This window comes from Solea solea, chromosome 16, assembly GCF_958295425.1.
Source record: "Solea solea chromosome 16, fSolSol10.1, whole genome shotgun sequence".
Lineage (NCBI taxonomy): Eukaryota > Metazoa > Chordata > Actinopteri > Pleuronectiformes > Soleidae > Solea > Solea solea.
Window position 1 is genome coordinate 24,546,868 of NC_081149.1, and position 138,975 is coordinate 24,685,842.

General features: G+C 40.1%; 14 protein-coding genes and 1 long non-coding RNA gene across 28 annotated transcripts in view; 10 read left to right on the forward strand and 5 right to left on the reverse strand.

Moving 5' to 3' along the window:
- The window catches only part of LOC131475830 (DELTA-sagatoxin-Srs1a-like), a 1,516-nt gene extending 247 nt beyond the window's left edge, over positions 1-1,269 (reverse strand). Inside the window, exons 1-3 of the mRNA XM_058654160.1 lie at positions 1,183-1,269; positions 922-1,076; positions 1-537 (exon numbers count right to left, since the gene is read on the reverse strand). The exon at positions 1-537 is cut by the window's left edge and continues 247 nt beyond it. Of these exons, the coding sequence (XP_058510143.1) occupies positions 108-537; positions 922-1,064 (573 nt within the window). The 5' untranslated portion in view covers positions 1,065-1,076; positions 1,183-1,269 and the 3' untranslated portion in view covers positions 1-107. The remainder of the gene's footprint in view (positions 538-921; positions 1,077-1,182) is intronic.
- Positions 1,270-3,515: 2,246 nt separating this feature from the next.
- Positions 3,516-11,369, forward strand: LOC131475583 (SWI/SNF-related matrix-associated actin-dependent regulator of chromatin subfamily E member 1-like). 2 transcript variants are annotated; one of them, XM_058653805.1, is made up of 11 exons: positions 3,516-3,592; positions 4,102-4,160; positions 4,783-4,826; positions 5,410-5,508; positions 6,808-6,900; positions 7,539-7,670; positions 7,859-8,030; positions 8,144-8,316; positions 8,406-8,507; positions 8,891-9,200; positions 10,007-11,369. In XM_058653805.1, exons 2-11 carry the CDS (start codon positions 4,154-4,156, stop codon positions 10,378-10,380), a joined length of 1,506 nt encoding a protein of 501 aa, XP_058509788.1. In that variant the 5' UTR covers positions 3,516-3,592; positions 4,102-4,153; the 3' UTR covers positions 10,381-11,369. The 2 variants fall into 2 exon arrangements, with proteins under 2 accessions (XP_058509788.1, XP_058509789.1); XM_058653806.1 differs by having other exon boundaries at positions 3,517-3,592; positions 6,808-6,888.
- A 2,865-nt stretch (positions 11,370-14,234) lies between these two features.
- LOC131475054 (uncharacterized) lies at positions 14,235-19,323 on the forward strand. Its single transcript, XR_009242487.1, has 3 exons — positions 14,235-14,319; positions 18,176-18,462; positions 19,182-19,323. It is a non-coding gene; the product is annotated as an uncharacterized LOC131475054 (long non-coding RNA).
- Positions 16,200-24,344, reverse strand: engase (endo-beta-N-acetylglucosaminidase). Of its 3 annotated transcripts, none has more exons than XM_058652873.1 (14): positions 24,198-24,344; positions 22,860-22,939; positions 22,555-22,756; positions 22,300-22,448; positions 22,061-22,215; positions 21,343-21,491; positions 20,877-21,048; positions 20,698-20,804; positions 19,881-19,992; positions 19,401-19,585; positions 19,138-19,292; positions 18,361-18,460; positions 18,154-18,265; positions 16,200-17,468 (listed from the first exon to the last, which is right to left on the reverse strand). In XM_058652873.1, the coding sequence occupies exons 1-14, from the start codon at positions 24,305-24,307 to the stop codon at positions 17,067-17,069; spliced, it is 2,190 nt and encodes a 729-aa protein (XP_058508856.1). In that variant the 5' UTR covers positions 24,308-24,344; the 3' UTR covers positions 16,200-17,066. The 3 variants fall into 3 exon arrangements, with proteins under 3 accessions (XP_058508856.1, XP_058508855.1, XP_058508857.1); XM_058652872.1 differs by having other exon boundaries at positions 19,401-19,588; XM_058652874.1 differs by lacking the exon at positions 24,198-24,344 and adding an exon at positions 23,994-24,110 and having other exon boundaries at positions 19,401-19,588.
- Positions 24,345-25,695: 1,351 nt separating this feature from the next.
- csnk1da (casein kinase 1, delta a) lies at positions 25,696-43,860 on the forward strand. Its single transcript, XM_058652875.1, has 9 exons — positions 25,696-26,186; positions 35,054-35,164; positions 37,757-37,905; positions 38,574-38,802; positions 38,884-39,054; positions 39,136-39,284; positions 39,970-40,138; positions 40,471-40,583; positions 41,321-43,860. Exons 1-9 carry the CDS (start codon positions 26,111-26,113, stop codon positions 41,369-41,371), a joined length of 1,218 nt encoding a protein of 405 aa, XP_058508858.1. The 5' UTR covers positions 25,696-26,110; the 3' UTR covers positions 41,372-43,860.
- A 937-nt stretch (positions 43,861-44,797) lies between these two features.
- On the forward strand, positions 44,798-54,069 carry slc16a3a (solute carrier family 16 member 3a). Of its 3 annotated transcripts, none has more exons than XM_058652631.1 (6): positions 44,798-44,882; positions 48,743-49,006; positions 50,046-50,189; positions 51,362-51,972; positions 52,059-52,239; positions 52,579-54,069. In XM_058652631.1, exons 2-6 carry the CDS (start codon positions 48,784-48,786, stop codon positions 52,968-52,970), a joined length of 1,551 nt encoding a protein of 516 aa, XP_058508614.1. In that variant the 5' UTR covers positions 44,798-44,882; positions 48,743-48,783; the 3' UTR covers positions 52,971-54,069. The 3 variants fall into 3 exon arrangements, with proteins under 3 accessions (XP_058508614.1, XP_058508615.1, XP_058508613.1); XM_058652632.1 differs by having other exon boundaries at positions 44,843-44,882; positions 48,772-49,006; XM_058652630.1 differs by lacking the exon at positions 44,798-44,882 and having other exon boundaries at positions 48,690-49,006.
- A 471-nt stretch (positions 54,070-54,540) lies between these two features.
- dus1l (dihydrouridine synthase 1-like (S. cerevisiae)) lies at positions 54,541-61,557 on the forward strand. Of its 2 annotated transcripts, none has more exons than XM_058653783.1 (14): positions 54,541-54,646; positions 55,991-56,229; positions 56,972-57,080; positions 57,195-57,245; positions 57,401-57,513; positions 58,023-58,105; positions 58,255-58,358; positions 58,449-58,596; positions 59,129-59,225; positions 59,323-59,414; positions 59,832-60,001; positions 60,081-60,118; positions 60,344-60,419; positions 60,587-61,557. In XM_058653783.1, the coding sequence occupies exons 2-14, from the start codon at positions 55,993-55,995 to the stop codon at positions 60,742-60,744; spliced, it is 1,476 nt and encodes a 491-aa protein (XP_058509766.1). In that variant the 5' UTR covers positions 54,541-54,646; positions 55,991-55,992; the 3' UTR covers positions 60,745-61,557. The 2 variants fall into 2 exon arrangements, with proteins under 2 accessions (XP_058509766.1, XP_058509765.1); XM_058653782.1 differs by having other exon boundaries at positions 54,557-54,745.
- A 354-nt stretch (positions 61,558-61,911) lies between these two features.
- Positions 61,912-72,972, forward strand: cln3 (CLN3 lysosomal/endosomal transmembrane protein, battenin). Of its 2 annotated transcripts, none has more exons than XM_058653784.1 (15): positions 61,912-62,046; positions 62,134-62,170; positions 63,362-63,458; positions 63,556-63,639; positions 64,795-64,874; positions 65,194-65,279; positions 66,451-66,523; positions 67,761-67,904; positions 68,442-68,575; positions 69,190-69,275; positions 69,356-69,424; positions 69,691-69,746; positions 69,846-69,939; positions 70,775-70,915; positions 71,401-72,972. In XM_058653784.1, exons 1-15 carry the CDS (start codon positions 61,998-62,000, stop codon positions 71,515-71,517), a joined length of 1,347 nt encoding a protein of 448 aa, XP_058509767.1. In that variant the 5' UTR covers positions 61,912-61,997; the 3' UTR covers positions 71,518-72,972. The 2 variants fall into 2 exon arrangements, with proteins under 2 accessions (XP_058509767.1, XP_058509768.1); XM_058653785.1 differs by having other exon boundaries at positions 69,217-69,275.
- A 646-nt stretch (positions 72,973-73,618) lies between these two features.
- LOC131476004 (serine/threonine-protein phosphatase 4 catalytic subunit B) lies at positions 73,619-80,262 on the forward strand. 2 transcript variants are annotated; one of them, XM_058654432.1, is made up of 9 exons: positions 73,619-73,709; positions 74,369-74,624; positions 75,710-75,761; positions 75,848-75,898; positions 76,249-76,350; positions 76,816-76,989; positions 77,769-77,895; positions 78,037-78,226; positions 79,372-80,262. In XM_058654432.1, exons 2-9 carry the CDS (start codon positions 74,515-74,517, stop codon positions 79,499-79,501), a joined length of 936 nt encoding a protein of 311 aa, XP_058510415.1. In that variant the 5' UTR covers positions 73,619-73,709; positions 74,369-74,514; the 3' UTR covers positions 79,502-80,262. The 2 variants fall into 2 exon arrangements, with proteins under 2 accessions (XP_058510415.1, XP_058510414.1); XM_058654431.1 differs by having other exon boundaries at positions 73,654-73,809.
- Positions 80,263-81,080: 818 nt separating this feature from the next.
- aldh3b1 (aldehyde dehydrogenase 3 family, member B1) lies at positions 81,081-90,035 on the forward strand. Of its 4 annotated transcripts, none has more exons than XM_058654676.1 (10): positions 81,081-81,229; positions 82,358-82,528; positions 83,013-83,123; positions 84,130-84,250; positions 84,367-84,452; positions 84,814-84,895; positions 87,038-87,430; positions 88,365-88,531; positions 88,624-88,723; positions 89,391-90,035. In XM_058654676.1, exons 2-10 carry the CDS (start codon positions 82,367-82,369, stop codon positions 89,573-89,575), a joined length of 1,407 nt encoding a protein of 468 aa, XP_058510659.1. In that variant the 5' UTR covers positions 81,081-81,229; positions 82,358-82,366; the 3' UTR covers positions 89,576-90,035. The 4 variants fall into 4 exon arrangements, with proteins under 4 accessions (XP_058510659.1, XP_058510661.1, XP_058510658.1 ...); XM_058654678.1 differs by lacking the exon at positions 81,081-81,229 and adding an exon at positions 81,432-81,456; XM_058654675.1 differs by lacking the exon at positions 81,081-81,229 and adding an exon at positions 81,513-81,604.
- A 1,027-nt stretch (positions 90,036-91,062) lies between these two features.
- Positions 91,063-95,105, reverse strand: clpp (caseinolytic mitochondrial matrix peptidase proteolytic subunit). The gene is made up of 7 exons (XM_058652525.1): positions 95,010-95,105; positions 94,205-94,306; positions 93,214-93,285; positions 93,035-93,131; positions 92,525-92,712; positions 92,336-92,441; positions 91,063-91,883 (listed from the first exon to the last, which is right to left on the reverse strand). The coding sequence occupies exons 1-7, from the start codon at positions 95,019-95,021 to the stop codon at positions 91,648-91,650; spliced, it is 813 nt and encodes a 270-aa protein (XP_058508508.1). The 5' UTR covers positions 95,022-95,105; the 3' UTR covers positions 91,063-91,647.
- Positions 95,106-110,071: 14,966 nt separating this feature from the next.
- Positions 110,072-111,871, forward strand: LOC131474834 (protein NATD1-like). Its single transcript, XM_058652526.1, has 3 exons — positions 110,072-110,287; positions 111,388-111,506; positions 111,584-111,871. The coding sequence occupies exons 1-3, from the start codon at positions 110,146-110,148 to the stop codon at positions 111,698-111,700; spliced, it is 378 nt and encodes a 125-aa protein (XP_058508509.1). The 5' UTR covers positions 110,072-110,145; the 3' UTR covers positions 111,701-111,871.
- A 543-nt stretch (positions 111,872-112,414) lies between these two features.
- Positions 112,415-115,886, reverse strand: LOC131475934 (germ cell-specific gene 1-like protein). Its single transcript, XM_058654326.1, has 5 exons — positions 115,583-115,886; positions 114,846-114,893; positions 114,292-114,444; positions 113,307-113,418; positions 112,415-112,848 (listed from the first exon to the last, which is right to left on the reverse strand). The coding sequence occupies exons 1-5, from the start codon at positions 115,884-115,886 to the stop codon at positions 112,548-112,550; spliced, it is 918 nt and encodes a 305-aa protein (XP_058510309.1). The 3' UTR covers positions 112,415-112,547.
- A 3,817-nt stretch (positions 115,887-119,703) lies between these two features.
- On the forward strand, positions 119,704-121,271 carry rcvrna (recoverin a). Its single transcript, XM_058653945.1, has 3 exons — positions 119,704-120,121; positions 120,635-120,746; positions 120,837-121,271. Exons 1-3 carry the CDS (start codon positions 119,741-119,743, stop codon positions 120,953-120,955), a joined length of 612 nt encoding a protein of 203 aa, XP_058509928.1. The 5' UTR covers positions 119,704-119,740; the 3' UTR covers positions 120,956-121,271.
- Positions 121,272-122,312: 1,041 nt separating this feature from the next.
- The window catches only part of gas7a (growth arrest-specific 7a), a 19,360-nt gene continuing 2,697 nt past the window's right edge, over positions 122,313-138,975 (reverse strand). The window contains exons 4-14 of one of the 3 annotated variants that reach the window (XM_058654514.1): positions 137,993-138,078; positions 135,828-135,890; positions 131,700-131,789; positions 129,678-129,793; positions 128,033-128,107; positions 127,480-127,558; positions 127,269-127,400; positions 126,449-126,572; positions 125,478-125,557; positions 124,726-124,824; positions 122,313-124,557 (exon numbers count right to left, since the gene is read on the reverse strand). In XM_058654514.1, coding sequence (XP_058510497.1) covers positions 124,444-124,557; positions 124,726-124,824; positions 125,478-125,557; positions 126,449-126,572; positions 127,269-127,400; positions 127,480-127,558; positions 128,033-128,107; positions 129,678-129,793; positions 131,700-131,789; positions 135,828-135,890; positions 137,993-138,078 — 1,058 coding nt within the window. In that variant the 3' untranslated portion in view covers positions 122,313-124,443. Of the gene's footprint in view, positions 124,558-124,725; positions 124,825-125,477; positions 125,558-126,448; positions 126,573-127,268; positions 127,401-127,479; positions 127,559-128,032; positions 128,108-129,677; positions 129,794-131,699; positions 131,790-135,827; positions 136,269-137,283; positions 137,932-137,992; positions 138,079-138,975 lie in introns of those variants that run through there. The other 2 variants (XM_058654516.1, XM_058654515.1) reach the window with 2 other exon arrangements.

The following is a 138,975-nucleotide window of genomic DNA, read 5'->3' on the forward strand; positions in this document are numbered from 1 at the left end:
CCGCTGATTACTTAGACCTCACATCAGCCATCAGCTCTAGTTAACAGTACAACATAATTGTAATGTGTACAAAATCTACACATTCATGCAGGAAATAACACATATGTTCACATGTTTGCATCAGTATCACTCACTTCCACCTTTATGACAGGAGTGTGACAGTCTGACATCGTGGCCATGATGGTCACATGATCACCTCTGTAAGAAAGACCATTTTCCTTTGCTTTGCCTCTGACAAACACTGTGTCCATTTTCTTTGACATCTCCTGAAAGAGGTCACGATTACAGGTTTTGCCGATGTCAAATACTCCCACTGCGTACTTGTTTGACTTCCTGTTGTGGTCAAACGGCACCTTGAACAGGACGGCTATCTGCTCGCTGGCTGCCGTTGTTTCCTTATCAACGAGGTCATAGGTGAAGATGCCCACGGATCCACACGCCATGTTCGGAGTCTTCTTGAATTCCACCTCTCCGGATGAGGACTGTCCGATCGTGGGGGGCAAAGGTTTGCTGCAGCGTCCACGCCGCGTGTACATCCTTCATATAAGGCAGAAAAAACACGTGTGAGAATTTGAAATGTGAAGATTTTAACAGAGAGACGGAGAGACGGAGTCTGAACTCTGTAAACTGCTCTAAAGTCTATTGAGAAAACCATGATTTTTAGCTCAGCATGAGTTCACAGGATCTGCTGGTTTATATCACTGAGGTCAATCTCAACTCATTTGAACTTTTTGAGTGAGGCAGCAGTGGATCAAACACTCTTGTCTGCTGTGATGAAATAATTAAAGACTTTGGTGCAGACAAACAAAACAAACATATTCTTTAGATATTGTGGACTGAAGTGGCTGCAATTGATTTGATAAAGTGAGCATTTTATTACTACTTAAATAACGTTAACACAAAAAGGAGAGAAAGTGTTACCTGGGGTTTTGAAGAGTGTAGTTGCAAGAGTTATTTTCAATCTCAATGTTGCACTGGCGATGTGTTGGTACAGCTTTAGCTATCATGCCCCCGAGTGACATCACAGTGTCAGCAATCGCAAACGCCACATCCACGATGTCCATGTCCAGCTCGACCTGCTCAAACACAGACGAAAATATCACTGTGATTTCTGATGTTTCTCCACGTGCTGCAGATCATGCTATGAAATGAAGCTCGTCGTCCGGGGGAGTGATGACCTACCTTGTTGCTTTCACGTGGGACTCACACCTCTGAGGCACAGCTGAAAACACTCAGTGACAGACTCGACGCATGCCGTCTTATTTATTGGGACCAAATCCATGGTCAAACCTGTTCCTCCAGGAAACTCTTTCCAAACAAGTTGGATGTCACTTTACAGTAATTGTTTACACCCACACACACACACACACACACACACACACACACACACACACACACACACACACACACACACACACACACATACATACACGCATTATAAATACAAATCACATGTAATAACATGCATAATATGTTTGATATTGGGCACCGGATATCACACACACTGGCGTGTTACAGTGTCTGCACTATGTTGTTGTTGTATGCGTGTGAACGTCAATGAGACTCCAGCTGCGTCAAGCTCTGAGATCTGTTGCCTTTAATTACATGAGACTTAACTCATTGGGAAATTCCCAATACTTTCGATTTCACAACCTAATACAGTATTACAGAAGTTTAAACTACTTAATTGGGTGTTACAAGAAAGGCCTTTGAGGAAAACTGGAAAAGCAAACATTCATGATAGATAGAGCATGGTCTTCTTTTCTTGTCTTTCCAGGCAAGATGACTTGTGAGGCTTGATTGGACTGTTTCATTTGTCAATACAATAAATGAATTTATTGATTATTGTTATTATTGTGTACATTTTGGCTTTGTTAATTCCCTGCTATCCTCCCCCTCTCCTCACATTGGTGCAGTGATACAGTCTCATGGTTCAAGGGAAAATCACTGCTGCACACGTTCCTCTGTTTGATGATGAAGGTGCACAGAGGGTGGCTTGTATCGTCCTTCAATGTCCACTTTTCAGCCACGACCAGAGACTCCGACTCCATGCCGACCACAGTCACCTTTTTGTTGTGTCGCCCACCTGTGATGGGTGTGATGACCGGAGCTTATCCCTGCTGACCTGAGGTGAGAGGCAGGATAGACGCTGCACAGGTCACCAGTCTTTCCCAGGGTCAACATTCACTCTGTCACGTCTGGGCTTATGGGGGGAAACGTGATGGGCACAACCTGAACGTGATGGGTTACCACACTCTGTACATTTACATGACATTAGACAAAAAGGAAATTAGTGAGTTAGTTCAACTACAATGTGACCTTTAAAATATGTGTAAATATGTTGGTGCCACTGAAATTGAACTAGATCAAATGTCTCATAGTCAGACTTACACACACAGATAGCATCTATCTGTGGAGATGCTGCACTTTGTATAATAACCAAATAACCGTAAAAATAACCATAACCATTTTTGTGAGGACTCTCTCATGTCAGTTACATTCAAATTAAAGCCAGTTATTGCACTTAAATAGGTTGCATACCCCAGTTAAAGAGATTTATCAAAATACATGATTGTTTTTTGCTAAATCTGTTGCCTTATAACTTTTAACATAGATACTAATTAATAGAGCTCTTTTTATCTGAAGTCAGATAATCCACAAACTGGAAACGTTTGTCATTTTCCTTCCATCTTTATCCGCACGATTGTGTGACTCATGGTAACAATAATTCAAATACAGGACTATGATTCAATCAAACTGCCGAAACTACAAAAACTAACTTCCTTTTATTTGCAAAGCATTTTCTTCTCACACACACACACCTTTTTTGAAGCAAGGTGATGATGTAAGAGCTGTATTGAAATGTTGTTGTTTTTATACATTAATAATTCATTTGAAACATGTTAAAACAAGACAAAGGAAGTTTTCTTACCCTTCTTTTAGGGTTACTGCAGTTGCAGTAAGATGTTTCATAAATCCTTTACATGACGAGGGAGGAAATAAAACCTGCTGACTGGCACTTTTTCCCTGACCACAAAATCCTCAATGGGAAAAGTAAGAAATGGGGAAAACACAGTAAAAGAAATTAGACAAATGAATATCACAGCTGTGAGGAATGGCTTTAATCAGGTATTTTACCTTGTGCTATGTTTCAGTACATACAGTAAAGTGTCTGTATAAGATGTCTGACTGATTATTAGGCCCCTTTTAAAGCAGGACTTTAAAATGAGGTGCTACTCTACAGTTTGATAATCAATCTTTAGAAAAAGGCTCACTCATTTACATAATATTATTTTATACACAAATAATCCACGTTTAAGAAATTCAAGATTCACCATGCCTTTAATTGTCATCGTAAGAAGGATAAATGTAATGAATTGCTGCACGTTTTTGATTTTTTTTGACATTGTTTATCTATTTATTTAAACTGGAACTCCCTCTTAAATGTATTTATTAATTTTATATTTTTTATACTTTTATTGTATGCTTTTTATGTGAAAGGGTCACTTCCGCCGGAAAAAAGCCAACGCTTCCGGTCTGCGCAAGAAAGGCGGATGAAGCGGCCCCAACACCGGGAACAAAGGACTGTAGAGTGAGTACTTTTACATTGATTTCATGATAATTTCAATAAAAAGTTAATTTGGAATTGTGTAGAATTTGGTGTTAAATCACTTCAATGTTTTCCTTTAATACATGTAGCTCGTATGGGTCGCTAAATTCATGTTGTATGAAGCTAGCTTGAACTGGTCCTCGTCCGTTTAGTGTAGCGTCAACAGCGAGGTTAATTCAAACACTTTACATCCGTATGTTCGAACTCGTGCTGTGTCCAAATGCACTGTTGTTCTAAAATTAAAGTAATAAAAAACATTTTACGAAATTATAGTAACAACATTATTGTGGGCTTAACGTTCTTTTGTGTTAACAGGTTTGGCTAATAGGCCAGGCCTGGTAAGCTAGTTTTAGGCCCCGTCTGCCGTTGTTGTCATTGATGAATATTCAGTCCATTTCTGGGTCTTTTACTGGGTCAATGTTCCTTACTTTGTACTAACTCGTTTATTTGTGGCTGATTTATTAACATAAATGCATATGGTTTGTGTTTAGGTGAAACAATATGAGAATAGATTGATCCGCTCTTCACGAGTCTGCAGCCACGATGTCAAGTAAGTACACTCTTTTTAACTGTGGTGAACATAAAATGCTTCAAATTACTCATTAATGGGTGAAAGATGTAATAATGCATTGGCTATATTTGTTGCAAGTGAATTTTAAACGTATTACCATACGTTCATTCAAAGCTCTAACCTGAGTGAGGCCATAGAAGAAAAGGCCAATTTCTCTGTGGCAGATGCAGCAACTGCTCTTGTAAACCAGTGTTTCTATCATTATTTGTATAACCTTTATGTTAACATTGAAAACTTCAAGAGGTGCAAATCATGCAGCAGCACATTTATCATACTAAGTGATAGACAGATAAATAAATGCAAAAATATACATCATGAAACTGTCAGTATTCAGTGATCAAATGGAGCATTGCCAATCTGTTTTTGTCTATCTAATTTATCTGATATTACCCGTAAACTGTAAAAAGGAGGCTTGCAAACCTTTGTATACTTTTTTTATTGTATTTCTATTTTTAAATAAGGCTGTTATGGTAATGGGTCCAGTTTCCCTTAGTATTGTTTTTATGAAGTTAAAATATTAAGTGAAAAACCCAAAAAAGGAAGTTAACATAAGATTGATGTAATAGCCGACTTATGCTTACATTTTTTCTTTCTTGTGCAGAACGGCCATCCTATGCCCCTCCCCCTCCCCCAGCCCCAACAGCAGTAAGTATGAAGAGCTAATTCCAGTGTTTGTGGCCATGGCCCACATTAGTAAATTTAAATTAACTGTTTTTGGACCGTTTTGTCTTTATCGTTGCTATCTTTCACTCTTTACCCACTTATTTATAATTCTTTGGTTTGTTTCTCTGAAGGACAGAGAAGTTCCACAAATGGAGTATGGAGTATTATGATGAAGTTTAGCACTTTGAATATGAGTACACTTGCATGCAGAAAAGGAATCGGCATGATTGGTTTCTAGGTTTCATTTCCTTACATTCAGCAGTGGGGCACATTATGGTGTAAGGTGCACCTGTACATTAATATGGTTAAATAATGCAACTGGAGGTCCTGGTTTACACACAACATTCACATGTTGTGCCCTCATTCAGAATAATAGCCTGCTGCACAGTTGTTTTTCTTTCTTTTTTTTGGCTTGCATGAAGATCTCATGGAAACAAACAAGCGAAAGAAAATCCAACATATATTTTCACGTTTCCCCTCCCGTTTCACTTATTTCTGTCAATCCCTCTTCCCCTGTTTGTGAGCCATTTCTCATTCGTGTTTTGTCTCATTTGTCTTTCATCAGCAATTGCCTTCCACCCCTGGGTTTGTGGGCTACAACCCTTACAGCCATCTGGCCTACAACAACCTCCGCCTGGGAGGGAGCACCGGAGGCTCCGGCAGGGTAATGAATTGATGGAGGGAGGGAAAAGGGTGTGGGGTTTTAGGGTGAGAGGGAGGGTGGGAAAGACAATGTCGTGGACTAAATACACAGGTATGAGGAAAACCTGGAAAGTCATCAGTGTTTGTAAAGTCTCATATTTGTGGGGGTTATTTTATAGCTCTTATCAATGGAATCAGAGTAGGATTAGTATTATTGTAGATTACAGGGGTAATGACAGTGGTAAGTAAGAGATTAAGTTGAAAGGGGAGTTTTGAGGACCTAAAGCTTAAATAAGGTTTTATATCACAATTATTAGGTACAGTTAAAACATACACCATTATTTCCCCATTGTTCAAGTGCTGTGGAAAAACTGACAGTCTTCATTTTGTGGTGTTTCTCAAGTTCATGGCCATAAAACCGAAATGGCTGTTGTCATGAAAGTAACTTTAACTTTAAAAAAAACCCCAAAACAAATAAAATCCCACAAGCTCTGGCTGAGTGATATTGCAGAAAATATGGTTATCATGTTCATCAATATTTTTCAGTTTCAATCAAAGGCTATTGTTTGAGGACATTATAATCAGTTACATGATAAACACACAATGTGTAACCTTCATTGTTTAAAGATTACAAAATTCCAAAAAAGGGCTTTCATCACAGACAATAGTTTTTTTGTTTTTTTAAATCAACATATTGCTTTTAGTTGCTGGCATTTTTTGAATCTTTTTGATTTGATTTGACATTCTAACTACCACATGGGGGGCGTGTGTGCATGCTATCAAAGTTAGGGCCCTTCACGCTTCATACTGTGATGGTGTGATCATGGTAATGTTGGCGTGTGTCTTACATTTGTCAGGAAATTTTGTGATTATTATCATTCCAGTGAGTTTCCTTCTATAAACGCTATATCCCGATTGCAGATGTTGTGACATCTCTTTGCCAAAGTGTCCTCATGTTGTGCAGCTGTTTGACTCCCATGGCCACTCATCTTCACATTCTCACCAAACGTTTTTGGAGTTGGTTTTTGTTGTTTATAATAGTTTTTGCAGGTAATTTTATCGCCCAGCCTGAGTTCAAGCCATTTGAGTTTTGGTTGCTGAAATTGATTCATGTAAACATGCATGTAAATGGGTGGATGTGCATGATTAATGCTTTTGTCTGGTTTTAGGTAAGCATTCAGGGCAACTTGCATGTAGTGAATCGTCATGTATACATGTTTGCCATGACCAGATGTTTATCCAGTCGGTGTTGACAGTTTGATTTACATTTATACTCACACTTCTCCCCTTTTGTTCCTCCTTTCTCTCCCCCCTCGTACAGAACTCCACAGGCATCACAGTTCCAAAACCTCCCAAGCCACCAGACAAGCCACTGATGCCTTACATGCGGTACAGCCGGAAGGTAAGCAGGAAGGTAAGACACCCATCCACGGTGTCTGCTTTTACTGCTTGTCCTCCCATTCCCTGAAAAGGTGCAGCGGTTTGAGGGTGGGAGACAGCCAAGCCATGAAGCCTCACCACCACCTCAGCCATCTAGTGGAGACTTTCCACTCTGTTGTCCCGATATCTTACAGTAGCCTCCACTGTTTGTCAGCACTAAAAAAAGAAATAACAAGCATGTGCAAGCATGATCTGCTCCTGCACCTTTATTTTCCTCCCTGTCTTCCAAGCTTCGCTACTGTTGCACCCATAATTCTGCTTCAACATAAAATCTACTCTTAACATTCATTCTGACATAAAAACCCTCTTTAGAAATCTTTCATTCTCTACATTCCTGCTTTTGCAAGGGTTAAGATTGTGCTAGTTAATAATTCTGTCCAGTAGAGATATCAATTATATACATTATTTCACCTTTTTCCCCACCTTCATTTCCTTCACCGTCTTGTAGTTACCTTGTAGTAACTTTATTCACTGCACTTGGCCCGCAATGACCATGTATTTTGTGTGTGTGTGTGTGCGTGCTTGTGTGTGTGTGTGTGTGTGTGTGTTGGCCGGGCAACGCCTCTGCTTGTGCACATGGTTGCGTCTTGCGTTTGTGTGCAACGTGCAAAGGTATGGGACCAGGTGAAGGCCTCCAACCCAGACCTGAAGCTGTGGGAGATTGGCAAAATTATCGGAGGGATGTGGAGGGACCTGACTGACGAAGAGAAGCAGGACTACCTGAACGAGTACGAAGCGGAGAAGGTGAGTCGTAGGTGTAAAATATTTCATAATTAGACCCTTTTTGGGTTAATCTCTAATTTTTAAAGAGATTAATATGGTTCTTAATATGGTTTTTAGTGGATCTCACCACGTATTCTAAGCGTATTCTAAGTGTTCTAGCACCATAAGTCATATTGCTCAGCTTGTTTTCTTTTTCTCTCTTCTCTCAGATTGAGTATAATGACTCTCTGAAGGCCTACCATAACTCTCCAGCCTACCTGGCTTACGTCAACGCGAAGAACCGGGCTGAAGCCGCCATGGAGGAGGAGAGCAGGCAGAGGCAGAGCCGTTTAGACAAAGGCGACCCATATATGAGCATTCAGCCTGCTGAAGACCCTGATGGTGAGTTTTTTTTAGACAAGTCAAAGAGCTCGAATGCATTTTAGAGCATGTATAAGTAACATTTACCGGACAACCGTGAGGGAAGAAGTTAACTCTCACCCTCCTCTGTCCAGACTACGATGACGGTTTTTCAGTGAAGCACACAGCAGCCGCTCGCTTCCAGAGGAACCACCGGCTCATCAGCGACATCCTCAGTGAGTTTGTGGTGCCCGATGTCCGCTCAGTGGTCACCACAGCCCGCATGCAGGTCCTCAAGAGGCAGGTCCAGTCTCTTATGGTTCACCAGGTAGGTCTCTGTTGTGATCTGTGAACTGAAAGGAGCCTTCATGTTGATGTGACTGTGCATCAACATTCAGCATTTGTTGTCAATTTCAGAGGAAGCTGGAGGCCGAGCTTCTGCAGATCGAGGATCGCCACCAAGACAAGAAAAGGCGTTTCCTGGAGACGACGGACTCCTTCAACTCTGAATTAAAACGGGTAGGACTTTTTCACATAATAGTCATTTAACATAAAAGAGAATAATGTAGAGTAAAATGTTGTTTTTCCATAAGTAATGGTACCAAAATAATCAGCCCTTACAGTTCCTTTCTTGGCATCCTTCCCTCAGGGTACCAGAGTAAAATAGTACAGTAAGGTCAGGTTGTCAGCTGATTGGGCAACAGATAAATGTCACTTTCTTGCGGTCAGTGTTTCTTCAATACCCGCCAATGTTGTTGTCTGTTGTTGCATTCATTGTCATTGCACCTGTACAGTGGTCAAGTTGTGTATCACAGTATTGTTCAGTAGGAATGAATACATTTGTCAACCCTCGAGAAAAACCTTGATTCTCTTTTCAAAAGGCTGTGTGTTTGTGTCTCCAGCTGTGCAGCCAGAAAGTTGAGGTGGACATGGAGAAGCTCGCCGCTGAGATGGCTGCTGCTGAGGAGGCGGCCAGACGCCGGGCAGAGGAGAGGGAGCGTGAGGCAGCAGAGCAGGCGGAGAAAGCCGCTCAGCAGGCGCAGCAGCAGCAGCAGCAACAACAACAACAACAACAACAACAACAACAACAGCAGCAGGATGAGGAAGCTGCTGCTGCTAACAAAGCTGCAGAGCAGAATGCTAATGCTACAAACACGGCTAACCCCACCTCAGGGACCAAGGAGGAGGACATGCCCCCACCTGGAGCAACAGGTACTGTGTGATGATAATTCATGAATAAGAAATCATGCAATATGCAATAATGCTGCTGAATATTGCAATGACGATATTACAACAAATAAAAGCGTAATATGCAGTAAACAATTATAACAAAATGAATTATAGCTATAACAGACAAAAATAAACTAAATCTAAAAAACAACAACTTTTATTCGACTTGTATTGTAAACCAAAGTGAATACCCTTAATATAGGAAGTTGTTGTTGCTCTTATTTTGAAGCCCAGAGTGAAAGAAGGTGATTATGAGTGAAGTTGATGTATGTTTGTGAATGAGTCATTGAAAGATTGTTATTGATTAGCAATAACTGTATTATTTTCTTGGTGAATAAATTGTTTGGATCAGAATATTAAAAAAAAAAAATGCTATTGATGGTGTTTATTAAACCTCAAAATGATGATATTTACTTCACTCCCACTGAGTCTGCACTTGCCAATATGAGCAACAGAGGCTTGTGAGAATTTGTGATAGTCACACTCACAGGTCACATGTTTATGTATGTTGCCCTAAGAATTGTGACACTGACGGGATTTGAACACGCAACCTGTGGTCACCACTTAAGTGTAGAAGGGTTCTGTGTGAACAGCAGTTCAGCAGTGGTACAACGTTGTCACTGGTCTCCAGTTATCTTTGTTTTTCTTATGTTTGATTATGTTTGTGGAGGAAAAACATTAAAGCAAAACGTCTCTACTAGAAATGGAAATGTAGTCATTTGCCTTCAGTGTTTACTCTCCTTTGAAAAATGTAAGAAATATAACCCTCTTTCTCGTTCTTTCTTCAGATAAAGCAGCGCCTGCCGAACCCTCATCCGAAACTCATCCCACTCCACCTCCTCCGTCTGAACCTCCCTCGTCTGCCTCTGATAAAGCAACCCCTCCCCCCGAGCCTCCCAGGGAGAGCAGCACACCCAGCAGCAGCAGCGGCAGCAGCATCCCCAGTGACGACAACAGCAACAGCATGCCGCCTCCACCCGCCGACAGCAGCCCCGCAGTTGCTGCCCCAGAGCCTCCAGCGGCACAGGAAGCTAACCCCAGTGCTGCTAACTCTAACGGGTCCACAGCACCGCCTCCTCCTCCGCCTGCCTCAGAAGAACCAGCCCCTCCTCCACCACCACTACTGCCCTCAAACCAAAGCAGCCAACAGTATGACATGTAAGAAGTCGTCTCTGGATGGAGCAGCAGGTGTAGAAACAGTGAAGTCCAGTTCAGACCTGGTGTTCACAGCCGTCTCTGGTGAAACCATCACAAGCTGTCGTTGACATGACGTGTCATCATTAGACCAACAGAAAACTCTGGGAACAGAAAATGACGTGTTTGTACGTGCACATAGAGCAGGGTCGTCGCTGAACACACGTGTGGAGATGCGGTCTGTGCGTTTCCATGCACAGATCAGTCGAGCTACGCTTGTGGGTAATGAATTTATGTCCAACTCCACTCCACTAGGTGGCGATATGGTCATTTGCAGCTTGTTAGTTTCAGACATTTTCTGTCACAGGCCAAAAGAGTTGCAGCTGGTGACTCGTTGATGTCATGTCAAGCATCAATCGCTGTTTTTGTACCGTACTTTAACTTTAAAATATTTCATTAAGTATTAAATCCACACCTCCAGGGTTTAGCCGTGTTTTTCTTACTGTTATCTTTTGAATACTGGCTTTGTTTCCCTATCACAGACCCAGTCACTGTGGACCATAGGTAGAGAACCTGTAGTTTATAGTACCAACCACTTAATCTGGGCGTGTTGGTCTGACTGACATTTTGACTCCAACTAGCATGTTTGCGTGTATTGTAAAAGTCTGGTTTTGGTCGGACTCACACTTTTTTGACTGTGATGCCACGTGTTGATTGGTGACCACTTGTGATTTTATCCCTGGAGATGTTTAATGCCACGTCTGAACTGGGCCTCAGAGGGAGCAGCTGCAGCAGCTGATGGTTGAGAGTCTCTTAGTAAAGGTCAACAAATAAGTTAACGTACATTTCATTTGAATTACTGTATCTAGCTTCATATGTCTGGACCAACCGAGGTGAATGGAGGATTTCTCTTTACTTGTATACGTCTCCTTTTGAAGTAGTTTGACCAGAAATGATCAGCAAGTGACATTTGATATTGTACCATTCATATTTTTTAGCTTAAAACACCTGCAGACAGTCAGCAATAACACCTTAGTCTGCTTCACATTCTCAGCATCAGTAGTTAAACTCACGTTAAACTCAGAGGCCATTTTGTCACCGTCTGCTGTAACTGACCTTTATTTTCATTATTGATTTCATGTTTAATCATGGTTTATGAAACTGCCACAATATGCTCAATGAAAACAGTTTTTAGTTCCGCAGCCGCAACATATTTCTGACGCTCACGCCGCATCTCTAAACTAAAATCAAACAACGGCTCAAAACTGACATGTGTGACAGAAGAAAAGGCAGAGAATCTTTACGTTTTCCCGTCAGAGGCGAGAAGTGAACATCACCAATCATCATTTGGCAAAATGAGTTGCCGACTGTTTTCCTCTCGACGGATAATTCGACATGTGCGTGCTACTGTGAGGCGGCGGCGGCTCGTGTGCATTTCTTCTGTTACTCGTCCGTGATGCGCATGTCAGAGACTGGGGTGAAGTGATTAGTCGTAGGGAGACGGCATGGTTGTCGTTTTTAAAAACAAAACACACACAAACACGTGTATATTCCTCAGTCCTGGTGTATAAACCTTTAAATCAGCCCGTGTTTGTGGCTGAAACGAGATCACGATGGTTGTTCCTCAGTAATATTTCACCTTGTGAGTTTGACTTCTCTGCTGATGAAAGACGACACTGCATGGAAAGACCCCACCTTTAATTCTTTTTTTACTTTGATTTGCTAAACAACTACTGGTAGTTCTACTTTGTGTGTTTCTTTTTTTTCAGACTCTTTTGGAACATTATTCAGCTTTTGTATATAAATGTGTACACATTGAATCTGATGCCATTACAGGTGTTTTGTTATGGAAGCAATGGAAACTTCCTGGTTTTTTAATTATTTGTGCACCCTAACTCTGCATAATTCTACTAAACGGCAACCTTCAGTTTGTCCTGTGTGTCTGAACAGTAACTGAAGTCCAAGGGAAACTGTTCAATTTGAAATTTAAACATGGGCAAAAATCCCATTTTGTGCTGAATAAACATAAAACATGTGCTTTTCAGCAACATTTCATTTTAAAATCTGAATCTTTGTCTCGTATTTATCACATCGATGTACGACCGTGAGGCTTGGTTATATTTCTTTTAGAACATTACTTCTTTGGATGACATAATCCTGCATCGCAGAGAGCAGAGAAATGGTCACAGGTGATCCTCATCAAATGTAACCTCAGTCACTTCAGTATTTAAAGGACTATTTTCTTACTTGAATTGGACAGTTTTTAGTAATAAGCCTCCTTTTTTTGCATCTTTTTTTGTACTGTCTGATCTAATCAATCCAAATAAAGGTGATTTCTCAGTCAGCTGGTAACTGTTGTGGTCTTTTTTTTTTGTCACCACCTCTTATTTTGAAATCCTTTTCTTTGAATCATGGAGAAATCTCTGATTTCTTTGAATATTACAAAAACAGACTTTCATTTTAATCATCTCTTTACTTGATGATAAATTGCTGACCCCAGGATAATAAGTCCTGACATTAAAGGTCAGTATGTTTAAAGAGTCATGCACAAAGTGAATAACATGAAAACGCCAAGTTAAGATTTTATACACTTAACATGTTGTAGTCGACAGTTTGCTGCCCACGACACAATGACTGGCTAATATTTGTACTTTGAAGCAGGCATCTGCATATCTATATATAAAAAAAATAGATCCCTAAACTTGATAAAGTTTAAAAATATCTTGGAAACTGCCTTTTAAAATGTAAGCAAATATAACTATACATTTACTTTTTGTGTGCTTGTTGAGTGCAGGATATAGTCGGATTAACTTAATTTAGTAAGTTTTTTGTAACTTTAATAATTGGTCATAAATGTTTGTACACTTTTTGGAAGCTTCATTAGAAATCTGATAACTGAAAATCATTCTGTTTATTTTGATGACCCCACCTGCAGTACCTGCGTAGGCCACCAGGGGAACAAGGCCCACACATTTTTAATCACTTGATTTGACCTTTTGCTTTTTCAGTGTCTTTCAAAAATGCCTTCTCATAAACTATTACAGAAAATAACATTCAGACAAAAAGTCAAATAATTATTTTCAAAGCAAGTCCAAAATTATTTTAATAGTAACTTTAAAATAAGATCATGTATTTGGGTATTTTTAGGGCCACAATAAAGAAAGCCTTCATTAATAAATTCATTGTACCCCAAAATCTACTATTCAATTAATGCTTTATATAGCATGTATAGCATATGCTGCTCACAAACATTAAAATATCTTGTCGGAGGAAAATAAAACAACAAAACTCACCAGTCTCATGTTGAAGGTAGTTGTTGTTCTTCTTTGTCGCTTGTCAGTTCCAAAAGTTGTTGAATTTCGTGTTCGTGTTGAAAATCTCAGGGAAAAAGTAAAAAGTCAGTGTTGATATTTAAATCAAAACTCGCACTTGTCTCTGACGATGACGTCACTGCACGTCGTCACTGCATGGATCAAACCTGTCAATCAAATTCTGGATTCAGACTTCATATTATTAATATAAAATTAAGTGCTGAGTCAAACACCTGTAATGTAAAATAACTGTTTCAGAACAAATGACTGTGTGTATTAGTGAGGATTACTGTATTATTTTTGTTTTGGGATGTATTTAAATGATCATCTTATATTATATCTAAAACGTCTACATAAGCTAGCTGTAGTACTAAACAAGTACTTCAAATAGTAAAACACTAGAGATGAATTATATATTTCAATTTAAACTGGTATCAGGCACCAATATATTCGATTTCACTGTTTTGTTATGGTTTCCATCGGTTTCCAGCAGTTTCAGGCAGTTTGCGGTCAAGTCCACCAGGCGGCATCTGGTATGCACGTGAGTGTGTCGCGCGCTTCTTTCTGATCTGAGAAGCGTCGTGTAAGTTAGCGGAAATATTACTAGCGGTGGACTTTCCATGGTGGTGAGTCTCACAGTCACCGTTTCACATTAGGTAAGTCTGTATACCTTGTGTCTGTTAACCTGTTATGGATTGGATATGTAGATATATAGATATGTATTATTTTTAGCACTTTGTGATGTGTTCTACTGGCTAGTTAGCAGCTAGCTAGCTTATCACAGAGAATCGTGGCTGTTGTTTACAACAATGTGTAAATTCACAATGTAAAACCACCACTGAGCGTGAGAGTCACGCTTTTTGGTCTTTTTGTGACGCACTCCCGTCAAACATTGTATTTCTCACACTGAAAAAAATGATAACATAAATGTATCTGGCGCGCTGCTATAGCTATGGAACCGGGAGGAAACCGTGTGCTTGTTTACACCCGAGCAGTGCTCACTTTAGCAGATACTCCACCTTGTGGCCAAAAGGAGAAAGCACACCTCTCTGTATGTGCTGCTCCTTATCACAGAAACTGGAGCACAGACACAACTTTGTGAGCTACACTGCTACACAGAACAATACATATACAATACATAAAAAGACTGGACATTATTACCTCTTAACATTTTAAATTAAATAACTTGAAACAAATATAGGAGGGGTGTGTAGCTTATTCTGTTATTATTTCTTGTCCTTACACTAGTCACATTTCCATAGTTGCAGTAAATACATTTCATCGTTGCATAGTCCTTTTAGTCAGGAGGCTACTTTTAGTTGTATATTTTATTTCATTATTTTGGTTGGGGAAACATTTTACATATTGTACATTGTTCTTTAAATTTTGTTAAATAATAATTTGACAGGAAAAGAAAGTCCAACTGTGTGTGAAGTCAATCACTTTCCATAGCTAAAGAGATATCAGTTATGTAGTTCACGCTATTCATAACTGTGTCCTCTTTAAACCTCAAACTGAGTACACTGCATGTTCTTCTTTTTAAAATGTATTCAGTGTGGTCATCCCAGACCTTTGAGTTTATATCATCATATTTACATGTAAGGTCAAGGGTTAAAGTATAACCAGGTTACATATTTACAGTCAATTACAGTTGAATTACTTTATAGTAAATTACTGTAACTTTACAGTTTTTTTGGTGTTATTTCACAGTAGTAATTTCATAGTAAAACATAACTTAATAACTTAAGAGGGCTGCGTATCTATATCAATTTTACTATAAAACACAACAGATTTTCATTGTGAATTTACACATTGTGTTGTGTTTTTTCTGTTATAAGATTAACATCTATTAAATCCTGGAAACAATATCACTGCTCTGACTTGTTAAAATGGCTGCTGTTGTGTTTTATTTAAACTTTTCTAGAATAAGAAAATATTCATACCACATGTTAGTCTATAATAATAATCTATAATAATCTACCTCAATTCAATGCTATGTGTTGGTTTTTTATCTGCTTGCCAAGCAACGTAATTTCGTTGCCAGTTTTCACTGCTGTGTTTTCTGTGCAATGACAATAAAAGGAAGTCTAAGTCTAAGTCTAGTCACTTTCATACTATAATGTTTAAAAGTTAAAGTTTGTAGTCAGCTCAGTTCTTATGACCCTGATGACACCACACAACTGCTTACAGTAACAGAGTTACAACATGATCTTCAGTCACTTTTCATGCTTCTTTTTGAAATAAATAAATAAATAAAAATGTATCATCATTTGTAATTGTTTTTCCTCCTTCTGACCAACAGGGGCAGTATTTTTAGAGATACATTGCAGCTTTTTAGATGAAAACAGTGCAGTTTAGCAGCACAGATGTGATGCTAAACTTTTATTATTCCATTTCATGTTTTTATAACATGGAGATCGAAAGCTGATGTGCTCAAATGAGAGGGTGTTTGTTTGTTTTTTGCTCAGAAAGTGCTTTTTAAAGCACCCATTAATCTTTTAAGAGAGATTTTGAGATAATTCATCATAGACATTGGTTAAACTCAATAATTTGGTTTATTAAACATGTGAATATGAAGGAATTCCATCTTCCTGATGCAAACATGGTCAATTATCTAACAGTTGAGGTAAATGAAGATCCTGGTCACTGTTTGAGGTAATAATGTGTTCATATCTTCAGTTATTAGTCAGACTTGTTCAAACCATGAGAATAATTGTAACAACAATAAGATTTACGTTATAGTATTTATGATTTTTTATTATTATTATTATTAGTATATCAAAACAAGCTTCATATACTTTAATCTGCCACAGCATTGGAAGCAGTTAACAGTTCTAATGTTGTGGATAATTGTATTTCCTACATACAAAAGTGAGTATTAGGTGCAAATATAAATATCAGAGACAGATACAGTGTTAATGTAAATGTCAGGCCTGGTTATACAATATACTGGAGAGGCTTGTTTGGCTGATTTAGTTAGAATGAATGCTCACGTGTCACACAGACAAACGTGTTTTAATTATTTGGTGTTTGATAGGTTTTTCAGATGCAAACAGACACTGATCTGTGGACCAGTAGTTTATGTTTCATCCCTGAAAGTTTGTAGACCGATGGTTGGAGTTGGAAAAAACCATAGATGCAAACATATCTCAGGTTAGCCATTGTTAGCAATAGCTTAATACCCTGTGTACCACGGATTTACTAATGGTTAATAGTCATCATATCATATCTCAGGGTGTGATGTGATGTTGCTCTGAATTTCTGAATTGGAAATCTGGGTTCAGGGGAACAAGAATATTGGGTTCTCACACACAAACTAAAACAACCTGACTCAGCATTCCCAATTAACATTTTTTGTCATACGTGAGCAGGTGAAGCACCATGTGATCACATTTCTGCAAAGTCATTCTGTGACGCCCCCCGTGTAGCTGAAGCTTCTTCGTCCCCACTGGCTCTCTGGGACCAGGAAGCCCTTCCTGTTCACTGGCTCCACCACCAGCTCCAGTAAACCAGCCGGCTCTGGCACCGCCAGCTCTGCGACCCTGTACAGATTAGAATACGCCCGTCCCAGCAGAACCAGCTGACCTGGAGGGACTCGTGGATTGGGTCCTCTCAACCGTCGCCAGTACACCCTGAAGTATCGCACCAGCTCAGTGGGATAATCCCAGCGCAGAGTGGCGGTGAGGTGCAGGCTGGACGAGGTGGACGAGGTGGAGGAAGCGGCACCGCGCAGCCACACCACGTCATAAATACACAAGCCCTTAACCACGTCGGAGGGAACGTGCAGAGTGGCTGCATCCAGGAGCTTGATGAGAAAACAAGACACAGACAGACAGAAATGACTTGTATTTAACAAGAAAAATGCACTCGGAGAGCAAAAATGACATTTTCAGTGAACCATTCTGCATCCAGATGATTAACGAGGCTTAAAAGACAGTAAACTGGGCATGTGTGTGCCACTTTATAAAGGGAATCTGACTCTCTCCTCTTTTGCTTGGTCTCAGTAACCGGAGGCTTGCAACCCTCCGTTTACAAGCCAAGTTCCCTTTCCACGTGGCCACGGGGTGGCTGGCTGCCCACTGCTGCTAATTCTAGGAAGGTTTCTAGTAGAAGACGGGTTCAATTCTGAGAAAAGACTGATAAACCATTATTATTATTATTATTATTATTATTATTATTATCGTTAATGAGACAGACGCCAAGGTGAAGGTAAAACATAAGTGATCATGGAGCTGATGTGACATCATCAAAGGTCTCAGTTCCTGACTAATGTGGATGGCAGGTGTATTCAAAGCAGAATTTATGTCATTTTACTCCTTTTAATTGAAATGGAGTGATGTGGGTGTGGCTATAAATCACTTTAGAGTAGTTTATGGTCAAAGAGAGACACATGACAGGTTAAGAAGGAGAAACCCAGGAAGCCCCTCATATATTTTCTGGCAGCATAACAACTGGTGACCTCTGTGGAAGAGAACGAGCCACTGTCTCACCATGATCTCTCCCACCCTGCAGGTGAAAGCCGTGTCCCGAGCCTCTCCCTTCCTCTGGATGCTGACACAGACTTCTCTCAGAGTACAGCCTCGAAGCTCCAGCTGCAAACACCTGTTCCGGTGACATGAAGAGAGAGAGAGAGAGAGACTCTACGTCACAGTCTAATCTGCTCATTTGAACCCTGAACCCTGTTTGCCGTGTTTTACCTGACAGTCCAGCCATCTGGATTCAAGCTGCCACAAAGCTGAGAGAACTGACTGGCCAGCTGGTGTCCATGATCCAAAACCTTCGGATGCACACTGTCAACTGTGAGCATTAAAAAAAAAAAAAACATTTAACAGTTAATGTTTGGCAATAGTTCAAAATAAATATACAGTGTGTTCTGGTTTCACGTCTATGAGGCAGCCAAGTATCAAGTCATATCTATGAGATATTCCAGGACTATACTGGAACCCTAAGCCTGACTATTTCTATATTCTTACCCTTAACCTCTCATGTGTCTACAGTGTGCTTCAGCTTGATCTCAGCAAACCTTCATAACTACAGAAACGTGTATATTTCAGCCCAATGACCAGCAGTTTTCAGTATTAGAGCTGGTGAGGTTGGAATCTAAAGATTGTTTTCTTTATTGGTTAATTTATTTAGAGATTGTTTTCTCAATTCAGAAATTACGTGTGTGCTTCATAACATGCCTTAAAATGGGAAGGACATGTGAATTGTGACTTGATAAACCTCAAAATTACAGTTTCCTGTCACAGAGGAGTAAATAAGACAGAAAATGTTGTGGAATTAGAAAACCTGCACCAGAAAGAAAGAAAACACTCAAACCGATTAAATGACGATCAAAATAGTCAGCAATTATTACCTCATTGGACTTGAAGATAAACTGTAGACTGAACTTCTTGTGTACAACGTGTGTTTGAAATAGTTAAAATTGTATAAAGTATTAGAAAGTGATTAATGTGTGAGCGTGAGAAACTCACGTTTAAATTCCTTGCTTCCTTGCTTCCCGTCTGTATTTGTGCAGAGACTGGCGTCTGTAGTCTTGAGCTCCAGAGAGACACTGATCCCGTCAGATGGCTTATAGATGAGGCTCACCAGGATCTTGGGCGGCAGGGGAACGTGGAGGGAGAAGATCCTGAGAGACAAAGGAAACATGGAGACTGCATGAGCGACTGTGTTTGGGAAAGGTGGTGCTGTTGGTTCACTTTCAACCGTCCACGTGAAGAACACAGAAAACACACACTTGGCGGAAACTTGAGACGTGAGAGAGGCGGGGATGAGGCCTTCGAGCAGCAGCGAGCAGCCTCCGTTCCAGGCGTCCTCCGGGCAGCCGCGGCTCCTCAGCCAGCCCGGGCCCTCCAGCTCTGTGTGGTAATACATGGGCTGAATCTCCTGAGCAGACAGGTTGAACCAGCTTCTCTCCGTCTCCTGCTGCAGACGCATTAAAGGAGACGGCGATAAGCAAACACACGAGGGAAACTCCTGTAACGCAACAACACAAATGTGCTGGGAGCAACAGCAGCAACAATAACAGCAAACAGCAAAATAAGCAGTTAGGGTAAAAACTATGAAGACTTTCAACTTCTGTTGTAAAATAAACAGTAGAAGCAAAAGCAACTTGCTTCACTCCTGAAAACTCTTGACATTAAAGGTGACACAGTCCTGACACGAATGATGATCCAATAATGGATGTAACTCCACAAGCTGTAATGTTGTTCATTACCTGTCCTCTCCAGTACAGGCTCTTCCCAAAGCCTTGGCAGAAGGAGGAAATGAAGGGAAGAGCTGACGTTGGACGGTGGACGTACAGGAAGTCCGAGAGAAGAGCCCAGAACCTGCAGGAAGTTAAGGAACATCCTTATCTCCATCCATTCACCTTATTTCACTATATGAACGGCCAGTATCTTAAGCAATTGCAGTTTAAATAGGTTTATATTTTTAGTCTGTACATTTAGCTTAAATTTTATTGTAGTTTTTTTAAATTATATTTTTCTGATACTGGTTTTTTTTTTAATTGTTTACTTTTCTTCTTTGTTGTAGTGATTATGGGGAACGTGCAAATTAAGAATTTCATTGTGCAGTGTGACAGTCTGTTTTAACTGAACATATGACAATAAATATCTTGAATCTTAAACATATAATATGTTACCTTTTTGGCATTAAAAATATCTAAAAAAAGAAAAAACACTATTTAAATCCATAAATCACAAGCTAACAGACCCTTTAATGTTGGTCACCTTTTAATGACGTCATCCACTTTAAGAGCCTCTGCTGTAGTCAAATGTTTTTCCTTACCCTTCCCTTAGGGGGAAAGGAACTATTTGTTACTACTAGTTAGCCAGTGTGTTTTGTTTTTAAGTTTTATAGTGTGCACTGGTCACTGATGGACAGGTGTTTGTTCTGTCCAGCAGTTCCCATGAGTCCATGGTGCTCAGTGACATCATCAAACTAGAACCTCTGTCATTGTTTTTGATTAAGACGCGCTCAGCAGCAGAAATCACAAAAAAAAAGAAGAAGAGTAAATTTGATGTCGCTCTCACGTGTCCTGATTCTTGCGGAATTCAGTCTTATCATCGTGGCTCTCGTACACCCAGCCTGGAGCAAAGATGGCCACAGAGAAGTTGTGCTTCCGAATGACGGCTAGAGACTGAAGACGACACATACAGTCAGCGATCTCCTAACAATGAAAAGATTAATAACCGTTTCCACAGTTGCCTACCTTATTGGTTTCCAGCATTCCTCCCACCACGTTGCCACGAGCGAACACGTCTACCCCGACGTAGACGTCGGCACCGCGGCCTCCGAGTCCACTGTAGTCTTTCATCCTCTCCAGGTGTTCCTCTGTCCAGTTGTAGTTGGTGAAAAAACCATCACAGGCGTCAAAAAACAGCCTAGGAAAAGGTCCAAATGTTAAATTGCTTATGAACGGACAAATTCCTACTAGTTGCGATGGTTGATGGAACGTTACCAATTATGTTGAGCGCTGTCACAACTATTGTAATAATCCTCTCATTGCATGTGTCTGTTCTAAAACAATAATTCTGCTCTGTTTTCTTTAAACTTCATAAGAACAGCAGAAATATGTCATATTTTATTCACTATTTTCCACTTTTGTTTCCCTCCATTTGTTGAACTGGCAGCTGATTTGACAGAACTACTGTGGTACTTAAAAGAGACGTCTCTACCTGTTGGACTGGTTGAGTTCGTTCTGCCAGTTGAGCTGTCCGTTTTCGACCACGCTGTCGTACCACACGACCAGGCTGCCGGGCACTCGCTCGTGCATCTGGTCGCTCAGATAGCGCAGGAACAACGGCGTGTTCTTCACTGCGACCTCCTGCACGCAGAAGAGAGCACATGCACTCTGATTTTACTCCAGCACTGGGTATGTAAAGAAATAATGATATTATGGTGACGGTGTGGCTGTGGTTAGCTCTGTAAGGATGAGCATTACGCACAATCAGAAGCCACTTTTAATCTCATAAATCTGTATATATGAGTATATATATATATATATATAAACATATATATGTATATACATATGTATGTATGTTTATATATATATATATATATATATATATATATATATACATATATATATATATTAGTACCTATTACAAAAAGTATACACTGCAAAAATGAAAATATGTACTATTGTATTTAACTTGAATTCAGTGTTTTTATCTAATCACATAATTTTTGGGACTTATTTACTTATTAAGGCTGAAGTTACTGAATATAGTTTGACCTTTTTTTAATGTCTTTTGTTCTTGTTGCACGAGCAGGTCATTTTGCTTGAAACGAGTAATTTCCCCCTAATAGTGGTTATTTATATTCTTGTTTTTTCAGAGGCATTTTTTGCAGTGTAGTGGGGGCGGAGCATTGGTGTAGAAGCCATTTACTTACACTGAGTTTATTCTCGATGTTAATGAGCCAGCCATCAAAGCCATAATAATGGCTGATCTGGACGAGTTTATCAGCGACAGCGCGATACGACTCCTCGTCTTTCAGGAACGACTCACACGCCGCGGCTCCATCAGTCCACTCTGTGATAAAAGTCCCTGGAAAGCAGGACAATCACAGCAGTTGGTTATATAATCTAATATAAGGATTACTAAACTGTTATTCTGAGGTCTTTTACTCACCTATAACAACAACTCCATGTTTGTGTGCAGCACTGGTCCACACAGCAGGAGGAATAGTCACCATGATGTGTGTAAAGTAGTTGAAAATATCAATGTAGTGCCAGTGGTAGAAGGCATACGGAGCGTCTGAAGTTGTCCCCTGGAGAAACCTTAATAACAGATATCACAGTATTTAACCAAATAACCAAATGTTCCATTATACATATATATATATATATATATATATATATATATATATCGATATATATCTCATACCTGTCGTCGAGGTAGCCACCCATCATGTCCTGAGACACCAATGTCCTACGTGCGCTGTCGGCCAGGGGGGGCTCCCGAGGCGCCAGAGGGACCACTGCCACGTTAAAGGGGTTTGCCTCACTGCGTTTCCATGACAACAGTTCATCTAGAGTCTGAAGACCACAGCTGATTGGTTCAGTGGTGTCTCCGTCGTAGTGACTGGCTGGTGGAGAAGAGGAAATAACATGTAGAAGAAGAAGAAGAAGAACGTTTGCGGCACATTTTGAACACAGATGAAGTGGTGTGATATATTATATAACACTAACCTGGTAGCAGTGACGGTGTATACGTGACCACTTCATGGATACTGTCTGAATCCATTGGTTGATCCAAACAAGACTCCACCCTGGGGAAAATAACAGGTGGTAAGTTTCATACTGACTCATTTGTTTTGACCATATAAAAACACAACACGCTGATTCACTTTTTTATGACACATCCTCACATCACATATCTATCATATCTATCAAGTGGGTGGCAGGTGATTTCTTTTGTGGGTAACCAAATAACTGCAGTATATTTACCTTTAGCCTGTTACTAAAGCTTTAAAGACGATATATTTTAAAGAACACGCAAACACAGTTGTTTCATTGATTAAATATGGAAGTGATGGTTTTCTCCTTAAAAGTAATATTATCTGCTTTATAATGTAATTTGTACAAATCAGCCTGATTAAGTCAGCTAAACGGATTTCAATCATTCATGTTGGTGTTTATACCTGTGCCTGCGACATGTCCAAAACAAGTTAACAACACTGATGATTCCACTTACTGACTGGAACTGACTAATGAGTGCATTATGACAGCGAGCCAGCATGGTTCCTGACAATGAGGAAGCTAAATGGAACTCAGCCTTCATTCATTTGATTATTTAAAGCTGTGACTGTCCTACTGTACTTGTGCATGTCTAGCATGAAAAAAGCCTATAAGACTTTTTTTTTTTCTTTTTGTATTTTAGCACTTTCTGTGAAGCACTTTGGTTGCGGCTCAGCCGTTTGTATATGTGCTATATAAATACAATTTGACTTGACTTGACTCATAACAAATACAACTGTAAAAAAAACAGCCTCTTAAATGTTGTGTTATTGAAAGTTCAAGTTTCTAACTCACTCATCACTAGATTTAATTAGTCTAGGTACAGTGGTTTTTGATCTGGATCTGGTCCAAAATGGTCTGTATGCTGAAAAAACAGTTAAATGTGCCTTTATTGCATTTTCACAAATAGAATAAAGGTTTCACAAATCAGAGACTGTGTTTTTATGAATCTCCGGGGTCCGTAGATTAATCCAGCCCAGATTTGAGAAGTCTAGGTATAGTGGTTTTTGGTCCAAAGTGGTCTACTGTATATTCCTTGATTGCATTTTCACAAATACAATAGTGGGTGCAAAGTTCATGTCTTACCCAAAACGAGGTGTCACAAAAACAGACAATCAGCGACAACAGTCGCACTGCACGTTCAGTTGATTTCCCCTTAACTTTCCCCTTAATTGCCGAATCGGAGGCTAACTTCAGTGTGGTCTAAGGATGTGAGGTATCGAAGTAAGTAAGATAAAGTAAGATAAAGCGTCGTGCTGATTTAGCACTAAGTGAAGTAGCCTCCAGTACCGTCTGACTTCAGTTCTATTCTTCTTCCCGACGACATCATCGTCATCATTCTTTCCATCCTCTCGTGTCCTTCGCAATGGCAGTTTTTTTCCATCCAACTTCAGTTCCATTTCCACACAACTGTCAAGACCAACAAGGAAATAGAAAGGTAACGTACACCGGCAACGGAACGGCAGGAAATTACTTCCGTCTTTATTCCTTCAAAACAAAAGCGCATTTTTTTATATACAGTATATAAAGCAAAACAACAATAAAACATAAAAAAATAAGTAAAAGCAGAACTTGCTAAAATAACAGTTCAACACCCCTGTTTGGTTTCGCTTTATTTTGTGACCGTCAAATACTAATTAATTAGTAAATGGTCGGAACTAACCGATGGCTGAAATAAAGCTTAGTTGTTAGTGAGTTTGTTTATTTTATTTATTTTTTTATTTGACAGAATGCATGCAGACAAACTACGCGACAGAATGGACTATGGCCAGCTGGACAAAGGGACCACTCTTTTGTTGTTGTGCACAACCAGAGACTTTTACTTTGTAGAGATTAGCCCCCAGCAGAAAAGCATGGAACAACAACACGGCTCTGCACAAGGAAGGTAAAGATGGCGGCTTTCTCCTGCAGCAGTATGGCGCTCAAATATAGCAAAGAAAAGTGGATAACGTCAACATTGCACAACTTGTATGCTATTTGCATATTAACCTGGTTGATTTGCATATTTATATTTCTTTGTCTTTTGGTTTCTGTTTACCAGAGCAAAGCTAAGATATTGATGTTGCTGTGATTGCACTGCAGCAAATTACTGTGTATTGAAATCAAATAATTACAGAAAGGATATTTGAGTTCTGAATTCTTACTTTATTCTCAGAATTTCTGATTTTAAACTAAAAATTCTGACTTTAAACTCAAAATTCTGACTTTAAACTCAAAATTCTTACTCTATTCTCAGAACTTCTGACTTTAAACTCAGAATTCTGACTTTATTCTCAGAATTCTGACTTTATTCTCAGAATTCTGACTTTAAACTCAGAATTCTGACTATAAACTCAGAATTCTGACTTTATTCTCAGAATTCTGACTTTAAACTCAGAATTTCTGACTTTAAACTCTGAATGTCTGACTTTATTCTCAGAATTTCTGACTTTAAACTCAGAATTTTGATTTTAAACTCAGAATTTCTGACTTTATTCTCAAAATTCTGACTCAGAATTTAAATATGTGTTTGCCTGTGTGGTCCTTATCCTCTTCCATAAATAAACTTTTTTTTGACAAAGCAACACATTTTCATCATCACTATGCTGTAATATGTTCATTTGAATGAATGTACTGTAGATGAATTTCCATTGAAATGTGGTGCTACTGCACTAGATAAACTAAATAATTAACAAATTTGAGAGGGCATTCGTGTGTGTGTGTGTTACTGTCAGTGGTAAGTGTTGTTGACTCTACACTGAAACGCTCTCTGGTTGTGTGTCAGCCAGCACAGGACGTGACGTCAGAGAGTGAGCGGATGATCAGGAGCTTCACATAGAAGAGAGGCAGCAACAAACAGGGAGACTATCGCTATCAAACCCCGGACCTCAGCTCCCTAAATCTGTATTCATCCTTGGCCGTTTCAAGTTCCCCCGCATCGAAACCAGCGAGAGCAGAAAGTACGCACTTGAGGCTTTCTAACGAGCACATTATTACACCTGTGTGAGGTTTATATCGTTTAAAAACAAGTGGCGAAAGATTCCTGGAGCGGACGCGACCCAGAGAGGACACAGAAGACAGTTCGTCGCTTGAGGACAGCGCTCAGTGTTCGATGTTTTTCGTGTTTAAACCTTTAAACACTCTTGAACTTTTACACTGAACATTTTTTTAAAACATTTTGGAGCTAGCGAGTGCGCTTGCTAGCCAACCACAGCTGGTCAGAAATGGAGTTAAGAGTGGGAAACCGATACAGACTGGGCAGGAAGATTGGAAGTGGATCATTTGGAGACATCTACTTGGGTGAGTTGTGTATTCAAGGAAATCTGATATTGTGTTTCTATTAGTGTTCTATTTATACGAGTGTCAGTCCTTTCCTGGCTTTCTAAAAAGAGCTGCTGCTGCTGCTGCTCGATCAGCTGTTCGCTGTTTGGTGTCCAGCAGCTAAACTAGCAACTAGCAGCTAGCCTGTTTAAGCTAAGCAGCTAGTTAGCAGTAACAATTCTGTGTTTTATTTTGTGTAATTACTATTAAATGCGTATTTGTTTAAAGTGCAGGAGACATGATTGTCCAAATGAACCGTGCTGAAGAGCCTGACAGCTGCTGAGTAACTCAAACCCTTTCTCGTAGCCTTTTTACCAGCTAATATTTGACTTTCATCTCCGCCTTTATTTATCAGGAGGCAGCAGCAGCAACAACAGCAGCAGCAACCCGGGGACAGAATGACTGACAACGGGATTTAGTGTTTATTGCCTCAAGTGTTAAATGACACTAATGTCGAACAGTCAGCTCTAAATACAACAGTTGTAGTTCCCATCGTGTTTGTAGTTAGAGGAACATCAGTGGTTCAAAAACACTACATTTCCTTGTGAGGTTTCGTGCTAATGACGCGGGTTTATTAAGTGACATGTTGTTAAAGGTGTGCGAATGCCTGCTGTGTTGACCTGAACACAGACCTGTTCATTGTTGAAGTGGCATGGATTTGCCCAACCCCCCATCGTTTTTACTAAAATTGCAGCTGCAGGTGTTCATCCAATATGTTATTTCTTTTATTAAAGTCACGAATTCGGTTGAGGTAAAGTGTGCTATTATTCATTGCCTTGTGTTCTATACCATTTTTAAAAAAAAAGAGAAAATGATAATGATTCATATATTTCCCATTGTTGTATGTTTTAAATCTATAACACAGTAAATATTTTACTGGGAGTTGACTTATATTGCAAGTCAATTTGCAATATATGTATTTAGGTATTTGTGCTAATGAGGGACATTATGCCAACACTACATTAATAGGAAAACACGCATAAATTAATCTCATTCTCAATTACTCTGAGCTCACACATCAAATACAGTCCATGTCCCTGTGGAGTTCTATTAAACCTGCTGGTCTCCGAGGTTAATGTGCAAGTTCCCACAGACATTTGCTTAATCTACAGTGTGACAAAGACTGACCCTTTTCATTTAACAGTTTTATCTCAGTTAATTGGTTATGCTGTCTTTCATCGCAAGTGAATTTTTAAACTTTGAGATGTATATAGTTGGTGACAACACATTTACTGAGCTCTTTTCATGTAAGGTGTTAAGGTACATGTATGTTAAGAACATAGCTAATGAGAATTATTATCCACTGCATGAATCAATCAGTGAGATGTTTTCCTGACTCAGTTGCATCCTGTATAATGGCCACATTGGAGGTCCACAGCTCTTGGCAACAGTGACTAAGAACAGCTGATCACATTTCTGAGCTTAAGCCTTGGTCATCTGAACAACAATAGAGGAGACATTGTTAATTCATGAGATGCTGTTGGAGGACTGATCACTTCATCACTGGCCTCTAATTAACTTGTAGAGAACAATACTCTTCTCAGGCTGTTGGGACTCAAACACATTATAAATGTGGTGTATTGTATGCTGAGCTGTGTCAGAATGTATAATGAAAACGATTACCGAAAGATAAAGTGATCCAGAATAATTGCATTTAATGCAAGATGTACTGTATTAAGAGATCTTTCCTCATGGTGAATGTTCTGTTTAGCAAAGCAATCTAAAGCACCCAATATTTATATGATGGTGCGGATATGAGGTTGATCACCACCACAAGAAACCCTGACATGTAAGCAATGAAGACATTTACAAGTTACTGGGGTAAGCGGATTGAGTTTTATAACATTCAAGTCGTACTGGAGACAAGTAAAATCTTGGATAAGTCGGGAGGATTGAAGTTTATGTCATGTTGTGGATAAGTGTGAAACATTGACATTAAAGAGCTGAACACACAGAGCGCTGCCACTATTTAATCCGATGATTGACTACTAAGCTATCTTGAAACTAAGTAAAAGCCACCTTGTTTGTTTTGTTTGCTGCTATGGCAGGATACTCAATATTTTAGGTTTGTTGACTAAGATAGATGTTTGAGAGTGTCATCATTTGGAGGTTTCTGACATTATTGTGTGTGCTAGTCTAGAAAATGATCTTTAATTACAATAGTTGTTACACAGCAGTTTATACAGAAAGGTCTTGTTTTACCTTCGGTTGTAGATTAAGCTGTCAGTCTGTTCAGTGATTTGGTCAGACTTCAGTTCCCTGAAACACGAGAGGAAGTGTTTAAAATACTTTTGGTCAGTTAACAAGTTTGGTTCCTGATGTCGTCTGATCAAGACCAGACTTTGAACATGCAGTATATTTTGCTCTAAACAGAGCTAGGGTTACACTGTGATAGTGAGTTCTGTGTTGTAAATCAGATAGATAAAAGTCATTTAGAAGTAGATACTGTAACTAGATCATTTCCTTGACTAAGCCCTGCACCATAGCTCCTGCCACAGTGCGTAAGAGCTTACCTGTGTCTATGTAAGCAGTTTTGCATAGTATTATGTTGTTCTGATCCCTTTAAACACCACTGCTGGAGAGGGAAAGTTGATTAATGCATGGCTTGTATCCTGTCTTTCTTCCTCATGACGACAGCTGCTTGCCGCTTTCATAATCTCTTTTTGTTTTTGTCTTTACTCTGAGTCCTTTCCCCTCTGATCAGTCAGGGAACAATGTTACGTAACACTGTTAACAAGCCAGAGGGTTTTTTTTTTTTTGTTTGTTTTTTAAATTGAAGTGCCTGACCCACCCTGTCGCACAGGGCTCTGAAGTCTGATTACAGTGCTGTTGGTGTACTGTGTTCTATGCATTTAATGTACACAGGATATTTAAATCAAGGACTGTCTCAAATAAGACAGAGCTAATAAAATGTTAAGAGAAAATGAAAGTTTGACCGATATCATTTACAATTCTGTTTCACCCCTAATCCTTGGATTAATACTCCCACACTGCATGTGAGCACAGCATGTTTTAATAATGCTGACAGTGTGTGTGTGTGTGTGTGTGTGTGTGTGTGTGTGTGTGTGTGTGTGTGTGTGTGTGTGTGTGTGTGTGTGTGTGTGTGTGTGTGTGTGTGTGTGTGTGTGTGTGTGTGTGTGTGTGTGTGTGTGTGGTGGGTTCAGCTTATATTAGTATGTGAGGCTGTCTGTTACTGGCAGCAGGAGGAGATGAGGTCAGTCCTTGGACTGAATCCTCTGTGCTCTGTCCATCTGCTGTCACTGGGTCCACTAGAACTGGTAGAATAGCTAATAATCTATCTGGGGTTTTGACACAACTGTCATGACTAACTAACACCCAAGTGTTCGTAAGCGGTTTTGTCAAGTGAGTGAGTCATGATGTGCCTCCACAAGGTTTTTGTCTGTTGCTTCATCTGGTCGGAGTTGGTGGCTCGATGTTGAAACTAAGCCACCTAAATCAAGATGTCGGTGCTTGTCAATGTTAGAACTTCCTCAACTGGGTTGTTCGCCGGACTTGTGTAATTCAAATTCATATCACTGAGTTGTCTGTTGAAAGAGTCGGCGTGTTTCCCTGCACAGTCGAGTGGAACTACACTTGTAACGTAATTATGCTGTTGAACAGATTTTCTACTAGTGGGGTATTATTGAATGAATTGAGTCCACCTCTGCTCTACTAGTGGGGTTGAAATGCTCTCTTTCAGCATGTTAGTATTGGCTTCCTGGTTTAGCATACATCTAGCCATGCAGGGTCTCCCTACGATCTGTTCACTGAAAAATATCCAATTTTTATAAGATATGATTTTGTTGCTGTTATCTTATTTTTATGTGTATTAGCTTATTTGTTAAATTGTGGGTATTTGCTGGGGACTGTGGCATATGTGCAGGGCATCCAGGCCAGCTCCAGTCAGACTCTCTGACTGAAGGTGTAAATGTAGTAGTAGCTCGACTCCCAATCGCATCATCTGGGTTTGTTAGTCTGACTTGGAGAAATTGGATTTAATTTGGACAGAGTGGCTCTGTGTGTCTCACCTGTGAAATTTGTTGGCTAACCAAGTTTTAAAATACTTGCAGGATAAAATGCAAATGTTTCCAACATATATTACTGTGAATGCTTTCGGTCACACAACAAGCAACTTATTTGTTATGTGTCATTTACAGTTGAATAGGAAGATACAGTATCATTGATTTCATACCTTTCTTGATGAGATGTTGGGTTAATGAATTATCAAAAAAGGGGGAAATGCCCACACCAGTTTAGTAAAGAGCATGGTGACGTCATTAAAAACTGCACCATATTTTATAAAAAAGCTATAAAGTGAAAAAAAAAAGAATTATGAAACTTTGAAAGGACAAAATAGACGATGGCAGGCTACCACAGCCTAATTAAGGAAAGAGAAATGCAGCCTACAGCTTTTTCTTTTGATTAGTTAACCAAAGGTAACAAAAACAACATATAATGTTCACAGATGAACTCATTCAATCTGCTTCCATTAGAGCTGTGAGAATGTAAACATGTATGTATGGTGTTTCAGGACATTTTGTACTAGGACGTAATCTGGTTGTATTCCTTCAGCTGTGTCTCAAATCAGGCTCCACCTCCCTCACAGGGTACAGTGAAGTAAAGACTGACTGCATCAAAGTGTCAGGACTAAACTCGCCTCAGCTATAATAAGTAGGGCTATATTCCTTCAAAACGACTTTCTTGTGATACTCTTTGAAGTTATTTTGTCAGTTGCTTCTTCCTCGCGTGTCCTTAATATCAGTCAGATGACTGTAATTGCACTGTGGCTGTGTAAACACTGAAGGCTCAGGTGAATAAACAGTCATAACGTGGCTCAGTGTTTGCCACAGGTTTACATCAAAATTGAAAGAACCTTTTAGCACCTACAACACAGAGACTGAACATCTAATCGTAACATGTATGATATTTGATGAATCCTAATACTCGTAGTGTGGACTGTATCTAAGCAAACTGCTGTGCATGCTAAAAGGGATTGGTCCACTTCTATTCGTAAAGCTAACAGTGAAGTTTTTTTTTAGGGCTGTTCCAATAGCAACACGCTTAAAACCTGCTCAGACTAATACTGGTTGTGACTCAGTTCTCAAACTGATGACACATTTATTCCACTTGTGGAGCTTCTTGGTTTCCTGGTTTGATCGTGTGAAAAGGTCGGGGTGTTCTCATCTCGGTCAGCTGAGGTTTGTTCCCTGAAAGTTTGGTCCTACAGTTCAGTTCCGACACCAAACTTTGCATTTGCAAGCTCACACCTCTCCCAGCCTGCTGCTGCTGTTGTATTTGGAAAGGGAATAATTGTTAGCATTCTGTTCTGTGCTTGGTCTAACTTGCCTCACGTCTGTCTTATCAGGTAGCCTGCTTCTGTCATGTGACACTTAAGAATGTCTTAGTTAGTTAGAGCTGTGTCATTTCAGTGTGTATTATCATATCAAAGTTGAGTGAAGAGGGCCTTCAGTGTGATGTTGGCTGGTTGGCAATGAATTAAATTGCTTGTAGTACAGTGTATGCGTAGTTCAGAGTTGGCACTTTCTAGTTGTGCCTTTGTGAACCTGTGCAGGGATGTGTCTGAACATGTCGAGCCAGCAGCACCAGCCAGGACGAAAACACAAATCTACACACTGTAACACACAGCATGTGCATAAAGTTCAGGGCTACATTCTCTTGATAACAAACACCTGTCGTGACAAATCCCCATCCTTTGTTGCAAGACAGTTGACAACAACATGAAATATTAGTCTTTGCAGACTTAAAGTGGTAATCGACTGTGTTTTTCACACTTGTAACTAAAACCACTTGTTATTTTTGTGGTGTTATTAAGTGGCATACTTGTATACACTGCCCGGCCAAAAAAAGCAACACTCTAATATTTGCCTTGGTGCTTACTGTACAAGCCTGTGGGGGCAGTGTTATATTTTGAGGTTGCTTCAGTCGGTCAATTCCAGGTTCAGCAAAGTTAAGTGCCGAAAAATAAGGTCAGCGGACTACCTAAATATCCTGAATGACCAGTTTTATTCAGGGAAAGTCAAAGGTGACAGTGTCAGGAGTTCTTTTAGCACATGGATTGTCCACCACACAGTCAAGACACAAAATCACAGACAATTGAACACAGCTATCCAACATTATTAATACAACATCTTGGCAAAGAATTGAACACAACTGTGGATTTAAATAAATTATGGGACATTACATAAGCTTATTGAAATGATGCCACAGCAAATACGTGCTGTAATCAAGGTAAAGGCTGCCCAACGCAATATGAAAGTGTGTGTGTGACTTGGCAGTGTATATTTAAACACTTGATTTGTGTTAGTGTGTGGTGCTTTGTTTGTTTGTTATATGACTGTTCAAACTGTAGTCCAAACTGACTTTTTTTATTAGATTAGTTAAATCAGTTGATTCAAACTCATTATTCCTTTACTTATTTTGTTATTGGTATAAAATTAATTGTATGTTGACATCCACGTGTCTATCACAGAGTGTCTTTCTTGTGTGGTGTATTTTGAAAGAAAACAAAAAAAAGGTGACTTGGCAGTACAATGGACGACAAGCAAACTTGACGTCAGTTGTGTGTCAGTGGTTCACCTCTGTGCTGTTGTCACAAAGCTAAATTACGCGTTCTTTGTTGTACGATGGCACTGATAATAAAAAATCTATTCAGCATCCCGAGAAAGATTGCAATAAAGATGCTGGGTCATGATTGTGTGTTTTTTAAAAAGATTGTGATCCTTCTTCAGGTTGTGGTGGACTTGACTGCTATTACCTCTTACATTATCGTCTCAGTAACAAGTAATGCATTTATTTCAAAACGCCCTAGTGTGAGTCTTGGAGATGAACACAGTTATTAAAACTGTGGTGTGTAGATTTCAAATTAAAATAAATGACAGTTGCATTCAAATCATTGTCAAATGAGCTCACACGTGGCTAATTAAACCTCTCAGTATAGCAGTGTGAATTCTGCTGTTGAGAAACACTGGTGGTTCAGTGTTTGGTGGCATTAAAGCCTCTTGTCTCCATCCACCCCTGCTCTGCTGCTGTATACACAAATGCTCCCTCAATTTACAGATGAAGGAGGCAGCACACAAGTAAAGTTGCATTATTTCTGTTCATGAAGACTCAATGGAGTTTTTTGAGTCAGTCATTGACTATTATCTTACTTAAATTGTATGTTTAATCTCAAAGCTTAGTGTGGACTGACTTAAACCTGATAATTGCTGTTCTGAAACACCGCTATTGTGGGAACATCTTACTGTGATTTAATGCAAATGTGAGCTTTGGGAGAATCCTCCTCCTGCCCCTACAACACAAGATCTTAAGTAAATAAAAATGTAAACCTTAAATGACTCTATACATCTTGTAGCACTCAGACCAAGACTCAAGGCAAAGCTCCACCATGTGACCATAATGTGTCTTTTTAATGTCACGTTCATTCATCTGCATTTTATTATCAAAGGGATAATGGATTCTTCATCCCCATCCCTCCTACAAACAGAACAATCTAAAGTCAGTCCAAAATCAAAGCCATGATAGATTACAGAATGTATTCTCTCTCCAGAAAGCTAAGGCTTCCACCCCATAACATTCAACCTTGAGATGAAGTCAGTGAGTTTTTGTTACATGCAGTAAAAATGTGTTTTATACATATTTTATAGTTCTGGAGCATGGAACAATGACATCACTGTTAACAAAAATCCCAATAAAGGCTCTGGCGTGCCATTTCTGCTGGAGCGCTTAAAGGGTTAGAGTTTGAGGGCAGATGTTGAAACAGTGAGTCGTGTCCCTGAATTGTCTGCCCCACCCCAGTGAGTGCAGCTCAGCCCGCCACGATGACCTCATACCGAGAAATCAATGATGCTCCGTCAGTGCTGCTGCTGCGAACCTGCACAACTCAACAACTGCTCGTATGAGTGTGTGCTTGTGTGCATGTGCTTGAAAACAGGATTACATAAGCTGGTGTTCAGTTGCTCTGTTTTTGTGGAGGGAACTGAACCCCATGACCATATTTAGGACGGAACCAGCTGAAGCACAGATTTGCTAGATCACACAGAGCCACCAGCACAGACTGGTCTCATTACCCCCCAAATCCACCTCTCTGTTGCAGCGAGATGAAAATGTAATGATAGCTGTGCGGAATTTGGGCTGTACTTGCAAGTTGATACATGTAAGAAGAGCAGGGTACGTGCAGTGCACACTGTTGATATTCTCCACCTTCCATTTTGGCTCCCCTATATTTTCTTGGGAACCCAATTCCACTGAAATCATCACCCGAGTGATTTGTGTTTTGTAGCTTCAGCATTTTTACAAACTGTTGACTCAGAACATTTTTATTTGTCAAGAAATTAAGAAGATACTGTGCAGCCAGTGTTACGGTTGGGTTATTTTGTTGGGATATCCAACATTTGGATATCTCTTTAGACTTTACTGTGGGGAGTTCAAACTCAATCATTAAAAACCCATTAGATGTATACTCTAGAAGTGCACCTGACTGTCTTAAGTATGAATGGCTTTTTCCAGGAGAGGGCGCTGTGTCCTCTTGGCCAATCAGGCAATGATGTTGCAAATGGAGAAAAAAGCTAAGCAAAGCATCTGTTAGCTTAGCTGTTAGCTTAGCTGTTAGCTCAGCCAGAGCGAGGCATCACAGACGGGCAGCCAGCAGCAAGGTCATTAATCAATAATGTTGCATTTGTGTGTGCATACATGGGGAATATCCGCAATATCACATCCAATTGATACAGTTGATGAGTTAATGCTGTTGTAAACATTTTGAGGGTCATGTTACCGTGCTGTGTGTTTAGCTTTCAGCTAACATCTGTCTGTCTTATCTCTCTTTCTAGGCACTGATATCTCAGTTGGAGAGGAGGTCGCCATCAAACTGGAATGTGTGAAGACCAAACACCCACAGCTCCACATAGAGAGCAAAATCTACAAGATGATGCAGGGTGGAGGTACGGTATACTGTAATTGATCATATACATACACACACACACACACCTTGCCATGTTGATTTCTGTTATAGATAGAATTGATATTCTATTCTATCTATAACATTGTTATGTTCAGGTTTTTCCTACCCTCCAAAAAACATCTTCATTTTGACTGTGCTTGGTTGATGAGCAGAATTTGATGTTGATGAGCAGAATTTGTCTTCTGTGTCTGTCTATCATTCACATGAGTTTGTGCCAGGTCTTTATCATCCAGTCACAAAAATTAGTTTTTAAACAAATTATTCCTCCAGATCAGGAACGATCTTTATCCATACTGCCTATAATGAAAACACATATTACATAAGTATTCACGTACACTGAGCATGTTCAAGCCTGTTAAAATTGTCACATTGCCTCCAAGCGGTTGTAGAATTTCAGAGTGAAGAATTTGAAATGATTAAGCTGCTGCCAACAAAGGTGTTTTATTATTAATACAATTAAGAAATGTTTTAAATCAACAATGCAGCAGAAGCTTGACTTAAAAATACAAAACTTCACAAATATCATCAGGACTGCAACCCATTATTATTTTAATGAATTCAATTGTTGATTATTTCCTGATTAATCATTTAGTTGTGAAAAATGTTGAAAAATTATGTAAAATGTCTTGTTTTATCCACAAACCAGAATTTTAATTCTATCCTTTGTCAGCTTCTTAAATGTGAATATTTTCTAAGTGTTTTTTTGTTTTGTTTTTCTTAAAGAAAACACTCACATTTTCATTGACTGTCAAAATAGTTGGAGATGAATTTAGTAATAGATTAATTATTGATTAACCAAAGTTGTTGCAGCCCTAAATCAAATCACAATATCTATCAGAGAAAGTACAAATGCATAATATCCCTAAATTGTTTAGCCCAAGTAATCACTCTGTTCAGGACACGAGCTTGGAGAGAGGTGGCAGTTGAGGCAGATGATGGAGAAGTTTATTTCCCGTGTACCTTAGTTAAGCTTTCCTGGGTCAAACACTAGCGACTTTGGCTACAAAGTTAGCAATGACAGACACTGCGTCAGGCGTCAGCCTCACTCACAGTCACAAATACATTTGGATACACTGTTGCATATCTGCACGAGTGTAAATTGGAAAGTAATGGATTGACATTGATGCTGGAGCACGCGCTGAGAGTTTGGCCTACATTCTGTGTCCCATGACAGTCCTTTGACACGCTTATTGTTGTTGTTGTGTGCATACTGGCTCCTCCACATATCTTCAGATCCTTGTTGTTTTAACATTTGACTCATTCAAGAGGGAGGAGCAGAGAAAGGTCTGTCCACAAATTGTCACACAACGTGAAACCGTCTACTTGGTTGAGTGTGCTATTGAAGAGGTGCTTTGTCTTTGTAAGGACATCTGCACACACACACACACACACTTACACCTACCTGTATTTTTGTCCCAGTGTAGCAGGGCCTATTGGGGCGTGGGGGTCGACCCAGACAGATGGATGTATTTGAGTTTGTATGCATATAAATAGCTGGTAAAGTGTGAGGTGCTGTGGCTGTCTGCCTGTAGAAGGACATGTGGCCATGTGGCCTCCTCCTCTTGGCCAACGTCAGCTAATTACCAGCTACTACTGAACCAGCTGACCTCGACCTCAGTGCTTGTCCTGTGGCATGGCATGAACAACGATTTTTAATAAATTATTCTGACGGGAATTGTGGTTGTCATATGATTCACGATATCAGAGGGAATTGTCATTTTTACATCATTATTCTCATTTTCATTTGAAAAACTTATTTAAAATGATTACTTGTGATATTTGTGCAGATCTGTTAGAAACAAATATGTTCCCTTCAGTGTGTAGAATAAGATGTGTGTAGATCCAGACTGTAATTCATCTAAAATTATATTTTGCTTAAGTTAAGTTAATTGTTAAATAACAATTTATTGTTGTTAATTGATCAAGCGGTTTCAATGTTTACCATCAGAACTAATAAAGTGTCACTTCCCTAATCTTCTCATCACAATGAGTTTTCTGTCACAGCTTTGTCAGAAACATGGCTCTTGTCATGTTGTTTTTTCCCTGGTGCTTTTGAAATTATATTAATACATTTGATTCAAAAATGTATATTATAATCAAAATAACGTGTTTTGTGGTGTTTGTGTTCCAATAGGCACTAAAATGAATATTCATTTGCACAAAATGGACATTGGACATACCCACTTAAACTTAATTAGTTCCCAACCCATCAGTTCATCTCATGTGTCAGAGCATTGTGGGTAGACATAGTTGTAGTCTGTGAGGAGTCACTGTAGTCAGCCGGTGAATCACACTGAGAAGAAATGTGTTGTTCCTGTAAACAGAGTCCTGCTGTTTTTACCGTAAACATTATGACTCATTAGTGTAACAACTGCTCTAAAAACGGCGTCTTACATGGTTTATGTACACAAACGTCTGGGATATAAAGACACGTACTGTATTTTCATATATAACAATAAATAACAATTTACTAGAAAAAGTCAATTGTTATTTAGATAAACGAATGATCTCAGATGTTTAAAAATGTCACAGTACAAAATAAACATTTCCTCTATTTTCTTCTGTCTTCCAGTGGGTATTCCAACAATAAAGTGGTGTGGAGCTGAGGGTGACTATAACGTGATGGTGATGGAGCTGCTGGGGCCCAGTCTGGAGGATCTGTTCAACTTCTGCTCACGGAAGTTCAGCCTCAAAACAGTCCTGCTGCTCGCTGACCAGATGGTGAGAGTCAGAGAGGGAGGAGAGGGATGTGAAGGCCGTAAACATGACCGTCTTCACTTTACATCCACTTATTTTCATGTCCTTGAACATGATGCATGATGGGACACAGTTTTATAACCTGGGAGTCACAGCATCAGCAACTCTCTGATATACTGAAATCAAACTTCTCAGTTTAAAGAATTTGGAGCATCACAAAACTGTGGAGTGAGACTCAAACCTCTTTAGCAAAACTTAACAAATCCCATCTTTCTGAACTAAAAGGTCCAGTGTGTGGAGGGTTTATCTGCACACATAGAATATACTACACATGTGTACTTTCATGCAAAGGCTGCCGTCCTACAGCAGCCCCAAATTGACAAAACAGCCAGAGCGTGAATTTCCTGTTTTGAAACAGAAGCTTACTGTGCAAACGAAGAATCACCCCATGCATGTTTAGAAGAGGGAGGAGTGAGTGTAGGAGTTGCACTCTCTTACACTCTGGACCAGTAACGTTTAACTTCATGCTAAGTTAAAATCACAGCTGTAGCTTTACTGCACAGAGTGTGCAAGACACGGAATAAGATTCTGATAATGATCTTTATTTGTGTTTAATGAAATGACTGTATAGTTTTAGTGTTTCTCATGTAAAGCCCTGAGTTCACTCTGTCATCTCTCCCTCTCCCTTCTAGATCAGCCGCATTGAATACATCCACTCCAAGAACTTCATCCACAGAGACGTGAAGCCCGACAACTTCCTCATGGGTCTGGGTAAGAAAGGCAACCTGGTTTACATCATCGACTTTGGCCTGGCCAAGAAGTACCGCGACGCCCGCACACACCAGCACATCCCGTACCGCGAGAACAAGAACCTGACCGGCACGGCCCGCTACGCCTCCATAAACACACACCTGGGCATTGGTGAGACAGTCGTGAGTAGGATAAATCACTGGGGTCACATGACACCATGACGTGACGCCGTCTCTCTTAATCTGTCTACAGAACAGTCCAGACGGGACGACTTGGAGTCGCTGGGTTACGTCCTCATGTACTTCAACCTGGGCTCTCTGCCCTGGCAAGGCCTCAAAGCAGCCACCAAGAGGCAGAAGTACGAACGCATCAGCGAGAAGAAAATGTCCACGCCCATCGAGGTCCTCTGCAAAGGCTACCCATGTACGGACTCTTTTTATTTGAATCTCTGCCGTCACTGCTCTGTCGTTCTCGTGCTCATTGTCGTCCTCTTCCTCTCCACAGCCGAGTTTGCCACCTACTTGAACTTCTGTCGTTCTCTGCGCTTCGACGACAAACCCGACTACTCGTATCTCCGCCAGCTCTTCAGGAACCTCTTCCACAGACAGGGCTTCTCCTACGACTACGTCTTTGACTGGAACATGCTCAAGTTTGTAAGTTGTGCTCCCGACTTTGAGCATGTTGTCACGCGACGTGTGTGTGTGTGTGTGTGGATGAGTTTTGCTTTTAGGTCGACACTCGGCTGGTTTTCAGACGCAGTAGAGATCATATACTCAAGTCATAAGTCAGCTGTAGACTTTGGAGTTGTCTTCCCACTGCACTTTCCTCAGTAAACTCATCAGGCGCCGCGCTCTCCCATCTGTTTCCTTGTATTTCAACGTGTTTCTGACTTTGTTTTCATACATACAACAAAACTAGTTTTTCTGGTTGAGTTTACGAGTCTCGGGTCAAATCCTGACCGAATCAGCTTGGGAATTCTGAACTCTTGAGCTCGCTCTTGTGATCACATGGGTCTGTGACAGAAACTGTATCAACATCGAAGTCTAAATGAGATGCAAGGCTATTTAAGTTTATCAATCTTAATCCGACAGAGTCTTTAGTCTTCAGACAACGTACGAGACGATTCATTGATTTACCATCACATGCATTGTTCTTGTTTTTGTAAGTGAAAATACGTTTTTTAAGGAGAGAACACTTTCCTGTTTCATGTTGTCCTGCTTAACCTCGTATGTTAGTTTGTGCCTAAGTAAGGAAAATGTCAATTATGAGCAGGGTCTGTGTCACGTCTGTGACTTGTGGTTTTTCTCTCGCCTCCTAACGTCTCTGGTGTTTGGTCAGGGAGCCAACAGAGCCGCAGAGGACGCCGAGCGGGAACGCCGAGAGCGGGAAGAGAGGATGAGGCACAGCAGGAATCCTGGAGCCAGAGGCATGGCATCAGCCTCAGGAAGAGCCAGGGCCACTCAGGAAGTCACAGCACCCTCCCCACTGAACCCCACGTCACACACAGGTCAGGACACCACTGTGTAACAGAAATCAAATGTATCTGCAGTGGAAAAACTGTGGTTTTTCAAGTCTTGTTCTGTGACCACGTCTCAAAGATCATTTACTTCACTGGTTCCAAACCTCTTGTCCTGTTGTCTGGAGAAGGTCGTCACATTGGCCAAAATAAAACGACCTAACCTTTTAAAGTGTAGCAGCCGTCACCAGTGGCATCACATTTTAACTCTTCGTGTTATTAGCTGTATTTGAAGATAAATGTCTTCACTTGTGACACACACACAAATCCTCCTCCCACCGACTGCAGTTTTCAGACCTTTCTGTTCCATTTTTGTCTTTCAGGTTTAGAGAAAGAGCGAAAAGTGAGCATGCGTCTTCATCGTGGAGCACCTGTCAACATCTCATCCTCAGACCTGACGGGGCGCCAGGACGCATCCCGCATGTCCACCTCCCAGGTAACACACACACACACACACATGAAGCTACACTGTTGTGTTAGCAGGAATTAGCTTTAAATACACATCTGCCAAAAAGAAAGAACAGCGTTTGAGGAGGAAGCACTTGACTTTTCACTTGTTTGTTCCTCTTTGTGCCACCATTTTACAATCTGACGTGAGTCTGTGACAGGAAGCGGCCACATGACGGCACTTCTGCTGAGCTTGATGAGTTTAAATGTCTCTCCTTCCTTCCGACAATTGTGGATTTTTGACAGATGAATAAAAGGAAGCTCCCAGCAGCACTTGGCTCTTAAAAAGTTTCTTTAGGTAGATGGCCAGAGGGAGTTATTCAGATTCTCATGAAATCACTTCAGATGTTCTCTCTGACTCGTCTGTGTTTTGCTATAAGGGAGGCACACAGTGTTCTTGTTGACTGACAGCTCCCCCAAGGGGTCAAAAGCAGAACAGCAACTGTACAAAAGTCTTTATGTCACGACAATTGTACAATCATCTGTTTCTGGTTGGATATTTTTTCATTTGTCTCATGAATCATTGAAGAAAATGGCTGATTAAGTGTGAGATGTGTGTGACTTTAGATTGAAACACATCCTCAATGTGATCATTTAAGTGCACAGAACACACGAGTTGTTGGGCTCATAAATAATATCTCACACAACACTCATTAAAATAAGAAGCATAAAGAAATGCTGGTGAGTTTTGGTTTGCATTGACGCGTTTGATCGTTTCCTCCTCAGGCTCTGTCCCGAGTCACGCCCAGCGGCCTCCAGTCTGCAGCTCCACGGTGAAGTCCTCAAACCCACCACTGCACCATGGAGGCCTCAACATGCAACACACACACACACACACACAGACACACACACACACACAGACACTTTCATAGACACACAGACACATATACACTGGACTCTTGAATGATGCAGAAGACTACCAACCAATGCACAAGAGTCTGGCTGAACTCTTGTTCACTCAACAGACAGTCACACCACCACCACAGGTGTGTTTGTGTGTGTGATGGAGAGAGACGGGCGGGTGGAGTCAGTCTGGTTGCCTTAACCACCTTGGCAAAGTCGCAGCCATTGTCTCCCTACTTCTTCTTCTTTTCCTCCTTCTTCTTCTTCTTCGTCTTCTTCTTCTTCTTCTTCTTCTGCTGTGGAAGTTGTGGGAACTCTCCGCTCTCCTCGCCCTCGCTGTTGCTGAAGCCATGGATCCGTTTTTATTTGGCGTCATGTTTGTTTCTGTTTTTTAATTTTGGTTTTTACTCATTTTTATTCTTCTATGATTAAACTTCCTCTCACACCCGCTCCACTCGTCAGACTTTCCGAGCTTTTGAAAAAGGAGAACGAGTCTCTTACTTAACTGAAAATTGATTGTGGGACATTTTTTAAAAAAGAAGGTGCATGATCCATCGTGGCAGTGTTAAAGCACAGTGCCTACGCTCCATTTGTCCTGAAAGACACTTTTAAATATCACAAGTCAACATTTTCCTTTACTTTTTTTTCTTCTTAAGTGTTTGAGGTTTAAATTTTAAAGGCAGTTTTTAAGATGGGGCAAAAGCTCCCGTTCATGTGCGTTTTCCCCCGGCTGACGGCAGAGTGCGGGTGCGCTTGTCGTCCTCAGGTGCGTCGTGAAGCAGGATGTTTCCTTTTATGTTCCTCAGGTCGTGACGACAGCGCGCCGCTGCTCGACAAAGCTGTGAATGGAACGGTGTCATGGATCTGTCCACGCTGAGCGGATGACATGTTGGTTTTAGTGCATAGTGACGTGGTTTTCGTGTGTGTTTGTGTGGTTCTGTCGTAGGGTTGTGCGAGCTCAGGGCGGGCGGGGTGGGGGTGAGTGTACACACACACACACACACACGTATACAAATACATATATATATATATATAGTCTTTTCCAATGTAACGATACTCGCTGCAGTTTCCAGCTTTACAAAAGTAGAACACAATAGAATCATGTGCATGATTATTTTCAGACACAGCCAAGTGTTCCTCGGAGAGTTCAGTGCTTCTCACCTCGCCCTGAACTACAGGAGCTTCAGGTTGGTCAGGTTGAGGTGACACGTCCTTGAAAACAAATACAACGGAAGGCGCCGTCTTTCACGGTTCTATGAAAAGTCGTCTTCTCGTTCTCTGGAGCTGCTTTCACTTAAAAACTTGCGTTATGGAATATGTAGCATCTCGTGTTTGTGGAGCTCAAACTGTACGAGCTTTGGTTCGCCTCGATTTTGACCGTTGTTCTTTTGATCTGTCATCGCAGACTCAAAGAGGACAATCTGAGAAAGATTCCCTCAGACTGAGCTTCAGAACATCATTGGTGAACTCTCGCGGGTACAATAACAAAAACAAGCGCCGTTCCCCTGTAACTGTGCTCTGAAAGGAAATTCCACTCTTTTCAGGTTTTATTGAGGATTTTCACAGCTGGAATAGAAAGAGCCCTAATATGAGAGCGACAGAGGACTTTAGTATTAGCTTGATGTAACCAGTAGAATTAAAGTGAAAGGGTAAGATTTGACGTCTGTTTAAAGGAGGTTCTGTGAAGAGTGTGGCCGACTGTCGTCTTAACAAAGGAGGTTCACGGCCGACTGAGTCCACGTCCCGGGACTCCTCGGTGACTTCTCGTCTGGAGGATACGTGACGTGAGCAGTCGACCAACACGACCAACCAATCCTGCAGATTATGTAGAACTTTCTTGATCTGGTAGAAATAAAGTATGGTGTGGTAAATATGGCCATTTTGTGTAGCTGAGGGGGAAATGGGTTGTAGTGCTATTTTGTACATGTATGTTCTGTTGTTGTGTATCGGATGTGCCCGCTCCGTCTGCACCTGTGCAGTTTGGGACGATGCTGATGTCGACGGTGTACGATGGGTCTGGTCGTCTGCTAATAATACTTCACTCCTGTTTCTTAAATGTACTTTCACCCGTGGGCTTGAAAAACAACAAACCAAAAAAAACAAAACAATGATCATGATTGATTGATTAACTTATTTGTCTCACTGATGATGGCTTTGTTAAATGCAAGTACACTTTTCACGGGCTCGTCGTTGACTTTGTCGGTCTGCATTACTCACTTATTCCTTCTCTCTGTCACCACCTGTGCAATTTGTTTTACCTGTGCAGCGGAGACGATGCTCCATGTCCCTCAAAGCATCGCTTCACTGTGGATCATTGGGAAATCTTTCTTTCCACTCCCACTTTATGACTTTTGCTCCTCACTTGTAATACCACTGTATTTGTGTATTTTAAGATTGTGTAAATAAATTAATAAGTACTTGTATTTGTTGTGTCTTTTCTTGAGTAGATGTGGGAAAGTCGCTCTTTTTGTTACTGTTACTCGTCGTGTTTTTTTCATTTTTTTTTCATAACAAGACGACTGCTGTATGTACGAAAGACAACAGAGATAAACTAAAGTTTTATCTTTGTGAAAACAGGTGTCAAACCTTGGGTTAACTTAAGTCTCTGGTACACTTCCACGCACAGCATGGACCCATCAACACTCAGGTTGCACGCACAGCCCAGGTTTTGGAACCACGTGCAAAGAGCGCATTGCACACCCAATGCCCTGCCCCACTTGTTGGAGTATTAAGTAGGGCTGGGCATTGGTTGTGTTTTATCTGCACAATGCTACTCTATGAAGTAGTATTGTGTATTATGGCCACCCAAAAAAAAAACACTTTATTTTTGATGTGCTCCTTTTTCTTTCTTTTTTTTTTGCCTGCCTTTTTTTATTTTCTTGTGCCAGATTTTTTTTTTTTTTTTTAGCCTGACTTTTTTTTTCTTTTGCCAGTTTTTTATATTTTTATTTGCCTGACTTTTTATTCCGCCTTTTTTTTTTTTCTTTTTTCTTTTTTAGCCTGACTTTTTTCTTGTGCCAGATTTTTTTTTTTTTTTTTTTTTGCCTGACTTTTTTTTTGTTTTTCTTATGCCGGATTTTTTTTTTCTTTTTGCCTTACTTTTTTTGTTTTTTTTATTTTTGTTCAATTTTATTTTTGTTCAATTCATGAAAAGAAACTGTTGAAATACGTTGGGGAAAAGAAGTTGAAAAGTTGAAAAATGGAGATAAAAGGTTTCTTCCCCAACAACAATCTCCTATGTCTGTGTGTCTGTCTGTCTGTCTGTGTTTCCACACATTTGTGCACAGTCTCGACAGTGATGAGACACTAGGACCCAGGAGCATGTGAAGTCTCTCCTCCTCCTCCTCCTCCTCTGCTGTGATGAGCTGCTGCTGGCTGACATGTGGGGAGAAGAGCTGCTCCGCTGCTGAAGAAGCAGGACCACAATCATCATCATCGTCATCCGGTAAGAGGCCCAATACAACTACTTCACATGCAGGTGTGTGTGTGTGTGTGTGTGTGCGTGTGAGTGAGTGAAGTGAAGCAGGGAGAAAGTTTTTGTTATACATACAGAGTTACTTTAATATTAATAGTTAATGTGTGTGTGTGTGTGTGTGTGTATGTAAATATATGTACATGTATATGAATTCCTTATTAAAATTTTAAGACCAGTTGAAAAATTACATTTTGCACTATTAAAATGCAAAAAGAAGAAATGGGAGTGAGATCAAAAAACAAATTTGAGTAAGTAATTTATTAACCATTAAACTGAAAGCTGTTTATTTGCTGATCAAACGACCACAACCTTTAAAAACCTAAATCTTATCTGTCGGGCATCCACACTGTCCGGTATCCACACTGTCAGGTATCCATTCTGTCATGACCGCCTGATGGCAAAGGCAGAAAAGCTTTCTCTCTTTGAACGCGGTCGGATTGTTGAGCTGAATCTCGCAGCGTGCCGTTGCTGCTGAGGTCAGACGCAGTAAAACAGTCATTTTAAACTTCTTCAAAGATCCTGAGGGCGATGGAACAAAAAAAGTCAAGTGTAGACCCAGAACAATGTCACCAGCCCTGAGCCGGAGGATCCAAATGGCTGTCCGTCAAGACACCGGACGGTCCTCGGCCCAAATTAAGCTTGGTGCCAACTGCAGAACCAGAACCAGAACCATTTGTAACAAATTGTCCTTAAAGTGGAGTGAACAATGGTCCTGGATTACACCTGCGTGACAGAAGTGAACTCAGGTGTAATGGACTTTTGTTTTTAACATATTGAGTTAGTCGTCATGACTGCTCTCATTTCCCCGCAGCAGACTGACCTTCACAGCTGACCTTCATCTGCATACTTTAGAATAAAATGATAAAATGACACATATTGGTCTATAAGACGGACACGCCCATGTCTCCTGACTCTCTGTGTCCTGTTTGTTCAAAAAACTCTAAATCCATTGGATTAAAATGTGCAGTAGAAGAAAAGTCAACGAATAACAATGACATCGGTTCCCCTTGCAGGCGTTTAAGGAGCAGATTAAACAGAAAGAGTGAAGCATCATCTCCACTCCTCTTTGAGGAAGAAAGGCTTGGACAATAAAAGTGTCAATATTTGCGTAGCTCTTTGAACGCGACTGTCACCTGATTTGTAACATAAGTGAACTTTTTCATGAGGAAATGATGTCACGCCTTAGAATGATCTTATAGATGTGCGTGTGTGTACGTGTGTACGTGTGTACGTGCACCGCAGTACATGAACCTGCTGTGGTGTGAATGTGTGCAGTGTTGCCTGTAAACGCCACATTTGTCTCCAGAGACTTGGCAGCACCAGTGACAGAGTAACAGAGCAGAGCGTCAGTAAATCACACGTGTTGTTCTCGTCAGGACGGTAAATACAGACGTGAAGTGGTTCATGGAATCACACAGTTACACAACGACAGGAAACAAAGTGTTGACAACGCACACATTCACAAAGCTCAAGAAAAATGTGAGTGAGTGAGTTTGAGACCTTTGTGTGTTATGTGTCAAGTATAACATTTATCAATATTTATTTATCAGTTAGTTTTAAACCACTTTCCTGTTGTTTGTTTCTGAAACGTTGCACAGTTTTCTTTTCTCAGAAACGTCTGCGTTATCCAAACCTCGTCATCAGTGTAGATTTTGCTGTGGTTACGTCACTAAAATCAATCCAATAGCAACAGTCTCTGTTTTCTTCTCTCAAATGTGACTCCAGCTCTTATTATTATTGAAAATGAAACATGTGACAAATCGGATCTGCAAGAAAACTAAAGTTTGTGTGTTTGGTGAAAGAAGAGAAGAAAGCTGACGAACTGCAGAAGACTGATGATGATGATGACTGTTTTCAGCTTTCATAGCATCATCATCATCATCATCATCCGTGTGCACTCACACACGGGGGTAATGGGGTCTTTCTGGACTCTGATTTGCTCTCGCTGGACTTTGGGCAAATCTTAACCTTTTCTTTCTTTTTGAAAACGTCTGCAGCTCCTTTATCACGTACGTGGTCTTTCCCCGGCCACACGGTTGTGTAGTGGTTAGCACTCTTGCCTTTGCAGCAAGAGGACCCGGGTTTGATCCCCAGTTGGAACAGGGGTGTTTCTGTTTCTAATGAATGGATGAATGGTCTTCCCCTTGTTTTCCTCCAGTTAGTCTCTCCCTCCTCCCACTTTGACCAGAAAGGACCCAAACCCCCAGCCTTCAGAATCTGGTCCACATGTTAATGATGGTTTTGAAGGTCGACGTCAGGTCGACGTCATGCAGCGGTTTGTCTCCAGCATTAACTCTTGTGTTTGCATGTAACTCTCTTCATACACTGAACTGTATAAATATGGTAGAGGTCGTCCAGAGTCTTCATCAGCACGTTATGAATCTTTGGCTGCTGTTACACACACGTGTCTCACTGGGGTTTGGAGAGATTGTGGATTAGCAGCTATCAGGTGACACAGGTGACACACACACACACACACACACTGGTCCAGTCCAGCTGAGGATCTTTAGGAATGCCAAAAAACTGTCAAGTGTCAAGAAATGAGTGCTCGGTGCCACAGGATTCCTTCTGTCTACAGATTATTAATGAGGCCACTTAAGTTATGGAGCTCCTTTTCTACTCTTTGAATAAATTCCACTGTTTTCTGTGGCTGATCATTTCTTAGATCTTGCATTTTCACCAGCACTGTTAAAGGTTGTGGGTTTGATTGCTGGTGTCCCGGGGTAAGTGACCACGTTGCTCCTGTCTGTGTGCAGGCAGCGTGTGAATGTGTCTGAAAGACGAGTTGTTGTATGAAAGTTTAAATGGTGTAAATAGAAAAGCGCTGTATCCAGTGAACACCTGTGAGAATCATGTCTGTTGCTTGTGAACTAGGAAAAGGTTAGTTTTGACTTTATAGTTGGAATTGGATCAAGGTCAATTGTTGTGTCGGTCTTTCAGCATCTTCCCTCATTCTATGAGGTAGGAATTCAACCCTTTGTTTTTTTTAGAATAGAATAACCCCCCCCCCCCCCCCCCCCCCCCAGTGGAGGATAAAGCAGTAGATAAACCTTGTTTAGCAGTTGTTGACAACACACTCACACAGCTCATCCTCACTGTGCTTCTCAGCGTCTCCTGGCTCCGTTTATTGACCTCATTTAGTTTCAACTCACACGTCTTCTTTAGGTCGACTCCTCGTAAACAGTCTGTTGTTAAACAGGATAAAAGAACTGTGTTTGGCTGAGGTTCTCTCCACTGACTCGTCATGTATGTCCATGTATGTTGAACCCAGCACTTCTCCTGTCTCCGCTGACCAGCAGCTTTTTTTCCACATTGTGTGCAGATCTCTCAGCCTTTTTCGAGGGAAATCTGCAATAACATGGAAATCATTTCACTGCATTAACGTTTTCTTTTTTATCAGCTAGTCAGATAGCTCATTTCTAGGACGGCGTATTATGTATAAAATGATTTGCCACTTATAATCTCATTAATCTGCAACTTTTTTTCTCAAAATATTTTTTTTTCTTTGTTGTATCCTTAAAGGTAATGAAGGCTTGACTTTGATTCAACAGACCTTGCTGTTGTCGGTTTGTTCTGCAGTGTGTTTAATTTTTAACATTGAAATGTTCACTAAAACATTTGTATTTTATCTGTGAGGCAATTGTTTATTTAAAAAAGATAAAGTCATTCCAATGTGGTTTAGACATTCACAATTATCTTCTGTGCTGACATATGATACCTAATTTAAAGGATTTTCTTTGGACTTAACTGAATCATTAACTAAATTAGATGCATTTAGAGGGAAACTAAAAACATTACATTACAAACATTTTCTTTTTTTCTTCCCCCAGCTTCTCTATCTGTCTCCATTTAAACGCAGCCCTGAAGCATCATGGGAGGCGTGGCGTTGGACTTGGATGCAGGAGCGGTGAAGGCACCAGATGGCGGGTGGGGCTGGGCGGTGCTGGCCGGCTGTTTTGTCATCACAGGTTTCTCATACGCGTTCCCAAAAGCAGTCAGTGTCTTTTTCAAAGACCTGATCCGGGATTTTGGGGTGGGATACAGCGACACGGCCTGGATCTCCTCCATACTGCTGGCCATGCTCTACGGCACAGGTACATCACAGTATTCCAAAACTTTGTATTAAACTATTATAAATAAGCAGTGAAGAGGAAGGAGGGATTAATATGTATAACACATAAACTTCTGTGCTCATTTCTTTTACTTTACCTTTGTAATTTCAATTTAACTTCTAAAGCTGTCAAACACCACAAAGAAAAAAAGAGATTTTAGCCACTTAACCAAAGACTCAGCAATAGAATCTACATCAATGTAAGTCTACGATATTTTAAGAATACGTTATGTGTCTTTATCTCACTGTTAGACAGGAAAGTGAAGTTTGTAAACCACTATAGAGTAAATCAGTGATTTTACATCACAGCACACAGGAGTTGATCCTCTGCTGCCTCCATCACTAAGTTCAAATGTGTTACTTTGTGACTTCAGTATTTGACATCCTCCCTTCTGATTTACATCAGTGACACAAAGTGACCACACGAGGCAGCAGAAGACCAGCAGCTCCCGTCTCCCCACGAGCTAAAATCACTCATTTTCTCTATGGACTTTGGTGGGGGGGGGCCACACGGTGGTGTAGTGGTTAGCACTCTCGCCTTGCAGCGAGAAGACCCGGGTTCGAGCCCCGGTTGGAACAAGGGCCTTTCTGCATGGAGTTTGCATGTTCTCCCCGTGTGTGCGTGGGTTCTCTCCGGGTTCTCCGTCTTCCTCCCACAGTCCAAAAACATGCAATGTGGGGATAGGTAAATTGGACACTCTAAATTGACCATAGGAGTGAGTGTGAGAGTGAATGGTTGTTTGTCTCTATCTGTGTGTGGCCCTGCGATGGACTGGCGAACTGTCCAGGGTGTACCCCGCCTATCGCCCCATGTAGCTGAGATTGGCACAGCACCCCCGCGACCCTCTGGTGGTAGATGATGACTGACTGACTTTGGTGTGGGAGATTTTTCTTTTGTTAAGTGGCTAAAAACCTTGTACACACCTGAAGTTTCCCTTTAAATAGCTCCATATTATTTCAGAAACACTTTATCCAGTCACAAAGACACACACAGCTGACCCAGGTCATTGCACCCTGTCCAGGTCCTGCGTGCAGCGTGCTGGTGAACCGTTTCGGCTGTCGTCCAGTGATGATGGTTGGAGGCCTCTTCGCCTCTCTGGGAATGATCCTTGCCTCCTTCTCCACCAGCATCATCCACATCTACCTCTCGACTGGGGTTATTACAGGTCAGACTGTCAGAGTACTTCTGACTTATCCTCAGTGAAATCACAGCATCGCTCACACGTGTTATCAGACATAAGATCAACACTCCAGAGGTGTTCTAATGAATGACCAAGCATTGTGTGTTTTTTTATTTAAATGTTCTTTACTATATTGTGATAGAAACAGTGGACAGTCCATCACAGGGCCACACAGAGACAAACACAGATCGTGACCCCTGGTCTTTTCGGCAACAGCCCTAAATCTGCACCAAGTGTGTGGCTATTCACAATCTTACCTGATCATTTTATGTTTTATTCTAGCTGCTCTTTGTTATTTTATGTCTAATTTTGACTAAAAAACAGTAGCCTAGCATTAGCTAACATTTCAGTGTTGCTTTACAGAAAACAGTAGCCTAGCATTAGCTAACATTAGCTAACATTTCAGTGTTGCTTTACAGAAAACAGTAGCCTAGCATTAGCTAACATTTCAGTGTTGCGTTACAGAAAACATTAGCCTAGTGTTAGCTAACATCTCAGTGTTGCTTTACAGAAACAGTAGCCTAGTGTTAGCTAACATTTCAGTGTTGCTTTACAGAAAACAGTAGCCTAGCATTAGCTAACATTTCAGTGTTGCTTTACAGAAAACAGTAGCCTAGTGTTAGCTAACATTTTAGTGTTGCTTTACAGAAAACAGTAGCCTAGCATAAGCTAACATTTCAGTGTTGCTTTACAGAAAACAGTAGCCTAGCATTAGCTAACATTAGCTAACATTTCAGTGTTGCTTTACAGAAAACAGTAGCCCAATGTTAGCTAACATTTTAGTGTTGCTTTACAGAAAACAGTAGCCTAGTGTTAGCTAACATCTCAGTGTTGCTTTACAGAAAACAGTAGCCTAGTGTTAGCTAACATTTCAGTGTTGCTTTACAGAAAACAGTAGCCTAGCGTTAGCTAACATTTCAGTGTTGCTTTACAGAAAACAGTAGCCTAGTGTTAGCTAACATTTCAGTGTTGCTTTACAGAAAACAGTAGCCTAGTGTTAGCTAACATTTCAGCGTTGCTTTACAGAAAACGCCATCTTGTGCCATCATGTTTCTACAGCAGCCAGAGCATGATACGTTATTTCACATTGAAGCATTGGTGGTATAGGATTAAATGTAAATGTAAAGCAATGTAAAACAAATGTTTCTCTGATGCAGGTCTTGGGTTAGCCCTGAACTTTCAGCCATCGCTGATTATGCTCAATCGCTACTTCAGTGAGAAGCGTCCATTGGCCAATGGGCTATCAGCAGCAGGAAGTCCTGTGGCACTTTGCTGCTTATCTCCACTGGGTCAGGTCCTCCAGTACCACTATGGATGGCGGGGGGGCTTCCTCATCTTGGGTGGCATTTTACTAAACTGCTGTGTATGTGGGGCCTTGATGAAGCCGCTAGTCGCCCCCAAAACCCATCAGGCCAATGATGTGGAACAGAAGAAGGAAGAGGGAGCAGAGGAGAAGAAGAAGCCCAAGGCCAAACTGCTGGACTTCTCCGTCTTCAAAGACCGGGCTTTTGTCATCTACACTGTATCAGCGTCCATCATGGTGCTGGGGCTGTTTGTGCCTCCAGTGTTTTTTGTGAGCTATGCTAAGGAGCTGGGGAACGAGGACACCAAGTCAGCTCTGCTGCTCACGATCCTGGGCTTTGTTGACATTTTTGCCCGGCCTACGTGTGGTGTGATTGCCGGACTGAATTGGGTTCGGCCTCGCTGCGTGTACCTTTTCAGCTTTGCTATGATCTTCAATGGAGTCACTGACCTGATCGGGTCTCAGGTTTGTGAAATCTTGCTCCTAATGAACAGGAAAGAAAATGTTTGTATAAAATCCTGTGGGTTCCATCACGATTTAATTTGTCCCAGGCCAAGGACTACGCATCCCTGGTGGTATTCGCAATCTTCTTTGGCATCTCCTATGGGATGGTAGGAGCGCTGCAGTTTGAAGTTCTCATGGAAATAGTTGGCACAAAGAAGTTCTCCAGTGCCATCGGCCTGGTCCTGCTCATGGAGGCCATAGCTGTGCTGGTGGGGCCACCTTGTGCAGGTTAGTACGTGTCACAACTACAACATTACATTATTATACAGTTCTAGCACGGCTCGGCTTGGCTCAATTTTTGCTTTGCCATTAGGGATTGAACCTGGTTACCGGGGCTTTTTTTCATGAATGCATCATTTCAGCCAATTAAAAACAAAAATGCTTCCAATTGTAATCCATAAAATACAATTGCCTTGCATCAGAGAAAAGTTTCAGTACATAACCTTTGCATGGCTGTAGCAGAAAATATAATATTATCCTCTCAGCGTCTCTTTAAATGAGCATTTACAGCCTCTATTATAACCAGTTTTTCTTTGATTCTGTTTCTGTCTCTTTCTTCCGTCTCAGGTCGGCTTCTCGACGCCACCGGCAACTACATGTTTGTCTTCCTGCTGGCGGGAACCGAGGTTGTCATCTCAGCCGTGGTTCTGGCCACTTGCAACTTCATCTGTATCTCTAAGAAGTCTTCAGTGCTGGCGGACGGCCTCGAGGATGGCACGATGACGAGCGACGCCGAGACAGAGGCGCCAGGCAAAGCTGCAGAACCCAGCCACCAGGAGGAGGAAGGAGCGAGAGGGGAGAAGGAGAAGGAGAAGGAGATGAAAAGGGAAAAGCAGGAAGAGAAAGTAGGTGAGGTCAGGCCAGACAGTGTTACAGTGAACTCACAGGAAGTAGAAAACTTCCTGAAAGAGTCACAACAGAATGGTGACGTTGCCACCAGTCCTGAAACATGCCTGTGAGCAGACAAGGTTTTTAAAAAACAGTGTATTTTGAAGTGGTTTGTTGTGCTTCTGTGTTTGTCAGGGAGTTTTCAGCATCACTGCCACATTAACAAGAATTTATGTTTTATATTGTGGTGGTTCATACGTCTTGTGTATATAGCTAATGTTACAATTCAATAGGTGAATTTTGATGTAGCCACTGGCAAATAAAGGTGACCAATATCCTGTTTTCTTGGTTTCAACTAAGGGGAAATTAGCTTTGAGCTATATTTGGTGCAATAATAGTATTACATTACGCATTGTTCTTACAAAGAAAGCACAAAAGTAATATTACTACTTCTATTGCTGCTGTTACTACTCATAATAATAATAATAATAATAATAATAATAATAATGAGTTTATCAAGGTTACATGAAAGTAGAAACAAAATCATAAAGAAGATATATTGTATTTTATCACTCAGAGCATTTAAATACTGTATGTTTATACACTGTAAAAAGGAAATGGTTGAAAACTAATTGAAATGGTTGAAAGCTAGTTTTGAACTAAGTTCAAAACTATTTATATATCTAAAGATATCTGAAGATATCAAGAGTTCTTAAAAATGTTAAAATGTGTGTGGGGGGGGGTTTCAGCCACTTAGTTTGCTCATGTCTTGCTCTGATTTTTAATAACCTAAGGATTAAACTCAACATGTGATCCTGTCTGCTGCCTGCTTTTAATTAAACTGGATGATCCGACATTGTCAGTAATCTGCTGTGAACGCTGAGCTCAGCACAACAGCACATGCTCATGTCCCAGAGTTCAGCAAAACCAAAACATTCACCACAAGCAGTTCACTGTGATACAATTACAGATATTGTCATTTAATGCTGGTGTGACGTGGTCGTAACAATCACTGCCATTATGGTATAGAGGGAGAGGACGCCGTTATCTGTTCCACTGCAGTTCAATAACACAAGGCAGCGCTGGTTGAAATGTTGCTTTGTTGCCATGAACATGTGACTGTGTCTCACATAAACTGTTATTTACGGATTATTAGGCACGGCCAGTATAAAGTATCTCCAAATTCATGTTGCTTAAAGGCTTTGTATTGTCTGTACTTAATATGTGTATGTTTGAATAAAACAATATGAAAGGACATTTTGTTTATTTGTTTACATAAAAACAACAATGCATATCTTTAAGATCTCATCGTTGTATTGGTTAATTTTTTTTTGGCAGAATCCCATGTTGTTATGCTTCATCTTATTTTAAAGCTAGAATATAGTAAATGTTGAATTGAAGCTTAAAAATTATATCACAATTCAAATTGTGATATATGTCAGGAAAAATTCCAATTAGACTTTTTACCCGAATTGTTCAGCACTTATGAGGTCAAATATTTTCGAATTAAATGTTCTGGTTGTGTTAAACTTCAATTATATTCTAGATGTACGATCATGTATAAATCTAGACGTATATTTGTAGATTATGAAGCTCTGCCATAAAGATTTTTAGTTAAAATGTATTCCACCAGTGACCTGTGGGGGGCAGCAATACGCCTTCGCTTAGTATAGTCTACCGCAAATGTATACAGAGGAGAAAGAAGAATATAGCTATGGATTATGGGTAATTTTCCGAGTAGAGAATCTGGCGCACCGGCAGTTCTGCGTGTAAACTGTACACACTCCGTGCTGGACTCTGAATCCACGTGAGTTTCCTCGTGGGCTTAATGTGGTTCAGATTTCCCGAGACTGCGCTCGCGACAGGACTCCGCGAGCGGTTCTCTCCACATCTCACACTGTTGCAGGTGAAACGACGAGTTTATTTGTGCATTTCTCGACAGTAACAGCAGCTCGTGCGTGAGCTGCGCGGACACGCTGTCGTTAGAGGAGCAAACGTGTGACACACTTTCTGTCAAACTCGTTACAGTTGCGCTGCACTGCTCTGTCACGTGCTTTGATGTGTTTGCTAGCTACCTAGCTAGCTAGCTGGCTAACAGCACAGCAGAGATGCAACACAGCGGGTAAATGCTAACATGTACTGAGGCAGAAAAGAAGAAACGCTCACGTTTAACGTTCCAAACACACGTTTAACACACTAGACTCACGACATGTTGTGTCTAATGACATTTTTTAAGTTGCTATATTTTGGTATTTTGCTCGAACACACAATACAGTAACATTTACTTACATGACAACATATAAACCAGTAGTCACTTCAGACATTTTGGTTGAGTTCATGCATCAATGCTGGCTTGAGACTAACACACTGGTTGAAATGTGATGATATAACATGTAATTAAGAACATTTACACAAATGCACTGTTGTGCTAAGTTCCTCTTATGCCATGTCATTGACTTGTTTTATAAGTAGGAATATTTTAGTTTGCACTCAGTCCTGAGTCACATCAAATACAAAACTATCATGACCCAGTTTTTCTTCATTCTCGGAGAACTAATTGGAAAAACAAGAAATTGTGATGTTTTTTGTGAGGACTGCTAAAATAACTGAAATTCTGTTACTAAATAGTGATTTGATGGTCTTCTGAATATAAGTACATTTCTTAACTTAAATAGATGGACATATAAACTATACACAAACTACACAAACATACGCACGCAAAGGATTATATAATACTTTATTCATAAAACAGTATTTTACTAAATGTTGTCTCCTGTCCTGATGTTCATACTACTGAAATGTCAGTCATAAGGTCTTATATGTGTACATATGATTCATGACAGTGAGCACTGAGTAAAAAGCTGAGCGACGCCTGTAGAATGAGCTCAGTGTGGTTTGTAGTGGGTGAACTATGAATGAGAGAATAAACAAACACATTTTCAAATCCTCTTATAATATTCCTTGCTGCTCTAGATCTCCTTTCAGGTCATGTCTTGTTATTCGGTTGGATTTCAAAACCCTGTCAGTAGAGCAGGAGCAAAATTAGAAAAATGATGGCACTCTTTCCCTTAATCTGTCCAGCTTTTCTTGTGTTGTCTTGCTGGAAACCATATTTTTTGTATAATCATTAATCTTGTGGTTTCTTGTGCAGTGATGGCAAAGCTCCAGGGCTTTGAGTTCTGGAGGAAGACGCTGAAAGAGGCCCAGTTCGTGGTGGCACCCATGGTGGACCAGAGTGAGCTGGCCTGGCGCCTGCTGAGCCGCCGACATGGTGCTCAGCTCTGTTACACTCCCATGCTGCATGCTCAGGTGTTTGTCCGTGATGCCAACTACAGGAGGGAGAACCTCTACAATGAGGTTTGTGAGGAGGACAGACCTCTCATCACGCAGGTGAGACTCTACACCACCACTGGCAAGATGTTTCACAGTTTGTGAAAGTGGCTGTAAGCCAAAGAGTTTGTCCTCTTCCCACATTATACAGTGCCCTCCTATATTATTGGAACAGTGAGGCCAATTCCTTTATTTTTGCCATAGACTGATAACATTTGGGTTTGACATCAAAAGCTGAACATGAGACATAAGATGAACATTTCAGCTTTTACTTCCAGGTATTTACATCTGATACACAACATAGAAGATAGTACCTTTTTTTTGAACCCACATATTTTTCATGTGAGCAAAAGTATTGGAACATGTGACTGACAGGTGTGTTGTGTTGCCCAGGTGTGTTCTATTTCATTGTTTACAAGTATCGTCCAGCATATTTTTCATTTAGGATAATCCCATGGAATTTGATCATTTACACTGTGGCTGCATTTATTTTCAATATCAATGAATCTGTCAATAATTGTTTTGAATGGTTGTTTTACCAAGGCAATAGTGTACAATATCAGTCAGTGACATGTTCCTCAAACCTCAAATGTTTCTTTCACTCACCAAAGATGTTCAGTTTTTTGTTAATGATGAGCAAAGAAACCAGAAAAGTCACATTTAGGAAAATGAAACTAATTAATAAAGTATCAACATTTCATTCAGGAATTCTACCAATTGTTGCAGCCCTGTTGCACATGTAATATTCTTTCCCTCGTGTAACGTTGGGTGTAAACCAGTGTTCCCTTTTGCTGTGTGTCAGTTTTGTGCCAATGATCCAGAGGTGTTCCTCAAGGCGGCGCTGCTGGCGCAGGACTACTGTGACGCCATCGACCTCAACCTAGGCTGTCCTCAGATGATAGCCAAGAGAGGTAAAAACACTCGTAACAGAAAGCAATCAAACGTTTAACTCTGTATCAGGAAAGAAAGAGCTGTCAGCTTTGTGTATGTCAGAGAACTAACCAGGTCTGATGCTTGTTTACAAGGACACTATGGAGTCTTCTTACAAGATGAATGGGAGCTGCTGGAGAAAATGGGTAAGTCCTCTGATGTTTAGGTTAAGTAAACATGACAGAAATGTAATCAAAGACCCTCAAATTCATAACTGTTGTCCTCACACTGCAGTTTTTTCTCTGTTGATGTATTATTCTATTCTCTTGTCCCGTCTTAAACTGCTGCTTTTGTTTTGTAGTCAAGTTAGCCAACGAAAAGCTCTCGGTGCCCATCACATGCAAGATCCGTGTGTTCAAGGAGATTGACAAGACGGTGTCCTATGCCCAGATGCTGGAGAAAGCTGGATGTCAGGTAAAAATCTCTTCCTTTAACGCTCTTTTCTACCTTTTCTCTTATGATTCACCCCCCCACCTTACAATGATGATACTGCATCACCTGTTTTTAGTTTTGTTGTGTAAACCTTTGCTTTTTATTCTTTAACTCTGTTTATTAGGCATGGTAATGATAAAAAGAAATACTGCGTCTGTACTTTGTTGTTGGTTCCGTTCTCTGTTATTATTACAAATGTTAGACTTGTTTGTTTTTTTCTGAGTGTTTATTTATAGATAATAAAATAATTCAAGTATTTTCCACACAAAGCAACCACATCAAACACAGCAATAAATAAATGAATAAAAGAAGATGGGTATAAAACATAAAACATAAAAAAAAAAAGATCTAAAAATGCACCATAAAATACCCTTAAATGATTTAAAATATATTGCACAGCCAGGGACATCAGTGCATCTACTCTCAGTGAAAAGTTTGCTTTAAATGCAGTTTCAGGAAAATGTGGAAAGTTTGACCCTTTTCGTTCCCAGCTGCTGACAGTGCATGGCAGAACCAAAGATCAGAAAGGTGCGATGACTGGTATCGCCAGCTGGGAGCACATCAAGGCAGTGCAGTGAGCTACCACCACTTTGTATTTACTCCCAATGTTTGTAGATGTTTCCTATAGTTTCAACTCATTCATTCTATGCCACATCATTTTTCTCACAGTGCTGGACGTCATCTCTGTCCTCCTGATACAGTTTGATGTGCTTTTTCTTCCAGGAAGTCTCTTAATATTCCAGTGTTTGCTAACGGCAACATTCAGCACCTGAGTGATGTGGAGCGATGCATTCAGGACACAGGGGTTCAGGGAGTTATGAGTGCAGGTGTGTTGCAGTGTTTTTGTTTGTGGCACATTTTTAATGAATGCTGTATTTGTAGATTATAATGCAGTGTCTTTTTTGGCAACATTTTAGAGGGGAATCTTCACAACCCCGCACTGTTCGAGGGTTGCAGCCCCCCAGTGTGGGAGATGGCTGAGGAGTACCTGGAGCTGGTGAAGCAGTATCCTCCCTGCACTCTGTCCTATGTACGAGCCCACCTCTTCAAGCTCTGGCACCACACGTATGTCTGTCTGCCCCCGTCTGTCTGTGTGTGTGTGTGTGTGTCTTTGTTCGTACTTGGATTTTACTGACCAGCCCAACTCTTAATCAGTCTGGTGGCATTTCTGTTGATGCATGGGCCAGTTACAGTCTCTAAGGTTTATTAAGCCCTGTTTACACAGAGTGGAACGGTTCGGTTTGGTATGTTTGGTGTGTGGAGATAAGCTGCCAGGGGAGGCATTACTTGAGATACTGACTATAGGCTTGCCACCAAGGCACACAGCATGGCATATTACCTAGTTAACATTAGCTAGTAACTGCCCCTTGCATTCAGAGTCACGTCGAATCAAACAACCCTCTGGCTCTGTGGTGTCCTGTGGTTGTTTGTGTTGTACAGCTGAAGAGAGTAAGAGTCATGTTTATTTATGACGCACATTTGAAACAACAGTTGAGCCAAAGGGGAAAAAAAACAATAGGAGAGGAGACAGAGTAAGAGAGAGAGATGTCACGCTGCATATTTTATAATGTAACAGATTTGCTACAATGTCTTGCAGGCTTCAGATACACCAGGACCTGAGGGAGGAGTTGGCCAAGATGAAGAACCTGGAAGGTTTGGCCGATGTCAGCAATAAACTGAGACTGCGTTGCCAGGTAACCATAATAATATTATATGGTGAAATAAAAAGCATTTGCATTTGCTAAAACTTGGAGAAACCTCAGAGAAAACAGTCAACTTGTGTTTGTGTAGGAGGAGATCGCCAAAGGAAAGGATGTGGAAGAGAAGGAGGGCAGCGGCCTGCCCCTCCCTCACTGGGTCTGCCAGCCGTACGTCAGACCAGTGTGAGTCACCGCTTTACATTCATGACCAAGTGCTATCCTCCAATACGTTCATGTTTTATCAGCATTAGTGGGAACTCGTCTTTGCAGAGATGCAAACTGTGGCGTAATTTCCTGCGCAACGTTCATCTTCTGACCATTAGCTTAGCCGTTAGCCATAAATGTTTGTAACAAATGTTACCTTTTACAGTCCTGGAACAGTTGGCACGTTTGTTACTTCACAGCGTTCACACACACACACACGTGATGCTCAATTATTGGTTTGAGAAAAATAAACACCACCACATTAGTGACAATAGGAAAGGTATTTTTTTTATTTTTGTGTGGGTTCACAAGGCTTCACAAATCCCAGGTGTACCCACTCATTTCAGCATGAAAGAGTCGATAGTGACAGGAATAATGACTGACTGCACTCTACAGGCCAAAGGAGCCAGTTGCCAATGGTAACGGCCGGAGTTCAGAGGTGAAGAAGGCCGTGTGTCAGAAGAGGGCACTGGAGGACTCTGATGGATCCACAGACACGCTCTCCAAAAACAAGCAGAAGAAAAGATCCCGCAACCCCAACAAGAACTTCTGTCCCGAGCAGAAACGTGAGTCTCAGTCAAAACTTCCTTCTCCCTCAACTACAACTAAACGTCTGACCGTGACTCTCTTCTTTCTGTCCACAAGCCAAGTACATCAAATGTGAACAGTGTGGGAACCCAAAGGTAAGACGTTTACTGTCTGGGTTTTGAGTGTGTGGCACAGTCGATGATGATGTTTGAGATAATGGTTTGTTATTAAGTTTGGATTTAAATGGAAAGGATTTCCTTTGAAGTCTTGTTGTTCTGTGAATGAAATGCTGTGTGTCATTGTGTATTTTGACCTGTGAAAAGACGGTTGTTGGGGTTTTGTTGTTCTTGATAACGTTTATTATTAATTTTCCTCTCCAGGGAAATAAGTGTGTCTTCAACCTGTGTCGAAGCTGCTGCAAGAAAAAGGCCTTCAAGGAGGTGGCAGACTGTCCAAGTCAGTACATACATGCATGCATGCATATATACAGTATATCAGGAAAGTACTGCATAAGAGTGTTAGTCTATTTGTGCTGCTCCAGGTTAGGAAAACCAAACCATGGGTTTGGGTTAGTAAATTCAATTTCTCCCAATAAACTAACTATGATTCCCTGTGATTGACAGGTCATGGACTGAGGTTCAAGACCAAGGCAGAGAAACGGAAAGCTGAGGAGGAAAATGGGAAGGAGGTCTCGGCGACAGAGACGGAGAAGAGCAGCAGCATCTCGCCACAGCCACAGCCAGAGCTGCAGGAGCAGTCAGAGGCTTCACTGCTGCTATGATCTGGACTATGACTGTTTCTACACGCACAAAGAACCCTCCTCATAATCCTGTCCTGAGCTGTCAAAGCAGCAGAGGTCGGATTAACCCGGTTAAGATTATTTGGTTCAAATGTTCATCACATTAAACATCAGTAGAGGGGGCTGTATTTTATTTTGCTTGTGATAAAACACATGCTGGGAACACATTTGTGTTGCTCTCGAGTAGAAAAGAACTGGTCAGTGTGTGCATGTAGAGTTAGCCAGTGTTTCACACACACACACACACACAGACACAGCTGCTAAACGACCTCACTGACTGACAGTGAAATGCAGACGTTGCTCAGCTCAGAAACATAAAGAAAACATATTTTTTTTATTTAATATGAATTTCCAGGATTGATAATTATATTTGGAAAGTCCTCGTGAAAACAAATGACTTCACTAATTCTGTCATTTTATTATCATTTTTATTATTTTTAAGACAAAAGATTGTAAGTGGATAAGTTTTGAACTTTATTTTGGCCAAAGTTGTTACTGAGCCACCAAAGTTTAAAGACTCGGTAACTGTTAGACTGATGGAAGAGACTGGGTCACAAATGTGATGAGAAACTATTTATTTTTTATCTTAGCCTGTAATGCATTAATGTGCCTTTTTAAATGAGAAATACCACTGCCTATTTAGACATGAACGCACCACCTGGTGTTCAGTGATGACTCCACGATCTGCCTGTAAAACATTACTTCTCTTTTTTTTCATCTTACAGCCAGAAAAGTTTGTGGCAGAAATATTGGGTGCTATTTTTTTTTTTTAACTAAAAGCGAAAAAAACTTTAAGGCTTTGATTTTTGATTCTTTTATTTGTTGTTTTTAAAGGAAGCTGAGAGACAAATAATGAAATTCCTCAGCTTGACATGGGAGCTGTTTCTGACGGTGCTTCATGTGGGAGAAACACTTAAGTTTGTGTCACTTTGTAAACGGTGCACTCGGCTGTCCCCGGAGAAAGTCGCTGGGGGCTCGGAGTAACACTACTGCGCATGCTCTAATGTCCCGCACAACCCGGAAATGATTTGAATACGCTGATACGGTGATAGTGACGTCGCACTCTTGTCAACATTCGAGAACCATTGAAAGCGCAACGTCTGTGTCCTTTGATGAACGTTCTACAGCCTTTTAGCATCCCGAGAACGATGTATGTGTTCATATTAAAGGGTTCGTGCTAACTGTTAACCCGGGTAAACGGTTTTATTTCGCTCCGCCCGAGGACGGATACAAACATGGAGCAGAGCGGCAGCGTCAACGCAGATCCTGCTCAGCGCTCTGACGGTGATTTTCATATATGAATAAATAGCACATTACTAACGATGTTGGGCGACTGCATTAAAGTGCTGTTTATTTATCTGTTGTCCACAGGTCGTTGCACACAATGGCGCAACTGGTCTGGATTCTGGTGAGTTCACAGCGCCCGAAACTGAAGGCTGAAAAGTTAGGTTTTCAAAACCACGACCTGGAACTTGACAGTCCATTAAAATATAGGAAGTTTAAATGTTAAGGTCTTGTTTGTGTTTGAGCTTCTTCATATGTTCAAGGCTTTTGAGGACGGCGTCATTTTCAATGCTGGGAAACATGTACACAATTTATGTTCAATGTCAAATAATAGTGAAAAATTATGTTGTATCAGGCATTAAGTTTTCAGCAAAACATCGAAACTGTCAATGATAACAACTTCAGTTATGTAGTACTGTTCCTAGTATAAAACACAGTTCAATGGGATCATCAGAAGATAAAACAGAATATTTAGGATGTTCAGGCCTGCTATTAATGATGGATCAAACCTTTATTAATTTATTTTTATGAATTCATTAGTTGTTTGGTCCATCACATAGAAGAAAGATAGTTAAAAAGGTTGATCTTTAAGTTCAACTAAAGCCTGAAACCTATGTATGTGGGTATCTAGTAATGTTATTTGTAGTTTAGTGTAATTCATTGGAATTGTGGTGGAGCGGCTCGGTGGTTAAGACCGGTAACCTGTGTGTGAAAGACATCATGGTCACAAGTTCGACTCCACCCCTGGCTGATTGTACTCAATTCCATTGTAAGTCGCTTTTGGATAAAAGTGTCTGCTAAATGACATGTAATGTAAATGTAATGAATTATACATAAAATCAGCATATGAGTATATCCCCTAACCCTTTTACCCACCTCCTTTCCCTCACTTAGCTCTCAGTCCACTTTTTGGCTGCAGTTCACTTTATTTCCCAAACTGTAACGTCAGTGTATTCAGAAAGATCTCAGTTTACAGTCAGAGGAGCAAAGAAACCAGAGCTTATTCATATTGAAATCACAGAACTTGTTATTTAAAGGCCAAAAACATGCAAACCAGTTCATCATTGACCAAAATAAAAGGTGACTAATGTAACGATGTATAGAAACTTTTTTCACTTGCATGTCATTGTATGTTTGATTGATCTTAAGTAGTTAAACAACTGCAGTGCTGGGTGGGAGTGTATGGTTGAAAAACAAATGTCACAGCAGATTCAGATCTGCAGATTTTGTCCTTCTTTCTTCAGCCTGTTGAATAGTTGTGGATTATTGATGCATTTGAGTCTGCACTTCTTTCTTCCCCTGATTATCTCTTCAGGATCCTGGGATTGTGCAACAACTTTGCCTATGTGGTCATGTTGAGCGCTGCCCACGACATTCTCAAAAAACAGGAGTCCGAAAACACCACGGCATCTGTAAGAAGGCACATTTGTGTTCATCAGATTGTTAAAATACTAAATCTGTGCGTTTATAACGCTGTAAAGCAAACACTTCTTTTTGTCTTAATTCTAGACATCAGCCACACTGGACCTTCATTTGCAAGGCGGAAACAGTAGCAACAGCAGCCGCTATGACTGCAATCCTGTCTCCACTGCGGTAAATAAATGGCAATTCATCACACAACACACTAAATAATCTCAGTTGGTCTGGTCTTGGGGGATCAAGGGGATTAAACGTTTCTCATGGTGTAGTTTGAACGCTGGACACTAAAAATAAAAATGTGCCTGGATTCCTTTATTTATAACTCTCACTCTGTTTTAATATTTATAAGAAAAATAAAGCATACAATGAACAAAGTCCAGGCACTAGTACTGTAACAGCTTTTTTTCAGTTCTCTCAATACTTCAGAATTCTCATTGACCTGGGGGTCAATTCATTTCTAGTCTGGTAAGGAGGGGAGGGGGGGTGAGTTTAAAATGATGCCATGATATCTCAACAGCAATATTCATGATCACAGCATTTCAAATTAAAAATGTTTGTTCTGCCATGGAATAATAGAAATGTATAGATATAGAACATATTTATGAGGCAAATTGAATATACAGTATACTGTATATATGTAACAAAAAAGACAGAAAATAGAGCCTAAAATTAAATGAGTTTAGATAAATTAAATAAATAACAACGTGGAGAAGGGTAGTTAAATCACTAAACAAGCTTATGTATGATTTAATGTTCAATGAAATTGATATTTAATAATGTGATAGATATAACTAAATGCATTATTATAAAAAAATATAGTTTTTACCATTTATGCCAGTTTCTACATGAACTAGCTGAAGGAAGGAAAGAAAGGGTCACAGGCCAGTTTTCAGCTCAGTGTTTATCTGGTCATGTGTTGAGTGTTTTCTTTTTCTTTTCTTGAGTGTATGTGTGCAGACGTCCGTCATCCGCCCACTTCTGCGTTGTTTCACATGGACCCTGTGCAGACAAATCCCTGTAGACCATACATGTTCACTGACTGCACTTTTCAGTCCAATTAGTGATAAACTTTTACTTTGGCCAAGACACAGCGAAGAAGACAGTTATGGTCATTTTCTTGAGGCTATATGAGGGGATTCTGTTGGTAAGCACCAAACCAAAACAAGGAAACACAAACGAGGGCGATTTCCTCGTCAGAACTACTTAAACAGGACCCTCATTAAAACGCTGTATGAATGGAACCTCGGGCACGTCTGCACAAGTATGACTCGGCCCTGAAAAGTCTTCTGTTTGAGTTGTGAGTAACAGTTCTGACGTGTTTCTCGTCAGGCTGTGCTGCTGGCCGACGTCCTCCCAACGCTTGTCCTCAAACTCTTTGCTCCTTTTGTAATCCACAAACTGCCTTATGGGTAAGATCACGATCATTACTCCTTCACACCACACTGATAAAAGTAGTAAAGCAAATATTAATGGCTGCATATTTGTTTTCACTAAACTGAGTCATTTTTTTTGTCAATACACTGCAAGTAAAATCCATCCACCTTCCATTTTTGCCCGTTCATCCACATGACTTAGTCTATGAAAGTCTTGTTTCATTGTGTATGGTTAAAAACACGGGTTCTAATGAAATGCTGCTGGATTGGTTCAACTAAACCACCTCAATTATTAAGTTGGAAAAGTTTGCAGGAGACAGAATATACATTCCTAATGTCTGTTTTTCAATTTCAGTTACCGCGTGTTGTTCTGTGTCGCCATGGCAACGGGAAGCTTCCTCCTGGTGTCGTTATCGACGGGTGTTTGGATGAGCATCCTAGGTAAAGCCATCATGGTGTCATTGCTGTGTGAGGTGCTGAGACATTGTTGGGGTTCACTGAAAGACCGGCACACTGCGCTACGTTTACATGGTAGCAAAAAAAAGACGTATTGTGCTAGTCTAGACTAAAATTGGACTGGTAAACATGTTAGTCTGAGGGCTACACGGTTGTGTAGTGGTTAGCACTCTTGCCTTTGCAGCAAGAAGGCTGCAGGTTCGTGACCACGGTTGTGCTGACTGCAGTGCCTCATACAACCACACTTCAAATAAAAACCTGAACTATCCCTTTAACAATTGAGACCATTGATGCACTTTAGCTTTAACTTTTAAGCCTCACTTTCATTTCCTGTCATTTCCTCACAAAGGCTGCTTCTGCTGCTGCTGCTGCTGCTGCTGCTGCTGCTGCTGCTGCTGCTGCTGCTGCTGCTGCTGCTGCTGCTGCTGCTGCTGCTGTGGTTGAAGTGACCTCTTAATGGTCGATGTATGAAAAGAGTTAAAGAGAAGGATGGTAATCAGATTAGTTAGGAAGCATGATGCAGTCATAGGACCGAGTGTACTTCTGCCTGTGATTGGAGGCGTTATGTTTCTAGAATGTTGGACTGATCGATGAACTGATTTTGGTGGTCAATCATTTCTTAACGTTTTCTGTGTCTGCGGCTACACAAATCCTGTGAGTTAAGGCATACAACTGCAGGGCGGTGATTGTAGTTTATCATGTTGGAAACGAAGCGTCTTCATCCTGACGTCCATCTCTGCTCGTTAGATGACAGAGTTGTAACATCGCCACATCTGCAGGAAGTCTTTTCATCATATCTCAAATGCTGTGGCACACAGACCCTGCTGGTCTCAGTGACCATGACCATATCAGTAAGATCCACTAGGAACAACTGCAGAGGAGAAAATGGTCCTGTTTTCACCAGTACATACTGTCCAGTGTTGCCCAGTGTTGTAGGGCATAACTATGGACGCACATTAAACAATGTTAAATGTACAAACCTGCACTGGAGCAGTTTAGAGCCTCAGCATCACTTACACATGGTGATTTGTCATTAAAGAGAGCACAGGTTTAAATCACTGCCCCTGAACTCTGTTAGCCAATAAATGATTGATTAATGATTCGAGTGTTTTCTGTACTTCCTGAGCTCTCTCTGATTTCCTGTCTGTGTTTTCAGGTGTGATTTTTGCCAGTGTCAGCTCTGGACTGGGAGAACTCTCCTTCCTCTCTCTCACCGTTTTCTTCTCGAGGTAAACACTTACTTAACCACACTTAAATACACTTGCAGCTGTGCCTAAATGATGTTGTCAGTAAGTAGCAGCAGGGGGAATCAATGTTTCGCCCATATTACTACAAATTGCACGTTCTCTGCATTACAAAGCGCTGTTTTTCCTTTCATTTCATTTCATTTCGACATTGCATCGTCATGGCAGCCTATTTCTGCCAGAAAAAAAGGAAATTAATTCACATCTCTTCACACCATTTTTATTAATACATACCACCTGTCGTCCTTATTTTTTATTCGGTCCAGTTGTCAAAGAACCTTCAATATTCAAGGTTTTTTATTTGCCATTTGGCATAAACGTACAGCATTTAAGGAAAGGGAAAGAACAGAAAAAAAAGTAGAACAATATTATTATAATAAGAAAAAGTACAAGAGATATGAGATACAAAACACTATACAGAGAGGTTGGATATGTACACAGTTTTAAGTTCTAAAAACAAGGGTAAAGGGCAAGTGGAATTGCAGGTATTGCACAGTTAAGAGTATTGCACGTTAATCTGAGGGTCATGTGACACAAAAAATACACCATACATGACATTATAAATAGAGCAGTGTTGTAATGTTACAAAGTACAAATACTTTGTTACTGTACTTAAGTAGAATACAGTACATATCTGTACTTTACTTTGTTATTTATATTTCTGACAACTTTTACTTTTACTCCACAACATTTCCTAAATAAAATGTGTACTTTTTCTCCACAAAAGCGAGCTCACGCAGATAAACCACAGATTTCGTTTCCAAGTTGAATTAAAACACAGTGTGACGTCTAGAAGCTCCACAGACTCCAAAAGTTTCAAAAAGTTTCAAAAAGTTTCAAAAATACAAGAGACACAGGGAGGTTGAGAGAGAGAGTTTGTCACCATTCAGGTTAATCTTAATTTAAAGTTGTTCACCTGTACCGATTAAGTTTTTATTGTTAAGAAACCACAATAAATGTCATATTCAAAATTGTAATTGCTCTTGATACTTAAGTACAGTGAATGTCAGGTACTCTAAAACTTTTACTCAAGTAATATTCTAAAAGGAGACTTTAACTTCTACCAAAGTCATTTTCTGGTAAGATCGCTTTCAAGTACTTTATACAAGACTGAAATAGAGTGAGGTCGTGTGGGGTTGTTATTGCACATGTATGTTCAGTAGTTTGTGACTCAGTATCTCATCGCGTAACTTTGACTTGACTGGTTTTGTGTCTGTATCAGGGACGTACTGGGAGGCTGGGGCTCAGGCACTGGAGGTGCTGGTGTCGCTGGAGCCTTCCTCTACTCGGGCCTCACCCAGGTCGGCCTCACGCCCCAGATTACACTGCTCCTCATGCTGGTGGTCCCAGCTGCTATGTTGATAAAGTAAGTGGAAGTGGAGTGGAAGCACAAAGATGAAAAATGGATTTGTAAATTCTGCTCCGCATATGCTTGTTTGAAAATACTGCTACGGTTGTTTTAGTTTGAAAACTCTGGGACTGCATTTTCAAAAACGCTGACCTTTGCAAACAATAAAGCAGTTTCCTCCACATTTACTTCCTGGTTGGTTGTTATCGGCCACAACTCGACGATCAGCTGCGAACGAAAAGCTCTGTCATCGCTAACGTTCAGTTTCACCTTGTTGGTCACATCGAATAAATATCTGTACTCTAGTAAAACTCTCTGAAACCAAGCAAATAACTGCAGTGGAGTTTGTATGTTTTTAGTTGTATTAGTATGGACGCAGATTACTTCTGATGTTGGATTCAGAAAATTAAATGAAAGCGTAGCCTTAATCTGGACTGATTTTTTTTTACCACACCTTGAATGACTTCATAATCCTGAATCCAGAAGAGTAGATAAACAATCCAGACGTTTTGCCACTTTTGGTTGTTAATTCTTTGTCTCACAATCCACCTCCAGCTATTTCTTCCTCATGGTTCCTCCGCCATCATTGCCTCAGTGGAAAAGCAGGGAGCCGGGGTATCTGGCTGTGACCTCGGAGGATAGACGGCGGCTGATGGACCCATCACAGGAGGAGGATAAATCAATCCCAGGTACAAGTCACCAACTTGCATTACAAAAAAAAGTCACAAATTTACGAGAATAAAGTCGTAAATTTACAAGAATAAAGTCGTAAATTTATGCGAATACAGTTGTAAATTAACGAGAATAAAGTCATATGGACAATTCACATATGAATGAATCGTTAAAACCTGTAAATAATGATGTTCTCAAATGCCTTGTTTTATCCACAAACCAAAATGATTCACTTTTAATCATTTCTTTTTTGTTCAGATCAAAGAAACAAAGAAAATATTTACATTTAAGAAGCTTAAACAATCAGAAATCTTGTTTTAATCATGAAAAAAGCTTTTAACCGATTAATCAATTATCAAAATAGTTGTCGATTAATTTAGTAATCGATTAATAATCGGTGAATCGATTAATTGTTTCAGCGCTAGACAGAATTACAATTTAGTTGAAGTTCCGCGTTGTACTAAACGTTAAATTACTGTGACATAGCATAATGTGTCCCTGCTGAATCTGAATTCATGCGATGATGATACAGCCACACATTTGTGTCTTGTATTTTAAAGACGTTTGTGTGTGTGTGTGACTGAAGTGTTGCTGTTATATATATATATATATATATAATATATCCACACAGACTGTGTTGTCTTCTTCCCTCTCAAAGTGACAGAGGACATGAACACTGGGCCTCTCACCTTCACAGAGAAACTGCACGTTATCAGAGTAAGTGCAGCTCTCAGTCTCGTCACTGTGTGTCGTCACAATCAATGAGTGCTTTCAACATTATTCCTCTTGCTGAACAGGGCTTGCTGAAGTTTGTGTTTCCTTTGGGATTGGTCTACTTTGCTGAGTACTTCATCAACCAGGGCTTGGTAAGTGGTCAGCTTCTTAAATATGAATATTTTCTGGTGTTCTTTGTGTTACTACAACTGCGACGAGGATAAAAAATAATTCAGACTTCCAGAATAAAGATGTAAATTTACAAGAATAAAGTCATAAATTAACGAGAATAAAGTCGTAAATTTACAAGATTTAAGTTATAAATTTACAAGAATATAGTCATAAATTTACAAGAATAAAGTCATAAGTACATTTACGGCTTTTTTCTCGTTTATTTCTATAATATTTCCTTCTCCAGATGGAACTCCTGTATTTCCCAAACTTTTTCCTGTCCCATGCAGAGCAGTATCGCTGGTAAGTGAACTTCACTGTAGTGTTATTCTGACTGAGTATCATCACAGGACATCACATAATATGATGTTTGTGTGTGTGTGTGTGTGTGTGTGTGCTCAGGTACCAGACACTGTACCAGTTAGGTGTCCTGGTGTCTCGGTCCTCACTGTGCTGCGTGAAGATCAGGAAACTGTGGACTCTGTCGTTGTTACAGGTGAGCGATGGACAGTGTGCTTTTAAACTGTAATGTTTCTCATGCCTTATTCGTTCTGCTGAATCTCTTATCGGTCTCTAGTTTGTCTCTGTGGAACCACACATATATCACTATCACCAAGCTGTCAGTTAAAAGACCAGGAGGAGAGTATTTATCAGAGCATTCAGCATCATTTTACCCTCACTCTAAACCTGGATCAGGCCTCATTCAGACCCGTTATTTACAGCTGTCCTCGGTGATACGATCACAAGTTCACACCATTAAGACCTGGACCTTCTGTTCCATTCTTAACTAAGCCTTAGAGAATGGCCATTAACCGTCTTATTCACAACTTTATTCACCAGTAAATATTAATATAGCCAGCTTCACTCTCTGTCAGTGTCTGCAGGCAGTGTCTCTGTGTGAGTCTTTCTGTATTTGTGCAAATAGAGAGGGAGAGAAAAAGAATCGTACTGATCTGTGTCAATTTGAGTTGAGTGTGAGAAAGCACGTCAGAGTTAGCTGAGGAGTGTGCATTGCACTGCACCATATAAAAATATCAATGTAAACACTTCCAAATGCACACAGATATACAGATTATAAATATGTGAACGAGTGCCTGTGCATTGTTTTGCTCCTGGTTGTACATAATAGTGATGAGAACAGCATTGCAAATCAGCTTAAAATAGCCACATCTCCATGACCCAGATTGTTTATTGACGATGATTTGTCAAACAGCTGAAAGTGATAAGGTGTCACACTGCCACTGTGACTGTCTTGTCTTGTATGAAAGAGATTTGTATGAAGCTGATTCCTGTGTTTTTTCCCCTGCTTCGCTGCTCTCTGACCTCCACAGGTGGTGAATGCGGTGCTGCTGCTGTTTGCAGTGCGTTACCTGTTCCTGCCCAGTGCCTGGCTGGTGTTTGTTATTGTCCTCTATGAGGGTCTTCTGGGAGGAGCCGCGTACGTCAACATCTTCTACTTCATCAGCAAAGAGGTGGGCTCAACGCTCAGTCACACGGTTTATTATTTGTGGTCTCCGTGGCTAATGTGTTCATACACGGTCATGTGATGCTCTCACGCATTTCACATCACGACTGACGGACAGAAGTCGGAATCATAACGGCTCACTGGTAAATTAAAGAGATTAAAGTCGTAAAGTAACAAGATTAAAGTCGCAAATTTATGACTTTATGACTTTAAATTCTGAGAATAAAGTCGTAAATTAACAATAATAAAGTCATAAATTTACAAGTATAAAGTCGTAAATTTACAAGAATAAAGTCGTAAATTTACAAGGGTCCCTCGCAGTGTTTTAGCAACAGAAGTTGCAGGTTAACTTGACTCGTGGAGACAAAAAGGATTTGTGTGTACATATAAGCAGAGTTGTACTTGTTTTGCTTCTCTGTGTGTGTGTGTGTGTGTGTGTGTGTGTGTTTGTCTTTGTCTGTCCTCACTCACGTCTCGTCTGTTGTCCCACAGAGTGAAGACAGACACAGGGAGTTTGCCATGGCTGCTGCCAGTGTAGGAGACAGTCTGGGCATAGCTCTGGCTGGACTCGCTGCGTTCCCTGTCCACAGATACTTCTGCTCCCTGTAACCCCGCCCACATGCTGACCACCAGGAAGAAGAAGTGAGATGTGGGTGGGAACCATTCAAGAGTTCTTTAAAGCTTATGTACGGTTTGGGGAGTTTAGGTTTAATGAGAGAATTGTTTCAGTTATTTAAAGCTTTTTTTCCTAAGAGTGCAATTCTTTGAACCACTTAATTTGATTCAGAGGGCTGTGATGCAGATGATAATTAATGCATATACAGTACAAACATCAAATTGATTTCTCTTTTTTAATGTAATAAATCATCGGGCAGTAGCATGTTTGTTCATTCTGCTTCAATAATGCGTCACTGAATATAAATCCAACATGTTAGCAAGATAAGGAACATTTCCATGTGAAGTTTAGACAAAAATGAGTCCGTATCAGTTCCTCTCTGTGCTGCCACTGTGAGTCACTGCTGACCAATATTACTTATGCACTAATCTCTGTTCCCGTGGTTCTGTGACAAAGCAATCTCCAAAATGATTTTCTGGTAACAAATGAATCGCAGAGGGATTGTAAGGAGAATATTTGCACAAATGTTGTGTTTATATGACACAGTATTTTACCTTAAGAGTTTACTCAAACACAATTGGTCAAACTTGAAATGTAAACCATTAGAAATCTTGCCAATTTTACATTCCATTTAATTTTGACAATGAATTTCACAGATGACGCCTGTAAATGACGGGGCACGGCAAAAAAATGACACCTGGCATGCAGTATATGTGTCTGGTTTTATAGTTTGGAGAACCTCAGTTCAAATGAAATGTGAACTGACCAAACACCAACGTATAGAACAAGAACTGCCCTTTCTTTTTTAAAACAGCAAGTTAAAAGTGTTACAGCTGACTTCCAGAACTGACGTTATATTGATTGTGTGAGATGTTTAATCTCTGTTTTATATCATGTTGATTTTGTGTCCTACAATCTGAGACACAACTCAAGAGCTCCACGGTTCAAAGCTGTCTTTTATTTTGGCTTGAAAACATTTGAAATAACAAGGACAGACCTGCTTTAAATGCATACAAGTTTTAATCAGGTTCACTTTTCTTGTTGCCTTGTAGTTACTACAGTCACTGGTTCTAATAAAACAAAAATGCCCTTTACTGTGACTTTCTACTGTTTGCTCATACACACTGTAACAGTCTGGAAATGTCCTGAGTTTGATTTATTAAACTAAATGAACTGAGTGAGAATATGTTTTAAACAGAAGTGAACGAGTTTTGGGGCATGTTGCCTTTGTTGTGCACTTTTTCTAATGTTTCATATTTTTTCTCCACAAATCTCAGTTGTTGCTGCTTCCTTAAAGTAATGCGAGTTTAACACATGTCGAACATTCCTGTTGACCCTCTTAACTACCGACGTTCATCTAACGCTGCTGCTGTTGAATTATAATTCTGTTTCATTTTGATTATATTGGTGTATGTATTTGTTACGTAATTAAAATGTTTTGAAGTTTACTGCTGCATTATTGATTTTTCTAAAGACATCAGCAGAAAGCGGGAAATCATTTAATTGTATTATAAAATAAAAGATGTCAATAGATTTTCAAGTACAGTTGAAAATGAGGTGTTACAATTCCATGAATCATCATTTTTGATCATATTGGTGTTTAGTGAGTCACTTAAATCCAACATGTTATCTGCCTGCAGAATAGATATGGCTATAAATATAATAAATACAGTTTCATTGGAGGTCTAACAACTGAAACTTGCTATATATACATATATATATACATATATAGTGATGATTGTGCCACTGCACATAAAATATATATGCATTTTAATCTCAAACACCTCTTTCTTCAGACTGCTCACTGAAAATGTGGCAACATACATTTGGAAATGGTAGTTTTTGCTTGAATATGACAAAAATGGTTATAATATGTACAGTAATGGATATATGATGATTAAAAGTTACAACACGCTACTTCTCTCTTAAATATATTTTACTCTATGCCCTGGTCATAAGTAATGATTAACTATAACGAATTATTTATAATATTATTTGAGTGTATAATTGTTGTATGTTGTAATTGAAGGTTAATTCTTCACTTGACCTTTAATCTACATTTGCCTTTAATCTCGTTCTACCCGTGTTTCCCGTGCAATGCGCGCGCCTCCTTACACCGGAAGTCCCAGTCGAGTCGGCGGCGTTCACGAGCACTGCTGGAGCGACTGAACCGGCAAAGACCGGGGTAAGAGGAGCCGGCAGGCGGCGAAAAAGCACGCAATCCGCGGAATGAAACGTACTGGTGTGCGCTTCTTCTCAAACATCACCTATTCACTCTATTGACGGTAAAGACTCTCGCCTTTGTTTCGTCGACGTATCCGGCGGCGTTAGAATCACGTTTGATGTACCTCGCTAGCATTAGCGTGCTCGCTCGAGAAATTAGCCGAGTAGCGCTACGCCGTCTGTTGAAGTTAGTTAGCTCGCTAACACACAGCGTTTCGCCAAGTGACCTAAATATTTTCTTCTTCGTTTTTGGCGCTTGTATAGTGCGTGTTAGTTCGCAGTTGTGCATTTGACAAACACTAACTTTAATATTCGAGGCATATTCTCTAACAAAAGGCTTGGCTAAGTTCTCAAGAATGAGTAGTTCGTTGACGTCGTTAGCGGTGATGTAAGCTAACGTGCTAATGGTTAGCTTACTGTTAATCTACGCCCATAGGCCCCAGATTCTTTGACGAATAACGCCACTTTTAATGGTTTTCTGTGTAAATTCACAAACAGCGTCGTGGTCGTGTGTTATTGTGCTATGGGTCCCACGTGTTATGTCAATAACAAATGTATTATGCTCAGGTTTATACAGGAAAGCAAACGTGTGGTAAAACGCTCACTGTTTTTCTTTCACAGTTTCTGAACATCGCTCAAGAAAGTGTCTGACACATAACGGCTAAAGATCCCTGCACGTCTGCGACGACGACAGTCGGCAGAGTTGGTTCTTTTGGTGACCCCGGAGTGCGTGAGAGTGTAAGCACTGTGTGTAAGCAGCTCTCCCTATGTGTGTGACAATGGGGGACATCAGTGACCTGGACCGACAGATAGAGCAGCTCAGACGCTGCGAGCTCATCAAGGAGAATGAAGTCAAAGCACTGTGTGCCAAAGCCAGGTAATTAGTCTGAATTCCCCACCATTCACACTCTAATTATACACGTTTTATCAGCAATTAAGCGGTTGATTATGTTCATGAGCAATCAATAAGCTGTTTGGTCTGTAAAATGGTGAAAAATATCAATCGGTGTGTCACAGACATACAGAAAATGGGAAATATTCACATTCAAGACACAAACATCCGCAAACTTGTTTCTGTTGTAACTTGATACAGCTGATACAACATTCAGTGTTGGTATTGATTTAAATCACTGAATTGGATATTATTTATTGAAATAAGGTATAATCTGTTACACCTAAAATCCCAAATATCATAGAAATAGTTAATTAAGCAGAGGCTGTGAAGAGAGATGTACAGTGTCCTATGACTGGAATGTGCATGAGAGATGCAGTGATTATTTGAGCTATGTGGACTCATGTTAAGATTAAACAAAAATATGGCACAATAGATTAATGGAATTTTGTGAAGTAATAAAAAAGGATTGTAATGGTCTGATTGGTAAAAAACTCAAGGCTACGAGTGGTGTCGGACTTAAAGAGGCATTTAACTATCTCTAATTGTAACTAAACCACTTAAAAACCGATTCAACGGTTGTCACAATAGTGAGTTATCTGTTCTACAGCACTTTGTTTCAGCTGTTTTTTAATGGATAAATAATAATCCAATAAAGTTGGATTGGAATTAGTTAATCAGTCATTAGATGGCAGACTGATGTCAGTCAAACTGGTGTTTGGAACTTCACCATCTCAAGTTTCTCGGAGCTGCACAGAAATGCAAAAGCCGGCGCAGACATTTTAAATGTACAGTGTATGATTAAGCAGCTGAGTATCTGTAACATGCATGGGAACCTACCTGTAAAGTGCTCATTCTGATGTATTGAAAACAATATATTTTGTCTTTATTTCTATACACAAAAAACATCAGTATAATATTAAAATTTGAAGTCTAAAAACAAACAAAGCTTGTTTAAGAGATGGTCCACTAGAGGGCACTGCTCCACAACACAAGGCAATTATCAACAGAAGATGAGCAAAATAAAAACAAACATTAAATTCAATTTGAATATCTGATCATATTTTCAGAGAGATTCTGGTGGAAGAAAGCAATGTCCAGAGAGTAGACTCTCCTGTCACAGTAAGTCACACTTTCCTCTCAATTTGTGAGCTCTAAATTTGAAGCTGCATAAATGTTAACTGTGTTTCCTCGAATTGTCTTTGTAGGTGTGTGGAGATATTCATGGTCAGTTCTATGACTTGAAAGAGCTTTTTAGAGTAAGTATCTGTTTTTTTCCCTTGTTATATTATAATGACACATTGTCATGCTTGATGCCTAAAAGTGTTTTAGTCCTAATTTTCCTAGATCAAAAAACCCCAAACACAACCCATGATAGTTTCTGTGACTGACATGTCATTATGTCACTGTGTGCTGTATGTCTGCTGTGTCTAGGTGTATTTTCTTTCTTTTTCTTAAGTTTTGATGTTATTTGTAGAGGTTTCATCAGCTTTTGGTCAAGCTGGATACAGGTCCAGTCCCCCTTAAAAGCAGTGGTGGTGATGTTATTTATAACTGTGCTTATATACAGACTCTTAATATAGTTGTTTGATAATTTTACACTTTACAGGTTGGTGGTGACGTCCCAGAGACAAATTATCTCTTCATGGGTGACTTCGTGGACAGAGGATTCTACAGTGTGGAGACTTTCCTCCTTCTCTTAGCTCTTAAGGTACAATTACCGTGTCTGCATCAGTGTGAATGAAAGAAGTGCGATCGTAGTAAATGGTTTGGAGGACAGTCAAGTGTGAACTCTTGACACAGGACAACGTGTGCTGCCAGATTAGGCTTTATTCTTGACTTCACAAAGCTGCTGTCAGGGGTGTTGTGTTTTGACCAACATTAGGTTGACTTCCTGATTGTTGCCATTAACATTTCCTTCCTTCCGCCTTATGTTACTCTATGAATGTGTTTTGGTGAAGGGGTGGCAGCAGAGAAGACCGTCGGTTAGTGGAGTTCTGGCTCCTGTTTGGATAAAATAATCAAACACTGAAGATCAGTGAGAGCTGTTAGAATAAAGAGCTATTTTAAAACGCATTTCAACTTGAGTATTACATGGACAGTAGCTTTAAGGACATGAGTCCCTTCAGGATTCCCACTAACTTTCTCATCTTTTTGCTTGTGTTTTGCTCCTCAGGTGCGTTATCCAGACAGGATAACCTTGATCCGGGGAAACCACGAGTCCCGGCAAATCACCCAGGTCTACGGCTTCTACGACGAGTGCCTCCGCAAGTACGGCTCAGTCACGGTGTGGCGATACTGCACTGAGATCTTCGACTACCTGTCCCTGTCTGCTATAATTGACGGCAAGGTGAGCTGCTTTTTTGAAAACGGAGGTGGATGCACCAAATTTACTGACATGCATGTAGTTTTCTTCAATGTCGATGCTTTAAAACATGCTAGAGCAGAGGTCACTGATGGGCTGACTGCCGTCCAGATCTGGACCCAGACTCTGTCCTATATGTGGACTGGTTTCCATAAATCACTGATGACTGCCATGTTTTGACAGAGCTCTTGTATGTTAATTGGCACAGCCTTTCTAGCCTTCGCGGCAACCAGACGTCAAGGAAATGCAGACCCGTTGCATGCACTGTAAATCATCATGCAACGCCACTCGGCCAATTAAATCAGTGAGTTCAGAAGTGTGATTCGAATGGTCAGTGAGTGAGGGACACACACACTCCAGGGAGAGACAAGGGAACGAAGAATAAACTGATGAGAGCAAAGTAAGAAAAGTGAACTTGGACAGGTATTTAATGAAAATAAGAGCTGAAATTGTTTTTATAAAGTTGTTTTACTCATTTAAACTAACTTCTACTGACTGATGTTGTCATGATTTCTTACATCTTTCTGCACAGCAGCTTGAATCTACCTTTGTATATGAAAAATGGTCTTTAAATAAATCTTATCTGTCTTGCCTTAAAGTAAAGTCATATGAAGTTTTTATATAAATAATAATCTCTTCAATTCATTGTGTTTAAACTTAATTTCATTACTATTCCTTTGATATAAAAGTAGAGGCATTGATACTGAAACACAACACGTGTTAGACATTATGATGATTTGACACGTCCCTCTCTCTGTCCTCAGATCTTCTGTGTGCACGGTGGCTTGTCTCCCTCCATCCAGACTCTGGACCAGATCAGGACCATTGACAGGAAACAGGAGGTTCCTCACGATGGACCCATGTGTGACCTCTTGTGGTCGGACCCTGAAGGTAAGCTGGAAAACTACAAACATTTGTAGTACTACAACAGTTCTAGTTTGATGCAAAACCTGGATGATGTCATTTACCATCTGATCCTGAAGATCCAATCAAAGCTTCCCCTGACTGACGTTCTCCTCTCTCTGCTCTCAGACACCACAGGGTGGGGCGTGAGTCCCAGAGGTGCCGGATATCTGTTTGGAAGTGACGTCGTGGCCCAGTTTAACGCCGCCAACGACATCCACATGATCTGCCGAGCGCACCAGCTTGTCATGGAGGGCTACAAGTGGCACTTTAACGAAACTGTGCTCACCGTGTGGTCGGCACCCAACTACTGCTACAGGTAGATGTGACTCAAAACAGCTCCTGTTGGAGTGTGTGATGGTGTTTGTACGCACTGGTTTGGTTGGCATGAGGTGCTGAGTTTTCCTCCGATGCTATATTTAAACTGTGGCTGTTTATCAGTGTATAAAATGTAGCCTGCATAGGACTGTGTTCACACGGCATGCAATCATTACCTGTGGCTTGATTAAACTTGCATACAGAGTCAAAGCAAAGATGTGTCACTTGGCCTGGACGGTGTTCAGGGGTGTTTTGGGGGTTTTGAAAATTTGAGGATCATTTCTCGACGCGCAGCTTTATCCCCACATCCAAATAATAATCAGAATCATCAGAATAGTTTTATTATCCCGAAGGAAATTGTTTTGTTACAGTTGTTGCATATCAGACTTCCCAGAAAAGAGCACACAAGTAAAAAAAAAAAAAAAAGAAATTAAGATTAAAATGGGTAAGGGTTAATGGCTAATTGGTAATATGACGAAGATCAAGTACAGTCACGGTGAAGTGCAGGGGATCCGAGTAGATCTTAGTAAAATGTGTTTACAGACTCTTTTTGTTTTCACTCTGTGCTCCGTCTCAACGTCTTAATTAAGGGAATAGCAGATGCATCAGATGAGCTGATTTCTTTAGTTTGCTGCTCAAAGATGAGAGAATGTTCTCTGGTGTGAAGTGAATGTCGCGGGGAGTTCATAATCTGCTTTTGTGCAAAGAGACTTTCCAGCATTTAATTGGTGCTGGCCGCAGTTTCTTCATGCGTCGGCACATTATTCTGTGGTTTTGTTTTGTGATAAAAGCCGCCGAATTTTCAGTTGAATCTGTCTGTAAAAATAACATCTTTATTGGCAAGAACAACATAGCCGTAATTACATATTTGATAGTGTGACAAATACATGGGGGCGCCGCGCCCATGTTCCCTCGTTTAGAAAGACCCCTGGTGTCAAAACGCACATGTTGGAATATTGCACTCATGAAAGTAGTGTGGCATGTTCAGTCATTGTTGAGATTGTGTTGTCGTTGACGTCCTGTTGTCATGACATTGTTTCAAAAGGGGAGGACAAAATTATACTGTGGTCACAATCTGACTGACTTCAGCTTTGGTTGGTGCCACTTCAGTCCTTAAATGTCTTGTTTTGTCTCTTCTCTGCACAGATGTGGTAACGTGGCAGCCATCTTGGAGCTGGACGAGCATCTACAGCGCGAGTTCATCATATTTGAAGCAGCGCCACAAGAGACCAGGGGCATTCCCTCTAAGAAGCCAGTAGCCGACTATTTCCTGTGAAGTCTTTGGGCAGACAGCTGTGATGCGTTTGAAACCTCCGGTACCATTTCACCACCGCGCTCCATCGTCATCATCCTGCTGCTGGACCATTCTGTCAGTCTGAACTCGGCTGCAGTTGGACAGAACCCTCCGGACACTGTCTGTGTCTGACAGCAGTCACTGTGAAAGGTGTAAGAGGGGGAGGGGGTGATTGTGGGCCCATGACTGTTGTCACTGCTCTTCACATGATTTTCATTGCCCTCAGTCTCCACCTCTCTCTCCATCTGCTGTCCAGCTCTCATTCTCTGTAGATACAACACTGTCCCTCCATCACATCTATAGTATTTTTTTCATCATGAACATTGTCATTTAATTTTAGAAGTATTTGGAAGGAGTTAGTTAATCTTTATTTTTCTCTTGCAAAAATGTGCATATGTAGGAATTTTCACACTTTTATCACATAAGGAATTCCTTCGACGCATATATCCTCTTTGTTTTTGATTTTTTTCAATAATTGTTTCCGTCGGGTTTAAATACAGAAATGACCAAGCCCCCGCCCACGGTCTTCTGTTTCTGCTCTTATGTTTGTTTTTTAACTGTGAGTCACTATTTAACATACCCAGTGATGCTGCTGCTGCTGCTGCTGCTGCTGCTGCTGCTGATCAGCACCATCACAGATAAATACCACCCATCGTTTTCTCTCTTTATTCCTTTGAATCTACAAATCTCTGTAGGTCTGTCAATTTTGATATTGTGAAAATAAAGTTTTTGTATTAATGCGATGTATGTATCTGAAATGTGTTTATTAAGGTCATGTGGATATTTATGATACATACACGTAACATAACTGTCTTTCTTCCATGAATCGGCTCGATTACATCATCAGTGTAATGTAGGCTGTGACCACTGATGAAGCCTGACACACACACACACACCACACGTCTGGTGAATCACTACCTGCAATGTTCCTGTGTGCATTTCAGTGTTGTGATGCAACAGAGAACGTACACCTTTTAATGTTCTGTAGATTTGAGATAACAAAGAATAATGCAAAATGTTTAACTCTGACATGTTTGGGTTGTAATGAATCTGAGTCCTCAAACATTCACTCTGCACCTGAGAAATAAATAGAGAAAATAAACTTTAAATGGCCCTACATATGTGAGGCATATAAAATAACAGCTTCAGTGATAAAACAAATGTTGATATACTAAAATATTATGGTGTCAGGTAAATGGTTTCAATCTTTGTCTAATGGGAAATTCAATTTCCCATTTAATTTCAATCATTCATCAACATCCTCATTTATTGAGGTTATTAAAGCACTTTCCTCTATTTCCTTGAACACAAAAGATAATTCTCTGAATCGACCTTTTGTATATGAAAACGTGTGTGAATGGTCGTGTCCTTGATTGATGTCTGGTTTTATAACAAATGAAACTACAAATACACACGAAAAAGAAAGAAAAGAGTGGAACAATCCACAGTAACACAGTGTTTTTCTGTACTCAATCTTCGACGGATTATCTTTGTATAATAAGGGTTTACAGCGAATGAGGACTTCACTCTTCACCGGGACTTCCTGCTCTGGTCAGACTCGTTTCAAGGCAGTTTTTCAAGATCGACGGACTGACTAAACCCCCCTAGTTCCCCGCACATTGGACGAACCGGCTAGAAAAGTATCAACACCCGGAAACACAATCATTTGTGAGTTCTCCTCCTCAGGCACAGACGCAGCATCATAACCAGGTACACTTAAACAAGATACAATGTTTAGTCTTGATTGTATTCATTGTTGCGTTTGGCAAGCACTCGCTGCCGAGGATGATTGTGTCACTGTGTCACGGGTTCTTCATGTCAAACAGGATTCCACAGATTTTATCTCATCCCTGATTCGAACCGCACGGTTTTATATGAATTAGAATTATAATCCAGTCTTAATGACTATTTTAAGAACATTCAAACTAAAGTGAAAGGTAATGTTTTTGACACTTTGAACGCTGTATGTTTTGGCGCCGGTTGCTCGCGTGACTTCACTGTGAGGTGAGCGACACCTGCCTCTGTCGCTGCCTGACCGGTATCCATTGACTAACCGGTTAAATGTATTTTAACCGGTGTGAGAATGTGAGTAACAAAATACCACTCGTTTTAAAACATCAGCTGAAAGAAAACTTTGAAGTGTTGCGGTGAGTTCGGCTTATTTATATTCGAATGTTTCCCTTGTTGCGTCAGACCGTGACCCGTCCTCAGCCAACCACGTGGACGTGAAGACTTGAGTGTTTTTGTGTGTTTTAGAAATGTAGGAGCCGTTTTTTGAATGTGGACGTTTTGGCAGGAGAAGCGCAGGTGATACTGATAACACAGGAGGATCACATCATGATGGCTGTGTTCAGTACCTGTCAAACAGGACAGTGTAACAAAGAGTCAGTGTTGAACCCTGACGTTTAGGAAGCGAAATGGAACCCATCCATCATTCAGCAGACTCTGTCCTGTCAAACGTTTGTTTTCTTGGTTTTGAAGAACCTGTTGAATATAGACTTCATTTTATGCTTGTATGAGTCATTATACATGACTCAGCACATTATTTAGCTACAGTGAGCTAGCTGCTGTTTGTCGGAAACAAATAATGAAGACAACTATTTTTCCACATTAGCCACTTAAATAAATATATAAATAAATAAAAACAATGTAAACACGTGTGTTACTAAGCACAACAAAGTTCCTGCGCAGATAATTAATTGATTGTGATTAGCAACACCTGTGTCCCTGGTTTCATGTCAAAATGGCTGCTCCACTGAAAAAGAATACTTGACTGTTTAAAAGTGGTGTAAAAGAGTGTCTTATTTCTCTGTATTTCTGTGTATGTTTGTGTTCCAGGGTAAAAGGATGGACGCACACGTCCAGGTTCTGGAGAGGTTGAGGGCGACATTTCGCTCCGGCGTCACAAAACCAGAGCAGTTTCGTCGAACGCAGCTGAACAAGCTCAAGTCCATGATTAAAGAAAATGAGGAAGAGATTTTGAATGCACTGCACAAAGACCTCGCCAAGGTACGAGGCCGGGGTCATGTGACCCTCACACACACATACACACACACACACACACACACACTTCCTCTTGTCCTCAAGCTGCACTTGTGTTTACAGCGTGCAAAGACATGTAAACAATGTTGTTGGGTCATCACACCATGGATGCCTGAATGTTTCCTGGGTCATTTTCTGTAAAATAGGGAATGAAACAAGAAAAATGGTCTGCAGGGAAAGTTTATTTTGAACATTTTAAGCAAACTTGTCACAATTCTTGCACTTGTGATGTTGCAAATACAACACGAGGCAGACATGAGATAAACATGAGCCCATAGCTGCATGCAGTGGCTCAAGCCATCCCTCAGTGCACTTCTGTATCTTTACACACTGTTCAATGTGAAACTGACACTGCTTTTATGATGCTGACACGTTGTGCACAGTTCTATGCAAGAATGATTTGAATTTTATTCCAAACTAATGGCCGTTCACTTTCATTTCTGCTCATCAGCCAAAGTTTGAGGCCGTCCTGTCTGAGGTGGACATGTTGAACAATGAGCTGATCCACGCCGTCTCCAACTTGAAACAATGGATGCAGCCAGAATATGTCGGCACTAATCTGGTAAGTGTTACGTTTTCAATCGATAAGTAATGTCCATACAAAGCGCCCAACAATCCCTGTTTATCGTTAATTGGACATACTGAATTCAGCCCAGCTTTAACCTTTAAAGTAGAGCTGAAACAATTACTCGAAGACTAAATGAGTCAACTATTTTGATAATTGAATCTGTTTGAAGCTTTTTTTAATTGTTAAAACAAGATTTCTGATTGTTTCAGCTTCTTAAATGTGAATATTTACTGGTTTCTGTCATTTTTCAGCTTCTTAATTGTGAATATTTTCTGGTTTCTGTCATTTTTCAGCTTCTTAAATGGGAATATTTTCTAGTTTCAGTCATTTTCAGCTTCTTAAATGTGAATATTTTCTAGTTTCTGTAATTTTTCAGCTTCTTAAATGTGAATATTTACTGGTTTCTGTCATTTTTCAGCTTCTTAATTGTGAATATTTTCTGGTTTCTGTCATTTTTCAGCTTCTTAAATGGGAATATTTTCTAGTTTCAGTCATTTTCAGCTTCTTAAATGTGAATATTTTCTAGTTTCTGTCATTTTTCAGCTTCTTAAATGTGAATATTTTCTAGTTTCTGTCATTTTTCAGCTTCTTAATTGTGAATATTTTCTGGTTTCTGTCATTTTTCAGCTTCTTAAATGTGAATATTTTCTGGTTTCTGTCATTTTTCAGCTTCTTAAATGTGAATATTTTCTGGTTTCTGTCATTTTTCAGCTTCATAAATGTGAATATTTACTGGTTTCTGTCATTTTTCAGCTTCTTAAATGTGAATATTTTCTGGTTTCTCTCATTTTTCAGCTTCTTAAATGTGAATATTTTCTGGTTTCTGTCATTTTCAGCTTCTTAAATGTGAATATTTTCTGGTTTCTGTCATTTTTCAGCTCCTTAAATGTGAATATTTTCTTACAGTTGCAGCTCTACTTTAAAGCATGTCCTATAAATAAATGTTTTATTCTTTGTGACGCTGTTATGTTTACATGTTGTGATTTTTGTTGCGTCTCAGGCCACAAAGCTAGACGACTGTTTTGTACGGAGGGAGCCGTTAGGAGTCGTGTTAATCATCGGACCCTGGAACTACCCCATTCAACTCCTCATGGTACCCCTGGTGGCAGCCATCGCAGCAGGTATCACTCGCATACGGATGAGAGTTGTCTCTCTCTCTCTCGTTACATTAAATCAAATGTCTCATTATTATATAATAATTCCAAAATTTCAACCATTGTCGGTTGTCTCCGTGTAGGAAACTGTGTGATCATCAAACCTTCAGAGATCAGTGCTGCCACAGACAATCTGATCGCAGAGCTTCTGCCCAAGTATCTGTCGCAGGTAAATGAAAACACACCTGATTGTGAGTTTGTGGGTTCAATTCCCTCAGCGAATCTACATGTCAAAATGGTTCTAAACTTCACCTCCAAACTCGTTTCATTGATGAGACCCCAGTTATGCTGAAACCAGACTCCAATATAGCTTCTGTTAAAGTCATTAGTTCAGGTGTTCCCTGAAAACTGTAAATATTGTCGCGGACTTCAGCCCTAAGAACATTGTCCTTGATACTTGTGACAAAGAACAAATGATATTTTATGACAAATGTGTGCAGGAAACCAGGAGAATCTACGGGCTTTACATACTGTACCTTTAAACACATGGAAGAGAATCTAACAGTTAGAAATGTGACTGTGTTCGACAGGACTGTTACGCAGTGATTCAGGGTGGAGCAGAGGAGACCAAAGAACTTCTGAAGAATCGCTTTGACCACATCTTCTACACAGGTACAACATGTGTCACATGATGATTTGTTTACAGTGTGTGTGTGTGGTGCACATATCATACGTATTCATATTCAAATCCATGTGTCTGACTTCTTCTACCCAAGTGTAACAAGGATATTGTATTTTTAAAGTAACTTATTATAGCTTTAAACAAATTTAGCTCATGGAAACTTGTGTTTGATCACATGATCGTATTAAAAGCTGTAATGTGAGCATCTGCTGTTAATATGAACAACAAAGCAACTGATGTGTTTGAATAACGTGTGAATGATGCGGCTTTGACTGTGTTGCTAATGATTTAGCCGCTAGCTGAGAGTTAGCACATTCAGTAATAGACTGATCCATCCACACCACACCGCACCGCAGAGCCACTTAACCGTAACCATGGCCTCAACTCAACAGGAAGTCGGCCATTTTGAATGTTGGCGTCCATTTTGGCGATTTGCCCCTTATATAAATGAGCAGACTCATCCGAGTTCGCTCACATCAAAGATGAAATATTGTTGAAAGGTTTGGTGGATTCAAAGCGGCGCAGCCACGGCAACCCTCGCTGTTTTCGGCGAATTTCGAACATTTGCCACAAAACAGGAAGTGCCCTATGACTTCAGCATACATTGAGTTCCACAGAATTTCCCGAAACTTGGTGGGAAGGTGTCATCGACCAAGGCGAACATTAAAGTCGACCGTAACCGTGGCCTCAACTCAAGAGGAGGTTCTTAGGTTTACTTCCTTCTTACCTTTAGTCTGACATTAACCGGAATAATACTGGGACTCAAAGTCTTCGGTCTCAGGATTTGTTCTCGCCGTCAAAAAAAGTCAAAACTGGTAAAGAAAGCGTTTAGGTTTGCTGCTCCCTCTGCTCCCTCTGCCTGGAACATCAGACCAAATGACTTGGTCTCATTGAACACTTTAAAGGGGAAATGTTTGAGATAACCTCCATCTGTGTGTTTGGAGCATGTACTGTTCTTATCTAAGCACTTTTGTTATGTTAACCTTCGTATGTGTTTTTGTCCAACTACTAATCATCACAACCTGTACGACTTGTCGCTTTTACAACCTAACTGCTGTCTAACTACGTGTGTGTGTGTGTGTGTGTGTGTGTGTGTGTGTGTGTGTGTGTGTGTGTGTGTGTGTGTGTGTGTGTGTGTGTGTGTGTGTGTGTGTGTGTGTGTGTGTGTGTGTGTGTGTGTGTGTGTGTGTGTGTGTGTGTGTGTGTGTGTGTGTGTGTACCAGGTATTACTAATGTTGTGGGGACCAAAACCTGTTTACACAGTCACATTATGGGGACTTGTCCTCCTTGTGGGGACAAAAAGCAAGTCCCCATAACGTAAATTACTACATTTTAAGGTGAAGATATGTTTCATGGTTAGGTTGAGGTTAGGGTTAGGGTTAGGATTAGGATTAGGCCAGTAGTAATTGTGGTTAAGGTTAGAGTAAGTCTCCAAGAAATGAATGTAAGTCAATGCAATGTCCCCTCAAGTCATGAATGTCGAACATGTGTGTGTGTGTGTGTGTGTGCCCGCTGTACTTGTTCTGGTTACCCTAACCCACAAGGGATTATTGCGCTGAAAGGATCAGTCAGTAAAAATCTGGACAACAATGCTGCTGCTTTGGCCAAGTCACTCATGTAAAAGAGTTTTAATCTCAAGGAGTCTTTTCCTGGTTAAATAAATAAATGTCCTTTTATTTGTCTCTGGGAACCCCCTGGGACCTCTTCATGGACCAGTTATTCATGACTATAGTTCAAACTAAAGATGGCGCTAGAGCTTTATAGCCTAGCTTCAACACAAAGTAGCTAGGCTACAGCTAGCTTGAATGAATGCTTACATTTAAATGTTCACGTCTTCTCAAAGACATTGTTGAAATCACACTTTCACAATCTATACATGACTGAAAATGCCCCTGGGGAGCCGTGTTCCGGGTGTTTCCATGGCTGAACACACTTTCTTTTGTACGTTATTTGAATCATTTTATCTTTTGCTGAACACCTTTTATGCACATTGGTGACCTGGTCATCTATACATGGTTTATATAATGTAAATAATACAATCTGGTAGTTTTAAATGTGTCTGTAAATGTTGTTCATGCTCCACAGGAGAAGATCTTCCACGTTGGTCACTGACTGTTGTTGATTTCTTCCAGGTTCTCAGAAGGTGGCACATAAAATCCTGGAGGCGGCTTCAGTCCACTTGACCCCAGTCACCTTGGAGCTGGGCGGCAAGTGTCCTTGTATTTTATTTGGTCATGTGAACGCCACAGCCGCAGCGCGCCGCCTGGTGTGGGCCAAGTTCTTTAACTCTGGCCAGAGTTGCGTGGCTCCAGACTACGTGTTGTGCTCAAAGGCCACGCGGGACGCGCTGGTGCCGGCGATACTGGAGGTCATCAAAGAGTTCTACGGCGAGGATCCTCAAACCTCTCCTGACCTGGCCCGCATCGTGTCCTCGGCACACTGGACGCGTCTGATGGAGCTGCTTGGAAAGTCCAAAGGCAGAATTATTGTCGGAGGAGAGAGCAACCAGGAGGACAAGTATATAGGTGAGTGGAGGAGGAGGAGAAGGAGGAGAACATAAAATCATGTGGTGCCAAACCATTCAGACTTAAAAACAAAGAGTCACATTTTAAAATGAATCCTGAAATTGACAGAAAGCCAGTGGTGAGAGGGTGGAGTGTGATGTGGTCATGTTTACGTCGAGCAGCTGCATTTTGGACTAACTGTAAATGCACTAAAGACACGTGGTTGACACCAGAGGATTTGTAATGAAAGCATGACTCGCACAAGAATCACAACGTGTTTGTTCCTTTTATCACAGAGTTGTGTCTCAAAGTCATGTTGTAGCTTGTTACAGAAATGATGATAATAATAATAATAATAATGGAAACAGGCAAACCGCCCATTATTTGATTGTAGCAGCAGGTACAATATGTTTTCTTCTTCCTGCTCCGTTCTCACCAAAGACAGTGTGAATGGATGGTTGTGTTATTGTTGTGTTTTTGTCTTGGAACAAATAATGAGCGATGGTGACGGATCATATCAGCTGTGACTGTGTCTGATCGTACATTATGCTGAAGATGGCGTCGGCTCATTGCTGATTTAAAGCGTAAATACGTTTGACGAGCGTTTATTTCACCCCTGAATTAAACCTGGAGGTGTCACATGAGCACAGACACACACTCGCTTCATAGAACTCTGAAAGGTTTCATTGCATTGATCTGACCTTTTCTACTCTGTGCAGTGGTGACCTCTGACCTTTTACACCAGCACACTGCCCTGTGATTGGTCCTATTGTTTAAATGCATAAAGAATAATTAAAAGGAATTGCATTTCAGCCTTTGTGATTCAGTAATTGTTACAAACAGCGATTTTGATGTAATCAAAAGCTTTATGGTGAAAAGGTCTCACTGTTCGATGTCACTGAAGCTTTTTTAAAGGTTAGTTGAGAGTAAACGCTGGTGGTTGTTTTCTCCTCAGCTCCCACTGTGCTGGTGGACGTGGCTGAAGACGACGCTCTGATGCAGGAGGAGATCTTCGGCCCCATCCTGCCCATCCTCACCGTGGAGTCTCTCCAGGAAGGCATCGACATCATGAACAGCAAAGAGAAGCCGCTGGCTCTGTACGCGTTCTCAGACGAGTCCTCTGTAAGAGCTCCGCAGCCTCCGACACTGTGGCTCCTTCAGTCGCCTCGTGTTTGTGCGTTTGACGTCAAACTGGCTGCTGTTGTGTTTTTCAGGTGGTGAACACGGTGCTGGAGAAGACCAACAGCGGAGGATTCTGCTCCAACGACGGCATCATCCACATAACCCTGCCCACACTGCCCTTCGGAGGTGTAGGTGGGTGTGGCTCCTGAAGCAGCTGTCTGATCTGACACTCGTCTCATTTCCTCATTCGTACCGTCGATATCAGAGCGCGTTCACCTGCGGAAAAACATCGCAATCCCAATTAGATGTTACTTCATTCTTTAACACGAGCGCTTTTATGATGAATATATCATGGATGTCAGATTGTCAGCCACAAACACTTACCTAATAATCACCTGATCAATGATCAATCATGTTCCTATCATAGATATCATGTTTTATTATGATTCTAGTTTCTGATGCAGCCGGAAACACTTTAACTTCAAAGTCGTTTAGAAGTGACTTTTAGAATCTCGCTGCAGACGAAATCTTTGTGCTTTGACTGCGTTTGTATTTACACGTGGAAATGAAGTCATGAAATAGTGTTGAACAAGATGTTTTAATGTAAAATGAGTCAAGAAAAGTGAGTCTGTTTGAACATCGACACTTCAGTGGGACTTTATAATGATGTAATGATGTGTTCCTCCGCTGTGTCAAAGTCATTAATGCCCTTGTGTGCAGTGTGGTGTTGTTGCCAGGTAACACAAGCACGACACTGCTTCACTGATGTAGAGCCGTTACAGTTTTAAGATATTTTTATTATATTTTAGTTAGTGTTTCCTTTGTTCTGAGCAGAACTTATGGATCCTTCTTGTTCCAGGTGGGAGCGGCTGGGGCAGTTACCACGGCCGCTGGGGCTTCGAAACCTTCAGCCACCAGAGGGCGTGCATGCTGCGCGGCTGGACCTTGGAGCGACTGAACGGCCTGCGTTATCCTCCGTACACCGAGAACAAACTGTCCTGGCTGCGCTGGACCGCCTCACCCAAGAGCTGCTCACTCATGTGATGACTTTTCAAAGTTTCTGTTCAATCCTCAATCGTTAGTTTTTCTTGTGTCACTTTACTTGTAACTAGGATTTCTTACAACCTCGGTGCCACTTTGTTATACTCGTACTGTCACTGATTGTCTTTTTTTTTTTTTATCTCTAATGTTTTAAAAAAAAAAAATCTTTTCTGTATTTTCTATACTTCTTCTAAGCAGGTTCTTAACGTCACTTTACTTTCTGAGCTCATGTTTTCACATTTAAAAGGAATGAAAAGTGCCGGGGATTTCACTTCCTGCTCATTCGTCTTACACAGAAATCTTTGGGTGGTGAAGTGGAGTTTTAAGAATATTAAATGTACTTCTAATGCATTTGTTTGTAAACTGTTTGTCTTAATTTGAGCAGATTGGTTTTTTGTTTTTTTTTTAAACTTAACTTTAATCACATGTAAATAAATTGAAATTACATTTGTTATCAACATTCTTCAAATGTCATTAATTTTGTTTTTTAATTGAAGTGAAGGGCCGATGGTCAGAGCAAAGCTTTAAGTGAGTTATAAAGTGTCAGAAAATTATCTTTTATAAAAAACAACTGAGGTTTTCACTTAATCTTTTCTAAGGTGTGACAGAGGTGAGTTGAGCCTCAGGCAATTAACTCATGGTTACTCATATGGGCGGTGAAATTTAAACCTAAGACTCTTATGTTCTCATGCATTTACCAGCCACTTTATTAGGTACACTAAACAAGTGGCACCTGCTGCTTCAAAGTTTTACATGTTCAGAGATGGTCGCCTTCACACGTGATTATTTCAGTGAAAGTTACTTTTCTATAATTCCAAAACAAGTCTGTCAATCCTCCTCTGGCATCAATGAAGCACGTTCTCTCAGAGAACTGCTGCTCGCTGCTGGATGTGTTCTCTTTTCAGACCGTTCTCTGAGATCAGCAGTTCCTGAAAACCTCCGAGTAGCCGCTCTGTGTCACGTTCACAGACTCTGAACTGCAGCAGGTCGTCTCGACCGTGTTTACATGCCTAAAAAGTTTGGAGTTGCTGGAATGCGGTCGACTGATTAGATGCACGAGTTAACTACTTGAACAGATGTACCTAAATAAAGTTGTGGCATGAAAACATTTAACTCTTAGATGCATAAGTGGAGTCAAAAATGACCCCATGGGTTGTTCTTCAAAATATTTGAAATGAAAAATGTTCATATAGCAGTTATTCCTCATAAAACGTGTTTGTGACATTTTCATTCATTTTAAGAAATCACTTCCTCACTTACACAAGCATTTCCTGTGGAATCTCCCAGGAACCTTTGCTTCTTATCTTAACTCTGTCAGTATAAATGTTTACCCCGAGTATAAATCACTCCTGTTGATCAAAATATAATGAAAATCAAGACATTTCGTAAGTTTATTGTAAAAATGCATTGATTGTATTAACTTTAATGAACACTTGTGTATTAGAATGAAGAACTGTGCAAAATGAAGAATTCATCCATGTTTTTTTAAATTGTGGTCAAAACTATTTTTTTTATTACAAATGTGTATATTCAAACACAGACAATAGCAGGTCGTCTGCCCTCCTCTAACACAGAGGTGTAACAGAACAAGATGTTTCCTTTCTGTCAAAACAAGCTCATCACCCCCCTCCCAAAAAGAAAATCTGCAGAGAGTTGATTAATAAACAACTTTGTGTCACAGTAACTACATTTCATAGACGACAGGTTACATCATGTGATCTAAAACAAAATGTTGGCCAGTGATGAACTCACTGCAGCATCACTGTGCATGAGACCAACGTGTGTCGACCACACAGTCGGTAAATGACTGAATAATCCAGACAATGTGAGTCGAGAGTCTGCTTCTGCGTGTGTGTGTGTGTGTGTGTGTGTGTTCAACTGGACCCAAACGGACCTTGGTGCTCTCTGCAGGTTCCAGTACAAAGAAGAGGACAAACATGGTTGAACTAGCGCCCAGCTAAAGTTGTTTTGTTGAAACTTAGTGAGTGTTGATAGAGTAGGGGAGAGGAAACCAGCAGGGAGGTTGGTCCTGAGGAGATGCTCGCAGAACTGGGACCAGCTCTGCTGTGGAGGTTTCATGGCTCAGGTTTGTGGGAGGAGATTGGGCTCGTGCCCATCGACGCCCCCTCAGATCCTGCAGACTGTGGGGTTGGAGTTGGAGCTGCTGCTGCTGCTGTTGTTGTCGGCTCTTTCTGTACCAGCTCGGGTTCATCCTGGCCGGCCTGAGGCGGGTGGACCAGGACCCGGTCTATGAGTCCAAAGTCTTGCGCCTCCATGGGACTCAGGTAGCGATCCCTCTCCATCACACCCTCTGTAACATTTAATGACGCTGCTGTTGAAAGGCCTCGTGTGGAAAATGAACAAAACGATGGGCCATTTCACCTCAAGAGCGTCGCACTAAATCCTACACACTTTTTGTTTTTGAGGATCAGAACACATTAGTATTTTCTTTATGCTTTTATATAACTGAGTTGCTAGTTTTGCGGTCCTGAGTCTTTTCAGTCGTACATGGTCATAAAAGCTTCATTAAACACAGACTGTAAAACAAATCTGATGAATGTATCAGCACAGATGTGTTGATAACTGATTGTTATTTTAAAATATAAAAGAAACTCCTGACAATTCAAGCCAAAGGGCCATCCAGGTGCATTCTGGTCCCTTTTCCCGTCCTTGTGAGATGACGACACTTTATGTCTAAACCAAAGTGCACTAAATAATAATAAAAAAAACACTCAAATATATTAAGCAGTTGAGAAAACGTACCGATGGTCTCCAGCTGCTGCCCCGTGTGTTTGGCGTAGAGGTGGTTGATCTGTTTCTTCAGTTTCATGATCTCCTCGGCCTGGATTGCGATATCTGTGGCCTGACCCTGGAAACACAGCACACGGTGAGAGAGGAGACGACTGTTGTTTCTGAAACACTTGTTACTGGACCTAAGAGAGCTCAGCTTACCCTGGCTCCTCCTGAAGGCTGGTGGATCATGATGCGGGCATTAGGCAGTGAGTGCCTCATCCCTGACGTCCCTGCTGCCAGGAGAAGGCTGCCCATGCTGGCTGCCTGACCGACACACCAGGTGGAGATGGGATTGAGGATGTACTGCATGGTGTCGTAAATGGCCAAACCTGCTGTCACGACACCACCTGAGAGGAGGAGGAGGAGGAAGAGGTGGAGATAAGAGAGAGATACCTACTGTATGCTCTGCAAACCAAAACTCACTGATGACTAACTATTTTGGGTTACAGAATATGTCAATCCACATATTTGTCTTGCTTTGTAAGCTGCTCACGACACCACACCAAAGTCCACAGAGAAAATCTAGTCTAGCCAGTTTCCTGCAGAGTGCAGTCAGATGTCGGCTCACCTGCTGACTTTATACAAACACACCTCAAAACACCGGAAAGACGGCTTTAAAAACTAATCTTTTCAGGAGTGTTTTAAAATCAGCGTCACTGCTGCTCTCACCAGGACTGTTGATGTACATGTGGATGGGTTTGTTGTTGCTCTCCGACTGTAGGAAGAGCAGCTGGGCGATGACCAGACTGGCCACAGAATCATCGATCTGAGCAGAGGAGAGAGAGAGAGAACATGTTGAATAAATAAAAAGAAAAACAAAATAACTCATCATTAACGACGACACCTACAGGACCCATGACGCAGATGATTCTCTCCCTCAGCAGGCGAGAATAGATGTCGTACGCTCGTTCTCCTCTCCCCTGGGAAAACAAAGTGCACAAACAACAAAACCACTTCATTCAGTGAAGCTGCATTTTCTCCCAGTGTTTGCACTTTATACAAATAAATAACTATAATTAGAACACAGAGGACAGTGTAATAATTGTGACAGACCTAAACGGAGGTGATAAACCAGCTGTGCCGTCTGACTTCAACTACTGTGGTGTCGGGAACTGTCGTGTAATGATTTGAGGACCGATGCAGGGCTGCCAACATACTCACTACAGTAGACCACACTACACCGCAGTTTCAGGGCTGAAACTAACACTTATTCTCATAATAGATTCATTTGTCGCTTATGTTTGCTCTGTAAATCACCATATGTGTTTACCAAACGTGTCCACAAACCAAAATGACTCAGTTTGAAGGATTTCTTTGTTTTTCTGGAGCAAAGAAACCGAAAAATATTCCCATTTAAGAAGCTGAGCTTGTTTTAAGTATTGAAAAAAATATGCATTACTTTAGAGATTTTAATCCACGCTCTTATCAAAGCTCGCTTTGACGACTGTATGTTGGGCTTAGCCCGACGTCACTTGCTCGGCTAATGTTGGTTTTTAACTGGTGCAAAAACGAGAGCATGTTACCTTTGGATTGATTATTAAATTTCTTTTTATTTGTTTTTAAATGTCTTCACGGTCTTGTGCCACAATATCTGTCCGACCTCAGGTTTTACCGTCATTTATTGTTTTAGCTTTTGTGTCTGTTGTCGTCTCTGTGTGCAGCACTTTGGCCAACTGTGTTGTGCTTTATACAGTAAATAAAGTTAGATTGGTTTGTACGCCTACTCATACACACACACACACACACCATTATTTTGATTATCTAACCAGAGAAGCAATGTCATTATTTGTGATGTAGTGGTATCCATATGATGAGGATGTTTGACTCCCTGTTACTCACCGTCTGCTCCACCACTATAGGTATAAGAGGACTCTTCCATACAGGACTGTGGTGAATGGACCTGCAGTGTTTCACTGTCAACCCTCCGATGTGCAACACCCTCTGAGAGAAAAGACACAGAAACACATTTCTCTAGTTTGCTGGAAGAATAAAGGTGACTGGTGATGTTAGTATACAATACATGCAGTGTTGTTTCCCACTATTAAAATGTACTTGTAGTCTAGATTGACTTGATTTGGGGAAATATTTTAACTCTTACATCCAAGTACCTCCTTATTAATAAAGTTAAGGTCGTTTTCTTCAAAATATTAATACATATTTTCCTGCCAGGCACTTTCTTTCTAGATTTAACAGAGATGCATGTGCTCGATTGCTGATTGTTCAAAGTGCATCCAGAGATGTTGATAATGTTTTGATTGTATTATAATATACATAATATAATATAGCATTTTAAAAGGAAACTGAGCTGTAAATAAAAAAACATAACTGATTCAAAATATAAGAAATAGGTGCCGTTTGTTTGAGGTTTTACTGTGAGGACTGTCCCCTGACAACTGTCCCCTGACAACTGTCCCCACGTTGTTGTTTGAACACTGCGTTTAATAATAACGACGTGAACTGAAACCATGTCCCCTCAGTGACAGCTTCAGAGCTGATGTCATAAGGCAACGTTACACAAGCTACATGCTAACACGCTCCATAACAGCACGCGCGGCAGCAACAACAGTCGCCAACGACTTGATACATGACGCCGTTTTTACAGCACGTCATACGCTGTATGTGTAAAATTAAACTTAATACTCACACTTAGTAACATTGTTAAGTCTTTTCCTCCTGTTCGTGACCCTTAGCTAACCCGGAAACGATTCCACGTTGACCTTCTTCGTCTGGGAAATCCAAGTACTTAGTTAATCTCATTAGCGCCCTCTATCTGACAAAGCCAATATGTGTTTTTCCCAACTAAATGCAGTCGAGAATGGAGAGTGCGCTCTTCGTGTGTGTGTGTGTGTGTGTGTGTTGTTTACTTTAATGAATAATAATAAAATATAAAAATAATATGTAAATATAAATAATAAATAACAATTTAATTAATGAGCATTTCATGCCTTTGTTGCGTGATCTACCATCCCTACCTTTAAACTGCTGCATATAATCCCCACTGTATTATATGTTGTTCTGCAGCAGCCATGTTTAGGGTCCATGCACCAGCTCATGTGAATGTCATATTGTGTCTCTATTTATACTTTTTTCCTCATCATCATCATCATCTTTTTCCATTTCTTCCACTTGATCCTCGAGCACACTTTTTAGGCCCTTGCCATGCATGAAAATTCACCACATTTGCAAACTGACTGAATTGCATAGTTGAAAGAATTGAAAAGTTATTTTTTCACATTGAATGTTCCCACGAGCAGGGTTCTAATAATAATAATAATAACTAAGCATAATCAATAATAAATAAGAATAATAACTATAAAATTCCTCTGTGAAATTTTGATCGGGACATACTAAACTGTGACTTTGTTGTCACATTTTGGACGACATACTAACCTATGACTTTTTTGTCTCATTTTGGACGGCATACTAACCTATGACTTTTTTATCACGTTTTGGAGGACAAACTAAAGTGTGACTTTTTTGTCTGATTTTGGACGACATACTTACTTATGACTTTTTTGTCACGTTTTGGACGACATACTTACTTATGACTTTTTTGTCACGTTTTGGATGGCATACTAAAGTCAGACTTTTTTGTCACATTTTGGACGACATACTAACCTATGACTTTTTTGTCAAATTTTGGACGACATACTAAAGTATGACTTTTTTGTCACATTTTGGACGACATACGAACCTATGACTTTCTTGTCACGTTTTGGATGGCATACTAAAGTATGACATTTTTGTCAAATTTTGGACAACATACTAACCTAAGACTTTTTTGACATTTTAGAAGACATACTAAAGTATGACTTTTTTGTCACATTTTGGACGACATTCTAAAGGATGACTTTTTTGTCACATTTTGGACGACATACTAAAGTATGACTTTTTTGTCACATTTTGGAAGACATACTAATGTATGACATTTTTGTCACATTTTGGACAACATACTAACCTAAGACTTTTTTGTCATTTTAGACGACATACTAAAGTATGACTTTTTTGTCACATTTTGGACGACATACTAAACTATGACTTTTTTGTCTCATTTTGGACGACATACTAAACTATGACTTTTTTGTCTCATTTTGGACGACATACTAAAGTATGACTTTTTTGTCACATTTTGGACGACATACTAACCTATGACTTTTTGGTCAAATCTTGGACGACATACTAACCTAAGACCTTTTGTCACATTTTGGACGACATACTAACCTAAGACTTTTTTGTCATTTTAGACGACATACTAATATGACTTTTTTGTCACATTTTGGAAGACATACTATGACTTTTTTGTCACATTTTGGACGACATACTAACCGATTACTTTTTTGTCACATTTTGGACGACATACTAACCTATGACTTTTTTGTCACATTTTGGACGACATACTAACCGATTACTTTGTTGTCAGATTTTGGACGACATACTAATGTATGACATTTTTGTCACATTTTGGACGACATACTAACCTAAGACTTTTTTGTCACATTTTGGACGGCATACTAACCTATGACTTTTTTGTCAAATTTTGGATGACATACTAACTGATTACTTTTTTGTCACATTTTGGACGACATACTAATGTATGACTTTTTTGTCTCATTTTGGACGACATACTAAAGTATGACTTTTTGTCAAATTTTGGACGACATACGAACCTATGACTTTTTTGTCACATTTTGGATGGCATACTAAAGTATGACATTTTTGTCACATTTTGGACAACATACTAAATTATGACATTTTTGTCATTTTAGACGACATACTTGTCATCACAAGTCATACTTGTCACATTTTGGATGACATACTAAAGTATGACTTTTTTGTCACATTTTGGACGACATACTAACCTATGACTTTTTTGTCAAATTTTGGACGACATTTTGGACGTATGACTTTTTTGTCACATTTAGGATGACATACTATCGTATGACTTTTTTGTCACATTTTGGAAGACATACTAAAGTATGACCTTTTTGTCACATTTTGGACGACATACTAAAGTATGACCTTTTTTGTCACGTTTTGGACGACATACTAAAGTACGACATTTTTGTCACAATTTGGACGACATACTAACCTATGACTTTTTTGTCACATTTTGGACGACATACTAAAGTATGACATTTTTGTCAAATTTTGGACAACATACTAAGACTTTTTTGTCATTTTAGACGACATACTAAAGTATGACTTTTTTGTCACATTTTGGAAGACATTCTAACCTAAGACTTTTTTGTCACATTTTGGACGACATACAAACCTGTGACTTTTTTGTCATTTTAGACGACATACTAAAGTATGACTTTTTTGTCACATTTTGGACGACATTCTAACCTAAGACTTTTTTGTCACATTTTGGACGACATACAAACCTGTGACTTTTTTGTCGCATTTTGGACAACATACTAACCGATGACTTTTGTCAAATTTTGGACGACATACTAAAGTATGACTTTTTTGTCACATTTTAGACGACATACTAATGTATGACATTTTTGTCACATTTTGGACAACATACTAACCTATGACTTTTTTGTCAAATTTTGGACGACATACTAAAGTATGACATTTTTGTCAAATTTTGGACAACATACTAAGACTTTTTTGTCATTTTAGACGACATACTAAAGTATGACTTTTTTGTCACATTTTGGATGACATACAAACCTGTGACTTTTTTGTCGCATTTTGGACTTCATACTAACCTATGACTTTTTTGTCAAATTTTGGACGACATACTAAAGTATGACTTTTTTGTCACATTTTGGACGACATACGAACCTATGACTTTGTTGTCACGTTTTGGATGGCATACTAAAGTATGACATTTTTGTCAAATTTTGGACAACATACTAACCTAAGACTTTTTTGTCATTTTAGAAGACATACTAAAGTATGACTTTTTTGTCACATTTTGGACGACATTCTAAAGGATGACTTTTTTGTCACATTTTGGACGACATACTAACCTAAGACTTTTTTGTCATTTTAGACGACATACTAAAGTATGACTTTTTTGTCACATTTTGGACGACATACTAAACTATGACTTTTTTGTCTCATTTTGGACGACATACTAAACTATGACTTTTTTGTCACATTTTGGACGACATACTAACCTATGACTTTTTGGTCAAATCTTGGACGACATACTAACCTAAGACCTTTTGTCACATTTTGGACGACATACTAACCTAAGACTTTTTTGTCATTTTAGACGACATACTAAAGTATGACTTTTTTGTCACATTTTGGAAGACATACTATGACTTTTTTGTCACATTTTGGACGACATACTAACCGATTACTTTTTTGTCACATTTTAGACGACATACTAATGTATGACATTTTTGTCAAATTTTGGACAACATACTAACCGATTACTTTTTTGTCACATTTTGGACGACATACTAACCCAAGACCTTTTGTCACATTTTGGACGACATACTAAAGTTTGACATTTTTGTCACATTTTGGACGACATACTAACCTATGTCTTTTTTGTCAAATTTTGGACAACATACTAAAGTATGACATTTTTGTCAAATTTTGGACAACATACTAAGACTTTTTTGTCATTTTAGACGACATACTAAAGTATGACTTTTTTGTCACATTTTGGACGACATTCTAACCTAAGACTTTTTTGTCCCATTTTGGACGACATACAAACCTGTGACTTTTTTGTCATTTTAGACGACATACTAAAGTATGACTTTTTTGTCACATTTTGGACGACATTCTAACCTAAGACTTTTTTGTCACATTTTGGACGACATACAAACCTGTGACTTTTTTGTCGCATTTTGGACAACATACTAACCGATGACTTTTGTCAAATTTTGGACGACATACTAAAGTATGACTTTTTTGTCACATTTTAGACGACATACTAATGTATGACATTTTTGTCACATTTTGGACAACATACTAACCTATGACTTTTTTGTCAAATTTTGGACGACATACTAAAGTATGACATTTTTGTCAAATTTTGGACAACATACTAAGACTTTTTTGTCATTTTAGACGACATACTAAAGTATGACTTTTTTGTCACATTTTGGATGACATTCTAACCTAAGACTTTTTTGTCACATTTTGGACGACATACGAACCTATGACTTTCTTGTCACGTTTTGGATGGCATACTAAAGTATGACATTTTTGTCAAATTTTGGACAACATACTAACCTAAGACTTTTTTGTCATTTTAGAAGACATACTAAAGTATGACTTTTTTGTCACATTTTGGACGACATTCTAAAGGATGACTTTTTTGTCACATTTTGGACGACATACTAAAGTATGACTTTTTTGTCACATTTTGGAAGACATACTAATGTATGACATTTTTGTCACATTTTGGACAACATACTAACCTAAGACTTTTTTGTCATTTTAGACGACATACTAAAGTATGACTTTTTTGTCACATTTTGGACGACATACTAAAGTATGACTTTTTTGTCTCATTTTGGACGACATACTAAAGTATGACTTTTTTGTCACATTTTGGAAGACATACTATGACTTTTTTGTCACATTTTGGACGACATACTAACCGATTACTTTTTTGTCACATTTTGGACGACATACTAATGTATGACATTTTTGTCAAATTTTGGACAACATACTAACCGATTACTTTTTTGTCACATTTTGGACGACATACTAAAGTATGACTTTTTGTCACATTTTGTACGACATACTAACCGATTACTTTTTTGTCACATTTTGGACGACATACTAACCTATGACTTTTTTGTCACATTTTGGACGACATACTAACCTATGACTTTTTTGTCACATTTTGGACGACATACTAACCTATGACTTTTTTGTCATATTTTGGACGACATACTAACCTATGACTTTTTTGTCACATTTTGGACAACATACTAAGACTTTTTTGTCATTTTAGACGACATACTAAAGTATGACTTTTTTGTCACATTTTGGACAACATTCTAACCTAAGACTTTTTTGTCACATTTTGGACGACATACAAACCTGTGACTTTTTTGTCGCATTTTGGACAACATACTAACCGATGACTTTTGTCACATTTTGGACGACATACTAATGTATGACATTTTTGTCACATTTTGGACGACATACTAAAGTATGACATTTTTGTCACATTTTGGACGACATACTAAAGTATGACTTTTTTGTCACATTTTGGACGACATACTAACCTAAGACTTTTTTATCATTTTAGACGACATACTAAAGTATGACTTTTTTGTCACATTTTGGAAGACATACTATGACTTTTTTGTCAAATTTTGGACGACATACTAACCTAAGACCTTTTTGTCACATTTTGGACGTCATACTAAAGTATGACATTTTTGTCACAATTTGGACGACATACTAACCTATGACTTTTTTGTCACATTTTGGACGACATACTAACCTAAGACCTTTTTGTCACATTTTGGACGACATACTAAAGTTTGACATTTTTGTCACATTTTGGACGACATTCTAAAGGATGACTTTTTTGTCACATTTTGGACGACATACTAAAGTATGACTTTTTTGTCACATTTTGGAAGACATACTAATGTATGACATTTTTGTCACATTTTGGACAACATACTAACCTAAAACTTTTTTGTCATTTTAGACGACATACTAAAGTATGACTTTTTTGTCACATTTTGGACGACATACTAAAGTATGACTTTTTTGTCTCATTTTGGACGACATACTAAAGTATGACTTTTTTGTCACATTTTGGAAGACATACTATGACTTTTTTGTCACATTTTGGACGACATACTAACCGATTACTTTTTTGTCACATTTTGGACCACATACTAATGTATGACATTTTTGTCAAATTTTGGACAACATACTAACCGATTACTTTTTTGTCACATTTTGGACGACATACTAAAGTATGACTTTTTGTCACATTTTGTACGACATACTAACCGATTACTTTTTTGTCACATTTTGGACGACATACTAACCTATGACTTTTTTGTCACATTTTGGACGACATACTAACCTATGACTTTTTTGTCACATTTTGGAAGACATACTATGACTTTTTTGTCAAATTTTGGACGACATACTAACCTAAGACCTTTTTGTCACATTTTGGACGTCATACTAAAGTATGACATTTTTGTCACAATTTGGACGACATACTAACCTATGACTTTTTTGTCACATTTTGGACGACATACTAACCTAAGACCTTTTTGTCACATTTTGGACGACATACTAAAGTTTGACATTTTTGTCACATTTTGGACGACATTCTAAAGGATGACTTTTTTGTCACATTTTGGACGACATACTAAAGTATGACTTTTTTGTCACATTTTGGAAGACATACTAATGTATGACATTTTTGTCACATTTTGGACAACATACTAACCTAAGACTTTTTTGTCATTTTAGACGACATACTAAAGTATGACTTTTTTGTCACATTTTGGACGACATACTAAACTATGACTTTTTTGTCTCATTTTGGACGACATACTAAAGTATGACTTTTTTGTCACATTTTGGAAGACATACTATGACTTTTTTGTCACATTTTGGACGACATACTAACCGATTACTTTTTTGTCACATTTTGGACGACATACTAATGTATGACATTTTTGTCAAATTTTGGACAACATACTAACCGATTACTTTTTTGTCACATTTTGGACGACATACTAAAGTATGACTTTTTGTCACATTTTGTACGACATACTAACCGATTACTTTTTTGTCACATTTTGGACGACATACTAACCTATGACTTTTTTGTCACATTTTGGACGACATACTAACCTATGACTTTTTTGTCACATTTTGGACGACATACTAACCTATGACTTTTTTGTCACATTTTGGACGACATACTAACCTATGACTTTTTTGTCACATTTTGGACAACATACTAAGACTTTTTTGTCATTTTAGACGACATACTAAAGTATGACTTTTTTGTCACATTTTGGACAACATTCTAACCTAAGACTTTTTTGTCACATTTTGGACGACATACAAACCTGTGACTTTTTTGTCGCATTTTGGACAACATACTAACCGATGACTTTTGTCACATTTTGGACGACATACTAATGTATGACATTTTTGTCACATTTTGGACGACATACTAAAGTATGACATTTTTGTCACATTTTGGACGACATACTAAAGTATGACTTTTTTGTCACATTTTGGACGACATACTAACCTAAGACTTTTTTATCATTTTAGACGACATACTAAAGTATGACTTTTTTGTCACATTTTGGAAGACATACTATGACTTTTTTGTCAAATTTTGGACGACATACTAACCTAAGACCTTTTTGTCACATTTTGGACGTCATACTAAAGTATGACATTTTTGTCACAATTTGGACGACATACTAACCTATGACTTTTTTGTCACATTTTGGACGACATACTAACCTAAGACCTTTTTGTCACATTTTGGACGACATACTAAAGTTTGACATTTTTGTCACATTTTGGATGACATACTAACCTATGACTTTTTTGTCACATTTTGGACGACATACTAAAGTATGACTTTTTTGTCTCATTTTGGACGACATACTAAAGTATGACTTTTTTGTCTCATTTTGGACGACATACTAAACTATGACTTTTTTGTCACATTTTGGACGACATAAATGGATGACATTTTTTGTAAACATACTAACCTAAGACTTTTCAGTCACATTTTGATTGACATTCTAATCTATGACTGAGCTGCCTCAGATGGGATTTGAACCCACATTGAGTTGAAAACTGGATCAGGGGGGCAGTGTTCTATCCTCTAGGCCATTGGGGCACTCCTACTCTTTGATACTTCTTGTATTTGTCACATTTTGGACGACATACTAATGTATGACATTTTTGTCACATTTTAGACAACATACTAACCTAAGACTTTTTTGTCATTTTAGACGACATACTAAAGTATGACTTTTTTGTCACATTTTGGACGACATTCTAACCTATGACTTTTTTGTCACATTTTGGACGACATACTAAAGTATGACATTTTTGTCACATTTTGGACGACATTCTAACCTAAGACCTTTTTGTCACATTTTGGACGACATACTAAAGTATGACATTTTTGTCACATTTTGGACGACATTCTAACCTAAGACCTTTTTGTCACATTTTGGACGACATACTAAAGTTTGACATTTTTGTCACATTTTGGATGACATACTAACCTATGACTTTTTTGTCACATTTTGGACGACATACTAAAGTATGACTTTTTTGTCTCATTTTGGACGACATACTAAACTATGACTTTTTTGTCACATTTTGGACGACATACTAAACTATGACCTTTTTGTCACATTTTGGACAACATACTAAAGTTTGACATTTTTGTCACATTTTGGATGACATACTAACCTATGACTTTTTTGTCACATTTTGGACGACATACTAAAGTATGACATTTTTGTCACATTTTGGAGGACATTCTAACCTATGACTTTTTTGTCACATTTTGGACGACATACTAACCTAAGACCTTTTTGTCACATTTTGGACGACATACTAAAGTTTGACATTTTTGTCACATTTTGGATGACATACTAACCTATGACTTTTTTGTCACATTTTGGACGACATTCTAACCTATGACTTTTTTGTCACATTTTGGACGACATACTAACCTAAGACCTTTTTGTCACATTTTGGATGACATACTAACCTATGACTTTTTTGTCACATTTTGGACCACATACTAAAGTATGACTTTTTTGTCACATTTTGGACGACATACTAAACTATGACTTTTTTGTCACATTTTGGACGACATACTAAACTATGACTTTTTCGTCACATTTTGGATGACATACTAAACTATGACCTTTTTGTCACATTTTGGACAACATACTAAAGTTTGACATTTTTGTCACATTTTGGATGACATACTAACCTATGACTTTTTTGTCACATTTTGGACGACATACTAAAGTATGACATTTTTGTCACATTTTGGACGACATTCTAACCTATGACTTTTTTGTCACATTTTTGACGACATACTAACCTAAGACCTTTTTGTCACATTTTGGACGACATACTAAAGTTTGACATTTTTGTCACATTTTGGATGACATACTAACCTATGACTTTTTTGTCACATTTTGGACGACATTCTAACCTATGACTTTTTTGTCACATTTTGGACGACATACTAACCTAAGACCTTTTTGTCACATTTTGGATGACATACTAACATTTGGAAGACATACTAACCTATGACTTTTTTGTCACATTTTGGACGACATACTAACCTAAGACCTTTTTGTCACGTTTTGGACGACATACTAAACTATGACTTTTTTGTCACATTTAGGATGACATACTAAAGCATGACTTTTTTTGTCACAATTTGGACGACATACTAACCTATGACTTTTTTGTCACATTTTGGACGACATACTAACCTAAGACCTTTTTGTCACATTTTGGACGTCATACTAAAGTATGACATTTTTGTCACAATTTGGACGACATACTAAAGTATGACTTTTTTGTCACATTTTGGAAGACATACTAACATTTGGACGACATACTAACCTATGACTTGTCACATTTTGGACGACATACTAACCTAAGACCTTTTTGTCACGTTTTGGACGACATACTAAAGTTTGACATTTTTGTCACATTTTGGATGACATACTAACCTAAGACCTTTTTGTCACATTTTGGACGACATACTAAAGTATGACTTTTTTGTCTCATTTTGGAAGACATACTAAACTATGACTTTCTTGTCACATTTTGGACGACATACTAAACTATGACTTTTTCGTCACATTTTGGATGACATACTAAATATGACTTTTTTGGCACATTTTGGACGACATAAATGGATGACATTTTTCGTCAACATACTAACCTAAGACTTTTCAGTCACATTTTGATTGACATTCTAATCTATGACTGAGCTGCCTCAGATGGGATTTGAACCCACATTGAGTTGAAAACTGGGTCAGGTGGGCAATGTTTTATCCTCTAGGCCATTGGGTAACTCCAACTCCTTGATACTTCTTGTATTTGTCTCATTTTAGACGACATACTAAAGTATGACATTTCAGTCGACATACTAAATTGTAACTGAGCTGCCTCAGATGGGATTCGAACCCCGAGGAGTCGAAAACTGGATGAGGGGGGCAGTGTTTTATACTCTAGGCCATTGGGGCACTCCTTCTCTTTGATACTTCTTGTATTTGTCTCATTTTAGACGACATACTAAAGTATGACATTTTTGTCACATTTTGGACAACATACTAACCTTTGACTTTTTTGTCACATTTTGGACGACATACTAACCTATGACTTTTTTGTAATTTTTTGGACGACATACTAACCTATGATTTTTTGACACATTTTGGACGACATACTAACCTAAGACCTTTTTGTCACATTTTGGACGACATACTAAAGTATGACATTTTTTGTCACGTTTTGGACGACATACTAACCTAAGACTTTTTTGTCATTTTGGACAACATACTAACCTATGACTTTTTTGTCAAATTTTGGACGACATTTTGGACGTATGACCTTTTTGTCACATTTTGGACAACATACTAAAGTTTGACATTTTTGTCACATTTTGGATGACATACTAACCTATGACTTTTTTGTCACATTTTGGACGACATACTAAAGTATGACATTTTTGTCACATTTTGGAGGACATTCTAACCTATGACTTTTTTGTCACATTTTGGACGACATACTAACCTAAGACCTTTTTGTCACATTTTGGACGACATACTAAAGTTTGACATTTTTGTCACATTTTGGATGACATACTAACCTATGACTTTTTTGTCACATTTTGGACGACATTCTAACCTATGACTTTTTTGTCACATTTTGGACGACATACTAACCTAAGACCTTTTTGTCACATTTTGGATGACATACTAACCTATGACTTTTTTGTCACATTTTGGACCACATACTAAAGTATGACTTTTTTGTCACATTTTGGACGACATACTAAACTATGACTTTTTTGTCACATTTTGGACGACATACTAAACTATGACTTTTTCGTCACATTTTGGATGACATACTAAACTATGACCTTTTTGTCACATTTTGGACAACATACTAAAGTTTGACATTTTTGTCACATTTTGGATGACATACTAACCTATGACTTTTTTGTCACATTTTGGACGACATACTAAAGTATGACATTTTTGTCACATTTTGGACGACATTCTAACCTATGACTTTTTTGTCACATTTTTGACGACATACTAACCTAAGACCTTTTTGTCACATTTTGGACGACATACTAAAGTTTGACATTTTTGTCACATTTTGGATGACATACTAACCTATGACTTTTTTGTCACATTTTGGACGACATTCTAACCTATGACTTTTTTGTCACATTTTGGACGACATACTAACCTAAGACCTTTTTGTCACATTTTGGATGACATACTAACATTTGGAAGACATACTAACCTATGACTTTTTTGTCACATTTTGGACGACATACTAACCTAAGACCTTTTTGTCACGTTTTGGACGACATACTAAACTATGACTTTTTTGTCACATTTAGGATGACATACTAAAGCATGACTTTTTTTGTCACAATTTGGACGACATACTAACCTATGACTTTTTTGTCACATTTTGGACGACATACTAACCTAAGACCTTTTTGTCACGTTTTGGACGTCATACTAAAGTATGACATTTTTGTCACAATTTGGACGACATACTAAAGTATGACTTTTTTGTCACATTTTGGAAGACATACTAACATTTGGACGACATACTAACCTATGACTTCTTGTCACATTTTGGACGACATACTAACCTAAGACCTTTTTGTCACGTTTTGGACGACATACTAAAGTTTGACATTTTTGTCACATTTTGGATGACATACTAACCTAAGACCTTTTTGTCACATTTTGGACGACATACTAAAGTATGACTTTTTTGTCTCATTTTGGACGACATACTAAACTATGACTTTCTTGTCACATTTTGGACGACATACTAAACTATGACTTTTTCGTCACATTTTGGATGACATACTAAATATGACTTTTTTGGCACATTTTGGACGACATAAATGGATGACATTTTTTGTCAACATACTAACCTAAGACTTTTCAGTCACATTTTGATTGACATTCTAATCTATGACTGAGCTGCCTCAGATGGGATTTGAACCCACATTGAGTTGAAAACTGGGTCAGGTGGGCAATGTTTTATCCTCTAGGCCATTGAGTAACTCCAACTCCTTGATACTTCTTGTATTTGTCTCATTTTAGACGACATACTAAAGTATGACATTTCAGTCGACATACTAAATTGTAACTGAGCTGCCTCAGATGGGATTCGAACCCCGAGGAGTCGAAAACTGGATGAGGGGGGCAGTGTTTTATACTCTAGGCCATTGGGGCACTCCTTCTCTTTGATACTTCTTGTATTTGTCTCATTTTAGACGACATACTAAAGTATGACATTTTTGTCACATTTTGGACAACATACTAACCTTTGACTTTTTTGTCACATTTTGGACGACATACTAACCTATGACTTTTTTGTAATTTTTTGGACGACATACTAACCTATGATTTTTTGACACATTTTGGACGACATACTAACCTAAGACCTTTTTGTCACATTTTGGACGACATACTAAAGTATGACATTTTTTGTCACGTTTTGGACGACATACTAACCTAAGACTTTTTTGTCATTTTGGACAACATACTAACCTATGACTTTTTTGTCAAATTTTGGACGACATTTTGGACGTATGACTTTTTTGTCACATTTAGGATGACATACTAACCTATGACTTTTTTGTCACATTTTGGACGACATACTCAAGTATGACTTTTTTTGTCACAATTTGGACGACATACTAAAGTTTGACATTTTTGTCACATTTTGGACGACATACTAACCTATGACTTTTTTGTCACATTTTGGACGACATACTAACCTAAGACCTTTTTGTCACATTTTGGACGACATACTAAAGTTTGACATTTTTGTCACATTTTGGACGACATACTAACCTAAGACCTTTTTGTCACATTTTGGACGACATACTAAAGTTTGACATTTTTGTCACATTTTGGACGACATACTAACCTATGACTTTCAGTCAAATTTTGGACGACATACTAAAGTTTAACATTTTTGTCACATTTTGGACGACATACTAACCTAAGACCTTTTTGTCACATTTTGGACGACATACTAAAGTTTGACATTTTTGTCACATTTTGGACGACATACTAACCTATGACTTTTTTATCAAATTTTGGACGACATTTTGGACATATGACTTTTTTGTCACATTTAGGATGACATACTAACCTATGACTTTTTTGTCACATTTTGGACGACATACTAACCTATGACTTTTTTGTCACATTTTGGACGACATACTAAAGTATGACTTTTTTGTCACAATTTGGACGACATACTAACCTAAGACCTTTTTGTCACATTTTGGACGACATACTAAAGTTTGACTTTTTTGTCACATTTTGGACGACATACTAAAGTTTGACTTTTTTGTCAAATTTTGGACGACATACTAAAGTATGACTTTTTTGTCACATTTTGGACGATATACTAATGTATGACATTTTTGTCACATTTTGGACGACATACTAACCTAAGACTTTTTTGTCACATTTTGGACAACATACTAACCTATGACCTTTTTGTCATATTTTGGACGACATACTAACCTATGACTTTTTTGTCTCATTTTGGACGACATACTAAAGTATGACTTTTTTGTCACATTTTGGACGACATACTAAAGTATGACTTTTTTGTCTCATTTTGGAGGACGTACTAACCTAAGACTTTTTAGTCATATTTTGGATGACATACTAAAGTATGGCATTTTTGTCACATTTTGGACAACATACTAACCTAAGACTTTTTTGTCACATTTTGGACGACATACTAACCTATGACTTTTTTGTCACATTTTGGACAACATACTAACCTAAGACTTTTTTGTCACATTTTGGACGACATACTAACCTATGACTTTTTTGTCACATTTTGGACAACATACTAACCTAAGACTTTTTTGTCACATTTTGGACGACATAATAAAGTATGACCTTTTTGTCACATTTTGGACGACATACTAACCTATGACTTTTTTGTCAAATTTTGGACGACAACTAAAGTATGACTTTTTTGTCCCATTTTGTATGACATACTAACCTATGACCTTTTTGTCATATTTTGGACGACATACTAACCTATGACTTTTTTGTCTCATTTTGGACGACATACTAAAGTATGACTTTTTTGTCACATTTTGGACGACATACTAAAGTATGACTTTTTTGTCTCATTTTGGAGGACATACTAACCTAAGACTTTTTAGTCATATTTTGGATGACATACTAAAGTATGGCATTTTTGTCACATTTTGGACGACATACTAAAGTATGACTTTTTTTTCAAATTTTGGACGACATACTAAAGTATGACTTTTTTGTCAAATTTTGGATGACATACTAACCTATGACCTTTTTGTCACATTTTGGACGAGGGAATGTGTTGTCAAAAACATACTTTTACACATTTAGTGTGATTCTTGTTTATTTAATTTCATTTAGTGTTGAAGGTTGAAGGTTAGTCCTTGTGCTGATCTGGCGCCCCTGGTGGAGAGTTTGTAGTCGGAATCACACGACCACGCACTGTTCGTAATGGTTTTCGTGTAAAAAATGTTTTCCAGACTCACTCGTTTATCTCTCAGAGTGGGTTTTCGGCCGCACACCCTTAGTTCCTTCAGCTCCAGCCGCCGGTTGATGGTCGAACATGATCGAGTGAATCGTCGCTTCACCGTCACTCCAGGCAGCGGGGCCGGTAAGGAGGCTTAAGCCGGGGCTGGCGCTCCAGTGCCGGGGTAGATCCACTACGAGAGGCCGGCGGCCAATGGCGGCCTGCTAGAGGATTTTTTTGTGATTTATCATTTACCACAGGAAATATTAATTCTATGTCAGGTTTCAGTGGTTTGATTGGCCATTGCTCATATTGACGCTCGCAAGCCTTAGAAAATAAGAAAACGAAATTACATTCAAAAACAAGTGAGTTGATCGCATCTTTTGCCAGCGCTAAATCATTGTGCAAGCGACACTAATGACAACATTTGAATACGATTAAAATTGAACTGCTCAACAGTTCGGCATATATACTAAAACCAGCAGTATCGTATTTTATTAAATTATTGGCTAAAATATCACGGTAGTGCAGCAATAGCAAGACAAAAACGGTCGGGGAATTGAATATGAAAAGTATGTGACTTATTTTCGCCGAGACCAACAGAAACCAATGACAACATATTAATATCACTGACATACCTTTTCTTATCAGTTCGGCATGTATATTAATTCCAGCAGTAACGTATTATAATACATTTTTGGCAAAACTGTCACAGTAGTGCAGCGATAGCAAGGAACAGCTGCCTGTAAAAAAAGATGGTATTTCCTATGGGGCTTTTGTATAATTAGTTTGTTGTCAATACTCCACATATTTACTTTACCTGTATTGCTGCTGAAACACAGTTTTGTGGGATTGTCTACCCAAAAAATTTTTATTTCATGTCTCGTTTCAGCGGTTTGTTTGAATTATAGACTCAAGTTGAAAACGTTCGGGAAATTTAATCTAAACCAACAGTGGCGTATTTTTTAGTAAATTCTGGGCCAAACGGTCACAGCAGTGCAGCAATAACAATAAATGGGTGCCTGTAAAAATGATAGTATTTCCTTTTGTATTGTTTGTGAGGTGTCAGTGCTGCAACTAACAATAATTCTCATAATTGGTTAATCTGTTGATAATTTACTGGGTTAAGTGGTAGTTAATAATGAGTTACAACCTTGCAGAGACACATTTGTCCAGTGTGTGATGAACTGTGACCTCTGTGTCCTCTGTGTGACCTCTGTGTCCTCTGTGTCTTCTGTCCACAGAGGCTCGAGACTGTGCAGTGCTGATCTACAGATTCACCGGGGAGAAGGAGGTGGACCTAATGTCGACCTTTGTGCCAGAGACGTTCAGAGGTCAAGGTGTCGCTGCACTGCTGTCACAGGTGAGAACCTCAGATTTAAACGTACACAAGGTGCTTTTATTCTTTAAGGATTTCATATATTATCATTTATTTTACAGGCTGCCATGGAGTTTCTGGTTGAAGAAAACCTCAAGGCTCGCGTCTCCTGTTGGTACATACAGAAATACGTCGAGGATCATCCGCTGCAGAAGTTTAAAGACGTGGTCATCACGTGACTGAACGACCGCTTCACATTAACGACGTTAATGAAAAAATCCCAAACACTCTACTTTGTCTGTGGACTCCACAGCATCTAAAAGTGGTGGTTATGAATAAGAAAAAAATCAATTTTATTTGATTAAATTAACTGAAAAATCCAGAGGGAAAATCAGGGTTTAAAAAAACATCATATTTTTTTTTATTTGATTATTTAATGTTGATCAACTTTTGCTGATCTGAAACTATTTAATCTGTGTATTCTGTGGATTTTCTCACACACTTGTAATTTTTTTTTAGTGAATACAATAAAATATTCAAGTCGTAACGTTTTTGAAGCACGTTTTAATGTCAATGAGGAGTCGTTTTGTTCTGTTTACTGTCTGTCTGTGGTTAGTGGGCGTGTTTTTCACTTCTGGGTGCAGGATGCCCAGCAGGGGGCGCACACAGCTGAGCCAGTGCTTTCTTTGTCTCAACCCAGGGTCTGGATCCTGTGAAGTGTGCAGCTGAGGGGCAGATGGAAGTCCTGCGCTGTGTGAAGTGGTGACGGTTGAACACAGTTCAGAGGTTATCCTTCTTCTTCTTCTCCTATTAAATTCCAGCAGCCTGTACACCAAGAGGCTAAACTCTGCCCTGTACAGTTCAATCAGCCAAAACATGCAGTGGCCCCTGATGCTTTGGGCCCCTAGGCCTGGGTGTGTGAGTTCTCACACACACACACACACACTCTCTCTCGTACAGGGACACAGACCCGAGTTAAACTGATGAAAACAATCCTGAATGAGAAGTCATCAAAAATCATTATTTCCAGAAAAACAAAACTGTCCTGAAAACGTTTCCATGGCAGCAGGGACAGAGGACGGTGACTCAGCAGTATTCCTCCCCCTGCTGCTCTGATGCACCATCCATTTCCACCACGTACGTCGTCCCCGTGGACGGTTTGTGGCCGTTGACGTGCAGCAGCTGCTGCGGCGGCGGCGGCACCTCGGCGTCAGCGGTCAGGTACACGTCCCACATGTGCTCAGGAAGCTGCATCATCCTCCGCTCGACCATCAGACTCTTCTCGATGTTCCGCCGCTTGTATTTGAACTCGATGACGGTCTTCGTGTACCTGTTGAGCGCCGTCACGGCCGAACCCATGCAGGTGCCAAACGAGCCCCACGCCAACCTGCGCGGAGGAAACAGAATCAGTCTGTGAATATTTACTTTTCCATGTGGACAGATAACAAGTACAAGTAAAAGTACTGGTCTAAAAACGTTACTTTTTTTAACAAGGTTCAAAAAAGGACAAGGGAACACAAATCTCACATGAATTGTTTTGAATTAAAGGCAAACCTTTACAAATAAAGTGCTGACAGAATAAAATATGTAAACACATAATGTATCAGTCAAAATGGGTCAAAGGTCACAAATACTTTAAGTTTCTCACTCAAGGACCTTAATCATCTGTTGTTGTCGTTCACCTGTCCTCACTGTTCACCTGTCCTCACCGTTCACCTTTCTTCACTGTTCATCTGTCCTCACTGTTCACCTGTCCTCTTCGTGCATCTGTCCTCACTGTTCACCTGTCCTCACCGTTCACCTGTCCTCATGAGACATTTGTCACAGTAGATTGTAGACACTTACACATAAGACCAACTGTAGTCCCAGGTCTTTGGTCTCCAGTCCTCTGGTCCCATAGCAACAGCCAGCTGGAATATGGTGGTGAACATCATGTGGGCCACCATCCCACAAAGACCTGAGAAGACAAACGGTGGATGTAGAGTGAGCTACTGTACGTTCCCAAGACAGTTAAGTTTTTTTAGTTCCTGCTCTGACGAGGATCTAAGCGAGCTACCTGACAGGACAATGTTTCCTGACAGGACAATAGTACCTGACAGGACGGCGTTACCTGACAGGACAATAGTACCTGACAGGACAATAGTACCTGACAGGACGGCGTTACCTGACAGGACAATAGTACCTGACAGGACAATAGTACCTGACAGGACGGCGTTACCTGACAGGACAATAGTACCTGACAGGACAATAGTACCTGACAGGACGCCGTTACCTGACAGGACAATAGTACCTGACAGGACAATAGTACCTGACAGGACGCCGTTACCTGACAGGACAATAGTACCTGACAGGACAATAGTACCTGACAGGACGGCGTTACCTGACAGGACAATAGTACCTGACAGGACAATAGTACCTGACAGGACAATAGTACCTGACAGGACGGCGTTACCTGACAGGACAATAGTACCTGACAGGACGGCGTTACCTGACAGGACAATAGTACCTGACAGGACAATAGTACCTGACAGGACAATAGTACCTGACAGGACAATAGTACCTGACAGGACGGCGTTACCTGACAGGACAATAGTACCTGACAGGACAATAGTACCTGACAGGACAATAGTACCTGACAGGACGGCGTTACCTGACAGGACAATAGTACCTGACAGGACGGCGTTACCTGACAGGACAATAGTACCTGACAGGACAATAGTACCTGACAGGACGGCGTTACCTGACAGGACAATAGTACCTGACAGGACAATAGTACCTGACAGGACGGCGTTACCTGACAGGACAATAGTACCTGACAGGACAATAGTACCTGACAGGACGGTGCACAGAGCGGCGAAGGCACTGAGCTTCAGTTTGTTCATGATGCTGAAACACGGAAACTGCTCGAGAGTCATGAGAGCGCCCCCTGTGAAGAGCAGGGAGAGGTACAGAGTCTCTGCCACGATGCACAACCACAGGACTCCTGAGGACAGAGACAGCAGAGGAAAGACAGAAATGACTTTTGTTGTATTCATAAATTCAAAATTCAGTGATCTGAAGACAGACGAGACAGATTTATATAGAAAGACATAAATAATCTCAGCAGACGTCTCCACACACTGTACATAAATCTATAAATATAGGACACACTGTATATAAAACATGGACATAGTCTTTAAGTGTCAAACCTTTACAATACACATATGTTAATTAACATACTGTAACTTATATATGTATATTTGTTCAAATAAAGCATAAAATTACGTTTTAATTATTTTACCAAACATCTCTTGCGATGTCTCATGTCTCATGATCCTACAGTAGCCCACAGTGGACAAACTAAAGGTCTCCTGAGTTTCATTGAGACACAGACTTTTTACAAACCTCGTTCATGTTCAGGCGCAATCTCCGAGAAATCTCGACAGTCAAATCCTGTCATTGGAAAAAAGAATAAGAAAAGAATGATTATTATTGTTGAATAATATATTTTACTCACCGACAATAAAATCATCAATCATCAACAAATCATCACTTCTATTTATCACTCATATCTATAATTGAGCACATTGGCATCGATTTTTTTTATAAGTGGTTGTATTTAATAAGTTGATACTTGGACAGGACTATCGTTCTTGATTTGTCATCATTTTAGACTTTCTACACTTTATGTTTGTGTAAAATCCAATTAAAAATATTTTTGAGATAAAAAATAAAAGATCCTTAAATTTGTAAATTCAACTTAAAATTTTACTTTTATGCAATTTATGGCATTATTTATGTGAAGTAATGATTTCAAACTTCAAGTCTACGAATGTAAACATGTCATCGCGTATAAAAAAAACACATGCAGACCCCGCCCACGTGGAGGAGGTTCTATGAAATAATGATGTGTATGATACCAAACCGAGCCGAGTAGAGTCCATTTAGTCCATCCTCTACTAGAAACCTTCCTAGGATTAGGAGCAGTGTGCAGCCACTGAGCAGAGCCTGGGGAGAAATGGGTGGGGACTCGAACCAGGCAACCCTCCGGTTACAAGCCAAGTTATACAGTGGCTGCCCCACTGTATAACAGAAAAAGGAGCATGTGTTTGGAGCTGACGATGGAGAGTCTGATGTCTTACCGTTCATGTCGGCCGCCTGCTCACACGAGAAGAAAATGCCAGCGTGGAACCTCCTCAGCAGGAACTTCTCCTCCCCCGTCTCAAAGATGTACTGCACCATGCGCGTGTCGTTGACGTCGGAGCTGTTGAAGCGGATGCAGAACCACTGCTTCATTTTCACCGGCGGGCCCGTGCAGAAGGGCTTGGCCACCTTCCTCGTGCCCTCGCACCAGTAGCTGGTAGTCACCGCCGACAAGGCGAACGCAAAGGCCACGAAGTTGAGCGTGAGCGCCAGAGAAGCTCGCCGCCCGCGGTCCAGCCTCATGGTCGAGGCCCCGGCCCAAAAGGAGATGAAATGAAAGGGCGGCTAATCCTGGCTTTCGATGTGAAGCCAACGTGTTTTGCCTCCCAGCGGAAATATCAAATCTTCATAATCTCGCTGGCTTCGGGGCTCATTGGGGCGAGACTCGTCTCCGTCTGTCCACGGCCACTCCGGTTAAAGGACTCACTCTCTCCACATGCAGAGAGACAAAAGACACCCATGACCGTCCAGTGTCTCTTCGTCTTTCATCTGCTTCATTTGAACTCTTTCACTCGCTGCTGCTCATCCAAGCCCGTCGCTCCTCCCCTCCTCTAAATCTTTGCCTGCAATATTATCCATTACAAATGGCAAATTACTTTCCAGACGGCCTTTCAGTGTATTTATGGAAAAAAAAAAAAAAAAAAAAAGATTACAATGAGCTTAGATTATAATCCAGCCGGGCAAAGTGTTGTCTCTGAGTGATTCCAGCCGCAGCACATAGAGTAAGATCAAGTTTGTCTTCTTACAGTCGGTGACCGATGACGTAACGGACAAAGTCTCATATGAAAATCCATCCGTGATGTGTGTGTGTGTGTGTGTGTGAAATCTCTTCATGTCTGACATCCAACTGATCACCGAGACGAGTGAGTGAAGGAAACGACAGATGTTGGAGCTCATAGATTTGATCGTAGGATTTCTCAAAAGATTATTTTGATGCTACATCAACTTACAACACAGTGAACGTCACCTCTGTCAAAGTCTGAGCAGAAGAACTACAACATTCTACTTTTACGGTATAGAGACCCCGGCTGTCACCTGACACGGTCCCTATGAACCGCCATGTTGGCAGGCAAGTATGTGGCAAAAATGAACGGGACGAGTGCTGGATTCAACCAGGGCTTCAAGAAGCTCTCGAAGACCCAGCTCTTCCAAGAACAGTCTCTCTTGCCTAGCACCTACCTTACGCCCTCCCCTGCACTCTCACCTTCTTTCAGTCCACTGTTCCTATCTAGTGGAGTTCTTTCCAAGACTTCTTCTAAGTAGCTTATTCCTTTTTTGTAAGTCTGCTAAATTCTTAAATGTAAATGTAAACGTTCTCAAAGATTATTTTGATGCTACATCGACTTACAAGACAGTGAACGTTGACCTCTGTCAAAGTCTGAGCAGGTCTGCATCGCCTGCATTGGCACAAGAAGAACTAGAACATTCTACTTCATGGTATAGAGCTCTGGACGTCACCTGGCTCGGTGCCTAGGAACCGCCATGTTGACAGGCAAAGATGCGGCAAAAATAACGGGACCAGTGCTGGATCCAACCTGTCAGAGATCGACTGATCTATCAAAAAACTTGACAAACTCAATCTATCTGATGCTTATAATGCCCCCTGGTGGAAAGGACATTATTCCAAACCTGGGCTAAAGATAGCATTGGTTGTCAATGGCAGGGTAAGTGTTGTTTTAGCGTAACGTTCATAATAATTTCATAGCAGTGATTCACCTCCACCGTTTCGCTGGATCTGTGAGGATTCAGTCAAATGTTCTCCCATTAGCCCGTTAGCCCATTAGCCTGTTAGCCTGTCTCCGACCGTGTACTCCCCTCGCTCGTATGAGGAGTCAAACAAAGTTACACTCATGGCAGAGGCTGGACAAAAACAAGAGGGTTAAGGAGACAGAATAAGAGCCTGGACGAGGGACAATATTGGTCCCACTTTCACTTGCTGGTGTTCTCCAGTGTAGGGGAAACTCGACCGAGGACCTGTCATAGTGTGCTTGTCCATATCTAGAGTGTTTGAAATCGCTGTGTGTTACGGACATCAGATCATGTAATTCCCTCCTGAAACACACAGAGATTACTCCAAACATTAGCTGCCATGTAATAAAAATGTAAAGTTGAGGACAGGCCTTGATTAAATTGTTAGCCTGTTGTTCAATGAACGTTCACCAGACTCATCCGTTCTTACGTAAGAAACACCTGCCGAGGTTTGACCACGAAGGGACGACTGGGGATGCCCAATTTTTTTTTATCTATGTTTTATTTATTTAAATTAGATTTTTTTTACTTCACAAAGTAAATCCAATAATACAATTTCTCTGTAAGGAAAGTTATTTGTGTACAAATGTGTCTCAAATAACCAGGAAATGTCCATGTTTTTAGATTATATAGAGAAAAAAAATGACAGTCCAGTCAGAAAAACAGCAAACACTGAGATTAAAGCAGCTTTAGTTGAATCCGGAAATGTGTCTCAACCCCCCGTAACCCCCCCAGCCCGCTGATTCTTCCACACTGTGAACACTAGCGTCTGCTGGCTCTCATCATCCCGACTGTGTTAATGTCACTGCGACACACCTGTGTTTCACAGCAGGATTTATCGTCACAGCTCAGCGACACGTCCCTTTAATTGCCTTCACTTGCTGTGGTTTTGGCAGCGTGGCAGCAGATGGTCCTGTAATCTGGCCAGAGATTAATACACTGGAGACACGGATAATCTCATCCCATTGTAGTGGAGCAAGTGCACAATAAAGACATCGCGCACTCCCCCCGCCCCCAAAAGCATCCTCAGCTATAAATGCACGACATGTCTGTCTGTTAATGACAAACGGCAACATTTCATACACAATGTGATTTACATTAAAACATAAAAACAGTCAAAAAGTGGAAATATTAAAACACACAAATTGAACAAAACTCATGATTAAAACAACAGCACTCACCGGGTCCTCGCTCCCCCTTACCAGGTTCCAGGGGGTGCTGTGGAGCCACACAGTCCTGTGACCCACTTCAGACTTTTGTGCTACTGTTGACAAGTGTGACGATTTGTGAATATGTGACATCCTTTGGCTGTATTTTTGAAATCTGCACCATTGCCACGGTAACACTGTTTTTCAAAAAGTCACGATATTCACCACCAATGATCTACATCATTAGTGATTTCACCAATTTCAACATGGATATGACATATCCTGTGAGAGCAGCACATGAAAATGTGAAATAATGGTACTTTTCTGTCACCACCAGGGGCGCTGTTGTTTTTTGATGAGACATATTTGAGATTTTTTGCCAAACCTGTAATCTGGATCAGAAACAAACCAAAACGAGTTTTGACACACAGAGACAGATTATCGCTGATAAAAATGAGATTATACAATGAATGAAACCTCTTTTATAAAAGTAAAATCATCTAAAAAAAAGAAGAATTTTTTTATTTTAACTATATTATATTAACTCGACTAGGATTCTAAAGTTGGCATCTAGTGTTTGTCCTTTTAGAAATATATCATACATTTTGTTACACAGATTTTGTCAAATGTGTTATTTAGAAAAATCGGCTATAGAAGTAAAAATACTAAATTTAAAGAAAATTAAGATGCTGCAGCTTTTGGTCAATAAGGCTGAAGAATAAATGGAAGAGGGCCCAGAGTGGATCCTTGAGGAGCTCCTTCGGTTACAATTCAATGCATTTTCAACATTTTCAGTCTTTGTGGAATTTAATTTCATTTTCAGTTTTTGGTTTGGTGTCACATGAAAACATTTTAGATTTAAAGCAGATAACAATGACACGGCGTGATGTAAGTGAGTGCGATGGTAGATGGGTTGCCATAGTAATGATGCTGAAAAAGACACAAAGGTTCCCCCAGAACCTTTGGGTTTGTTGACCTTTTCTGTGCATCTGTTGTGTTTAATCCTCTGCTTAAACATCCAGTGCATTATTTAATTGTGCGTTCACAAAGGTGTCATGGCGGAATGACGTGGTTATCCCCGTTAATCTTCACGACAGCTGTCTGGATTTACACGGCGATGACTGTAATCTCAGTTTGCACCTCCGGGGTGAAAACAAGGCAGAGCAGAGGGGAAAGTGACCGCAGACGGTTGTGAGAAGGATGGGGAATACGAAGAGCAGCGCTTTGTCGAAGGGGCTCCTGGAGGATCTGAAGTCCAACACCAAATACTCAGAGACCGAGCTCTGCACGTGGTACCAGTCCTTCCTGAAGGAGTGTCCTGGTGGGAAGATCAGCAAGGAGCAGTTTGAAGGCATCTACGCCAGCTTCTTCCCGGATGCAGACCCCACAGCGTACGCGCGGCACGTTTTCAGGAGTTTTGACACCAACGCCGATGGAACTTTGGACTTTAAGGAGTACATCGTGGCCCTGCACCTCACCTCCGGGGGAAAGACACTGCAGAAGCTGGAGTGGGCCTTTGCTCTGTACGACGTGGACGGGAACGGAACCATCAGCAAAAATGAAATCGTAGAGATTGTTAGGGTACATGCACCTTCTTTTTTCATCACGGTGGACGAGATAAAGTTCTCTCCCTGCATCATGAAACTAAATTCGTTTTTAATTGAATTGATTCACTCATCTGCACATCAATTTAATTGATTTTTATTTTTTAAAATGCTCAATTATTACATTGATTGAGCATAGAAAAATAATTATGATTTTCATATTTAAGAAGGTACAACACAAGTAAACATTGAGTATTTTTCACTGACAAATGAGTTTGTCTATTTATAAGTACAGAACAAATACACAAAATATATTAAATTAAGTGAATTTAATTATAGCTTCCTCTGTAAAACTGTTTGAAACGTTTCTCTCCATTTTTCAGATTTGTTGACCTAAAAGATTTTTTTTTCCCTTTTGATTGTTTTACCTTGACAACTTTCATGCAGCTACTTTTATTGTGAAGGAGTTGCTTCATCAATTTAGAAAATGTAAATGGTAAAATTCTGGAAGCACAATTAAAAGAAATGTCCAAACGTTGTTATCACGCAGTCGATATTCAACATGATCCCAGCCGACGATCAGAAGAACCTCCCCGAGGACGAAAACACGCCGGAGAAGAGGTCGGAAAAAATCTGGGCATTCTTTGGGAAGAAGGACAACGGTAACAAAGCATTTATTTACTCCTCAAAACCTGCGTTACAATCCTAAATGATCTGTAGTTTATGTTCTGTTCTCGTCTGTTTGTTCACAGATAAAATCTCAGAGGGAGAATTCATTCAGGGTGTCATGGACAACAAGGAGATTCTGAGGTTGATACAATACGATGAACCTCAAAAAATTAAAGACAAGCTGAAAGCAAAGAAGCACTAGTGTACTGAGAAACATAAATATATATATATACTGTATACATATACATATATATATAACTTTGCTGTGGTTTAAAGACTGTTCTATTTCTTTATGACATGGTTATTTGTACGACTGACTCGTGTTTTGTTATGTTTTTGTTTGAAGTCATTTTTTTGATTTTGACATCAGAAAAACACAAGCGCAGAACCGCGCTGAAAGAAGCTGTGGAATTATCCCGTGTCATAAAGTTTCAGCGTGTTTGTCGTCATTCCAAATGCCTTACCGGGACAAAATGCCGAAAAATGTTCAATAAAAAAATAAAACAACTCAACTGTAAAATCTACAAGGCATCGTACTTTTTCAACGTGAAACAACAAATAAACTGCAGCTCTGTATCGTGGCTAGTAGCAGTTGGCTAGCCAACAGCCTTAGCTAAAGCTAAAGCTTTTTTGTTATAGGTTACTGATTAAACATACAGTAGCTCATAAAAATTAAATTCAATCCATCAAACGTCCTCAGAAACTCAGAAAAGATAAATTCTTAGTTTAAAGAACAGAAAATAACAACAAAATGCTAATTAGCCAGTTGATAGAGTGCAAATGTTTCAAATGTTTAAATAGAAGATTTAAGTCAATAAATCTGGGCGATAGTTACTCTCCCTCATCTTAAACACTCAAATCCATTCATTAGGTTGATAGAAAGAAAGTTGAGAGCTCCTTATGAGAGGAATTAGGCTCGAGTTAACAAATCCGTCTGCATCAGCCAATCCTATTAGAGCTGAAGGTCAGAGACAAACAACCTCTTTACTCTTAAGTCTCTACATCAGACAAAGAATCTGAGTCTGTCAAACAAACAGTTCCCTCAGAAATACACACATGTGAACGTCACTGTAAAGAAAACATGAGCTGTTCTTTAAATCCACCATCAGCCAAAGCTATTCTATACATCCACAGACTGACTGACTGACTGCCAAATAATGAGCTATTCTATACATACACAGACTAACTGACTGCCAAATAATGAGCCAATTAAATTAATTGGTTTAAATGTTCTTCTTTCAAGAAATAGAAGAAACGCCAGAACGCTTAAAACTAGCTTTTAAAGTTACTTCCTTTAACTTTAATTTAAAGAAATTATACCTTAAAATTTTCACACCAGAAGTGCAAAAACACACCAGGAGCAGTTTGAAGCTTTAAGTTAGAAAGCTGTGATATCACATTAAGAAAACATTAGGTAATATTTCTTAAATTAGACACATTTTCTGTGGAAAGATTATTTATAGATAAGAAAATGTCTATTTTTGTATCACACGTTAAACTGACAAACAGAAGAATAGCCTCTGCCTCCTGGTGCAGTTACATCATCGCACACCGTCACATTTCATTTTCAAAGAGCAGATTTATTTCGGACACTGCTTTCCACAGTACAACGTCATGGACAGAAGTCACCTATGATCAAACAATCTTTAAACATCATTGTATTTTTTTTCTCATGAAAACAGCAGTGAAACCAACGTGAAGTTGCAGATTCTTCTCAAGAACGTTAACTTAGAAAACATGAGAACATTGTTACACTTAGTGCACGACATCGACAAACACTGATCAAACCTCCACGACAGATAATGAAACCCAGAACATACACAACAGTGACTTTGTATCATTGAAAGGAAAATAAAGAAACGAATGATGAGCTTTGTTTTCCGTAGAGAAGTCGAGATTGAAATAAATCCAGAAATGCAAAGACAAAGACGGACAAACACACACGTACTCGTTAACACGGACACATATTCTACATGCAGTCTTTGATAAAAACAGGGCTGTATCTGCGTTTGTGCATGTGGCATGAGTCAGCTGGCTTTTGCTCCACTTGATTGATCATTGTCCAAAAAAAAGAAGAAAAATATATTTAAAAAAAGACCAAATTCTCTCAAGTTTGGTGAATTGTTGCTTTCTGTTGCCTGTCGTCGCCGCCTCCTTAACGTAAAGAAATTCTCTGTACATTTACCAAAAAAACAAACAACATTTTACAGTACAGTACAAACACCTCAGCGGTCCTAACGTCCAAGGGCCTTTTTAAACATTTGACAGCAAAATACATCTAGCCTGTACGTATGTACAAATGTACACTGATGCTGAAGATATCAAGGACATTCCAGGTATTTAACCGTTAGGCACTAAAAGGTGTTTCAGAGTAACTTGTGGCGTGTTTTTTACGATACAGTTCCAGCACGACTCGGTTCGGCTCGACTTTTTCCAGCTTCTCCATCACTGATAGAGCCTGGTGCTTTTTTTAGTACCTGCTCTGACGCGGTTCCAAGCGAGCTGAGCTGACTGATTGGTCAGAGAGTGTCGTCACTGGAAGAGTCATGAGCGCGACGTCCGACACAAGAAGCAAAGCCAACAATGTTCAACTGTAAATCAGTTAAAAAGACTTAAAAATCCTGAAAACATGCTAAGTTAAGTCTGCGGTATACTTTCGCACATATGCCGCGCGTCACATCGGGCGCCGCATCAAGCGCATTTGGCCCGTCAGCACCGTGATTCCTAAACGGTTGAATAATTGCCCGATATGGAAAGTGAAAGTCAAGGGTTATTGAACTGATTCTAATGATTCAGTTATACAGGAAAACAGCTGCTTTGAACGTCGCTCATTTGTGACGATTTTGCCAACGTCACAGCAGTTCTATTACGACTCCACCCACGTTGAGGAGGTGCTGTAGTTATGAGCTGAGCTGAGCCGAGCCGAGCCGAGCCGAGCCGAGCCTGGAACAATTGTATCATGGAAAAGCGCCATTGGACCACCTTTTTTTTTTTTTTTTTTCACTCTCGACTGATCCACAAAAACAAAAACCTTCACCGTAGATACGTACGTGTTGAGGTTACTGGATATTAAGTCAGAATTTTTTCATTTATCATTATCTTACGTTCAGGATACAAGAAAAACCTTGTGTAAAATTCCAAAGACTACACCAAGAACGACCGTCGCGGTTTCTCCGAACACAGTTAAAGCGAGATATTCAAAACATGCGTCTCCACCAAAATGAACCTGCAAAATATGAAAATATATCATATTCACTCTAAGATCTCAATATGTTTTATTATCTGTATCTAAAATAAAGAGAAATATCAAGAATCAGAGCTTTTTTTTGTTTGGTTTACTCAAAGTGGAAAAGTGTTGTTTGAAGCTAAACTAAACGATTCAAAATACATATATAGATTTTTTTTTGTCACATGTAAACAGCAGATTATGTTCAATGATATTCAGTGAGCTAATGTTGGTTATGAGAGGGTTAAAATGTAGAAGGAACATGCTGGTACTTTGATCCATGAGCGTTCCCTGGCCTCAGAGCGTGTTACCTTTCAACGTTTCCTCAGAGTCAGAGGGAGAAGATGAGGCGGAGATCTCTGGTGTCTGAACATGCACAGTCCCCGGATCAGTGTTAGTGGAGCGTTCTGAGACGCTGCGGTGTAATACTGAAGTCAGAGCCACTGATCCCAGGTCAGGGTTCCTTAAATGTCCATGTCCACAGGTCGGACCTCGCCGGTCTTGTTCTCCTTCACCCACAGCTCCCGGTCTTTGCCTGGATCCACGGTCTGCAGCAGCTGGTCCACCGGTTCCACCGTCTACACCACAGAGAACATGAGTTTAGCTCAGTTATTATAATTTATTCCACCGCTTTATCTTTCATATGAGGGTCGCCTGTCCATCACGGAGACAGGAGGAGCTGTGAAATCTGTGACTGATACCAAACGTCTCATTGAAGTGAAAAGACAAACATGGAGGAGACTCACGCTCTGGTTGAACATGTCTGTTTCATGTCGCAGAGTCGTGTACTGGCGTAAATGCTGCTGAATCCACTCGATACGGTCAACCTCCAGTTTCTCCAGCTCCTGTGGTGAAAGAAACAAGCCAGTTAACCTGAGATCAATTTAACCTGAGATAAACTTAACCTGAAATCAATTTAACCTGAGATAAACTTAACCTGAGATCAATTTAACCTGAGATAAACATAACCTGAGATCAATTTAACCTGAGATAAACTTAACCTGAGATCAATTTAACCTGAGATAAACTTAACCTGAGGTAAACTTAACCTGAGATCAATTTAACCTGAGTCAAACTTAACCTGAGATCAATTTAACCTGAGATAAACTTAACCTGAGATCGATTTAACCTGAGATAAACTTAACCTGAGATCAATTTAACCTGAGATAAACTTAACCTGAGGTAAACTTAACCTGAGATCAATTTAACCTGAGTCAAACTTAACCTGAGATCAATTTAACCTGAGATAAACTTAACCTGAGATAAACTTAACCTGAGATCGATTTAACCTGAGATAAACTTAACCTGAGATCAATTTAACCTGAGATCAATTTAAACTGAGATAAACTTATTTTTAAATTTTTGTTTTTAAAAATTGATTTTTCTTAAGACAAATATGTAGAATTTTTCCAGCCTGTTGTTACAAAAGTGTGATAAAATTTAATTTCAATTATGTCCTGAAAATCTTTTTTCAGATTTATGCACAGCTGGACTTTACCATACTGGTGGTGACCATCTCTTCAAACCACTTGGACTGAGTTTGGTTGTAAAGGTCGACGCAGCGCATCAGGTCGTCTCCTGCAGAGAACACACACACACACACACACACACACCTGTTTTATAGACATAATGCATTCACTAGTCCCTTACCTTAAATTTATTACTACTAACCATTGCTATAAAAAAAAGTTGTTAAAAAGTTGATTTTGCATAATATGTCCCCTTTAATATTGATCTGTCAGAGATCTTTTAGAGGAAAAAAGTCAGAATTCTAACATTCATCACTGAATTCTGATATCAAACTCAGAATTCTCCAATCAAAGTGAGAAACAAAGTGAGAATTCTGAGATTTTTTTTTTTAAATTCTCACAGTCTCTGAATTCAGAGGAAAAATGTTGAGATTAAAGTGAGAATTCAGAGGCAGCAGTTCCCAAACGTTTTATACCAGCGGAAAAAATACATGTCTCTCAGTAAAACGGTAAAATACAGTGGTGTAAATAGAGCGAGCAGATTAATCCTCTCATCTTCCTCCTCTTCCACACATAGACTTCACACATTAGACATTAGATTCATAGATAGATCAGAGACACTGATTGATTTTCTTCCAAGTACCACCAGAGGGAGCTCCACCAGTGGTAAAGTACCACAGTTTGAGAACCATAGAAAGTAAGTAGGGATGGGAATCTTAAACCGATAAAAAACCTTTGACTCGTGAGAGAATTACAATTGAAAACGTTCCCACAGCTGAAAGAACCTGTTTTAACCTGGGATTAAACCTTTTTTTGACCAGTAAGTGAATCTGAAACAGGCAAATCAAAACACTTTCATGTCAGTCAGTATTATTAGTGTTAAAAACCAGGTGGAGCCTTAGCCACATGAGACATCATCAATATATTTACTATAATATAATTTAACACAAAGATGAGAATTTAAAAATAGCGATGCTCTGTGACCTCTGTGACCTCTGACCTGCTTGCGTGGATTTCCTTCGGGCCTTCTTGATGTCCTCCTCTGTCTTGTTGCTGAGTTTGATCTCAAGCTGCTGCGTCTTCACCTCCAGGTCCTTCTGCCGGTCGGCCAGGGCTTTACGGGCCTACACACACACACACACACACACACACACACACACACACACACACACATTTAGTTTAATCTTCACATTTTACTGCTCCTGCATCCACAACCAGAGTCATTATTAGTCATTTCTTCTTTTTTTTCATGTCGTCCTCTGATTTCCTCATCTCATCCTTTCATCCTCTTCCTCACCTACATCTAAATCCTCTTTCAAACTGATATGAACAGACTTTACCTGGGATTTTAAACCCGAGTGAATTGTTGGATTAACATTATTTCCACTCAAAACACAGCCAAACTCTCACTAATTGCTAATTAGTGAGAGACACAAAGAGACTGCCTGCAAAATAATGAGCTGTTCCATACATCCACCTAGAGACTGCTCAAGTTGTCAGAGCTGAAGATGATAACATGTTCGTTGGGAATGACCAGGATGGACCAGGATTAGAAATGACCATATAATCCAGGAACGAGAGAGAGGGAAGGTTGAGATGGTTTGGTCATGTGCAGAGGAGAGACAGTGATTCTGTTGCCGGGCAGGAGGAATACGAGGAAGACCACAGAGAAGGTTCATGGATGTTGTGAAGGAGGACATGAGGACAGTTGGTGTAACAGAAGAGGAGACAATGAAGAGGACAAGATGGAGGCAGATGATCCACTGTGGCGCCCCCTAAAGAGAGAAACATTTAAAATAACATAGATAAATCAAACGCACCTTCTCCACGCTTGCATAGCGACTGGCCAGCTGCTTCCTGAGGTCAGCGATGTGATGGTCGTACTTTTTCAGGTCCTTCTTGAAGTTGTCTCCTCTGAATGTCAGCAGCGGTTTTTCCACCTCAGAGTGAAGCTGAGAGACACAGACAAGTAAGAACCATCATCTACAGTCATATCTTTTTGAGTGAACTAACTGTTTTCAGTTGCGTCACCTTGTTGGAGAACTTGAGGTGAACCTCGGCTTCATCGTGGAGACTCTTCTTCAGCTGAGTCCAGGCTTCTCCCAGAGTCCTGAGATGAAGACCAACACAGGAGAAAAAAAAGGTGAAAAAGCGACAGTGAGCATCTCACAGTAAACAGAGCTCAGAGTCGCCCCCTGGTGGTTAACTGCTACATCGGTGCCACCTACGAAGCCTCACTTTTCAAATTGGCATCAAGAACGCACCAGAAATAAAAGTTTTTTGTCTTTTATTTCAGTCTTTCTTTCAATCGATCTTTAAATTGATCAGAATTCACTGACGTAAACGTCCCGCAACAATCGATCAGTAAAGCTGACTTTGTGATTAAATAAGCAATCTCAAAAAGTATCTTATTAAGTCTCTCAAAAATATTTCGTTAATACAAGAAAAGTGTCTCTTTTCAAAGTATCTTGATGTAAGAAAAGTATCACATCATAACAAGGAAATATTTTGTTATGACGAGAAATGATCTTGTGTTTACGTGTATTTGAAAAGTCCTGTTTCAGTCGCGCTCTCACTCACTCACCCTTCCTCCTGCGCTGCTAATGTGCTTAGCGACAGCTTGGACAAATTCTTGGCGTATTCTTCCTCAATCTTTATCCTGAAACACAAATAACAACAATGACATGAATCTGAAGAAAAATCAAATAAATCAGTCAATGTTTAATTATAAAGCTCTTAACAGAGTTTTTTACACAAAGAGTGGGAATAAAACTTACGGTAAAATGAATAAAATAATAATAAAAAGGAATGTGTATAAACAATACCAGTGATTTAAGACAATCAAAATTATCTTGGAGACATTATTTAAAAGGTCAAAAATCCTTAAGTGGTTTTTATACTCCGACAGTAGCAGACTTTGGTCCCCACTAAAACATATAAACCTGCGTGTGTGTGCATGTGGCAATGACAGAACTGACTCGCATACACACTTTAGTTTGGACCAAAGCAGGTGAATTTTGATACATGTTTGTTGAACAGGAAGTTTATTAACTGTTAATATTCTGTACATAAATTGATAAACAGGGACATTGGTCCCCACTAAAGCCAGTAGACCAGTGTGTGTGTGTGCTCAGATCCTCCAGTGGACACACCCCCAGCGTCTCTGAGCAGAGAATTATTTTGTCCAGGAGGAAAAAAAATTGTTAAATTTTTATTGCAGTTTTTGAAGTGGGCATTTTGTCATTAAGGACTTAAGAGGGTAGTAAATGAATTAAACAATTCTCTTCTTCTGTTATTACAATGCCAAATTTTATTTTTCAATGCCAAAATAAATAAACAAAAAACACCTTTATCTACAAACGACTGCGTCACCTTGAAACACTTCCCCTCATCCTTCAGCCACATTAATGACCCCGTGAACTTCTGGCCCTGCACCACTCTCACGTTCAGACTCCACACCTGAGTAACTCTGTCATCTGAAGAAGGCTCATTCATTCATTCACCAGGATTTGATGTTAAATGAACGTGGTAACTCGGAGCGACGACGCGATGAAACCTCGCAGGAAAAAGGTTTCGGCCCTGGTTTTTAATTGGTTAAGAATGAAGGATTTAAAAGAGGACAGAGAGAGAATCATTAACTTCCCACGACTCACTCCACTGGAACATGAATAGAGCTTTTGTGGAAGTAGGCGGAGCTAATTATACACAGGAGGATGTATACGCTACTATTTCCTGTGTGCAGCTCCTTTAATTACAGAGCTCAGCTGTGAGACAAAAATCCACACATCCCATTTTTAAAAAAACAAACAAAAAAACAGTCGGACTGTTGTGTTAAAGATCGGGGGGCGGAGCCTCTAGTGCTCTGTGCTCCAAAGGCCTCGCCCCCTCCTTAATTAGTGCTTTTGTTGCTCGTTTGTCTGTTTGTCTTTTTGTAGAACGATGCAACAAACTACAGAAGTGGCTTTCTTGGAAAAACTAAAGGTCCAGTTTTTCCTTTTTATAACGAGAAAAGATGTCGTTATAACGACACAGTATCTCCCCATCAAAAATCACATTGTAACAGAAAGTATCAATTATGTTGTTACTATGACAAAAGTATACGAAAAAGTATCTCATATCCATCAAGTTCGAGCGAAAACATAGCAGCTGACGTTAAACCGTTTATTTGACGACAATTCTTCTCTCGTTGTCACAGAACAATCGTGAGCGTCTCCGGTGAACGCCGTTACCTCTCGTGGACAAACTCGGCCATTTCTTTCTGCATCTGTTTGCCCTTCAGCTGCTTCTGCAGGAGAACCTCGAACCCGGCCACCGAGGTGGTTCCCTGAGGGTCTTTCCTGTCGGTCTGAAGAAGAAGAAGAAGAGAAAATTGTTTAAAAGCTGTGTTTCCACGGAGTGGAACAGCTCGGTTTGGTTCAGTATGGGACCTGTTTTTTCAGAAATCGTTCCAAAATAACCACTTCACTCTTTGGCTTTCACTTTCACTGGAAGTGAAATGGAAATCGGGCTCTACCATTCCAAACTGCACCATACTGAACCAAACCCAACCAGACTGTACCATGAAAAAAACACCAGAATGTTGGTGTGACGATTACGTAGGAGAACGTTTGTGAGAGGATGGGTGTGTGTGGGTTTGTGAGAGGATGAGTGTGTGTGGGTTTGTGAGAGGATGAGTCAGAGTTACAGGTCAAAGGTCAAAGAGGGAACGTGTTTGTTCTCTTTAAGAACTTTTTTTCCTGTCATACATGCTGACTTTTTCAGGACCATTAGTCCTCATGGAGATAAAAACCTGGTCCTAATGAGGTAGAACCTCATTAACCAATTTTGTCAGAATGAGTTAAATTTAAGACTAGACCCAAATGCAATACGCTTCTGTAGACACCAGTGCTGACTTTTATTTTTGTTATTAACTTTATATAACCAGATATAACCCATTGTGATAGAAATCTCTTTTCCAAGGGTGACCTGGTCCAGAGGTCGTAGGAAATATTAGACATTTAAGAGACAGAAACAATCACGTAAACAGTGAATAAGGTTTGCTTGATAAGTGCAGGAGTCGAGGTCACAGTAATAAACTATTACTCGCGTCCCCACGCAAGTCAGTGAGTGCAACAGTTCCCTTCTGTTCTAGCACAACATGAAAAACTACTTAGACAAGACAGTACAAGGCAGGCTGCAGCAACCAAGGAGAAAAAAGGACGATTCAGATTTCAGTCAGTAACACAGCCTGAAGTGTTTTTCAATAGAAATCGGATTTAGTGATGGAAACACGTGGAAAGTGAAAATTACAGGAGCCACTGGGGAAACATTAGACTGCGTTTGTGCAGAAGCAGCTCAATCCGACGTCCAGCTGTGATCGTTCGAGTCAGACTTGAAAGCCAATAATGTCGTTGGTTGTTTAAAAAGTGCATTTTATATCGATTGATTCTGCCAGGTTTTAGCCGCATTATTCAATTTGAACTCTGCTTTTACAGACATGAATGTGATTTGAATGTTGACAAGAAAAACATCCCACGCTTTACTGAGTAAAATAAACCACTCACTCTCCCACACCAAAGTCCATAGAGAAAAACAGGGACACAGGAGCAGCTGGTCAACTGCTGCCTCGTGTGGTCAGTTTATGTCACTGAGGTAAATCTGAACAAAATAAGACATTTGAACTTAGTGATGGAGGCAGCACTGGATCAACAACTACTGTGTGCTACAATCACTGATTTTCTCTATTGGCTTTGGTGTGGGAGAGTGAGCGGTTGTTTTTTGTAAAAATCCCAGTTTTATGTTTGTGTGAGAATTTTTTTTTTTTTTTTTCTTTGAGTGGAAGAAAGGAAGTCACATGTTTTTTTCAGAACTCTGATTGGCTAGCATCATGGGTCATCATGGGTTCCCGTTAATCTGCCACCTCAGTGTTGGGCGTGATGGTGATTGCAGTGGATGTTTCTGTAGGCTCTTGTAAGCTGAAAACACAACCACTCACTCTCACATTCACGTGTGGCCAATTTAGAGTCAACAATTAACCGCTGCATGTTTTTTGACCATGAGAGGAAAACGGAGAACCCGAAGAACAACATGCAAACCACCAGTGACCTTCTCTCTGTCCTTTGTTTTTATTTCTTCATGTTAAAAGAGCGTGTTTTTTTCTCTCCACTGTTGCCTCATGTTTGCTTGTTTCGAGACGCCTCATGATATTTGATCGGTCTGTGAAGCACTTTGTCTTAATGAACAATAAGGTGTGTCTCTGTCTTCTCACTCACCCAGAAGTAGTCGCAGTAGCTCCATTCGTTGGGTTTGAGGAGCTGCTGCTCTGGACCTTCTCCAGGAAGAGGGAAAGTCACACAGTTGATCTGATGAAGAAGAAGAAGAAGAAGAAGAAACATGTGACGTGAAGAAACTGCTGAAAGTAACAGGCCTGGTGTTCATTTGCACAGATTAAAAAGTGTCGTAAAGACAGACGTGTGTCCATAGTCCAGACACAGAGAGACACCCTCACTGCAGGCGTCCTCACATTGAACAAATGAAGGTTGTTACACATAAACACATAAATCCAGCTCTGAACACAGACTCCGTGCGCGACTTTAATTAATCCAGAGGCTGCAATTATGTAACGTTCAGCATCTGTGAGTTCTCTCTGCTGCTGCTGCTGCTGCTGCCACTACTATGCTGCTACTACTATTACTGCTGCTGCTACTACTGCTGTTGATACTACTGCTGCTGCAGCTACTACTATTGCTACTACTGCTGTTTTAGCTACTGCTGCTGCTGTAAAGGTTCGCTACGAGTATTTATGGTAAACGGCGTAGGTAGAGCAGAGCAGATTAGGTAGAGTAGAGTAGAGCAGATTAGGTAGAGTAGGTACAGCAGAGCAGAGTAGAGTAGAGTAGAGTAGAGTAGGGCAGGGCAGGGCAGGGCAGAGTAGGTAGAGTAGAGTAGAGTAGAGTAGGTAGAGTAGAGTAGAGTAGGTAGAGTAGGTACAGCAGAGCAGAGTAGAGTAGAGTAGAGTAGGGCAGGGCAGGGCAGGGCAGGGCAGGGCAGAGTAGGTAGAGTAGAGCAGAGTAGAGTAGGTAGAGCAGAGTAGAGTAGGTAGAGTAGGTAGAGCAGAGTAGAGCAGAGTAGAGTAGGTAGAGCAGAGTAGAGCAGGTTAAAAACATGACAAAATGGCCCAAAGGTTCCAGTGAACACTCTGCTGCACTTGTCTCTGTGTCTAAACCTCGTCTTCTCTCTGTTACATAATCTGTAAAATCCAGAGGAAGTACTGATACGACATGAAACACATGAAACACATGAAACGCGAGCAGAGATAAAAGCGTGACACCAAAGGAACGTGGCAGAGAGAGAGCGTGAGGGAGCGGCGGCGTGGTGATTTACTCGCTGAGCGGTCGCTTTGTTCATTTTCTGCCTCAGAGATTGCGGCGATTGTCACAGGCGGAGGATTTTCCATTACACCGACGGCACATCCATCGATCACGACTGTTGTTTATCAGCCGCTCACACTCACAGCTCAGAATGAGAGGAGGAGCCATAACTTCTCTCTCCTCTGTGTGAGGAAACCAAACATTAATGTAGATTACCTTCACCACGCACGCCCTCATAAATCCTCTCTCCCTCTCTCTGGGTTGTTTGGCGGGAAAGCCATTGTCATGCTTTCATTCTTTCATGTTATTCATGTTTTCATGTTATAAGCACATTAAACAAAGCTGCGAGTCAAAGGTGAACCAGGACATTTTGTCTCCTTTTTTCAGGTTCCTGAAAAACGGGAGGTCACAGTCGATGTTTCTGCAGGTTCTAGTAGATGCAAACTTCTCTGAAAATGATTGGGTGATCATTCGTTCATCCATTCATCCATTCACTTTCTACCGCTTTATCTATGGAATCACACAAATTGCAGATCAAATATGGATTTAATCGTTCATAAATGATTGTATTTTATTTTTTAGAACATATTTTTGTTTGTGATTGTGACCCTGGGGGCGAGGCTTAGGAAGCCGTCTGCTGATTGGCTACTGAGTGTTGGAGCTACAGAAGGAGCACAAAAAAAGCACGAAATTCCCGACCGTTGCAAACAAAAGTGTATGTTCTAACAAATAAAATACAATCATCTAATTCCATATTTTTCCTCCTCATGAGGGTCGCGGTGGAAGCTGGAGTCCAAAGCTCAAAGACAGAGACACATGGATGTCTCTGCTTGATCCACTACCACTCCACACAGTAATGCCCGGGTTTTGAACCAGCGACCTTCTCTCTCTCTGTCTCTCTGGGGACATTTGCTGTTGTGTTTTCATGTTTTCATGTTAAGAGCAAATTAAAACAAAGCTGCGAGCGACGGTCAAAGGTGAACCGGGACATTTTGTCCCGACTCTACACAGCAACAAAAAATCCGTGCTTCGGGCTGTAGACGTTTCATTAGTCATTCCTGATGTTGTTTATTTATTTATTTGTTTGTTTGTTTTTCAGGAGAGAAAAATCCTTACAGTCCACAAACAAATGCCCCCGCGAGAGACGTCAAAAAATGATTGTTTTGATGAAAACAGCAACACTCTCTCTCTCTCTCTGTACTGACTGTAGATGCTCTGCCACTGTTGCTAAGCAACACATTACCTATGCTGTAGAACACACACACACACACACGTTTTTTTTCTACTCTGTATGCGCTTATACAATGATTAGCATCAATACGTATAGAAAATAGTCAATTTTACAACAATTTCCGATCAGGACCAAATAAACAAACTAAAATAATTCATTTTAAAATGATTTCACGGTGGATTTGGTCCCAGAAAAAACAGACGATATTCACGCTGATCGCAGAGGGAGTGACGGTTTTTCTGTCGCCCAATCAGCTGACTGTTGTGGGCGGAGCCTGTCTAACTGCACCGTTCGTTCCACTGGGTGAAAACGCGGTTAGATTTTAGATTAAAGCTAAATCTGTGCACGGGCATCGTATCACAGTGATTAAAGGGCCCCAACATCTAATTTTGCTTCGGGGCTCATAGAGGCTTGGACACATGTCGTACTGAATATTTGACGGGTCTTCTGCCGTAACATTTCACTCCCTAAAGGAAGGCTGACAGAGAATGGAACGGTTGGTCGGCTGGACATTTTGGTCGTATTCCTAATAGAAACGGCAAAAGAAATACGGACTGTACCAAAGTGAACTGTTCCAAAACACGGTGGAAACACTGCGTTTAAAAAATGGCCATCAAGTCGATTTCAGAGTCAGTCTCAGATATTTCAGGGGCCTCATGTCTGTACCTAAACCGTTACTCATTTCATCTTCATACAAGTCCCGCCTTCAAAGCCAGGTGACCCCACCCCCCGCCCCCCCGGCAACAAGTGTGTGGGAGTGAATGTTCAATGAGCCGAAACAGGTCAAAGGTCAGTGTTTCTGGGCGAAGGTGACGACAAGGTGACGAGAGAGCGCAACGCTCACCGTCTGATGATGTGTAACACCTCAGCCGAGGTCCAATTTAATGTGTGTGTGTGTGTGTGTGCGCGCGTCTCCACGACAACCACGGAGGGGTTGTGTAACGCGAGGCACAACCACTGTCGAACAAAAAGACACCTCTGTGGGCTGACGTCATGCAGCCACGACTGCAGATTTCATCGCCATCGCGATGGATTTTATTCTCTTATTCATCATTATTTTTATTATTATTATTATCATTATTATTATTGTTATCATTATTATTATTGTTATCATTATTATTATTGTTATTATTATTATCATTATTTTCCCGTCACCACAGCAGAAATGTGTTTAAATGATCGTGTGAATGGTTCCACCCCCATCATCAGCGCCATCAGACACCAGTCTTTTCCATTTCAACAGCCATTAATCAGTGCTTTTGCTTTTGTCACCATGGAAACAAGACTTGCTGCATCTCTAGCGGGGTCTGCTTTGGCTTTTGCTTCGGTCGTTTTGCGTTTGTTTGTTTTTTTTCTTCTCTTCTTCTCCACAAGACTGCAGGTCAACCGACGAGACACTAGACTCAGACACAAAAACACAAGCGCGGCTGTTTCTGGTTTGTCTTCACGCTCGTCTCGACACGAGCACTGCAGCTCCAGCTCACACTCACACTCACACTCACCCTCCTCCACCTGTCAGCGTCAGGAAGCACAATATCACACAAGCACCGCTGTGTCTGGACATCTTCACACACACACACACACACACACACACACACAGAGAGGAGGGAGATCTTCAGAGATCATTCTCCTGCACGACTCAGAGAAAACAGAAACCCAGATGTGACTCCACGTCTGGGCTGCAGCAACATGTCAACAGATGATGGAGGAAAAAAAGAGAGATGAAGTTGAAGACTGTGAGACACGAGGAGTCTCACACAGACACGAGAGATGAAGTGATGAAGACCTCGGGTACTCACCGTGGTCTTGGTCTCCTTGACCTCCTTGATCTGCCTCTTGGCCGGTGACACGGCTCCGGGCGGCTGTGGGGCGAGACAGGAGGGATCATCAAAACTCTCCTCAGTGTCAAAGCTGGCCTCCATCATCATCCCTCTCTTCCTCCTCCTGCTTCTATATTCTAGGAAAGCCTCACTCTCTCTCTCTCTGTCTCTCTCTGTCTCTCTCTCCTTCCTTTCCAGGCTGCCTTCAGTCTCCCGAGCTACACAGTGAGTGGAGAGGAGTAGTGTTGCATGGGAGGAGGGGGAGAAAGGGGGTGTGTGTGTGTGGTGGGAAGGTAGCGTCAGGGGTGAGGAGGAGGAGGAGGAGGAGGGAGGTCGTGGGGAAGCGTGACGAGGTCTAGCCTCAGGTTAAGCTGCTGCCACATGAGTTTTGAGGTTAAAGGCTGAGAAGATGGAGGCTGCTGTGAGAAAGATCTCCATATGCAAACACCCCCCGCACTCCCCCCCCCCCCCCCCCCGCACCCACCCTAGTTTTTCACCCCTTCACCAAACACTGTGTGTGAAGCCAGAGCAGGAGAACGAGTTTAAAGACGAGGAGGAAGAGGTTTATTTACATGATCCTCCACAGAGAGTAGTGAAGGAGGAGGAGGGGGGGAGGATGCGTGGGGGAGGAGGGGGAGGGGGTTGGTTTGATGGAAATTTGCGAATAATGATCGTAACAGACGGAATAATTACAATAGGGAGGGAAAGTAAAGCAGGAGGAGGAGAGCGAAAAACACGAGGGAAAAACAGGCAGCCAATCAGACGCAGTCTCTCTGATTGTGTGTGTGTGTGTGTTATTGTATTTGTGGCTTTGTGAGGAACAGAAATTGTGAATGAATGAATAAAATCATATTTACATGGTGAGAATGTTCCGGCTCTGATTGTAGGAGGACACTAATGGTACATTCCATTTAACACATCACCTCACAGTGGAGAAAAGCTATCGCGGGCTAAGCCTTTGTTAGCAACACCAGACGACAACAACAGGCATGGGAACATTTAGCAATATTATGTTTGACTGATTTAAGTTAAGTGTTTTCTTAAGTTAAGTGTTTTCACTAATGATATGAGGAGCAGCTACTCTAGCCCAATGCTATGGTGTTGGTATTTTATGTTAGCAGCTACTGTAGCCATATGCTATGGTATTGGTATTTTACATTACCAGCTATGATTATATGACTTGTAGCTATAGTAAATGCTAACTGATGTGACTTCTCCTCACAGCTTCTACCAAATTGAGTAAAACTAGAATTTTGCCCTAAAAATAAATGAAACCAAAGTGAAAAATATTAGCAGATTCAGATTCAGAGGTTTCAAACCTCCATCAGCCGCGTGCAGAGCAAAGAAGCTAGCATGCTGCACACGCCTTCCACATCAACCAGATCTTTGTCCAACGACACGACCTCAGCCTAAAAACAAACACTCACAGTCTCACCTTAGCGGAACAGAACATGGCGGACAGAAGCTCTGACCTCCACAGTCCTGGTCCAGGTTTTTTTTTTTTCTTCCTTTGGACTCAGCGCTGGCAGCTTGAGCTTCGTCTCTCTTGGACGACCTCCTTTTTCCAAAACTGGACAAAATTCTAACTTGTGGAGTCCAAACCTCAGTCGCCCATATGGCCCAAGTGTCTTTCCCATCTACACTCGCCCGTGTCATCATGACACGGTTTGCTCTCATCTGACTTGCAAAGAGTCACGTGGTTTGGCTCATAGTCGCCGTTGGCCCGGGTTCATCAGAGCAGCGGAAGCGGCCCTGCTTTCAGTGAACACAGCGCTGCAGCTTTATCTCATGGAAACACTGGTATTATTATCTCATTATTATGCGGCAAGTCTCACTTTGAGTTGGTATGTGCAGTCATGTGACACAAGATTTAAAGGTCCAGTGTGTAAAATGTGGGTGAAATGATATTTTTATTTGGCAGAAACATAAAAATATTCCCAGCGCAATTCCAGCTGCTGCTGTTTCCTTCACCCCGCAGCTCCAATCAAGTCACAAGTTAAACTTGTAACTGGCAATAAAAGCGTAAAGTAAGCTGTAATATCTTGTTTCTTTTTAAAATTAGATTATTTTTCTTTCAAAAAAAAGTGTGCATTTTCCCATAAAATGTGCATCTTTGAGTGTTTTCATCCACTGCTAGCTTTTACCCGTTTGTTGATGGTCAGTTTCCTCAGAGCGACAGTAGTGGTTTCTGCACGCTGACCGGTCTTTGCTCCACTGTGGCATCCACTGGCTGAAGACAGACAGACCATAGACAACATGTTACAGAGAACAAGTCCAGTTTTAGTCAGACTAACCTGCTTATGTGTACTTTAAACAGTCCAGTTTTAGTCAGATTAACATACTTTGAAAGTCCAGTTTTAGTCAGACTAACGTACTCTACTAACGCCCCCTGGATTCATCCTACACGCCCTGAATGACTCTTCACGGTCAGTGATTCATGAGCTGTCAGCACGTTGCATATCAAATCATCTCATCTCCAGCTGAAGGTAAAACACGAGCAGCCGCCGTGGACGCTGGTCAGCGCTGGCTGAAGCAGCAAAAGTGAGGTGAGTCAGGCGGTCACCGACTAATGAGGCGTGAAGACGACGTCTACGACCTTCAGTGGCCTCCTGTGGACACCAGGGAAATGTAATCTCCACATACGTGACTGATGACAGTCGTTAAATGTGGGATTAAATGTGTTTTTGACTCTTGTGAATGTGTTTAATCTGCATTAAATCACGTTTTCAGCTAATCTTACTTTTACAACTTGACTGAAAGAACAGAAACTGAGATGAGATATAATCAGATAAGAGGATGAGATGAGGTGAGATTAGATTAGATTAAATTAGATAACAGGATGAGATGAGATAAATTGAAATGAAATAAGATTAGATGAGATTAGATGAGATGTGACAATATGAAATGAGATTAGATGAAATAAAATGAAATGAAATTAGATTAAATGAGATTAGATGAGATAAGGATTAATTGGTCCCCCAGTGTTACTTCATCAATTTTCTTTCAGATTACAGCATCATTAGTTTCTCCCTCTCTGTCAGTGTGAATTAAAGCCCTGGTTTTCTTCTGCAGAGTGACGTCGACTTTGATCTAAACCAGGTCTAATCCAGGTCTTCATGAAACTTCT

What these genes read in the sequence shown, in the direction of transcription:
- LOC131475583 (XM_058653805.1), top strand. An exon ending in CTCCCCCAGCCCCAACAGCA is followed by an intron (nt 4,827 to 5,409) that starts GTAAGTATGAAG and finishes GTCTTTCATCAG; the next exon opens with CAATTGCCTTCCACCCCTGG. An exon ending in TCAACTCTGAATTAAAACGG is followed by an intron (nt 8,508 to 8,890) that starts GTAGGACTTTTT and finishes TTGTGTCTCCAG; the next exon opens with CTGTGCAGCCAGAAAGTTGA.
- engase (XM_058652872.1), bottom strand. Translation starts at nt 24,307, where the DNA reads ATGGAACTGAAGTTGGATGGAAAAAAACTGCCATTGCGAAGGACACGA. An exon ending in ACATCGAGAATAAACTCAGT is followed by an intron (nt 21,492 to 22,060) that starts GTAAGTAAATGG and finishes TTCTGCGTGCAG; the next exon opens with GAGGTCGCAGTGAAGAACAC. An exon ending in GAACTCAACCAGTCCAACAG is followed by an intron (nt 21,049 to 21,342) that starts GTAGAGACGTCT and finishes ACCTTTTCCTAG; the next exon opens with GCTGTTTTTTGACGCCTGTG.
- csnk1da (XM_058652875.1), top strand. Translation starts at nt 26,111, where the DNA reads ATGGAGTTAAGAGTGGGAAACCGATACAGACTGGGCAGGAAGATTGGA. An exon ending in CAAGATGATGCAGGGTGGAG is followed by an intron (nt 35,165 to 37,756) that starts GTACGGTATACT and finishes TCTGTCTTCCAG; the next exon opens with TGGGTATTCCAACAATAAAG. An exon ending in CCTCTGCAAAGGCTACCCAT is followed by an intron (nt 39,055 to 39,135) that starts GTACGGACTCTT and finishes TCCTCTCCACAG; the next exon opens with CCGAGTTTGCCACCTACTTG.
- slc16a3a (XM_058652631.1), top strand. Translation starts at nt 48,784, where the DNA reads ATGGGAGGCGTGGCGTTGGACTTGGATGCAGGAGCGGTGAAGGCACCA. An exon ending in CTGACCTGATCGGGTCTCAG is followed by an intron (nt 51,973 to 52,058) that starts GTTTGTGAAATC and finishes AATTTGTCCCAG; the next exon opens with GCCAAGGACTACGCATCCCT. An exon ending in GGTGGGGCCACCTTGTGCAG is followed by an intron (nt 52,240 to 52,578) that starts GTTAGTACGTGT and finishes CTTCCGTCTCAG; the next exon opens with GTCGGCTTCTCGACGCCACC.
- dus1l (XM_058653783.1), top strand. Translation starts at nt 55,993, where the DNA reads ATGGCAAAGCTCCAGGGCTTTGAGTTCTGGAGGAAGACGCTGAAAGAG. An exon ending in TTCAAGCTCTGGCACCACAC is followed by an intron (nt 58,597 to 59,128) that starts GTATGTCTGTCT and finishes AATGTCTTGCAG; the next exon opens with GCTTCAGATACACCAGGACC. An exon ending in CTTCTGTCCCGAGCAGAAAC is followed by an intron (nt 60,002 to 60,080) that starts GTGAGTCTCAGT and finishes TCTGTCCACAAG; the next exon opens with CCAAGTACATCAAATGTGAA.
- cln3 (XM_058653784.1), top strand. Translation starts at nt 61,998, where the DNA reads ATGGAGCAGAGCGGCAGCGTCAACGCAGATCCTGCTCAGCGCTCTGAC. An exon ending in ATCCACAAACTGCCTTATGG is followed by an intron (nt 64,875 to 65,193) that starts GTAAGATCACGA and finishes TTTCAATTTCAG; the next exon opens with TTACCGCGTGTTGTTCTGTG. An exon ending in AGAAACTGCACGTTATCAGA is followed by an intron (nt 69,276 to 69,355) that starts GTAAGTGCAGCT and finishes CTTGCTGAACAG; the next exon opens with GGCTTGCTGAAGTTTGTGTT.
- LOC131476004 (XM_058654432.1), top strand. Translation starts at nt 74,515, where the DNA reads ATGTGTGTGACAATGGGGGACATCAGTGACCTGGACCGACAGATAGAG. An exon ending in GCACTGTGTGCCAAAGCCAG is followed by an intron (nt 74,625 to 75,709) that starts GTAATTAGTCTG and finishes TCATATTTTCAG; the next exon opens with AGAGATTCTGGTGGAAGAAA. An exon ending in CTGCTATAATTGACGGCAAG is followed by an intron (nt 76,990 to 77,768) that starts GTGAGCTGCTTT and finishes CTCTGTCCTCAG; the next exon opens with ATCTTCTGTGTGCACGGTGG.
- aldh3b1 (XM_058654675.1), top strand. Translation starts at nt 81,581, where the DNA reads ATGTATTTTAACCGGTGTGAGAAT. An exon ending in TGACCACATCTTCTACACAG is followed by an intron (nt 84,896 to 87,037) that starts GTACAACATGTG and finishes GATTTCTTCCAG; the next exon opens with GTTCTCAGAAGGTGGCACAT. An exon ending in CCAGGAGGACAAGTATATAG is followed by an intron (nt 87,431 to 88,364) that starts GTGAGTGGAGGA and finishes TTTTCTCCTCAG; the next exon opens with CTCCCACTGTGCTGGTGGAC.
- clpp (XM_058652525.1), bottom strand. An exon ending in CTATAGTGGTGGAGCAGACG is followed by an intron (nt 93,286 to 94,204) that starts GTGAGTAACAGG and finishes TTGTTTTCCCAG; the next exon opens with GGGAGAGGAGAACGAGCGTA. An exon ending in TCATCTGCGTCATGGGTCCT is followed by an intron (nt 93,132 to 93,213) that starts GTAGGTGTCGTC and finishes TCCTCTGCTCAG; the next exon opens with ATCGATGATTCTGTGGCCAG.
- LOC131474834 (XM_058652526.1), top strand. Translation starts at nt 110,146, where the DNA reads ATGTTTTCCAGACTCACTCGTTTATCTCTCAGAGTGGGTTTTCGGCCG. An exon ending in CACTCCAGGCAGCGGGGCCG is followed by an intron (nt 110,288 to 111,387) that starts GTAAGGAGGCTT and finishes TTCTGTCCACAG; the next exon opens with AGGCTCGAGACTGTGCAGTG. An exon ending in TCGCTGCACTGCTGTCACAG is followed by an intron (nt 111,507 to 111,583) that starts GTGAGAACCTCA and finishes TTTATTTTACAG; the next exon opens with GCTGCCATGGAGTTTCTGGT.
- LOC131475934 (XM_058654326.1), bottom strand. Translation starts at nt 115,886, where the DNA reads ATGAGGCTGGACCGCGGGCGGCGAGCTTCTCTGGCGCTCACGCTCAAC. An exon ending in TGCGCCTGAACATGAACGAG is followed by an intron (nt 114,445 to 114,845) that starts GTTTGTAAAAAG and finishes CTCTGTCCTCAG; the next exon opens with GAGTCCTGTGGTTGTGCATC. An exon ending in TCTGTGCACCGTCCTGTCAG is followed by an intron (nt 113,419 to 114,291) that starts GTACTATTGTCC and finishes TTGTCTTCTCAG; the next exon opens with GTCTTTGTGGGATGGTGGCC.
- rcvrna (XM_058653945.1), top strand. Translation starts at nt 119,741, where the DNA reads ATGGGGAATACGAAGAGCAGCGCTTTGTCGAAGGGGCTCCTGGAGGAT. An exon ending in AAATCGTAGAGATTGTTAGG is followed by an intron (nt 120,122 to 120,634) that starts GTACATGCACCT and finishes GTTATCACGCAG; the next exon opens with TCGATATTCAACATGATCCC. An exon ending in CTTTGGGAAGAAGGACAACG is followed by an intron (nt 120,747 to 120,836) that starts GTAACAAAGCAT and finishes GTTTGTTCACAG; the next exon opens with ATAAAATCTCAGAGGGAGAA.